The 144,179-nt window shown below is 38.6% G+C and overlaps 1 protein-coding gene and 1 long non-coding RNA gene across 2 annotated transcripts; one reads left to right on the top strand and one right to left on the bottom strand.

The window, feature by feature from the left end:
• Nucleotides 1-40,933: 40,933 nt before the first annotated feature.
• Nucleotides 40,934-128,517, top strand: LOC121508955. The gene is made up of 6 exons (XR_005991835.1): nt 40,934-41,156; nt 41,637-41,717; nt 41,807-41,895; nt 97,081-97,176; nt 124,815-124,906; nt 128,355-128,517. It is a non-coding gene; the product is annotated as an uncharacterized LOC121508955 (long non-coding RNA).
• Nucleotides 128,518-133,047: 4,530 nt separating this feature from the next.
• pou4f2 (POU class 4 homeobox 2) lies at nt 133,048-136,247 on the bottom strand. The gene is made up of 2 exons (XM_041785709.1): nt 135,688-136,247; nt 133,048-135,372 (listed from the first exon to the last, which is right to left on the bottom strand). Exons 1-2 carry the CDS (start codon nt 135,904-135,906, stop codon nt 134,440-134,442), a joined length of 1,152 nt encoding a protein of 383 aa, XP_041641643.1. The 5' UTR covers nt 135,907-136,247; the 3' UTR covers nt 133,048-134,439.
• Between the last annotated feature and the right edge of the window lie 7,932 nt (nt 136,248-144,179).

Below are 144,179 nucleotides of genomic sequence, written 5' to 3'. Positions count from 1 at the left end.
TCACGTGTTTTGTTGCTCTGATTGGCCCGTAGAGATGTGACTGACAGAACGTTCATCCAATCACACTGCAAGCTTTTTTCAAAGCCTTGGCCTTTTCCCAAACGTTTCCTATTGAAGCTTTCCCAGATAGATGTGTGAAACACATCCATCTGGCGTGTCAGGTTACATACACGGGGTGCGCCTCAATCACTTGGCCATCAGCGCCCGAAGAATTACATATGGATCCAGTGATGACAAGGAGCATGTGATGGTGTGATGTGATGCAATGTCTGACTCTTGCATGCTGTTATGACACGATGTTAGGTACCCGGTACACATTGCAGTTTCAGCAGATTCTGACCAAATTTTTGAGTCGTACGCCTGGGTTTTAAGATGGCAGGAATTTTAGCCCAATTGTGCTTTGCTTGTTGTGCAATGGACATGGGGTAAGCAATGTGAAAAGCAATTACAACCCAGTCAGCTACTGCTGAGTGGCTGGGATAATTTCTGACATGTTAGTATTTGATGGTATGACTGTACACTCTCACAATGAGAGCAGAGCCCCAAGCCATTTCCGAGACTTCTGGGGTCTCATTTATAAAAGTGTGTAGAATCCTAAACCTCAGAAATTGGGTTTACAGGGGAATATGGGCTCATGCACATATTCAAGCAATTCTGTCTTGATAAAGACAGATCCACCTGGCAATGTGCAAATGTAGATCTGCCTCCGATTCTGCCTTTTATGCCCCTACAATCAACCTTAAACAGTCAATGTAAAGCTGCTTATCACGCATAAAAATGAGCCGGCAGATCAAAGGTTTTGGGCGGTGAATCACGACGGCAACCAGAAGGAAGTCAAAGAAAATAAACTTTCATCGAAACTGAGGTGCTTATGAATGAAAGGATGGTAAGACAATACTCATCATTATGGGATGGTCACAAAGGAAAGAAAAAGACTGACACCACATTACTACTGCACCATTCATTATTACACACAACATTTTTCATGTCAGATCTCTCCTCCATTCTAGGATATTATTTTTAAGTTTTTGCTGATCACTACAGGATATTATTTAATGAAAGTCTGATCAATTTAAAAAGGCATTTATATAGATTTATTTACCTTGTTTTTATTCCGGCAAACTCAGCATTAACCATGATTGATCATGGAAATACACTGCATTACAAATTATTATGCAAATTGGATTTTAATGTCAAAAATTGTTCATTTTTACAATTAAACTCATGGATGGTGTTGTGTCTCAGGGCTCTTTGGATCACTGAAATCAATCTAAGACACCTGTGATAATTAGTTTGCCTGGTGAGCCCAATTAAAGAAAAACTACTTAAGAAGGACATTCCACATTATTAAGCAGGCCACAGGTTTCAAGCATTATGGGAAAGAAAAAGGATCTCTCTGCTTTCGAAAAGCATTAAATAGTGTAATGCCTTGGACAAGGTATGAAAACATTAGATATTTCACGAAAACTTAAGCATGATCATCGTACTGTGAAGGAATTTGTGGCTGATTCAGAGCACAGATGGGTTCATGCAGATAAAGGCATAATGAGGAAGAATTCTGACAGACAAATTCATCAGATTAAGAGAGCAGCTGCTAAAATGCCATTACAAAGAGGCAAACAGGTATTTGAAGCTGCTGGTGCATCTGGAGTCCCACCAACCTCAAGGTGTAGGATCCTCCAAAGGCTTGCAGTCATATATTTATTAATTTATTTATTTATTTTATTTAACCAGGAAAACCTCATTGAGATCAAAAATCTCATTTACAAGAGTGTCCTGGACAAGAAGGGCAGCAGCACAATGAACAGAGTTACAGACATGAAATATAACAGTTAAAAACACAGGACAAACCTACTATTCAGCCACTCCTAACCAATGCTCACAAGCAGAAACGGTTGCAGTGGGCCCAGAAATACATGAAGACTCATTTTCAAATGGTCTTGTTTACTGATCAGTGCCATGCAACCCTGGATGGTCCAGATGGAGGAGTAGTGGATGGTTGATGGATGGCCACCATGTCCCAACAAGGCTGTGACATCAGCAAGGAGGGGGTGGAGTCATGTTTGGGCCAGAATCATTGGGAGAGAGCTGGTAGGCCCCTTTAGGGTGAAGGTGTGAAAATGACCTCGGCAAGTATAAAGAGTTTCTGACTGACGACTTTCTTCCATGGTACAAAAAGAAGAACGGTGCCTTCCGTAGCAAAATTATCTTTATGCATGACAATACCTCTGTGTCATTGGCTGCTATGGGCATAAGAGGAGAGAAACTCATGGTGTGGCTCCACCCTCCCCTGACCTCAACCCTATTGAGAAAAATATTTTTCCATTATAATTTGGAACATGGTGTATATATTATGATTGTGTTGGAGCCGTCCAGGCTTCATTTACTAACATTGCTTAGTTATAAGATTAAAAGATGTGTTCAGTGACATGACAGAAAAGAGGAATTTAAGTGATGCAGACACCATGTCCCCCTTTTGTTTGTGTGTCTCGCAGCAAAGTGAAATTTATTCAAACTAAAAATCCCACTTGTGATATCAGGGAAAACACAATATATTATTATATGTACTGGTTCTGTGGTCTGCAGTTTTTCCTCATTTCTTGGTGTGTAGATAACTACATCAAATGATGACATTAAGGTTTGGCCTCTTACAATCAAGAGAGACTTTGACAATAAAATATTTAGCAGGTATTACAAGATAAATACAAACACATTTTCATATTAGGAAGTAAACATGGCTCATTAGGCATACGTGAGAATGAAACTGTAAATGATAATGTGACTAGAGTAATAAAGATCAGTATTTAGTGAGATGAATCATTTCAGATGCATTAACACACAAATTGGCTCCAGTTCACCACCTCACTGTACTTTGTATGCATGAGTCAGAGCTTGCAGTTCACATTTTACCGTCAAGTCTGTTTCTTATAGATCACATACTTTGCTTGGGAAGTGGCTTGCGCCAACTTTAGGTCCAAATTGTGTGTACACAGCGTATATCAATGACACCCCTGGGCTTTTTCTCCTGATTGCGCCTTCACAAACAGACGGGCAGCTACTCTAAACATTGTAAAAACAGCAGGCATGTGTGTCAGCACACATGCAGCTAGTGTGTCTCTCCCTTCTATTAGAGATGGGTGATACCAATGTTTTTTGATTTGATACGATACCGATAATTTTTGATGTAATTTTATCGATACTGATACCGATTCCAATACTTTTGAAGAACGAATAAAATATTCGACTCGCAAACTTTCAAAAGATACACATTTCAGGCAAATAAAAAGACATATCCTGGTCATTCAGAAATTAATTTAGGGAGAAATTCCAATCAAAATGTAAAAAATAAATAAGATATAATCAGCACAAACTTGTATATAGAAATAAAATATCTACAACATAAAAATGCCCAATTGTTTTTCTTTTTTAAAAAATTCAGATAGAAGGGCTATATTAACAACCTATAGCCACTAATTTGAAGCAAAAAATGTAAGAAATACAAGTCAACAAAGATTTTCATAGAAATATTCATTTTATGTTTCTACAACTTGGTCTTCATACATTTATGGTATTGGCACATGGTCTCAGTATTTTTTTATGTTTTCTTACAATTTTGAAATTTACTTGGGGACCACATTGGGAAAGACAGCCGGGTTCACATTACAGACTGTAAAATAAATTCATTTGTGAGTGAGTGGAGCTGCTGAAATTTGTTACTCATTTATGATTGGTCCCCAAAGTCACATGGTATGGCAGGATTGACATGTCCAATTGGTCTCCAAATTCACGTGACATGGGCGCAGTAAAGCCAAAACAGTCGAGAGGAGAGAGAGGCAGGGAGGTGGTAAGACATGTTTTATAGTACTCAGTTGGTATCGATACTTTGCTGAAGAGATCGATATCAAAAGAGTACTTTGTAAATATCGATATATCAATACTGTTGTATCGATACTCCCACTACTACCTTCTATCATGAAAGGTATGAATGAAAAGAAAATGTGTCAAGGAATCTTTGTTTATAATTTAATTCTCGCTGTGTTTGTTGGTGAAGCTGTGTGTGGGGCTTCTCTACCTCTCTACCTTATTGTTACAGGGATAGGTGGTTTAAGGATGGATTCTTTTATGGGGGTGCTAATAGCAGAGAATAATCACAAGTAAGCAGCACAGAACATGAATGAGGTACAGCAACAGAACGGCACCTTCCAGTGGCAGCTCAGGCTTCCTTATGCAGCAGTCTTTGATGCAGCATTCAACAATTTCAAGGCAGCAGTAAACATTTTGTGTCTGTCGTAGTGGATCTGTCATCACAGTTGTCATGACAAGACATGTCCCTTTACAACAATAAAAGTAAAAATATTTGAGGTAATATAAACACCCAATTAAAATATATATATAACAGGAGTAGTCATGTTTGTAGACATTTCAGTGCAAAATTCTGCATATTGTAGCTTTAATGTGTATGAAATATAACAGTTATGAACAAGAAAGTCACAAATGTACTGTTGTGGCTAAAGGGATTTTAATGTAACTTTTATGTATCCCTTTAGAAAATATAGGTTGAGTGTTTATGGTTCATTTGCAGGTGCTTTTCCTACAGTCGAATGTGACTTAATTGGGTAATGCCAATATTTACAGCCATTTAAAATTAAAGGCACCGTGTTTTCTTTAATTGTAGTCATAAATTTCTCATAGCTTCTGAATAAGTTATGGTCAGCAGTGGCGAATATTTAATTTATTGGAACGTGATTTGCTGACGGCATGTGAATCCTTACCCCTTATTATCTTTTTTCCAAAGTCCCTTGATTGTTGGCAGCCTCTATGACATTTTAACTTTTGAGGGGGGTAGTAGAGTCTTTGTTAGTAAATCCATTAATATATAAATGATGAAACCTTTACCTGCTCCCAGTTGCTTTGGCTTTCATGTTGTTGTTGTGTTGTTGTTTGGATCGTAATCAGGTATTAATGCCATTCTGTCTGAACTCAAAGATGGCAGGCTGCCTGGTAATTCATATGCTTGTTCTCTGATGGCATCTGTCGAAGTGTGCTCTCTGCATATTGGTACATACCCTATGGGAAATTTCAATCCAGCCCCAGACTGAGTGGGATGTAAGCAATTTCTTAACTGGGACACTTGCGCGAAAACAGAAGGAACAGAAAGAGAGAGAGAGAGATACAAGGAGAGAGAAGGAAAGAGAGAGAGAGGGAGAATAAGTTTGAGGCCAGTTCTTCTGTGACAAGCTGTGACAGAGCGGAGAGGGTTCAGTTTACTGCCTGGCTTTATTAATTTGGGACATATGGTTCACACAAACAAAAAGTTAACAGCCAGAGAGACAAAGAAACATGAACCTTGATGGAGGAGTTTTCATGATAGCCTGATTAGAGTCAGCACTCAGCTTCGTCTGAATTTAATCAATATCATAATGTTAACATCATAATTAGGAGGAGGGGGAATGTGTCTAAGCAGTGCTGATGAGATCTGATGAAAACAGCCTGTGGAGGAGCCTGTGCTGGCTGGTGCAAAGTTAGTGCAACTTTCTTCACTGTGGCTCCAAGCTATCTGAAGGTAAAAGGTGAGTGAGAATAGGTTGTTTTTATCATGTGATCCTGATGGCGCACAAATGTGAGGTGGAGTGAAGAGCAGCATATTGGTATGAACCCTGAACTTTACATAAAAGGGATTTTTCCCACGGGGTAACCCGTTTGAGAAAAAGCAGAGGATTTGAAAAAAACTTGGAGTGTAATTGGATGAACGTTCTGTCCGTCACATCTCTACTGGCCAATCAGAGCAACAAAACACGTAGCTGCTATCGAGCTGCACGTGCGCAGCTACCAAGGAATAACAAGAAACATGGTGACTATAGACATATAGGTACTCGACTTTTGTCGTTTTTGAAAAGAAAACAACTCACTGCTGTTCTTTGTTCTTCTTTTAATAAAAAAAATGTTGTCAAGTTCTGATAAAACTGGCGCTTTAGCAGCATCCACACTAATCTCTTCCTCCATAACTGCACCAGCTCTTGCTGCTGCTTGTTTACGTCACGACTCTGCTGCGCCTGAAAGTACTGCCCCTTGTAGCTGATTGGTCCTGTCACTTTCTAACCGGGCCCAAACAGTTCAGATGGGAGCTTTGCAAGATGGATTCGCCAGTGAGAAACAAGGAAACAGACGTATCCATCTGCTTTGCAAGGTTAGGTCAAATCAGGATATATGGTCACCCTTATGCTTCATAGAGATCTGCAAGTTTCTAATCCTGAAATCTGAAGCTTTAAACGTTCCTTGTACAAAATGTGCACTACACAGATTTGTGTAGGACATTTTGGGACAAAAGTTATTTGACACGGGTCATCCAGCTATGAGTAGGACAGACATTGTGACATCAGATGCAAAAGGTCTTCTGAATATGCTGGGAAGTTTTTTTAGAGGCAAAGGAGTCATAAAACATAAAGCATACCAACAGTTGGAGTTTCTGACATTTCCATTAATCTATCACATTTTATTAGAGATGAAACTTTGCATGAGATAAAACAGTCATCTCCAGCAGTCCACACCATGCCGCTTCCTCATCAAAGGAGGAAATATTTTTAGTTCTGTTTATTTTGCAGCAGAGTAACTGGAAAACTACAGGCCTGGTTTTGGTTCTTGCCAGGCTGTATCATGGATAAGGGAAGAAGTTAATAAAATTTCAGGCCGGATGTAAATCAGACCCATAAACAAGCAAAAGAAAAAGCAGACCTGACTCAAGTAATTAAGAGCAGTTGTGTTTTTCTACTTTTTAAAACTGAATGTTCATGTCCTTCATTTAGAAATACATCATAAATGGACTGCAGACTGGTGACCTTTTCAGCCAGGGCACAGAGTTGGCACAAGACTTAACTTTTGGAGAAATACCCAGACACATACTGCTCATTCTTTCAGATATGCATATCAAAGAAGACAGGACTTTTGGCCTTGGTGGAGTTTTCTGACTTCCCTCGTAGTCTAGATTTTGACTCTCATAAATCTTACAAGGACGTCAAAAGCGTAACTGTGCAGAAAGATTTTTTAAATTAACAATACAGATTATTCATACCATAAACTAGAAGCCAAACAGCACATCAGCTAGTATTTAACAAAAAAGAAGATTTGAATTGCTGCCATTAAGCATTTTCTTAGTCGATCTACCTCATCCACAACTTTAAAGTCCCAGAGGCAGGAGACTTGAAATGCATTGTCAGCTTGCCAGTGTGTTTTATACTTAAACGTGTCTTTGCTGCGTCATATCTCAGAAGTACATTCCAGTCAGACAGCACATTATTGGAGCCAAACGTCTAAAGGATGATTCAGGCTAACCAGTACCATCAACAGAAGATAAAGAAGAGGTGAGGCTGTGCATAAATGTCTCAAATTTTCAGTTTGATCTTATTGCTTTGAATATAAAGAACACAATTAAAATGATTATTCTTTATTACCTTCTTATCTGCTGCTAAATGCCAATAATCAGCTGTCTCTTGGGTGTATTTGTGCTTATAATGAAAGCTAACATGAAACCACAAATTTAAGGCTTATATTTTCCATCTTTTGTCTTTCATGGAGAACAGACAAATCTAAAGTGCGTGCTGAGGCAAAGCTAGAAATATGGCGAAAACATTCACAGACAGTGGTCCGGCAAGTTTTGGCTGCGTGGCGCGCACCCTTCAGCTGGCTCTCCACGATGGCCTGTGCAGTGTGCAGCATGCAGCATTTTGGATGTAATTGCAATTGGCTGAAAAATAGTGACACTTTAATCATTCTCCCTTTGCCTACTCGGGCCTGCAGGCTGTGCTGGTGCAATGATGAAAAAATTACTGCCACAGGACATCTTGTCTGGGTGTACATTTTACATGATACAAAGGATAAAAACAGACTCTCACGACACACACCACGGACCATGATCTCTCCACAACTTTAACTGCACAGCAGCAAGTAAGTTGAAATTCTATGACTATTCTCTCTCCATTTGAACAGCTGACAAGAAAAGTCAGTGCAGTCCTGCAACGACTTTTATACAAGTAGGAAGCCACTGATCATGGTGTTAAAACAACAGAGACTACCTTATTAGAGGATGTAAGCAAAAGATTTACAAAAATGGAGTCTGATCCACTTTTCTGCATGCTACCTTATTAGATCCCTGGTACTATTTAAATGAGGATGTTAAAGTACTGCATGATGTGCATCTGTTTAGCATGACCATCATCTGTGCTGGGCTCAAGAATTTATTTGAAGTTTAGTTTAATGAATTTAAACACACGAAACTAATGTAGGCCTACTTTTGGCATACCAGCTGAAAAAAAAAAAAAAAAAATCTGCAGAAATGAAGGAAAGAATGCCATCTTTAAAATTTAGCCTAACTAGTGTGTTAAAATGCACAGCAACCATACATGGGTAATTGTAAACCCACTACATCTATACTTGGGATATGGGGTTTGACATATTTAATTTGCCATGAATGTCCTCAGTGGTGGCTTTATTAGACTGTCCAGTCCCAGTGCTGGTAGTATTCAAACACCAAACACAGAGCATTCAGATGACAGGGGAACTGATAGCACAGTCTTTGACATGGCACTTACAGCCTGGACTGAACACATTCCTACTTATAATCTGGCTCTTGTCCAACAGACCCTAAATGCACTGATAAAGGCAAGAGTCTCAGGCCATCGCACTTTGTTTTCTACTATCAGAAAGACTGAGTGCATACTCAGAATGTCTGGGATGTAATTATAACTCTTGTCTGTTAGACTTTTAGGCAGTTATATTAAGAAAATATTTCTTTGTGTAAGGTTAGGATTGATCATCTGGGGTATTTTCACAATTATAGACTGTTTTATTTTTAATGAAATGAATCTGTAGTTACTTTTTGAGGTTTAAGCTGTGATGATGTTGTTATGTCAGTCTGAAGGAGTCAAAAGCAGCCACTGAAGCAGTGATGAACACTATGCACTTTTGCTTCAGGTTGGTGGAAAACATCTGCAGACAATTTAAATTATGCTCCCTACTCGTAAATGCAGCTGTGAAAACCAAGTGGTCCAGACTGAGGATAACAAACCTCCGCCAGCAGAGACTGATGGGCTTTCCTGGCTAAACTTCCAGATGTGGCTCAGTCTTGAACTTGTTACCTGATAAAGAGTTGATATCAAACAACTTGAATGCTCTTTGACTTAAAACCCCATCCTTCTACTCAGCGGACTGATTATTGTGGGGGCTGAGATTAGCTATGACTGTTGGTGTGGACTGCTCCTTTTTCTTTTGAAAACGTTTTTGTACCTCACTTGACACATGAGCTGGATGTGATTGAAATCTGCCAAGAAGGGCTCCTCTGTCAAACCCTGAGTACACTTTCCTTTCAATCAGATCCAAACTGTCGATCATATCCTGTTGCTCTTTCAGTTTGCACCAACCCCCCTGCCTCTCCTCCCTCCCTCCAAAACACTTAATCCCACCACTTATTTCTCTTGATTGCTGGCTGTGGTTTTTCTGCCTTGAAGTGGGGCTTTGGACTATTTGTATTCCCGTCTTAGCCTGCTTAAAGGAACTACTGAACACTTTGTTTTTGCCTTTCTTAAATACTTACAGTCTAAAAAAAGTTAACATAAAGACATTTTAGTGCAAAACAAGGCTGAAAAATGGTAATTTTTAATTTTATTTCTATTTAAAATATATTTGGGGGCCTTTAATGGAGAGATAGGACAGTAGATAGAGTCAGAAACTACAGAGAGAGAGAGATTTGGAAATGACATACAGGAAATGACTCACAGGCCTGATCTTAACCTGGGCTTCCTGCTTCAAGGACAACAACCTCTATACGAGTGGTTCATGGACATAACCACTTAGTTTCCGGTGGCTCTAAAAGAGAGAAATCTTGCTGAGTAAGCTCACTTGCTAAACTTGAATCATCTTCCTCATTTATGATTGCAAAAATATAGATATTTCTTTAAAGAAAGGCCCATAATTATAAAGTCAGACACCAGATTATTTAACTTCTAGGGTGTAAGTGTGATTTATTTAGCTTTCTTTGACACTTGGACTTATTTTCCTTAGCAGATGAAATGGGTCTGGGTGTCCACATGAAGCCTGAAGCAGTCAGTATTAATGACTTGCTTAAATTAACAGCCTGAAATAGTGCCACACTTGTCCCACCACACACAGGGATAATTAACGTCCTATTTTTATGTTATTATGTGTAAATAACGATTACTCATATCCAAGCCAAGTCTATTTTGAAGCCAGGCAGAAATATAACCATTGTATTAGCTTGCACCTGTCAGAGTATTCAGGCTCACAAGTACAAGCTTGATGTCATTCTTGCAGTCTTATTTTCTGATGGTAAAACCAATTAAAGCTTTGCTGCTATTTGTAAAATTTCATTTTGCAATCTCACATAACATATTCAATAAAACTAAACATTTAAAGATATTAAGCAGAAATAATTGATCCTACTAATAAGTACTGCTTATGGTATATGCCAGTTTGTGTTAAAGAGCCAACAACTTCATTTTCCAGGGAGTCGGGACGTTTTGTTAATATAATTGGAAACAAAATTTTTGGGAATTTTAAACTTCAAATTTGAAAATATCACAAAGCGGCTCATTTAATATTAAAAACGAGGAAACTCAATTATATACACTTTGAAGTTGATGCAAGCAAAGACCCTTGAAAAACTGGAAAAGCCGTGAAATGCTAGAAAAAAAACCTGGTGAAACATCTCACGATTAATTTGGGTAACTGGCACCAAGTTAGAAGCACCAGGTCAAGTCAGGTATGTGCATTTACGCCAGTTTGGGACTTTGCCACATCAACCTGGGTCCTGCACTGCTCTGGCCTCCTGATCTCTGGAGGTATCTTCACCCACCGGGTCCTGGGCACTGTGGTGAGCTGGATCAGGCCAGAGAAAGCATGCCAGGTGTGCGTGTCAGTATTAGACACACAGTCTTGCCAACGGTACCCAAAGATGTGTCAAAGAGAAGCTGTCACAAAGTAGTCCAGTTGGCACCTCTGGCCATCAGTCACTGTCCAGGCCTCACAAGCGTATAGTAAGACTGAAAGGAACAAGGACTGAAAGACTCAGACCTTTGTTTGTATGCTCAGATCCCGGACAGTTTCTACCTCAGCAAACCCATTGCCCTGCACACCAGTCTAAGTCTGCTGTTGAGCTCAGCCAGACACAGATTCAATGGTATCCAAAAAGCCCCAAATGCCTGGCTTAGTTTTGGATGTATGCATTATTTGTTGGTGAGGACTGATTAATTGATAGTGAAGACGAGGTCTCATGTTAATGATTGGTTGTTACAATGATGATGATTATTGTGCATTGCCTCCAGCACTGCGTCCAATTGTACTTTAAGCGCTTTTTGGCACTTACTGATGTTTTCTCCTGTCTAGATCTTTGCTTGTGTTGCACTTACTCTCTCAGATGTATGTTGCTTTGGACAAAAGTGTCTACTAAATGACACTGTGACATTTGATCAGTGTGGGCACAAGTGTACCATACTCAGGCACTGTGTCAGAGTCTGTTTGAAGAGATGGTCAGTGGCTCGATTCATGTGGACTCTAACATGGTATGCAGGAGATGTGAGCACTCAACAACAAGAAGATTTGTAAAGGCAATTCTAACTGTCTCCTGTCTCGTCAAAAAACCTATCCGTACAGCACAGGCCTGTTTCTTGCTTCATGCTGCTAGGTAGATGTGGAAATAGGAGGAGGGTAGTTGTTGGCGTCTTAAAAATAATAAAAACATCCTTGGTGGCCTGCAGGACTTTATTGCCCACACGGATCATAGATAAATGTTGGGCCAAGTGGTTGCCATGGCTGTCGCTTCTTCTTGGTGTGCAAACCAACTACGCTCATACCGCCACCTACTGTAGCAGACAAAATATATACACAAGTGTGCTCAGGTATGGTAGAGTGCTACTAAGGCGATTGCACCCTGGTATGGTATGAAGCAATTATGCATAATGTGGAATATACATTCCAGACCAGTAGTTGGCAGTGTGGCTTTGGAATGAAACACTAACATGTCCACATATGCATGGAGTTTTTCGATCATGCTCCTGGACAAAGTGTTTAAATGTATTTTAGATGTTTTTACATGTGTTCATATAGCTGTTGTACTGTGACCACTGTTGGTATTCTTTTGCTCCTGTTTCTGGTGGATTATTGTTGTTATTTTTGAGGTTAGATGCTCCTGCACCATGCATGAAGTTATTCACTGAGTTGGTAACTTCCCGTCTATGACATATAAGTATGACTTTAAGTTTAACCTTCTGCTTTGTCCATGCCCCTGCTTGTTACAGGTGTTAAAGATAAGATTACAAAGTCAGTTATGACAGAATGCATTGTAATGTGTTAATGATAAATGCACTAATGTGTAAAGAGAAAGGAAGTAACAATTTGTTGTGTTAAAAGAACACTTGACTGTGAGTGCTTACAGTTAATACTACAAGAGAGTTAAAATGTTAACATTTTCCAGAGTGTAAATTTAACTTGGAACCTTTGAGAATTATATAAACTCAGTGAAGTGTTAAATTTAACATTATGGGAGTTGAATTGTACTCCTGCATGGCTATGCATGATAATGTGCATGTAAGGTCCCGCAGGTTAACATGAAAATGGTGGCATTTTCAAGAGTTTGCACCTTTTCAAAACTCAAAATGTCATCATCGTGTAAACCAACAGCTAAACCACAACAAACTGTTACCTGCTTTGGTTGATATCATATAATGAGGCCAGAGTCCATGTAAAGTATTTTATTGTTCTTCTAAAAACAATGCAAAACCCATCAACGAGCTCTACTATTAGTCTGGATTATATGCCCCATTAGAATTAACACAACCATTGTGGTTTATTTTGAGTTGATCCCATTTACTGCTGTAAATAGTCAAGAGTCAACCCCATGTGTCCTCAGCTGAAAATAGTTCCCCAGAAGTAGGCTTGAGTTTCACTGAAGTTTACAAAAAAAACTATATTGCCCAGCTATTTTGGGAAAAGCCCAAACCCTTTCCAATTAACTACTTATCTCTTCCTAAAGATTTATTTATACAGCTTAAACCAATGAGTTTGGTTGGCACAGAAAGGGCAGAGGAATCAGACAGTATTAACACATGGACTCTGATGTTTTTTGTTTGGGTGTTTGGAAACTGTCAGGATAAAGTGCAATAACGCCAGCCTGTATCTTTGAGATTAATAACCTCCAGCGCCTGATGTTCATCACATTTTCTTGATGAAAAAATAATTCCACTCTGATGATTATCAGTGTTCCTTGATGTTTATCGGCGTCTTGGGTTGTCACTTTGTCACACAGTCGCAGTGTTGCAGACTGTGGTTATCTCCTAAGACCTTCATACATGATATATTAACTTTCATGCTTTAATTTTGTTTGTCCTCCATGTTGATTAACAGTCCACAGGGATTTGAAGGCCTCATCTGGCCCTTCATACTGTATGACCTCCTTCTGAGTTTTTTCTCCTCCAGCAGAGCGGGCAGCAACTCCCCAGACCTTATCGCTCTCCCTCAAGTTTATAATAAGAGACAAAGAGAAGGGGCTGTCAAAGGTTAGAGAGGGGGGAGGTGGACACCAGCTGCCAGTAATTATGTCTCTGATGACGGCCTGAGATATCATAGGTGATGAGCTTTGGATGTGTAATTGCGTGTTTGTGGTCCATGTCTACACAGAACCTTATAATGCATGGATAACTCTGAGAACTAATAACAGCCTGTGGAAAAAAGATCGGTATTCAGTTGTTTAAAAACTAAAAAAGTGATGATAACTTTACTTTTGAGGCTTAAACCAGTTAACATAAATATCTAATGCTAAACAAACAACATGATGGCCCCACATGTTAAAGAAGCGGATGATGGCATTGATTAGCTGTGATTGCAGTGATTCATTGGATATGCATAACTAAGCACCACTCAGATCAACTCGCCTGGAGCACTAAACTGATCTTTGACCCGTGTAATGGGCCCCTCGTTCAGCCCTGTGGGTCAAAGGATACTCAGAGGCCCACCTGTGTAGACAATTAAAACAGAGAGCTTGTTTTCAAACTGAAACACGAAACTGAAAAGATTATTTCAACAAGCAGCAGCAGAGAACCTGAGATAAGTGTATTGGTAGTTAATTATCCAGTTAAAGTGATCTGAAATATGGCTGACCTCGTGGATGAGTTAGTAGCGTCTTTATGGACTGAGTTAAGAGCTTTTCAGAAACACATTAAGAGGTAATGATGCAAACTCTGAAGCTTGTTTGGGAGCCCAGTGTGGTTGTTGGATATGTAGAGTTCTAAAGGGCCAGTGTGGGACTCATTTTCAGGCCTGAGGTTTCATGGCTAAGACCCAGGGCTGCCCAGATTGACAGGGTCCCTGAAAAACCCAGAGAATAGGGCCTCCTTAGTTGTGAGTCATTTAAGATATCATTGTAATGGATTTCACTTCTCACCGATCTTTGACACTGTTTGGTCATTTTTTTGGCCAGTTTAAACCAATTTTTGCCAGTTTTGCCCTTATTTGCTACTTTAAACCTATATAACAACATTTGCCTTTTTCCGCTACTTATTTTTTGCCACTTTGCACCCATGTTTGCAAATTTTTGTCCCTGTTTGCCACATTTCACCCAATTTTGGCACATTTTTGCTCATTTTAACCCATTCTTGTTGCCATTTGGACATATCTGCAATTTTATGCCAATTGTAACCAATTTTGGGTGCCAATTGGAAATCTTTGCCACTTTCTTGCCTATTTTAACCCATTTTTGCTGCTATTCGTCCATCTTTGCCATTTTTAAGCCTATTTTTTAACCAGTTCTTGCAACCATTTGGACATATTTGCCACTTTCTTGCCCATTTTAACCAATTTTTGCTGTCATTTGGCCATCTTTGCCATTTTTAAGCCCATTTTAATCCATTTTTGGTGCCATTGGACCTTTTTGCCATTTTTAAAGCCCTTTTTTAACCCATTTTTGCTGGCATTTGGACATCTTTGCCACCTTTCTGCCTATATTAACCCATTTTTTTCTGGTTTTAATCAATGGAATTTTTTTCTCTTTTTTTTTTTGCCAGTTTTGACCAAGTTTGCCACTTTTTGCCTACTTTTCACAATTATGAAATTATTTTCCATTAAAGTTGTCTCGGTTATTTCTGCTTAATCCTCTGTCATCCTGAATTTTTTGTACATCGTGGCTTATCTTTGAAGTCTGACATTACTTTCCAAATGGTTTAGTTCAATATGCCCACCCACATTGTTAACACTACCGATTAAAGAAAAGGTTATTCTGTTTTTACAAAAAGTTTACATTTTGAAAAAGGCTATACTGTAATACAGCATCAATAAATGCAATTAATTTTTTGTTGCTTTGATAAAAGCGGTGATAAATATGGTCCATCATAAATCATGGACCATGATTTTGCAGCCCTCCTTGGGCCCCCAGTTTGGCTGGGTCCTAGAAAGCTCTCCCCTTTACCACCCTTATGGGCGGCCTTGCTACTACCTATCAGATCTACTGTGACAAGCAGTCTACTGTGTTCACAGCCCCTTACTGGAGTAATATACCGTAACAAATATTGATGTGACTGTCACACTGTCAGGAGTTATTGACTTTGTGTTGCACTAATAACTGACTGAGGACACAGACAGTTTATAAAGTGGAAGTTTAACAGAGTTATGAGACTACATGATCTTTGTGCATTGGCCACTTTGCCAGTCTTGTGTGTAATAAACTGCAGTGTTAGGTGCAGCCTGGATTACAGATGTGTGATGCTCTCACAATTAGTTAATCTGGGCTGACTCTATAGCTGACAGTAGAAAAGCACAATTGTGGTCTTTTATTTTATTTTTTTTTATTTCGGTGTAAGTCTTATTTTTATTTTCAGAAGCTCAGTGTATTTTAAGGTTATTCTGACCGAGCTAACACTGACTGTTGTTTCCTAAACTCACTGATCAAAGCAGAGGAAATGGGCACTGCCAGCCAGGGCAGGGCGACCATGTGACACCGTGTATGTTTAGAGATACGGGTAATTAACCGCAGGCTTCATGCTTCTATAATGCTCTGTTTTAAAGGGGAGGGGTTGTGTTTTTCTGAGAGATGGGCTGATAAAAAATGATGATTGACAAGTGTGCAGAGCTGAAGCACTGCATGTATGTGTGTAATTAAAGAAGATACGAGCTAAACCGTTGAGATAAGAATCAGATATCAGGAGATCACTATTTTTCTCTTCAAATCCATCAGCAAGTATTCTAAAGGCACTTGAGGGAATTCCTCGATGGCAATGTGGCATGTTTATCTCACTGAGAGCTCCAAAAAATGTCCTCATGTAACTCTTTATGACGTTGGTGAGGCATAGTGATGTGTGAAAAAGCAAAAGTCTGACTGTAACAGGCTCATAAAGTTGAGAAATAAACTTTGTTCACATCAAACTGAGGCTTCCTGAGAACGATTAACCGTCCTGACATCATCATTATCATCATTTCCTGTACTTGTTTACACTGAATATTCCTCATGAACATGAAGCAGCTGTGCAGCTGGAAACTCATGTTCAGAAATGAAGGACGAGCACTAATGTCAGTGCCAAGACATGGACATTTTTTCTCTAACCATGTTCATTAAGAGTGTGGAACAAGTTTAAATATCCAAAAAGCTGAATATAATATCTTAAAAACAAACAGAAATAACCTCCAGTGTAACTTTGTTAAACAATGTTGTTGACAGTGATCTGTCATAATCTCAGTTCTCACTGTTTTTGCGATATAAATGTTAACCCCTGACTTGCTCACCTGCTCGCTTGTTGTGAACTTTCCTGAGTATTTCAACTAATTTGTACTTAATCAGCTCAACCTGTTTTTGGGGGTGGGAAATTTTGAGGCCTTTTCTGTATATGAAAAATAAAAAGTCATTTAATATCACTGAGAAGGGCTGAGCTTGAGTTCTGTTTAAAAGTGACATCACTGATTTGTTTTCTTTTGAAGTTAAATTGTAAATCACTGTTTAAGATACGCAAGTTTTAGTTTCATTTTTGTAAGTTTAGGTAGTAGTTTTTTTCAGTAATATGGGATACTTATGAGGATCAAGATCCAAAAGGGTCAAAAAAGTAATCATCATACAATTTTTATAATACATTAAAAAGGCTACTCTTCAATTTTTTATTTTTTGGCTTTTCATGCCCTTACTGACAGAGGAGAGTGGACAGAATGGGAAACAGGGATGAGAGAGTTGGGGAGGGACATGTGGGAAAGTGCCATAGGCCGGATTCAAACCCGGGCTGACTGGTGTGTTTTGAGAAACACAATGTTTCTGTGGAGATTTTTTTAGTTATTTTAAAGTAATAGCTGTGAGATCAGCTTGGCAATGAACAAGCAGAGTGCATGGACGAAGTGGCAGGATAATAACTGACCTTTCAAAGCTCATTATTTTGAAAACATCTCATTTATAACCAACTTAATTCTTCTCAAATTTACTCTTAACCTCATAAATATCTCACATTACATAGCCCCACTCAAGGTAATCTACTTATACCTATTCTTGTTGAAGTAACAACATCAAAAAATCCATACACTGACTCCAGTCTTTCATAGTGAACAAACAACACAGACATCACTAACAACAAGAAGCTGAGGCTGGATCAATGCTTTGAAAGTCACTTCACCTCCTTTATTGTCATCTCAAACATGATGTCAAAGATGTATTTATTTATTGGTGAAACATTGGAGGAGCCCATGAGGTGCAGATCAGTGGAGCAGCATGAGAGACTTCCTGTGGTTAGGGACCCTCCGAGGAGACTGGGTTACACGTTCAGAAGTCTTGGATCACAGCACAGCCTACAGCCATACCTCCACCTCCATCTGGTGTCGTAGCCACAGCGGACAGGGCTAATGACCTGAGCCTGCTGGCTCTCTGCTCAAGTAAGCCGGTCATCAATATGTCTAACCTGAGGACGGACTTCGAGCTCTTTATCAGCAGGAGGTCCACTCCTCTTTAGGTCTATTGTTGGAGGTTTTCACACAAAAGATAGTGTTAGAGTGTTTCCATGTTACTATAAACATCTTCACACTATTATATTTTTAGACCTTTTGTTTGTATCGTATGAAACATGGAACAAAAGAGTAAATGAGACATAAATCCAGTGTAATCTAACTCTACTTATTTTACAAAGTTAAAGATATCTATGTTAGTTCATTGTTTGTATTTATTAATATTTACCAGTCTTTTTGGTTTAACCTACAGACTAGTTAATCAATAGTACCCAAATGTATACTTTCTGTCATAATTCACTGGTCCTTCAATCTATGATTTAAACATTTTCATCACTTTCATGCTCAGTTTGACTGTCATTGTTTGTCAAATCCCATTTCTATTGAAAAATGTATTTTATTCAGTGTATATCCAAATAAAAAGCACTTATCTCTATCTTTATGTGGCATTCTGTCACTAATGGACTTAAGATGTAGTAAATTAATGAAATCTGTTAATTTTACAAAAAGACATTCATGACATTGGAGGAAAATTCAATAAAAGACAAAAATGTCACATAAATTAGTCCTAATCTGAAACACGTCTTGATATGGTCTCTCTAAACTTATTTTAAAAAAAGATCTTTGTAAGATTAACAGCCTCTTTCTCACCTTCCCTTTTTGTTCCGAGGTTTTCCCGAGGGCTCAATTCTAAGTCATACATCTAACAACCAGTAAGCAAGCTTGTTTCTATGCATATTTGTGTTATTGAAAGGTTTTACACTTCTGCTTCATGTTTTTTTTTTTTCTTTTTTTTTTTTTTGGCTGACCAGCAGGTCATTCACATCTAGATGCTTCTTCATTTAATGTCTGACACTCTTACAGAGATCCTGTCATAAACTTTCAGTATAAGTCAATATTTGTGGGCCATTGTGGACAAAACAATGCCTTTAGCTCTTTGCTAATTTTGTTTTGAACATGTAAAAGTAGTGCTTTCAGACTATTTCTCATTCATCTTTAACTGTTGTCACTGACAACATAAAATGTAAGTAAATGCTATTTCTGTAGCAGCATATTGCCTGGTCTAACACCCACCCTTTAGCAGCATTAATCTTACCTCTGATGGTCACTTGAAACTGTAAAAAAGTCCAATGAACAAATTATAAGGGTGCACTTTTGATAACTTAACTAGCTGATACAACACATTATATTGAGTTTTGTAGACTATGTAGGATAAACACCAAATAAAAATATAGGTTTAAGCTAAGCCAAGATTTTGGGCAGGCTTGATTTAAATAGCTGGCTCAACTACTTGAGCATATGTCATGTGCATATTATGTCAACAAGGGGTAACATAAAGCATAAAGTTGGGCCCCTTAACTCAAAAATAGCTGTGAAATTTTTTATTTAACAATTTACGTTGGCCTCTTATACTAATTTTTAGCTTTTGTTGATCAGGGGCGTCATTTTTAATTTCAGCCAGTTTTATTCTTTCTACTGAGGTGCCAGGTTGCCCACATTGGATTTTCTGTCTTGAACTGATTTAAAATGTTGCCAAAGCTGCCAAGCTCTGTTCCTCTCATGTCTGGTAAGAGTAACTTCTCAAAGATTTATTGACCTACTTGTAAGAAACAAATACAGACCACATGTCAAAATGTTTATCATAGCCATGGAAATGCTAGATGTTATGTGAAAGACTGTAACAGAGGAAGCTTAAACTTTTCAACAACGACAAAAGTCAGCTTTTCTCCTTCATCATATGAAACTCCTCAGTGAAATAGAAACAGGAAGTAAGGAGTAGTAGTGAGCAGAGCTGAGCAGCACATCTCCACTTGTCATCGTTTGTTATTGTTTTGACTGAGAGCCCCCTGTTGGTGGAACTTACATACCGTGCGCTGAAATCCTAAATTTATCCCAGACTATAATAAACAGGGCTCCCCTCCTGTGCCCTTAGCGAAACCCTCTTATCCAAAAATCACTGTGTCATGTGAACATTGTCGTTGTGAGTTCCTTAATAATACATAAACAGAGCAAACATGAGACAAGCTGAGATAACCTCTGACTTATTAGCGATGCTAGGCCACCCACAGGGAGCCACTTCAATCACAAACCTGGTCTGTTTGTGTTGTTCTGGTGCAGGACTGACATGAATCTGTGCTTAACAATAGTTCTTCTGTCCAGAATCCAGATTTCAACCGTTGCGTCTTTTTCCAGCAGACCCAATTCCCAGAGAGAGCACATGCAGTCTCATGAAAGATGTCCAAGGAAAACAGCCACCCCTGTGACCTGCGGGGACTTTCACTGTGGGCCTCCAAATCCTCGAGGGAGATCCCCCGGGGCCGAGCGAGGGATGTATGATTGAGTTATGATTTAATTACACTAGGAAAACATTGTGTGAATGCATGTGTGTGTATGTGCATGGCCATGTTTTGCTTTCTTTACTCGGCTTAACTGTCTATGTCGATCACGGTATCTCGGGTTGTTTAAACCATGCTATTTATTTTCTTTTATGTATCTTCTAATTTCCTAGAAGACTGAAACATTTGAATGAAGGGAGCAAAAACAGGACTGGAGTGAAATAATGAGGAAGTGTGGAAAGTGACAATGAGGAGGAACGTGTGTGTCTGTCTTTGGCTGATCTCGTGTGTTTACAGGATAAGAAAATGTTTTTTAGAGACAGGGGACCTAATGAGAACACAGCAGGTTTTGAGCTGGTTAAAATTACTCTTTACAAGGCCTGTGCTCCCTGTTTGTCTTTGCTGCCCCACTCTGCAAAGAAAATTGTGGAAATATATCACAATGACATACAAAGGCAAAAAAGTATATTTTTTATTAACAGGCCAGTTTTAGCTTAAACTGTACAAACACATTTTAAAACAAGAGGTGGCACAAAAAGTGCCTTTTTAACCCTGTTGAAACCAAAGCATGCAGAAAATTAAAAGATAATGCCGTTTTTCTATTATATATCACCTAGTAATTTGCAATCCAGTTATATCTCATTAAAAGTTGCATTGTCCTTGCAACTTTTGAAGCTACAAACAAGTAAGAATATGATCTTTAAAGAGCAACTGGGACCTTTTTAACTTGCAAAGTATTCCAAACTAGTCCCCAGTCTCCCCTTAATTCAAATGATCCATTTTATCTATATTGAATAATTAATAGTGCAAACAAGGAGCAAGGGGGTATTGTAAAAATAAGGTGAGGATACGAACAAAACAAAACTAACTCTTAAAAGCAAACAAACTCAGCAGACCACACTTGGCTGAAAGAATGTACGCCAACAAGTCGGACGAGAAACAGAAGGATTTGCAGTGACTGTTATGATTTATTCACACGCGGTGAGTCGCCGAGCTTATAAAAATGAAAACACACAGCTATGGGTGTGACTGACACAGGTTGAAGAGTGCAGATAAGAATGAGTTTAGGTCTTTCACTAATCACATCTCTGCTGGTTTGCCGTGAAAATAAGTGAAAATCTCTGGAGAGTATATTTAATATTAAAGTAAAGCACAGATAAGGTCTTTTCACAGACATTTACCCAGCATAAAATGACCACTTTTCCCATAGTTAAGCATTTTTTTCATTCAAAGCAGCAATCAAAGTAAAACCTTAATGCCTTGATGCCTTTGTGATTGCTTCAGTAGTGCATAATCGCTACCATGTGACAGCTTCAGTAGTGCCCTCTACCCTACATATGGTAGCATTTAATTGGTAAAGGCTTCGAGGCTGAGATGGAAACATGCCATTGGCTAAGCTGACTTTGGAAAAAAACAAACAAGCTAAAGAAAAAGATTAGAAAAATAAATGAGAGATAGGAGGGGAAGGTTGCTCTTGTGGAAGCAAGTACAAATATACAAAGCTGTGCTCTCTAAAAAGAGCTGCATCTGTGCAGATATTTAATATTTTGTGAATATGACTGCGGTAAAAATACAAACTCACAAAAAGGTTTTCTGTTTTGATCACATCTGGCATTACATATTGTGATTTTGGAAAATACTTGATTTTTAATTTAGATTTGTTTATTTTGTTTAATTTTATATTATGGACGTCAGTAGAGTCACCACTGAACTCATGGATTAGATCAGTGGTTCCCAGACCCAATCCCCAGGACCCGCACAAAAAAATACATTTTACTGATAGTATCCCAACAAAAAAGGCCTAATAACACGTCCTCCCTGCAAAATACATTAGTATAATATGGAAGAGGATTAGAGCCAGAGGTGAAGAAAAAATTATGCTGTGCACTTCGAGAATAAAGTTGAAATTTTAGGAATAAAGTCAAAGCTTAATACTATAACAAACAGGGGATCTTAGACAACCACACTGTGTTTATGAGCCAAAAGACAAAGAATCTCTTTGCTGTAAAATCCAAAGTATCGTTTCACGTGTCCATCGATTCAAGGCATTTTGTAGAGACAGTCAAGATCCACTGTTTCTTATAATCTTAAGAACTATTTCCCACTTAGTATTGCCTTTTGACCTCTAATAATTCATGAATTACCCTGTGATGTCAGTGATTGGTGCAATGCATTTGCACGAGAAGTAAACATAAAAAAATGTACTGACATTTACTGGAAGATTTTACTTGTCATTCTGATTAGCTGCAGATAAGGTGACAAACTCGACCTCGATGTGTTATAGGAGAGCATAGAGAGATAGATCACTTGTTTATTGATCATTGACAGCTTCCTGAAAATTATAAAATTAAAAAGCAAAAAGAAACTTGGCACGTGGTGCCTATTGTGAACTCTAGTTGGCAGTATTGTTCGTAGTACACGAAGTCAGTGTTACCTGCAAAACGCCATGGGTGCTACATTGCATTTCTGTATTGAATTTAGAAATGATAAAAAATTCATCATATTCAGAATTTGTTTACATGACTTTGTTTATCCTGTGAAAAAATGCATTGCATGCAAAATGTAATGCATGCATAATTTATGAATTATCGGAGGTCACCAGGCACTACTAATCCTGTGTGAATAGTATTTAAGACTAACTTTGCAAAGCAGATGGCTTTGCCCGTTTCTGTGTTTCTCACTGGTGAATCTATCTTGCAATGCTCCCATCAGAACCGTTTGGGCCCGGTTAGAAAGTGACAGGACCAATCAGGGACGAGGGGCAGTACTTTCGGGCACGGCAGTTGTGATGTAAGCAAGCAGCAGCAATAGGATGGTGGAAGACATTAGCTTGAATGCTGCTAAAGCGCCAGTTTTATCAGAACTTGACGACATTTCTTTGAACAGCATTGAGTTGTTTTCCTTTCAAAAATGACAAAAGTCATTTACTGACATGTCTACAGTCGTCATGGTTTGCGTTATGCAGTTCTCTATGGAGTTTACTCCTTCAGTAGGGGCACAGCTTGGTGGCTATGTCACGTGTTTTGTTGCTCTGATTGGCCCATCAAGATGTGACAGACAGAACATTTATCCAATCACCCTCCAAGTTTTTTTTTTCAAAGGTTCTGTCTTTTCCCAAATGCTGTCTATGAGTGATTTACCAGATGGATGTGTGAAACAAATTCATCTGGTTTGCCAGGTTAACTGAAAACTATACGAGTAGTGAATCAGGACTGTATCTACAAAATGCCTTGTATGAATGAACATGTGAAACTATACTTTGGATTTATCAACAAAGAGATTCTTTGTCTTTTATTTTGTAAATAGTTTGTTAAAGTAACAGCTGACTTTATTCTCAATTATTCAAAATATTTTAACAACTTTATTCTCACTGTGAACATTTTTCTCATCATTTTGACTTTATTCTCAAAGTGCACGGCATTATTTTTTTTCCTTCACTTCTGGCCCTAATCCTCCCCTGTAGTGAGAAGTGTGTTACTTTTATTTAGGTAGGCTAATAAGCATAAGCATGTATTATATTGGCAACCTCAGGGCAGACATTGGCTGGGAATCAATGGAATAGAAGTGATCCTTCTTTTCAATTTTTATATAACTTTTATTTCAGTCAGGAAAAATCTAGTCATTTGTTTAACTGTTTTATTGTAAAATGGATAAACAGTTTTACTTGGCGGACAAGGCTCTGCTCAAAAGATGCTCCCTGGGTTAGCCAAGCAGAAAGCTTTGACTGTCTGGGGAGTGCATAGCAGCAAGCCCCCATATGGATAGATACATTCATGACAGTGTGTATTGAATACAATAAAATATAGTATAAATCCATATCAATCCATAGTAGCATGAATCTGAATATGAGGGTGCAACAAGCTTTATGCTATAGAGGAGGAGGCTGGGGTGGAGGAGGTTAAGCCTTGCCAGCAGCAGCAGCAGCAGCAGCAGCATGGTGCATCAGCATTAATGCCAGCAGTGATTAGTGAAAAGGTTGGCATTTTTAAATGCACCGCTGTGTTTAGAGCAAGAGCTGTGATTGGTTGTGGAAGCTGGGTCAGCTTATCACGGCCGGGCGTACAACTACTGTGTCCTGCATGAACTAAAGCTAGGCTTCATAAAATTAAGTTAAAAAAAATGTACATGGATGATCTGGGTTTGAATCCAGCCTGAGGCCCTTTACCACATGTCTCTCCTACACTCTCGTCCCTGTTTCCGACTCTATCCACTGTCCTCCTCTATCAAATAAAGGCACAAAAATGCCCAAAATAAATCTTTTAGAAAACCAAAAACAAACAACAAAACCAAAATACATAAAAATTAGAAGCGGGGTCGTCCTTGCGTTTGAAAAAACAGAAAAAGTTGGTTCATTCCATTACATATAAATCATGAATCCCATCGAACCAGTCTTATCTCCTTACAGCCTAATGTATCATATTTGATACATACCTTTATGAGACCTCTGTCTAATCAATATGATCAATAACTTACTTAAAACCCCTTTGAATACAATCTGATAAATTTAAAAAAAATGTGGATTATCAGTTACCCAAAACCCCCAATGTAACAGATGTGATAAAAAAATATTTATGTGACATTTTATGGCAATTTTTCTGTTTGCATTTCATTAGAATATTTAATAAACATCTCAGTTCCAAAAAATGAGAATTTTCTGGCTATAATATAAGCTATCAGGCTTTAAGAGGTTAAAGATGGAGCTACTGGCCTGTCTTATTAGTAAATAAGTGTTTATATAAATATCGTGTTAGTTCATTTCTTTATTGTTTATATGCATAAACACGTTATTTTTTATGTCTGTCGAGACATCAGTGCATCAGAAGCTAAAAGATGAAATGGAAAATCCACTTCAGGGTGATCTCTGCCATCTGAAACAAATTCTCCCATCCTCCTTTGCAAAGAGTCACATAGCGTGCACCATACTGCTGCACAATGCATGAGTGAATGTTTCTAAACTGACAAACAAGCAACAAATGCTTCCATTAATTTTCCAGTAAACAATCCTGCCGACGAAAATCCAGGAGCAGCAGCACTTGGGCTGATTATATAACGACACTGACTGCCTCCACATGTCCATTTAGCTGCCTGAGGTATTCGATATGTGAACTACTCGTTTGATGCCCCTCATTTAAGACGAACAGCTGATGTGTAATGACACTATGGGGGGTGACAGACACATTCAACTGACTGGGGACATCTTCCAGTTGTCGGTGTGTAAGAGGACAAAAATGTGCAAAGTGTATTTATAATCATGTCTATAATCAGGCTTTGTAGGTGATAGAGTGGCTGTGGTGTAACCCCACTCAGAACAACAACTGATACACTTTCAGCTCCACAGATACTCTTGTGTCTCGTGCTGTTATTGGCGATATTTTACTAAAACTCAGATGTTAGGCTAAAGTCATTCTCGGAGGCCGGCTGGAGACGTGCGTGAGAAGTTTGTAACCTCTCCTCAGGGTTCAGTGGGCTTTGGCTGTATGCCTAGAGGTGTCGGGTTCTGACGAATGTTCAGGGACTTTTGATTTCTGAAATACAGAAGGACGGCTCTTATGAACAGCAATAAAACAAACAAATGAATTAGAGTATTTACTGTGCTCTTAATTTCAAACACTTAATCTAATTATGCTTTTTTTAAGCCACTTATTTCACCTCATAATATACTTATATTACACAGTGAAATATCACTCAGCAAACTTCATTATCCCATACTGTTAAAATGTAACTCTTTTCTGGTGTTGTTAATGTAACTGGCTGCTATTTAACCTGCCATTTCCTGCATGCATAATATTGATAGTCCTGTATTAATCACTTTACTTCTTTATTTAATCTCCTCTTTTTTACTGTACTTATCTTCTTGCTCATTTTCTTTTCTCTGAGTTGCTGCATCGCCTGAATTTCCCCTCTAGATTTAAAAAAAAGATGATTTATCATGTGATATTTAAATAATAATCAATTAATGTTAATAATCATCTAAACCAGTGAATTTCAACATTGTTGCTCCTGACTCTTCGGGAAGAACAAAATTATAATCCCTTTTCTAACCTAATAAGCACATTAAGCAATATAATTCCTTTTCAGACCAGTAGTATTTTCATTTAAAATAAAAGTTAATGGTAAAAATGTTGGCTAAAGGCAAATATGCACTTTTTCATCTGCCCTATCTTGTTTGTCATCTGTCACGCACTGCTGATATGTCCTTCCAGCACTTGGGTGAGCCACAGAGTTATCATCATCATCTGCGGTTATGATTGCAGATAGTCTCATCTCATCATGACATGCAAACTCTCTGTGAACACTGCTTATGTTGCACAAGACAGAAAAATGGAGACATGCAGTCAGTTTCCTTCACTTAGTGAAAAGAAGTCAATTCTTGATGATTCAGACTTTAAGGCACACGTTGGGGATTTTTGTAAAGGTTATTACTGCCTCAGCTCTGGGGGTACATGGGAAATAAAAGTTATTTAGTACAAAATTATGCAACAATACCAAAACAGATGAGGGCATTTATAACAGGAAGGGCTTGCTGATGCTGATCAAATCAAATAGAGGAACAAAATATGAGAGAGAAGTCTCTAAACTTGAATGAAACACTGATCTAATAACTGAAAGTAAAGGGGAATAAAGCTTGATTAAATTTGCCATCAAACCAACCAAATATTATCTGTTTCTGTTTTTTTTTTACTGCCAGTTTATCGTTTTCCCTTCAATAAAGTTATTTTGATTTTAACTAGTCCTGTCAGTCCATTAAAAGAATAATCTTATTACTGATAGAGTTTTTAATTAATTACAGTTAAAGCATACGTCAATTTTGAGAAAGATTGCATTACTAGTTGATTTAATAATAACTGCAGCAAAACAATCAAAGATGACGTACTTCTGAATGGCATCAAAATTTTCTACTAGCTTTTGAACAGAAGAAGTGGAGACCAAGGGCAGATTGTCCACTTACTAGTCAACCTAGCATGGTTTTAATCTGTAGAATATGTAATATTATAAAAAACTTAGAGCACAGAGGCTTAAATATGTACCAAATGAAGTCAAAAGCTACTTTAGCTGGTTGTGTGATGGCATCAGGGTGTAATTTATCAGCATACATTTTTTTAATCACATATTTACCTCTGCGATTAATCAATACCAATTAACTGAAAATGTTGACAGCACCACATTTTACAAAATAGGATTTTTACATTCACTATTTATATCAAGACACCAAGATGCTGCATTTACAAACAAAACAGACAAAATAACACTAGGAAGGTGAACTGCCTTCAGCTTCTCTGCTGTGTTCACTTGGAAAGCTTTACAACAGACATTTAAACTGCAAGCACTTATTCCTATTGATCAGTATAAACTATGATAAGGAACTATTCTGCTTTTGAAATACGCTGTTGATATTCTTTGTATTATTAAGTTTAATGCATTTCATTGGTAGTATTCTCGACATCATTGAAAATGAGGGAATGCCCTCAATGATTTTTGAGATTAAATAAAGGTTGAACGATTAAACCAATCAAGCGATACTTCCCTAATCATATATGGGTGATATGCATAACATTGAGTATTTTTTTGCAATACCTGCTGATTATTATTTTCTTGATCATCCGTTCAATTTAGACTCTTAACACAGTTGATGAAAGGTGATCAAACATTTGCTGTTAAGCCTTGATTATGTACGATATCATCTCTGGAGGAAGGCATGACTACATCGGCCCTATCCACTGAAGAGAGCTCAGTCTGTAAATGTGTTTCCATAATAACACAACACGTTTTTGGTGCAAAGTAAGCTCAGATCAATAAATGCTTTTTTCCTTTTTTGCTTCAATTATACATCTTTGTATATACGCAGATAACAGATACAAACTTTGGGTCAAGAACGACAGATTTGAAATGATCTCCATCGTAAATCTTACCTCCTCTCAAACCTTTTAACTTTCTTACACTGCCACATACAATGAAATAATGTTCCTCTACTTTTAGTGCATATAATGCAGATATTTGTTGTGTTTTAGTTGCACAGATGTAGCTCATGCAGTAAGTTGGCATTCACCATTCATGCTGTAACAGTCTGGGACGTGTATTTATAGGCTAAGCATGAGCATCAGCACAAACTACTTTTCAATAATGAATGCAATTCATCTTTTAATGCATTAAATTTACTGTCAGAATTTTCAGTTGAGGTAAATGTCAGTAAATTGTAACATTCTGATATGGTGCATTTTCTCAAACAATCTTTTCATCTCTTGGTCTTACTGCATTCAGTCAAATATGTAATCCAGTGACTACAATTTTAATAGGACCTTTACAAGGTTGTAACAGGATATCTCATATCTTATAACTTTTGAACAGTTTGAAGCTTTAAAACTTCACAAGTTGTGTCTGAGAGATCAGTTTTCTCCCTTTAAGCAATGCTGTATTTTCACAAAATGACCACTAGATGGCACAGTTGCCTGGTTTTCAGGTTTCAAACCCATATAAACCTCTCTGATAAGAAAAATACTGAGCAGGAATGACTGTTTTAATTGATCTTATTGTGTATGTCGACTGCCTTTTGATATTTAAAGTTTAAAAAAAAGTTCTCCTATTACATGCATGTTTCATCGACTGAAATAGAAGTCAACCTTTAAATTACACTTCTTGAAGTATAAAAAAATAGCAACAAATGCAGTTTTGATGCTTTACTTTCATTAAACCTGAGGTAAACTACTTTCTTTCTTTCATTTTGATTCTGTAGGTTCACACACTTGTCTTTTTATTTGGTATTTAATTTTTCAAAACATGTTTGTGCCTGATGTTTGTCTGTTTTTGTTATTTTAGTGGTAATGTGCAATGAATTAAGTATTTCAAAATAAACCTGAGGCATTGTAGGGTCAATTTGTTGCCCTATGTGATTATTTTTGATAATTCAAACAAACAAACTTTTTAAATTTAGTAGCAAAAGCATGCATTAATTCAGCAAGGAAAAAGAGAAGTAATCCTGGTAATTCTATCAAAATATAGCCAATTAAGTGCCAAACTAAGAGTCCACGATTGAAACTTTTGAACAGAAAACTGTCTGTCTTTAACATTTCACTCTCCCTCAGCACAGTCAGAACAAAAGGAGGGTATCAGCCCCCCACCATCATATCCCCCCCACCTCCACTCTCCCTCCACCCCTCTCCCCCGTTCTTCAATTCCTCCTCTGTCTAAATTTCTCTCACTGTGCATCTCTCCATCTTTTCCAATTCAAGTCAGACAGATGCCTCTCCGGAACTTCAGAGCCGTGGAGTGGAAGTGATGAAAGCCACAAGCCGGGTCCCACTGCAAGACCCGGGCTCCTCGTCTGCCAGCACAAACCCCCTCATTTAAGAAGCACATCCTGGAACTGGGGCTGCTTTTTAATTAAAGCCTTGGTGGATTGGGCGAGACTTCGTCGAGGTTGCGAGGGGGGAAACTTTAAAGTTGCACTTGACAGGTATATTTAAGTTCACCAAGTTTGACCAGATGGAGCATGTATATTGTATAAGTCTTTGAATACGGCGCTGGTGGTGGAGGGGTGGAAAGAAATATATCAAACAAGCAAAAAAGAGGAAAAAAATCATGGGGGGTGAGAGGGAAGAGGGTGGGTGCTAGTTGAGGGGTGCAGGAGGGGAGTATAGGGAGCCCAGAGCAACTAGCATGGAGCAAGCGGAGCAAAGCCTTCTGGGTGAATCTTAGATGTTTCTGCAAGGAGCATCTCAGGATTGAATTCACAAAGAGCAGCAGTCTTTATCTGGCGTCAGATAAAATAAGACGTTTGAAAGACTTAATTGTTAATATTCATCAATATGTCTAATTATGCGAAGAAAAAGTGAAAAATGCATTAGGAGTTTCAGCGGATGACTGGATGTGTCCCTGAGAGGAGAGACACTTCTAACGTGTCTTTTTATGATTCATTAATCCATCTTCGCTAATCAGAAGGATCACAACCGTCGGACAAACAAACACAGCTAAGTCAACTGATCAAAAAGAGCCCAGCATGAAGTATTGAACCGCACTCCCTCTGAGAAATCAGCTTTGGGAGGCACAAACATTCAGCAGCTTTGCTTTGGAGAGAAAACAGCCCCCCCTCTCCTCCTCCTCTCCTCCTGCCATTAGTGAATGTTCTTCATCCAAAATGAAAAGTTTGGAGAGTGTCAAAGTCTCACAGCACAAATAGTTTGTCTAAAGAAAGCACAGGAAAACTGAGGATGGTAGTGTGCAGCTTTACTGCATTTAACACAGTTTAAACCGTGCTTTTAGACACACATGAGGAAGAAAATGAGACCTTGTAACCTTGTGTCCACCTTTTCCTCTGATGAGTGTGGACGGAAGAGCATTCTGTTTGCTCCCCCTAGTGAATAAATATGGAAATGACAAACTGGACACAGAGAAAAGTTATTAAATAATTCTTTGCTCTATTCTTTTATCAGCAAGCCTTTCTTTATATCAACTTAAATTTTACTTCTTACTCCCTTTAAGAGTCTTAAAATGTTCCATTTTTAATCTTTGCCTTTGCTTCTGCTTTTGTTATCCACCTCTTTTAATTGGCTGTCCTAGTAAATAGTGGCCAAACTATACTAGCACCTTCCTGGAGCTCACATTTTTATTTTTTATGCCATTTTTATTATGCTTATTCTTGTTGCAAAGAACAGAGAAACCCAAACAGATGCAAGCATGCAGGCCTACCTGCTTTACATGCAGACAGTTGATAATAATCCCTTACTGACTACATAAAACCTCTATGTACCGATATCAGAACCACATGATAGAACAAGTGCTTCCGACCAAGCAATCTGATCACTCAGTCAGACATTTGGAATTTGTTCTAACCACTGTGACAGGACAGGACATTGCTTTTTATATATTTTTTGGAACATTTTTTGACTTTTAGACTGTTAACATTGTAAATGAGTAGAAATAGAAGATAAAGTCTGCCTTCTCCTTATCTGCCTGCTATGTGAGATGGTCAGATAGAGCTTCTTGAGCGAACTTACAGCAGCAGAATCACAGGAGGAACTAATGGGAATGTGTTTAGCTGAAGACCACAATTTACACACCTAGCCGCATGTTTTGTTTCTGAATGCCACCACTGAAGACAGGCAGATTACTAGTTCTGAGAGACTCTAGATTGTCTTATATTCATTGTGATTATCAATTTAATTGTAAATATTTTTCTTGATCATTATCTCTTTGCTTTTATAACAATGGTCCTCACCATTCATGCTAATAAAGCCTTTCTTAACTTCACATGGAAATTATTAAGCTTATAGACTCTCCTGCCTCCTCAATCAGCTGTGCAGGTAAGTTGGACACATGGGGCAACTAGTGAATACATGAGATTTGTGGATGGAAAAGTTAAGTGTTTTCTTGGAAAAATACTATTTTCAGTGAATATCTTAACTCGGTGATTCTCAACCTGGGGTCCAGGCACCCCTAGAGGGGCATAGGGACCTGTCTGCTCTGATATTATCAAAATTAGTTGTGCATATATTTTTTAAAAATCATGATTAGAAACATAATGAAATGGCTCTCCTGTAGTTTACGCCCTGCTTGTGAGGTGCTTTGTAACTTTAATTCTGAAATTTGCTAAAGTAAAAGTTATAACTTTTAGTCTCAAATTAATTTCCATACAGTTAATGAACATTTTGCAGAGAAATTCACAAGAAAAATACACATTTTACTGTATTTTCTTACTTTAAATAATCATTTATAACTTTCAAAACCCTTCAGTCAGAGAAAATCTTAATTCCTCTGAGCCCAGCTGGTCGGCTTAGCTATTTCCCTGCACTGTGCACTTCTTATTACCCTTTGGCAATAACCCAGCACTTACACTTTGATTTCATCATCACACTGACCCAAAGTAATTGGGAAATTAAACTGTTGAGGATCTGATTTTTACTGACCGTGTATCCTATAGACGGAATTTTTTACTTAAAGTTTATCCTTGATTATATCTCTAATTTTTTAATTTGTTTTTTATAAATTATGTTTAATGCATTTTTTACTAATTGCATGCATCAAACAAGTACATATGCAGACTTTAAGGCACATATTTCTGATAGATGGTTCTTCAGTGAGCAGTTAAGATTTGAAAGCATCGGGCAGTTCTCTTTTGCTTCTGTGAATTAATAATCAAAGAAAAAAAGAGGAAGAAGGAGTGAGGCCTTCAAAAATCAATGGACCTATCAACAAAGCAGTGCGCCCTCCCTCACCTGGGTGACTCAGTGTGTGCATGCGCTAAGATGTGTGCGTGTCCACGCACGCGCTCATGCATGCCCATGGCGGTAAGAGAAACATCACGTCCATGGTGGGAAAGCTCTCGCACAAAACCAAGCAATGATTCCAGCAGGTGTACATCTAAATCACCGACAAGAGCAAACTTGTGCGCGGAGACAGAGCTCTCTTTTGGGTTTGCTCCTTCTAAACACCAGTTGTCTCCTCCAATCAGTGTGGTCATGTCTGCATTATTGATACAGCAGGGGCCTGAGGGGCCCAGGCTCAGATGGTGCACACGCTCACAGTGTTCTCCTGTGTGTCTGGAGAGAGTCTGATTCTGAGGAGAGCTCAGAGGTAAGCTAGGACACAACTAAAATTAGGCCTAAAGCTGCAAACCTGAGTCGACTTATTCTGGTTTAACTGGAAATAAATGGTAGCAAGGCCTCTCGTGGGAGGGTCGGCGGTCAGGGATTGTTGGAGAGAGTTATGGAGAAACACGGGGGAGAAATGAAGAGCGAGCTGCACAGAGAAGAAGAGACATCTTCAGAGGAACACTGGAGGGAAGGGGAATCAGAGTTATAGCTTATGTTTATATGGATTCAACAGTTTCAGCACCTTTTAGGATATTATTGTAAATTATACTGTCAGATACCATAAAATAAACTGGCATATTAGCGTATTCTTCAAGTTTAGTTTGAGCACTTGACTGTTTATTTCTATAAAAGAATTATCTTGACTTTCTTAATTGGTTAGAAATGTGTACACCTTACAATACTGGTGGAAATTAAACATAAACTTTTGAGTGGAACTTAAAAATGCAACTTTTTTGATTGAAACTGAGCAATTTTATCGTGCATTCATTGATCTCTTATATGATTTCAATTTTTGAGATTAAAAGTGGATTCTGAAAGATACTTTGATCATAATTTTGAATATTAAATGGACACTTTAAACAAACGAAATAACATGTTAATCAGCCTGGTAAATTTAGAGATAAATGTTGCTTTAAACCTGTATCAGTCAGTATTTGTATACTTAGTTCCTTGGCTGGTTGACTAAACATGCGCATGTGTCTTAAAAGGCAAACATAGGCAAAGTGTTGAATAGCACATGAAAAAAAACTTGTATCACATATACTGACCCCTATTTGACATAAGATTAGCTGTACTTTACTACTTGTTATTTGACACCTGTTTATTTTTTCAAATGGAAGGATAATTGGACCGTAATTCCTGGTGTTCTGTGAAACACACTATTGATTATCCGTAAACCATAAATGATTGGTTAAATGCTCTGAGAGCATGTCTTTTTCTCTGGATGAGAGCAGAGTCCATTTTCCTTTACTGACACAGGGATTAATGTGATGGACTGTAATTGACTTTAAAAACTGCGCTGTTCTTTATTCAGTCTCTGAAATTAATTGTCACCAGCGCTCTCACTCTTTTCTAGAGATCCTTTTCCAGGATAATTTTGGTGACAATTGAGTTGGTATGACAGGAAAGCATCGTTCCCATATACCCATAATGCCCATAATGTATTGCTCATAGAACAATGCAAATACACCTGCAAATGTACAGCACGTAATTTCGTACATGTATGTATGCTAAAATCATGGTTAGTAATTTTTTAACCTTTTTTCTTGTACATAGCCTCTGCTGTTACTGTTCTTTTATTTTTGGCCTTGTTTTAATACTCTAAATTCTATCATGAAATTAATTGTGTTTCTTTTTAGGAAAATTTGGGTGCTATGCTGAAAAATTCCATGTAAATAAATCATGTGACTTGGGGATTTTTACAGCATATTCTTCATAGTGTTGTCCATAAATCACCATCATGATTTCATATGAACCTTAACATAATTCAACACTTTCAGGTGACAATGTTGTCTCTTTTGGGAAACTCACATTTGCTGTTTGAATCATTTTCCGGGACAGGACACGATTTTCTAGTACATTTTTCTTTTCCACTCATTTTCCATGACTGGAAATCTGTTTTACAAGTTATCTGGGACACACGTGAACCCTGATCATGTGCCATTAAACATTATGTCTTAGTGTCAAAAAAACAAATGTGTGGAACTAAATATATATGGATCACACAGCAATCAAATATCTGAATCCAATCCATGCTGATATTGCAGTGTTATATGATATTAGGAAAGGTAAACTCCTCCAACTCATAATAGGTGATAAAAATGTAAGCGGATAAATGGCTGTAAATGTCAGATTATTTATTAATAATTGCTAAAAAAAATGGCAAAACTTCTACTTTGTAGATGTATACAAGAAACAACCTTTTCACTCATGCAGGATCGCTAGATACATAAAATGCATTTCTTTGGTACCTTTAACAAGAATAAATCGGCTCTAACTTTTTGAAGAATAAAGAACTAATTAGCTGACCATCACATCATGTTCTTGCAAGCTTGGTCTGGCTGTTAATATTTTAAGTTACGAGGGCGATATTTATTCACATCTGTCATAAAGGAGCTGGGAATGTGCTTTACCTTGATGTGTTTTGATTTATTCTGCAGGCCCTGAGGTTATCCCCGTGAATTAGAGAGCATCAATAAGGAAAGAGCATCTCCCCTATCCCAAAAGTGATAATTACCAACATCACTATTGATCTGACTATTGATGCATTGCTAATTGTTTCTCGCAGTTATTTATTTAATTCCATCTCTGGCTGTGTGAGTGTGTTGACCTTGTGCAGCAGGAAATATAAGGCTTGTTCAGAAGAGGAAAAACACACATTAAGATTCCACTTTAAACCCTAAAACAGCCCCAACTTTTTTCTTTTCCATCTGATGGAAAGCACTCGGTTATGATCAGTTCATGAGCATGAAAAGCACGAGCTGAATTGCAATTTGAGACATCGGATTTAGTTTTAACTCCAGTACAGCCTTGAAGAGTGATGTTCTTGAAAATCTCTATAGACATAACCAAAAGTTCAATATGGCGTTGAATTGATCTATTACAACACTACATTATCTGGGATATAGAATAATAATGAAGATTATTCATCATTAAGGCTGTATTGGATTTAGCACATCAAAAATGAATTTATGTCTATCAAATTGGTTTCCCTGCACATCAACTCAAGGTCTAACTTTTTATGAGGTTGTAATTATATTTGGATAAATTGTGAAAGACATTTTGAGACAGTTTTAACATGTTACATTTCCTTGAGCAAAGTTTGTTAGAGCTTTCTGGAAAAAAAAAATCAGAAGCATAAGTTAAAAGTGCTCACTAGTTCATTTCCTCTATACCAGGGGTCACAAACATGTAACTCATGATCAACAGGTAGATCTTTGAGACATTACAAGTAGATCTTTAACAATAGATGCGCTTTAGATCTCACCACTTAGTTTTTCAGTATGAGCAAGCTATTCTGTCTGTTGAAAATGTGCTTTATACTTGCATAGAGTATATTATTATTTCAGCCCTATGCTGCTTTTTCATTTAAACTGTGAACTTTACAGGTGAGGGTTGATTTGATTATGCGAGATTTGGTCCAACATGATGTCAGCTTGGACCAAGGTTATAATAATGGTGGATTATTCATCAGTTTTTATTTTCATTTAATTTTTGCATTTTGTTTTAAAAACAGTTTAGTTTGAATGTCTTTATTGCTGTTATGATAGTTTAGTTTTTATATTGTAAAAATACTTCTTTTAGTTTATTTTGTAGTAATTTTAGTCTAAGTTTTAGTTTTTCAGCAGTAAAGTATTTGCCACACCAAAAGGGGCCAGAAAAAGTAAACATCCCACAGTTTTCAAAAAGTACATTTAGCGGGTTACTCTTCACTTTTCATTTTATTCATTCAAATTTGAAATTTGAAAACAACTCAAGGCCTACAATCAATGAATGTGTGAAGTCTTATTCAACTAAATCAGGCCATCAGGCTTGGTTGTTCATGTCAGTCGGTCTGCTACTGTCAACGACTCAAATTAAGGAGATCTTGTCCCTACTTTCATTTTAGTTTAATCAATTCTTTGAGTACAGTACAGTACAGTTTTAGTTAGTTTTCAGTTTTTTGGGGGGTAAAGCAGTTAACTAAAATGATTTTTACATTTTAGTGTTAGTTATTTAGTTAGTTAAAGTGAACTATAATAACCTTGGGTTGGCATAACTCTCAGAACCAGCTGTTCAGAGAAGCTAGAAAACAAATCCAGGCATTACACATACATTTATCTGATGTTTTGAAACATTGCTGTGGTATAGTATGGCCATCCAACATTGCAACCATTTATGGTTACAATGTTACGATTACATTGTATGTAGTCAAATACAGATCAGCATATTAGGTCTCCTTTGAATACAAACTTGAATCCTTTTCAACAAGGCTTAGATTCATTCACTCCTTGCAGAAATTCTGAAATTTGCATCGGCATAGAAATGTAAACCATGAAAAAGAACAGAACTAAAAATGAAATCCAACGTCTCTGTGTTTCTTTTCTATCTTAGATCGACTGTAGACTGTATCCTCTAGCTTAAATGTGGGTGAAATCAAATTATTTCATTGAAAAAGTACAAGATGGTTGTTTACTCAGTGAATCTGAGTGGGTAGATCTTGCTTTCTCCTTATGATGGATCTCTTGTTGGGAATTGTTGGTAACCACTGCTTTATACAAATTATTATTCTCAGTAATCAATGATTTGTTTTGAAAGTGGGAGATCAGACAAATAAATAACCCCCTTCTCACCCTGGATGTGTCAAATTGAAGTATTTTTAATTTAAAGAGTAGATTTATATAGTAACTTAAATGTGCAGATAAGTGGATTAAAAAAACATTTAAATTTAGATCTGCAGTGGTTTAAGAATAATAGGCCTCAGAAAGTTGCCGTTGACAAAGATAATACCAGTTTAAAGCAGAGTCATGAGGCGTAGCCTAATGCCTTTGTGGATGATTGCTCTCTATTTGTTACATAACAGCTTGCTAACATTTAGAATTTGAAATATTGTTGTCAGACCTAACATTGCATCATGACGATAAAGATTGACTTACTGTAAGGCAAAGTCATGCATTGAAATATGCCATTTGAAAATATACAGGTGCAAAATTTAGGTAACACCATAACTGAGAATATTGCATCAGCATGTCAGCACCTAGATGTAAGTAAGTGCTCTTCAAAGTCTGTAGATTTTGCTCTAAGCAAACAGCGAATCCTGAATAGGAAATCTTTGATGAATGTCAGAATCTTCTTGAAAACTGTCTCAGAGAGTTCTGAGATGAAATTTGGTAAAGAGGTCTAATCTTTATAATCTTAAGATATGTCAAAGTGATTGCACCATTTCGGATTGTCAGGATAATGCTCTGTTACTGCGTTTTCGTCCTGGTAATACTTAAGATGTCAAGAAAATGGAAATTGCAACTGACTTGTGAGAGACGATTGTTTTAAAATTTTATATCATCAGGTGGACTAAGCCTTCAAAATAAAAAAGAGAATATTTTTTGCTTGCTAATGAAGCTAAATATGTGTAGCAGTTCATTAGTGTGATAGCAGAATGGACATTTCACTTACTGCATGTCAGAGCAAAGGTGCTCTGGGACAGGCACAGCATGGAATTCACATTACAGCCAAACGCCGAATGTGTGTGTGTGCATGTGCCGGCCTGCATGTGCGTGTGTGTCGTTGTCCATGGAGACAGTTGGCCTTTGCCAGGACATCTGCTACCTGTCACAACACTTTGTGTGTGTGGGTGAGCACTTCATCGGTGGGCCCTGCCCAGCTCTGCCCACCCATCAGGTACCTGGTTAGACCTTTAGTCAGAGCTGTAACAGAACATCAGCGAGGGCCATGTAGGTGTAGTATGGGAGGTGTGTGTCAGGCTCGTGTCCCAGCATGGTGGTGGGAAGTCCTTGAAGAGGGGGACGCTCTCTCTGCTCGCCACAGGTTGAGGGATTTTGGATTCTGTCCAAGAGAGAAGAGGTGATGATGTGAGTAAAAATGACACTGCTGGCCTGAGGATGAGTCTGCCTGACTAGTGACCTCAGCACATTCAGCACACATAACCCTAGGCTGAATCTCATCTGATGAAATATTGTTTTGACACACAGTTAGTGATAGATTATGGCCTTTTTTCACATAGACACGCTCACATATTTACAATGGATGTCAAGGGTTGATGATTTGAAGATAATTACAGTGTATTTATTTTCTCCCTGCTCTTCCCTCTGTGTCTCCCTCCAACTCCCGCCCCTCCAGATTGTGAAGCCAAGCCTCTAGCAGTGTAGTGCTGAAGGTGTGTTTGTGCTGTTATGCCCTCTGGCTTGGCTGCCAGCTTACTCCCACTGATCTGAGCCAGAAGGCAGACTGCCGAGGAATACCGATCACCTTGCCCAGACCGAATCCTTTGAGCTCTCTCTGGCATCTTTCCCCCTTCTGCCAGTTTCCTCCTCTGCTCCTCTCTTCCCCCTTCTGAAGTTGACAACAAAGACATCCTCGGGGTCCTCCTTGATGTGAGACCCACTCTTGATCTTTTTTCCCTATGTTTTTGTACCTTATAGTTGCACTACTTTCATATTCCGCTAGCACAATATTTACACACCAGAAGACAAAGAAACAGGGGTCTTTTCATGTAGGAGCCCCTGCCAACATGTTAATCACCTGAAGACCTGCAGTGGTCATGTAGGCCCAGCAGAGGCAGGACATTAGTCAGAGAGCTCTGCACCTTATTGGCCCGGATTTGACCAAAGCCTTAACACACCCTGCAGTCTATCTATCTATCTATCTATCTATCTATCTATCTATCTATCTGCATATATCCTACTGCCTCCTCTCTCTTTACCCCAACCCACCCCTTCAGCCCCCCTCAACACCCCCACCAACCCCACCACACAACCCCCTGCCTCCATGAAGAGAAATCTCTGAAGAGCTAATTAGTGGTGGAATGGAGTCCAGGAACAGCCAACGGAGCTGAAGAAGGGAGATTGGCGCTGGTGCGAGCTTTATCGGTCAGGGCCTGACAGAGGGGTGACAGTGAGTGGAGGCAAGCCACCGGCTCACAACTGACACAGACAATAAAGTGAGCCTCTGAGCCAGGGAGAAAGAGAGTGACAGACAGGCGGACAAAGCAGAAAAAAAGAGCTGGCTTCTTGGGGTTGTCCTGTGGCCTAGGCAAACTGCACAATCCCAGGCAAGTTCTCTCCTCCCCTGCCAGAATGTTATGTTGGTTGACCATCCCATCTGATGGTGTATTAGTATGACAATAGTGTGCAGCTTTTTAGATAACAATTTTGATTCAGTTCTTTTCAAAACACTTGAAGTTTCACATCACAGCAGGGACTGTTCACACGCTGAGTTTGTAATGGACAGACATTATTTATGTATACGATAAACTCACTGCAAGATTTTTTTATATACTAACTGTCCTAAATAAAGCAGAGCAAAAGCAGAAAATGTAGTAGAACTGCAAAAAAAGCTTTACTTTGATTCTTGTATCTGTCATAAAAGATCAGTTAAAGTATTTAATCACATTTGGTCTTAGCAATTTTCATTGTGATTTTTAATTTTTTATGTTTTTTTTCCCACAATATTATGATATTAATACCATCATGGCAGTTGTAATAATTATTTTTACAATTTTCAGTTAATTATCCTCATGAGCAAACTAGGAATTTTGCAGCTAAGGCAATTACTCTGGTATTGTTTTCTGCTTCATTTGTGTATTAATGAGGTAAATGGAAATTAAAATATTATTTCAGCAATTGTTTTGTATTATGATGACATTTAAAAGCAACAATAACAAAACATTTCAACGAACGTTTTGTTATTGTTGCTTTTAAATGTCATCACAATACAAATATTCTTCTATTGGCACAATTAATAAAGTGACTTTATTGAAATCAGATTAATTCAATGAAGAATTTACACCAAACTGGGTGCTTTTAAAACTGTATCAAGATGCATAAATGTACACCAGTTTTATTTTGTAAGTTCATGAAAGCCCATAATTTATCCAAATATCTTTATATTGGTCAATTCAAGTAGATGCCTGAATATTGTTTCCAAGATAAATAGGCCTATACCCACAACAACGGCCATCACAACAAGGAGAAATAGTATTGAAGGAACAAGACCCAATTCCTGTCACCTTTCTCAAGAAATATATTTCTTTTAATTATTCTGGTTACCTTTCGAATAATTGTTGCGCTTTTAGTGGTTTAGAGGCTGTGTCCACAGCAGGCTCTTGCAGAAAAAGAGTCCCTGTGGAGAAAAAAAATGAGAATATATCAGAAGAAATGCACTACCGTTTGAAGACCTTTCTGCAGAAACAATTTCCAATGCAAGCCAACGGTTCGGTCACAAACTTGCTCAGATCTTATTCACGCCTTTTTCGTTTCTGACGGACAGCAAACAATGACGAGCACAGGTGAAAGTAGCACTCTTGGCCCGGAAGTTAATGAAAAATGGCGGGCGCTACAATGATATACTGAGAATAGGACGGATTCTGATGAGATGGGCAGTCAGTAATACGTCTAGTGGCGTTGAAACGGCCTAAAACAGAAGAGGAGAAGATTCGGATGAGATAGTCCGTCTTTCAAGCGTAAAGGAAAGGCGACACCTGCGAAGTTGACCACCAGAAACGGAATTTTCCCACAACATCAGGACATCTGGTGAAGGGGCATATAAGGTAAATACCTTTGAAGTGTAAGAAAGATACCTGTGGAAAATTGCATTGCTAGCTTACCTTGTAGGCAAACATTGCCAACAAGTTTTATGTCATAGCAATGGAAGAGTGAGTAAAGTTAAATTGTTTTTTTTTTTAAGCTAAAAGGTAGGAAGCTAAGGGTATGCAGCTAGCTTAAAGGTGACAGTTAATGACGCAGTTAAATTACCGTTGACAGCGAATGACGTCACTACTTCGACCTGGTAGGCAACTTGAGAAAAGCAAGCATGCTTTAGGTTTATTTTAATTGTATGTTAAGAGGTTATGCAGCTTTACAATAGAATACATCACATCTCAAGGTAAGCATGAGCCACACATATTAGTATAAGTAATGTTAAAAGCTGTTGTTTTACTATTATTTTTATTTTGTTCAGTATACTTCACAAAGCTTTACTGTGAGTAAAACAGTGACAAGCTAACTAAACTCTTGTCATTAAATTGCAGATGTCTTTATTGAAACCACAGTACTGTTAAATAGTCAAGAATTGCCATGGAGGCTAAGGAAACCTATTAACTTCAACCAAGGTAAGCAAACAATGCTGCAAGAAAGGTATATAAACAATTAAATAGATGAAGTATGGCTGACAGGAGATTTATTTTTGTTCTTATTATAGGAAAAAGCTTTCCTCAGACCCTGACATGGATGTCTCCTGCCGTTTTCAAGCTACCTACATCTTTTCTTGGGGTTACCTTCCTATTACTTGTGAGTACCAGGACATTAAATGATAATTAATCAAGCATTTTAACTTGAGTCGCAAATCTGCATGATCCTCTGTGGCAAATCCATTAAGATTTCCTGACCCCAAAGGGATCAGAAATAGGGCTGGGCAATTAATTGCAAATAAGATTTAATTGCATTATGGCCTCCTGTAGTTTACAAATCACAAAAGTTGCAATATTTCCTAAATTTAAAATATGTCAAAATACCTGTTTAATCTTTTTTTTGCAGCAGATATTTTATTCACATTATGCAAACATTGAAGCTTTTTTTTATAATAAAAATTCCTGCTTTACCTATGTATATGTTTTTCTTATTTAAAACAAGATGACACGAAAATGATCATCCCTTCAATATAGGAATTGATATCAAATTTGCAGTATTAGCCAAAAAATCATTAGATATTTGTTTTAAATTGTTTTGCCCTAGTATATACTATCTAATATTTTGTTGGTTATAATAAAGAATGATGTATTGCTTGTATTTACTGGAAAAAATGTAGGTTGAGGAACCTAAAAATATTGTAAAAATAGTAATAATTGCATTGTTATTTTGGCAAACTTTATTCCCATAAGCATAGAGTAAATCACATTGAAAATTGTTCTTTTTTTTTTAAGCTCATACCCCTGAAGTGTGCGCAGGTGAAATATTACAAAAGAGTCATATAACTTAGATTTTTCTGTTAAACTGAATCTCAGAGGGTTAATGATGCTACTCTAAGATCTTCTGAACAAAGAACTGCTGGTGTATATTCTGTGGAAGTAAACTTTACGCAGAAAGCCAAAAGGACTTTTTGGAAGTTGTTTATCGCTAGCCTTTGGCATCACAGGAATTATGACAATCACGTCTTTTCTGATGGACAATGATAGATGTTGATTGCTCAAGGGATTCCAAGATTTCCAGCAGCTTAAAAAGTCGTGTAGTACCTGTTACCTCATTTGTTTGGCCTAGGGTCTTACCACTTTGGTTAGGCTGGCCACACACTACAGGATTTTAAGCCCGATTTTAGCCAAGATTGGACTCCCCCGACGATTGTGGGGGTGTATACCGACTGGAGCCTTGTCGCAAACGATTATTTGTCTGAGTCGTCCGCATGTGTGTGGTGTCAACACGATTCATTTACTGCTCCAAAACTGCGTCGTAGCCTCCCAGACCCTGAGTCGTATCAAACATGTTTGATATTTACGATTCTGGGTCGTTGTGCCACTGAGTACCCACAACAACCAGTGAGATCGCGTCACCAGACGAATCATACGTACTTTCACCACTCACAACCATAAACACAACTGTACCTTAATTCCAGCCAGGATTTCGTCCTGAGTTTTTCCCCTGTTTTATGATTGTTGCTGCATGTGTAACACACGCCAGGACACTCTGTTGTGGAGGGACAGCAACACTGTATTGACAGACATCCGTGTTTTCTTTCTTTTTTTTTTTTTTTTTTTTTTTTTTTCCCTGAGGTCACGTGATCACGTGAAGTCGTTGGCAGGTCGGCAGGTGTGTGGTCCCCACTGATCTGACAGTCTGGCTGAGTCGTCTAGTGTGTGCGTTCAGAGGATTAAAGATGAAAAATCTTTGGAAATTGACCTGAAGTCTGTGGTCTCTCATGGTTTTAAAATCGTTTCAGATTAAAAAATCGTCTAGTGTGTGGCCGGCCTTAGTTGGTGTATTTTTCTGTTACATAAGTTTTCTGTAAAAGCAGACACTAAACTCAGCATTTATTGCAGAAAAAAGACCATTTGGAATTTAGTTAAGGCCAAAGTTTTACCAACTATATTGGCGTCTTCACTGTTTAAATACTCACAAGTCCTTAGCCATTTTGGCCCTGTTACATAAAGTTCATCTGATCTATTCATTTTAAAAAACTCTGTTAGCTGTTGTCAAAGCTAGAAAGAGTTACACAAAACAGTGGTCTCACTGAGAAACAGAGTCAGGGGTTTTCCCTGGCAGGAATGTTTTAAGAGTGATAACATATCAAGCATCAGAACAAGAGATCATTGCAATGTTTGCTCCACCATACGTCTACCAACATGGCTTGAGTAAAAAGAAAGGTCGGAGAGATGCCATTACTCTTTTATGAAAATCATTTATTTATTTTGTCAAGTAAATCCAATCAGAATGCCTGCGAGCTACCCAGGTAGCAAACAGGGATAATTAGCATCACTGGGAGAGGTGGCGGCTCCTTGTACGCCGACCTCCACTTTCTTTTATCTGTAGAAAAGGTGAGGTGGTGAAGAAACTAAATATTTATGGAGATGCCTGAACTGAGCCAAACTCCAACACAGTGCCCAGTTTATTCTGGCTCTGCTTCAATGCTGAACTCTCTTCAAGCGTCCACTATGGATGGCGAGCAATCACTTTTTCTCTTTTTTCAAGTAGTGCTGAGTTAGTAATTGAATTCTCACTCTCAAATTCAATGTTTTGTTAGTTTATCTCGAGTAGCTTTACTATGTACTTATAGAAAAGAGCTTTAGTTACAATTATATATCACAGTTGAACTGAGTTGTTAACATGTAGTTGCTTGGACATACAATTGCAGTAGAATGAATATTTGGTAAGTTTAGGATACTGAGTGCAATCTACTACTTGTCCGTAGCAGGTATCGGTAAGCTCAAAAACCATGATGTCCCCCTCTGAGCCATGGCCATGTTGCTTTCTAAGTGAACAAATAATTGTCAGCATGTAAAGTTATGTTCACAGTGTTTTACTTAAATGATATCCCTTAAATTTCTATTTTATCGTGCTTAACTGACATATTCGCATTTGTATGGACTGTGCAGTTTTGATTACAAACTGCAGATGCTGCTGAAATATGGAGTAGGATGAATTATTGTGGTTCTTTCTTTTCTGTGAGAAGACAAAGTTTAAAATGGCTCATTCCCACACATTGGTAGTTTACCTATGGCGTACCCAAAAAACCTGCTTAGGGTCAAAATCCCTGGAACTTTTTTGATTGATGAGTTGAAGGGTAGCATTCATTCAGTGGTTTGCTGTCTAGATTGGAATCATTGTTGTATTATCAGCAAAATTTAGTGATATCCTGATTAGGTTTCTTCAGCACCGATCACAGATCACCCAGGAATAAGCTGATCAACAATGCATTGTCATATTCATATTTTGTGTTTTATGTACCAGCTGGGTTTATGGGTGATCAATCTATTTATCCTTGTAGTGTACTGAGACCTCATACAGTTGGAAGAATAACTTAATAAAAGGAGCCCAAAGGTCATCCTTATTCACTCAAAAAAAGTTCAGGGAATATTACACAGCTGCTTCAAGTGGACAGCTGAGTAGCAGCTACAGCAGATACCAGTGAATTAAACAGGTGATCGTATTGGTGACTCCTAGAATTGTTTCCGTTATTTTCATTCAAGTTTTTTAATAAATATCAGTGAACTATGATTTGCTGCTGATTAATCAAGGTACCCCTAAAATACAGAACAAGCTTGGATTTCTGTTCTTATGCAGACTTCTTCATACGAGCCAATTAGTTTTTCAGAATTTTCATCATCAGAATAAACCAGGGTCTTATTCTTTGTGGACTGAGGTTTACACCAGGGATTGTTGCAGACATCCCTAGTGTGTTAGAATCAACTACCTCTGGAATGTCTCTGTGATTCCCCTAAAGAGTTGAGTGGTATAGCAATTAAATTGTGGGTGTGTTTTTTTAAGACGTGTTATTAAGAAAATGACTCAGGGTGTATTTATCCACCTTAATAATCCAACCCCAAGGGCATCTGTGACAATCATGTATATGAATTTGGAAATTATAAAAATTAGGGGTGTAAATCACCAGTTTCATCCCGATATGATTCAATATCAATATTTTGGACAACGATACGATATTTTCTGACATCACAAAATCTGCCATGATACTATTTTGATTCGATTCGATCTGATATGGGGCCCAGGATTGATATCAGGCGATTTTATGCAAAAAATTCACGTAGTTACAGAAAACAGCATTTCTGCAATGAAATTATAGACAGGTCTCTGTATTTAATAAAATATCTCTTTAACAAAAACCTGATTACCCGGTTACCTGGTTGCCTTTAAATTAGGAACACAACTATGAACATTTGTCTTAAAACACGGTGATTTAGAACAGCAGACATTTTCATTGCCAAACATTTTATTTCCTCAAATCCCCAGATCATGCTAAAGCACCAATATGGACTTTTTCTGCAACCCTTTATAATAATGATTAAAATTTTTGGCCTGTGTTCCCATTTTAGATTTTTTTTCTTAAACTTATTTACACATGTGGACTTGAACAGATATTTCTGCTCTATATCAGCCCTTCATACTGTACACAGGGGCCTATTAATGTGGCAGATAGTTCATTTTTGTAGTTTATTCATCTTATGAGGTATAGATAAGGTTGAACATGGGGCATATGATGTTATAGTGATGAATTTTTATTATTTTTTATTTATTGCTACCTTGATTTTGATAAATGGAGGGTTTAGACTGGAGCAAAGTTATTATAAAGACACTCTAGTGGTGAGCAGCCTCAGAACAAGAGCGAGGGGGTGGGGGGTATAAAGAGAGCAGCTGTCCTGCTTGAACCATGTTAAGTTTTGACAGCTTTAGTTTCATTATAAATCTATTGTGAGACAGCGAAATAAAATCAGTGTATCAAAGGAGACATGCAGCAGCGGACTTTACTCTCTCTGTATATCTGCGGTCTGCTGCAGACAGCACTCACGCTACCTCAGACAAAATGAGTGGAGTTTTTATCTGTGAACGATCTCATATGGCAGTTAGAAATGGATAACGATGTAGACGTAGTTGGCAAACTAAGGGAGGAGACCTGTCCTGCAGTAGCATCTGTCTGAAATATATCCACACAGCCAAGAGAGGAGAGGATATCCTCTTTCCCTCAAAACTTGAAGCCACTGCTGCTAGTCAGCTAGCTTGCATCTAGCTTGTTTAGGGACGCTGCCTGGTGCAGAAACTGTCAACAAGCGTGCGGGGAGGGAATTTCAAAATAAAGCGTAGCTTGAAGCATTGATTTAGATCGATGTTTTGACTTTCCATCGATCTGATTGGATCATCAATCAACCAATCGATATCGATATACATCGATGAATCATTACACCTCAAATAGCAATGCACGATATTATCGGTCTGGTATTGGTATCGGCAGATATTAGCTTAAAAAGGCAAATATCGGTATCGGCAGATATCAAAATTTTTGCCGATATTTAAATCTGATATTTTGCCTTTGTATTTCAACATATATTGACTGTAAATTTTGTCCATATATGGTAATAAATTAGTGGAGTTGTTGTCAGAACCAACAGACCTATGTCAGGTGAGGTCTTTTTCTTTATTTATCCTCATTCTTTAAATTTGAAAGTATTTTTTAAGGACAAAAGTTTGTTTCCTTGGTCATCCTTAAACCTCAAAGTGTCCAGAAATGACTGACATTTTTTGTCCAAAAAGAATATTTAAATATTGGTATCAATTTTGGTATCGGCTAAAATAAATCTGTAAATATCAGCATATCGGATATCGGCAAAAATCCAATATCTTGCATCCCTAACCTCTAATAAAAATACACATATCTATGGTAATGTAGTTTGAAGTTAAATGTAGATTTGATCATCACTTGTGAATCAAAACAAACAGGTTTAAAAAGGGGGACATGAATAAATAAATTCAATTTTACTACTTTTCCTTTGATAACATGTACATTTTAGTTGTTATCTTGCATTATTAAGAAATCCACACATTGTCACAGGAATTCCAGCTTCTTTATTCCAAGATAATGAGAAAATTATGTCGAGCTCTATAGAAAACAACCAAAAGCTACTTGTTGTTGCTGCAGAATGAAGTTATATATTGATGCATTTCAAATAGCAGCAGCACTGCATATGTGTGAAGATGAGATTTGGACTGATGTGAACAATAAGAGATGACAAGATTTTACAATTTGGAACATTTTTCTTTATTTCAAGTGAAAGACATGAAATGCAAAGATTCCAGGTCCATTTTTAAAAGTTTAAACTATCAATTCATTAGCACTGAATATCACTGCATGGTGGACATTTCCACTGGAGACCCCACCAATCAGAGACATCACTGTGCCACTCAAGGATTGTGGATTTTTATTTTTTAATGTTGTTTTTCTTAAAACAGGGTAGATATCTTGCAAACTTCTGTCTTCTGCAGGAGCAGGAGAAACCATTGTTAACCACTGACTAATAATCAAATCTGCAATGGAAAAAATGAAGGGGATTTGTGCTTCTGGAACCACACTGTTGAGCCCTGTACAAAGTAGGCCTACATCTTTAACAGGAGTTCTCTCCTCACTTTCAGATTTCAGCATCTTCAAACCCAAACAGTAGTGCTGCTGCTGGAAATAGACACATGCTCTCAAGGCATTTATTATAAACATGCACATTACACAGCTGGTTTTTATTCTTGACAGTTATTCAAAAGAAACCAAGGGCCGGGATATGGTATTCTTGTGCTTATGCAACCTTAATGTGTATTCATACAAAGAAAACCGTCTGATGTTTTTACACATTATGGTTTTTCAATAAAGAAGTGGTACAACTGTAAATTATGCTTTAATAAGATGCAGTGTAGTGCAACATTTAACTGAAAGGCATTCTACATTGCAGCTGCATCATGTAAAGGCCTTTACGAACAGTCCTCATTATAATGTATGTCCTTTCTCATTGAGCTGCAATATTCTCATAGATAATGCCTATCAGACCCCTGAGGCGTTTCTTAAGGCACCCAGAGCAGTAATATTGATTAGAGTTTGTCTCCTGTGTACTGGAGGTCAATCTGAATAGCTGAAGTATATCTACCTTTATCTGGATAATAACTGCCTGTATCTAAGAGGACTCAAAGAGAAAATGACATCAGATGTAAGTGGATGAACTGAGGAACTGCATATCCTCAAAACAATAATTGATAATTGTCCAAACTAGAACAACTGGCAAGTGATATTCAGTCCTTCTCGCTGGCTTCTTGGGAATGGTATTGTCCTGTTTCCATGCTTTAGTTCTGCCCAAGACATTCTGTGTACACCCTGGGGTGTGCTGAATATTTAATGGTGCCCTAATGACAACTGTAGTCCTAGATATAAGAACGACCTTAAAAACATTGATCCGTTTTTTGATGTTGCATATCACTTTGAACTATAAATCTATTTACATTTGACCCTTGAAGACTGATCTAGAGCCAGGAGAAAACCCAAACTGGTGACACGTTTTACCACTCTAACAACTGTTTTTTAACGCAACTGTTATTTCTGTTTTATCTGCTCCATTAATCAATCAATTAATAGCAATATTTTTATCTTTTAAGTCACTGTATGGAATGTAAAGGGTTGTTCTTAGAGGCATTCCCATTCTATTGGTCTACAGGAGTAGTTCTCAACTGGCGTATGCCTGGGACCCACCACTTCCTCCTTCATGAGAAATTGTGACCCAAATTTCTGAAAGTTTTCAATTACTCAAATTTATATAAATGTTGCAGTGAAGACCTTAGATGGAAAGGAAACATGACTGAACAAAGAGAAAGGACAAAGCAAACAGGTTTAAAAGGAGGGACATGAATAAATAAATTCAATTTTACTACTTTTCCTTTGACAACATGTACATTTTAGTTGTTATCTTGCATTATTGAGAAATCCACACATTGTCACAGGAATTCCAGCTTCTTTATTCCAAGATAATGAGAAAATTAAGTTGAGATCTATAGAAAACGACCAAAAGCTACTTGTTGTTGCTGCAGAATGAAGTTATATATTGATGCATTTCAAATAGCAGCAGCACTGCATATATGTGAAGATGAGATTTGGACTGATGAGAACAATATGAGACCAGACAAGATTTTTACAGTTTGGAACATTTTTCTTCAATTCAAATGAAAGACATGAAATGCAAAGATTCCAGGTCCATTTTAGGAATTTAAACTATCAATTCACTTGCACTGAATAAATATCACTTCATACATATAGTTTGGCTTGTTAAGCCATGATTCAAACATGCATTTTTTGTGGCTTTATTTATGCCTTTATTATTTTAGAGAGGAGCACAGTGGATAGAGTCAGAATTAAAGTTGAGAGATTTGGGGAGAGACATGAGTGAAAGAAGCCACAGGCCAGACTTGAACCCGGCCATGTGTGTACATGTGGTGCGACCTCCTAACCACCTGCGCCCCTTAAACATGCGTTTTAACATCGCTTCATATCAGATATCTATGCATGTTAATAGTGTATCACATGCACATTAATTCTTGCCTCATTGCTTCAGTTCCAATCATAATAATCATAATAGAAGCAGTTAGAGAACCCTGAACTATCTTTATATTTTAAGGTAATATTCTAAAAATCTGAGCCTAGACTAAAGATTAAACATCTGCAACAGTTCAATAAAACTATTCAGCACCTTCTACCAAGGATCATTAACGCAAACACTTAAAGATATCTTTTAATATTGTAATACTAACCTTGCAAAGCAGATGGATACGCCTGTTTCCTTGTTTTTCACTGGCGAATCCAGCTTGCAAAGCTCCCATCTGAACCGTTTGGGCCCGGTTAGAAAGTGACAGGACCAATCAGTGACGAGGGGCAGTACTTTCAGGCGCAGCAGAGTCGTGACGTAAACGAGCAGAAGCAACAGCTGGTGCAGTTATGGAGGAAGAGATTAGCGTGGCTGCTGCTAAAGCGTAACCTTGCAAAGCAGATAGATACCTTACAAGGCTAAAAGCCAGTCATTGTCTAGGAGTTAGGGGAGGCCAATCAGATTTCAGGGAGGACCTGGAATGGCACCAAGGGCAGCAGAGAAGGGGAGTGTTGATGACTCATGTCTGTTTCGATAGAGCAGATAGCAGAGCAGACAAGTGCTATTCGCTACTGCTATTTGCTGCTGTAATCCTTTCAGCTCTTTTCTTTAGGGTGTCTTGAATGAAATATTTTGGTTTTTGTTGTCAGCAGATTTACCAATTATATGGTTGCAGTTTTGTCATGAAAGAATGAATGCCAGCAAATTTGTCTTGACAAAATGGTTGTTTACAGAAATAACACAACAGTGTCACTGAGTGTTGAATGTAAGAAATACAATACAGTCAAGCACAAGGTTCATGCTCCAATGGCAAAATTTCACTTTATTTTTAGGAATTGCAGTGGGCTAAGTAAAATCGGCCTGCAGCAAATGGGCATTTTCAAATGTCAAAAATGTGTTGTCAAGCTTTAGTAAATGTGCCACACTTTTTTCAAGGAATGCAATAGCTTTCACATACAAAGTTCTACATTACCAGACAGCCAGAGGAGATCTCTGGGTGGTAAGCAAAACCAGTCAGAATTGATGGTCTTTAATAGGTGTTTTGTCATGTTTTGGCTAATGTAGGGGAAGTTGTTCTGTAGCTCTGCTGTAAATGTAAGCATACTTAGTTTCTATGAAGGTTGAGAAGAAGCTGCAGGGAGATGTCTTTTTTTTGGCTGCCTCTAAGTGAAGGTGACAGCATTCAAATATGGTGGCCTTGTCAGGGGGACCTGTGAGGGGCTTTTCTGTGACTGAGGGAACATTTCTGCAGGCACCCTGCAAGGCTTTTCAGTTTGCAAGGGCTTATCATCAAGGGAACCTCCACAGCGACAATAAGAGGGACTTTGTTATGTTTTATTTTTTAAACGCTGCCAACGGCACATCATCAAAAAATTCTCTTGAACTCACCATAACCAGCTTCTTCTGGTTGGCTTTGATAGACAGGGTGAAAAGCAGGCTTGTGAAGGAAGTGTATATTGATATGATAAAACATATTTCATCCTGAAAGTGTAGCCGGTATTGATTTTAGAAAGTTGTAGCACATAAAAGTAACATAAGGCGTGTTAAAGAAATATGAATGGTTGCAGATGAGGAGGTAATCTGAGATGGAGTGCTTTTATTCATCCTTGGATCAGTGATTATTCACAAGATTATACAAAGTCGATACTTCAAAAATGTCTTCAAATTCATAACATGCTAAATATATACAGGACGGGAAAAGCACGGACAGGACTGTCAAGGTTTTTAAAGGTTTACTTAGCAAAAGTAACAGATGAGAGATGTCAGTTTCACAGTTTATAGGCCCCCTGTGTCCCTAGAGGGCTACCATAGCCTCTGGCCATTCTCTCCTTACCTTAGGCATCACCTGGAAAAAAAACTGATGCTTCTAGTCATTCTGCATCCCTGCATCTGTCTGAAAATAATTGGTCAGGAACCTTCTCTCCAAAGAGGGGCCATGAAAGAGTAATAGCTTGCAGCAAAAACACGCATGTCTGACAGATCACATTTTAAACTGAAAATGTATAGACTCTCACTATGTGCACCATAACCCCAGAGTCTAGTTTAGACAGAGTTTCCTTTACTTTATCAACTCTACTCAAGTCAAAAATGTGGGGTCAGAATAGTTGATGGTGCTAACCTTTGCTGTATAGGCCCCAATGGAAAACAAAGGACAACAGATGAGTCTTGAAGAGTGAAACATGCACTTCAGTTGTTGTTAATCCCGCTAACAATACAAGTATCGATATTTTCAAAGAGAAGTTGTAACTACATTGAATATTAAATAAGTGTCCTGCCTAAAAAAACAGTATCCTGTTCATCTCATGGATAACTTTCCCATAATGAGGGAGTAAAGCTGTTGAAAGTGGCCCTCTTGATTAACACTGTGAGTTGTGAACTGCATGTGTAACTCCTAATGTTATGTTTACACTTGGCAGGAGTAAAATGATTCGCACAAGTTAATTACATGCAAAGTCAATGTAAAGATGGGAGTAGATGTTAGTCTGCCTTAGACAGTGCACACGCCGCAAATCTGCAGCATTAGCTCAAATTAAGTGAGTAATTTGCGCGAATGAGGCGAATTTACGCCACATGCTGTTTGCTTTATTCGCTTATACCCAAGAGTTGAAAAGTCTGAACTGAAGTGAATCACTTGCCCCACGATGGCCAATCAGCTAGCAGATCCTTGGTGACACTCTGGAGGACCAGTCGGGGGGGGGGATCATTCAAATGGAAAATGAAGGATAAACTTGTGGCGTCTGTCTGTAGCTTCCCTGAGCTGTATGACACAATGTGCCTGTTTTACTGGCACAGGAATGAAAAGGCGCTCCCTTGGAGGAAAGTAAGTTAGGAGGCTAGATTGTTGGTAGGTTGCGAAAACATTTGTCTGTCACTTGATTTCAGCCATCTACTTCCAAGTTAGCACTCAGTTCTGGGCTTTCCACTGCAGATATGTCAAAGCAATCCTCTCTATGTAGTCAAGCTTAGTCATGTTTGTTGACCCCTAACTAAAATACAGGATGTGGAAGAAGGATGCCCCTCCCCTCTTGTGTCTTTTGGGCACTTATGTACACACGATTTCACGCACAGGTGAAGTGAGTTATTACCACAAATTAAAAAAAAATTTAAAAGGTGATTTTCCTATATTTCATATATATATATATATATATATATATATATATATATATATATATATATATATATATATATATATATATATATAATTTATTTTATTTTATTTTTTTAAATTGAACAGAGTCCTCAATTCAAAACAACAAGCGAACAACAGAGTTGGGCTGACCTGAGCAGTGCATTCGTTAACTCCTTGACCAGGTAATGTCTCGGTCCACAATGTTATGGTGGTTGGTGTTCTGTGTTATGCAGGATACTTGGCAGTTATGTGCAGCCAGTAGCAGTCTTTGTGAATGTAAAACCCAGCATTTCCATGTCATGGCAGCTCAACTCCATCATGGTGGCTACTGTGACAAGAAACATCCTATTACAACTGTAAAAGTTACTAATGTTAGAAATACTGAGGTAATGTAAGTACCAAAGACCTCTATATAAAGACTATAGTAGAAGTCATTTATTAATTAATGTAGACCTTTCAGTGCAAAAATTTGACACATTTTACCTTTAACTATTTTGTATTTTGTTACATTTTTTGCTGTTCTGTTGAGGGTTTTGTTATTTTTTTTCATCTTTAGTCCCAGCCTGTGATGTCTTTTGAAAGGTGATGTATGTTGATGAACAGTACAATATCTTATTACCCCTGCCAATGAGGTTATGTGATTGGGTGGGTGTGTTAGTTTGTTAGTTTGTTTGTTAGTTTGTTAGTTGGTTAGCAACATAATTCAAAAAGTTGTGGACAGATTTTGATGAGATTTTCAGGAAATGTCAGAAATGGCATAAGGAAGAACTGATTAGATTTTGAGAGTGATCCGGATCTCCGTCTGGATCCAAGAATTTTTTAAAGGATTCTGTACTATTGGGAGATTGGGCTAATGGCGGAGGTCTGCACTCTCTGAGTGCTTTTCTAGTTCTTTAAGTATCAAATAACTTTATGAAGCAAAAAGAGCACAAAAATATGAAATTTCCATTCATGTTGTTTAGCAAGAGTCTTAAAATGCTGGGGTAATGTTGACTCTTTAAATGAATTAACTATATATTATTTGTAAGTTGGATTTTCTGCTTTCTGTTTTTTATATAGAAACTTCTTCACACCATGGTATAGTCCAGTAAACCTGGCAACAACAACGATAGATACTAGATATTCAGTTGCATCCTTGTACGCAAAGACACATGCATTAACCAGAGACTGTTTTCTTCAGCATTTTAAATGAAATATATAAAATATACACATCTATTTACTAGCAATCCAGTGTCAAAAGAAGCATGAGATACATCTATTGCATAGGCCCTGAATCTTCAGTGTGTAACCAACCTCTTAATACTGTGCCATATCTACATTTGCCATTCTTTTTGGCCGTGTCTCATCCGGCAGAAGAAAGGCTCCTGTGCTTCACTACTGGAGGGAAAACAATACCATTGGGCTTTGCTCTACCTGTAAGCTCACAGATGAGACAGAAACAGAGTGAAATTAAGGGGGAAAAATCATTATTCTCTGAATGAGATGTCTCGGGTTTGATCAGAGTGTGAATCAAAGCCCATCTCTTAGACTACTTAAACATTCACTTTTAAAATTCCAACCTGATTGTACTTTTATGGAAATTTCTTGCCATCAGTGGCTGCATTCTCTCCTGTCTCCAGGTCCTCTTGTATCCCTGTAGATATCTGACTCTGCCCTTCATTAGAATTCTCTTGGTAAGAAAGCAGCAGAAATGAGCAGAAGATGTAAATTCAGTCGAAAAGAAAGGGTTTAGATCTTTTCCTTTTTTTGTCCAGGGAATAGACAAAAAAGAAAAATCATGGATATACCACATCATCGAGTCAAACCTGACACCAGGGCAGAGGAGTCAGGAATTTCATTAGGAGTATGCTGCAATGCATCACAATCACTGTCATCATAACTGTGATACCACATACTTCTTATACTGTAGTTTTCTATTTTCTGATAGTTTTGTTGTAAAATTATGGGGAATGTAATACAATAATGATATGACAATAATGTAAAGGCTCTCATGAAAATGTATTCTAGCAGCAATGGTAGCATAGGTAAGAAGGAAGGTTGCTGAGGTGGGCCTAATAACAGAATTTTTAAGTAATGTAACAATTATACATGTGAAGTACATACAAGTGCCATTGTTTAGAAAAAATTACTAACACCTTCACTTGAAACCAAAGGGTCCATGGCATCTTTAAAAAATCTGCTTCTGTTTTAATTGTAATAATGGGCCAACAAACCTGAAGTCATCAAGTTGACACTGGAGTCATTTTGTGTTAATTATGATAAGTATATGATTTCTTTCTGTTTCTTAAAGGGATACTTCAACATTTTGGCAAATTCGCCCATTGCCATAATTCCTAGAGTCTTAGTAATAGGTTTGTTACCTTCAGTTGTCGATGCAAGCTATTTTTAGATCGCTGCTGCCAAGTTCGGACCTGCTGTGCCAACTCAGTGTAAGCATACGGTATTCTGGCTTTCCTTCATCAAACCCATCAAATACACAATCCAACAACTCCAAAACGCTCTCGTGGACAAGTTGTGACCTGTACATTCACCACGCTATGTAACTTGGCTTGGGCCAAAGCATGCACAACTGGAAAAAAGACTGACTGGCTGCATTTTAGGCAACTCAGAAATAAATGTACATTTACTCTTCAGAAATCAAAGTCCGACTTTTACCTGTCTTCAACAATTGAGAACCTAAAAAACTCAAAATTATGGAATTAGTCAAGTCTCCAAGTGCTGTAGATCAATTAATATTCCATCTGGTTATACTGTAACCGATCAAACTGAGATATTTAACTCTTTCAGTAATCATTTCATACTCTCAGGTTTTCTGTTTAAGCCAGACAAATCCAAATGGGTGCGTCCATCTACTGATACGACTTGCTCCAACTTTCCAGTTTTTGACTTTTGTCCTTGTATTTTTACCTCTGCCAAGGAGGTTATGTGTTCGGGTGGGTTTGTTTGTTCGTTTGTTAGCAGCATAACTCAAAAAGTTGTGGACAGATTTTGATGAAATTTCAGGAAAAGTCAGAAATGGCATAAGGAAGAACTGATTAGATTTTGGGAGTTATCTGGATCACCGTCTGGATCCAGGAATTTTTTTTTTAAAGGATTCTGTATTATTGAGAGATAGGGCTAATGGCGGAGGTCTGCGCTGATACCACTTTACACCAGGAGATGGCAAACATGAGTAACTTCACTCCCAGCAGCATTTTTGGGTGTGTTTCTATTCAAAGTTTTGGAGTTTATAGAGTTTGAAAGATGCACGCCCAGTCAAGGAGACGAACAGAGAGAAAGACAGCGAGTTGTAGCGAGAATATTCACAATGCTGGGAGGAATAGATTAATATTCACCCTCTGCCATGACTTCCAGTCGTCCAGTGAGACCATGGGTGAGACTGTCAGTGCATCTGTTGGCACCGGCAGGCAATGCTTCCGCCATGACAGTCCATCCATAGTGAAGCCAATGCTTTGCCTCACCGTGTGTCCACCCCACCGGGGAGGGAGTAATCGGCGAATGCCATGGTGGGGGGCACATGGGGACAGATCCAGGAATTTTTTAAAGGATTCTTCCCTATTGAGAGATAGGGCTAATGGCGGAGGTCTGCGCTCTCCGAGTGCTTTTCCAGTTTCAGATGTATTGATGGCTCTGAAAAACCTCAATCCCCACAAACCAGCTGGTTGAGATAATTTAGAGCCCTTAATTTAAATTTTGCTTCGGATTTTATAGCTTAGCCTTTATTTCATATTTTTAATCACACCCTGAGTGAAAGTAAAATCCCAGAGGACTGGCAATCTGCTTTTGTTATTCCTCTGCACAAAGGTAGAGATCCAACCGTTCTGAGCAACTATTGACTGATCTCTAAACTGTCTGTGTTATCTAAAGTACTCAAAACCTTGATTAGTGATCAGGTAAGAGAATATGTGGCCTCCAGCTCCTTATGGTCTGATTTTCAGTACTATCACTACTGCCATTAAAGTTAAAGATATGGTTCTTCCGATACCAGTATCAGAAATACATTCCATACTGCTTAAAATGCAGGTATTGGTATCGGAGAGTACACGAGTGTATGCACTGATCCGATACCGTTTGGTTAACTTTACATTTTGCTTCATTTAGCCATGCTAACTGTTAGCACTATAAACTGGAAATCAATTCTTCTTTGCTGCCACTGTATGAACGGGCTTCCGTTTTTTAGCGCAGCAGCAGCGGAGAACAACCAAGGGACCCGCTGCAGCTGCAAAGAGTGTTGGCAGCCTGACAGTTTTTCTCAGAATGTGATCGTTAAAACGCCTTCAAGACCGGCGCTGTCGTACAACACAAGAAGTGACACAGCTTATAAAAAGTGAAATAACTTTTGAACCATAAATCGTTGCCTCTCACTAGTTTTTCCTCTTGAAGCTAGCCGTTGTGTTTTCCCATTGGCGCTATTGATACCTTTGAATTCCGTGCGGCAGCATTTTCAGCAAGTCTGGATTGTGTGTCTTTTGGGGACTTTAATGATTAAATCCACACCAGTAAACCACAGATGGTCGAGTGGTTTAGGGCGCTACCCATGTACGTGGGCGGCTCAGGTTCGAATCCGGCCTGTGGCCCTTTGCCTCATGTCTCTCCCCACTCTCTTCCCTGTCCTGAGTCTATCCACTGTCCTTCCTCTATCAAATAAAGGCATGAAAAGGCCCAAAAATAAATCTTAAAAAAAAAAAAAAAAAAATCAGATACAAGTCACGTGAGGGAAAAAAAAAAATCAGATTCAGGTCACTTTTAACCGCAGTGTGAACATAGCCTAAGAAAGTGAAGGTTTTACTGTGATTTTACAACAGAAAAAAGTCTTGTTTCTCCTTTTCTGTATAAAGAGACTAGTAAAATCTACGTTTTTACCTGTCCTTGACTATGGTGATGTTTTGTACATGAATGCCTCTGTTCAGAGTCTTCATATGTTGGACAGTGTATATCATGGAGCTCTGACATTTATCACAAACTGGGGATTTCTTACTCACCATTGTACTTTATATTCTAAAGTCAGTTGGACTTCTTCAGCAGTGCAGCTAATTAGAACTATGGTGTCATAAACATTTTAAAACTTCAAGTTACATTTATGTATGGTTTGGTACTGTTTTTTAGGGATACAAATGCAGAGGCTTTCATCAGTGGGCCCAGTCTTGATTGCTCTTATTACCTCCTTTGTCAAAATAGGGGGAATTGACAGACATTAAATGACAATCTCCTAGTATACTATTGATACTTCTGATAAGTCATGGCATGTTTTCCAGTGTTATGGCCACAAATGAGAATCCTTCAGTTAGTCTGGAGATGCAGTCACATCTCTTCTGGTGATGAGAAGATTATTTGAAATTAACAAAGCTTTTAGGTTTAAAGTTCTTTGAATGGCTGCCCACCATGTTGGAATGAAAATGTAGCTGTAGTATTTCCTGACCAACCAGGGAAATGGCATCAAGGCCGAGCCTAGTCACATGGCAGCCAACCAGTTCCTCTTCTCATTATTAAGAAGCCACGCACCGGCTCCCCGATGCTAATCAGTCTCTCAGAGACCTCAGCGCTGTGTGGTTAGTACAGATTTACAGCTCTTCTCAGCCCTCCACTTTTATTAAAGATGATCTTTCACACAGAAGGAAACGGATGCTCTCTAGACAAATGTTAAAATGCAATGCAAAGTTTCAGTCATGAAAGGCGAAAACTGTAGGATTATTCCACAGCTATTCCAGGGAGGATGAAAAAGGAGGAACGAATGTGGAACAAAAACATCAAAGGGCCACAGAAGAAGGAGTAAAAAGGGAGAAAGGCTGTGAAATATTTAACACCAGGTCCCAACAGGTGGTCAAGAGTGCAATGCAAGGCTATGGGTTCATTCTCATAAATTATGGACCATGCTTGTACTTACTGAAATTTAGTCATCTGTTTTCTTCTAATTAAACACGAAAAGCCATAACCAAAAATACACTGTTCGTAGATGAAATGACAATTTTAGGCATTAGAATTAAAAGTTGTACACAATAAACAAACTATTTTTGGAGAGCATGTCTTTCATCGCAGCTTTCATGCTCACCAAAAATGTGGTGCTAAAGTTAAATGACACTTGCCTCAGATATGAAATATTATTGTACAATACAAATCAAAAATAAATGAATGCATTGATATTCCACTCAGCTAATACCTCGAAACACATAAGAGGCTAAATCTGGGATTAATATTCGAATGGCAAGGCATTAAGTCCATATTAAACCCTATATATTTTTAATTGCATGCTTTTTGACTGTTTCAGGTGTTCTGTAGTTAGGCAATGGTAGTGGGCAGCAGCTGGATATTACTTACATAGCATTTCCTGCTCTCAAAATGATGGAATATAAGGAACCTAATGCATCTTTGAATGTCAAATGTCCCTATGAAAACTTCCAGATAACTGAGTGGAAATCTCAAATGTAATATGCAATATCAAACATTTGACTTTATACTGCTCCAGTTATTAATTCTTTTTTGTATAGCAATTTTTTTTACCTGCGGTTAACAAGAATGGCCGTTACTTTCAATCTACCAGAAGTATCTTGCTATCTTTCAAAATAAAAGCAGGCTGTATTAGAACAGTGAATCAGAGTACCCTTAACTTAAGAAAGTAAAAAGTAAAAGAATTGTGAATAACAGTTTCTTAAAAAAGGAAACTCTTTTAGCTTAACTGTGAGCCTTAACTGGGTTATTTTTTAAGGGAAAGCAACTAAACTTGAACTCTTGAAAAGTTTAAATGTAACGATGAATATTGGTGTTCAGCGCGCCATTTTGCACATGCGCTCCTACATGTTTCTGAATTTTAAACCGTGTAATCACTATAAATAAATGAAACACTGTATTTTTCTGAAAAGCCTATTCAAGCTTTCTCTTGCCCTTAAGTTGTGGTTTCAGACCTCTCTGTTGTAGCAGTAATAAAAAAATAAATCTAATACCATATTACACAGGTCAGGTGAGGTCAGGTACGGGAGTATATGCCATGTCGGCCTTGGTCCTGCACTGCTATGGCCTCCTGATGGCCACCATCCAGGCCTGCAGGAGGCCCACGCCCCATCTCTCCAAGTATCCTTCCAGCCACGATGCATGAGGCTGTCCCAAATGCCTGGTTCAGCGGTGGGTCCCTGAATCAGGCCCATGAAAGCACACCAGGTACCTGTGGAGCGCAGCTAACACTCCTGTATACAGACACATCTTGCACAATACCCAAGAATGTACCAAAGAGAAGTCATCACAAGTGAGACTCCAGCTGGCACCTCTGGTCATCAGCCAGCCTCCAGGCCTCGCTAGAGTTTGGTAATACCGAAGGCCAAGGACTTAAAGAATGCCACACCACCTTGCCCAGCAAACCCTTGTCCTACCCATGAGTCCGAGTCTGCAGTAGATTTCAGCTTTGCAGCAAGTGGATCGATGGATTATGCTGCCAAAATAGGTGAACTGCTCCACAACTTACTGCTCTCACCATTCTCAGGCACAGATTCGAAGGCAGCATCCAAGGCGTTCCCAAATGCCTTGTCTTTGTTTTGGCCCAGGAGACACGCAGTTCCAATGTGTTCCAATGTGGCCCTAAAGTTTGTAAGCCTACCAGGAAAATGCCCTGAATGCCAGATTACCTGCCCAGGCCTGGACAGGGTCTGCCAATGTGAAGTAATGATTCATTTGCTTTAAATCAGCAAAGATTGGCTGTAAAAAAAAATTACTGATTAATTGTGGTTAGATTACAGCAACAAACACCTTTCAAACAAATGTGACACGTGTGTTTTTATAAGCTGATAGTTTTTAGCAGTTCCTGATTTAGGGACCTGCTGCAGTACCCAGCACTTGTGGTTTATTTACAGTAAATTGGGGATCATTTTCCCACAGATAGAAGAATTTAAGTGTTTTATAATGTACATCATGTAGATTGTGTTACAGCGAGCAGTGCATGTTGCAGTTTGACTTTAGGGAAGACTTACATGTCTAATAGTGACTTTTTGACAGGTTCTTTGATAAATGAGGCCTGCATCATGTACTATAGTTCTGTCGTCACTTTTTAGCGTACTTAAATACAGGCAGTGGTGCTGCTGCTGGAAACAGATACATCTTTTTAAGACAAACAAATATTACACAGCAGATTTTTACAAAAAGTCAATTAAAGGCGTATCACAACTAACTAACAATATCCTGGGATTAGGTATCACTCCATTGCAGTATTATTATTGAACCTTACAAAGGCCTTTGTAGGACTGCAGTAATGGGGTTTTTCTAATAAGCAGCGCTCACTTTTATCCAGCATCATCCATTGATCTTAACAATCCTCCTCCATCATATATGATGTGAGAGAAGTAGCCTAATAATTGGGATTCTTTTTTGCAATGTGTTGTGCTTCATTTCACAAGTAGTACATTAATTGTTTTGTTCAGAGCTTACATCTGTCTTTGCATCTTTTCTTTTTTGTCCTTTTTTATTCACCACTTGCTGCTTTCCATCTTAATACAGACCTTTATCGCTTTTACACCATTGTCTTCCTCGTCTCTTATCTATATGCTATTTTGTTAGCCGTTTAGTCCAGCAGACAGTACAGTATTCCTACTGTAAAGATGGACTCGCTTTCAACGTTTAATCTGCATGAAACCAACAGTAAATTATAGACGACAAGTAACAGCAGCTCATCAGTGATCTTTTAAGACAAGCCTTTTAAGTTTTGTCGGTCTTTTACAAGGGCAGATCTCCACAGATGAACCCTGTATCTCCAAGATTATTAATACAACCCTTAGGGAGAACAAACTGCAAGTCTAGCAACTACTTTATTAATCTCTCCTTAAATTAAGGAGCAGTGGTGGGCATCCTTTTCCTGTGGTTTTCCTTGTGCAGGTTTAATACACACTAGAAGCCCGCGTAGGTTCATAAACCCAAATGTCCCGTGGCGATTATTAGACGCACTAACGACAATGCAATTAAGACCGTCGCCTAACTAAAAACAACTGAGTAGGCAAAAAAGTAAACTGTGCAGGAGTGTTTTTATTTGCCTTAATTCATAGACAGGTCCTGAGTGTGCCTTACAGGTAAGTTTGAATTTCATTTGGCTCTGCTCTCTTAACAAACGAGACGAAGTAAAGGGGTTAATTAACATATATTTACAAATTATACTATTCAAACTAATTTAGCTTCAGCAAAATGAATCTCTGTTCCAAAGGAAACTGAAATGGTAATTTCTGGGTATTAAAATGGATGAGTGTTGTTTTAGGAGTCTTTAGCATCACTGATCTTTTATTCAAGTTATTCAGTAGCCTTCTGCAGGATTTGAATGAACAGTGCTTACAGAAGATCACACAACACAGCGCTGGCAAATTATGTATGAATTCACACTAGGCATTCAGCATTCATGGAAGAAACAAAGCCACTGGGAAAATCTGCAAGAGGTCACTTTTTATTTCTTTAGGCTCTCAATTTAAACATGTGCAAGCATGACATCACATGAAATTAGATACATGATTATAACTGATTTATTCAGTGCCAGATTAATTGCACTGTGAACCATGTGTCATAGAAGAGTTTGATCTATTTACAAAATGTTATTTAATTTTCTTTTTAGATCACTTTCCACATTAAATGTCTCATTAGTGATGCAATTTAAGAAAAAGATTTTTCTTTTAAGTGTGTTGCTGTTAAAAATGTATTATGTTAGCCACATAAGAACAATTAACAGCTTAGCACAATTAAGAAACAAAGCTTTATGCATGTTCTGCAGATTATTAAACACTTTATTTCTTTTTGAGCACTTATTTAAATAATTCCACTATTAAAATAAGCATGTAAACACACAATATTGCTTATGAAAAACATTTTAAAGATAGCTCCACTAAGCCCCAAGTGCAGACTTTTCTGTTGTACTTTTTAAACAATTTCATTATTTCTTGCTAAAAATGGAATCTGTGGATTCATTCTTCATAATTTCTTCAGTTAAAGTTGCAACTTAAATGCACATAAATTTCAGTCATGTGTCATCAGTTGCTGCCAAATATTTTCTTTGTATTGCCTTTATACAAAACCTTTATTTAACATAGGTGTAATATCTCACATTAAAATTGCACATAATGTCCACAGATGATCATTGAGACATAGCTGTATTCACATGTGCTGCACAAGTTTCAACAAGACACAAAATCCGACATTTTCACAGCAAGCAGCCTCACAGTGACACAGTTCTAAAGCTGCCTCACACCAGTTATTTTTGTTCTACATATTTCTCCCACATTCACACTTATTATTCATTTCAATAGCGAATATACATATCATGATTTGATAATGCGACCATAAAGAAAGATTTTTCCTTCCCAACCATAAAGCAAACCATTTGTTCGCCAGCTCCATTTTTTGTTCCTTTGACTCTGTCATACACAATTTATTATTTATTCCAGTCTTCTGTATTACAAATGGTCTCAGGATTAGGACAAATCAGGGCTCTCCAAACTATCAAGAGGGAAATGGATTCCTGAACAATATGTGTCAACGCAGAAATTGGCAGAGGAGTGACAGTGGCCCTGGAGAGGGGCCAAACAATGCCTGTATGTCGCAGGAGGAAATCGCACTGTTCCACTTGAGACAAACACAATTTCACATTAATGAATAATTGAGAAAGTTTAGAACTGGGTTGGGATAAATGTGCGAGAGCGTTACGTGTATCTGTGTCACGGTAATACTGAGATTGTTTCAAGCAGCTCAGGCGTGGGGAGTTTCTTTAGTGGGATTGAGCTGATTGTTCTTATAGGGTCACAACAACACATTTCAAGAATGGAAATTTTTGCTTCACATAAAAAATTAACTTAAGGATCAAATTAAACCATGTACAATGTATTTCAAATTAAGCTGCAGTTATGATTAGAATTAACTGTCTGTAACCTTTAATAGCTGAGATTCTCCTGCATGTATTTACAGCTCATCAGCATGAACTCGCTGTGACTGCGCTTGTTAACCTGTGTCTCGGTAACAAGGCCGCGGCTCGTTTGTTACATGAGAGGAGAGGAGGAGGGGGTGGTCGACTCAGAGCATGGTGCCTCGACGAGGACGCTCCGTACTGCACCCACCCCCCCACACCCACCCCATTCCCATCCATGCTAATGATCCGAGCTCTGCACATAATTAAAGTGCCGGTACCCCTCTCCTGTGAAACGCAAGGGGGGACTCGTGTACGTCTCCCTACGTAGCTAGAGGAGGTTTGGAGAAACTTCTGAACATCTATGGTCCATTATGTATAATTTCAAAACACATCCCAAGTATGAGGAAAAGAAAGTTTTCATTTTTAATGGCAAAATCATGAATTATTCCATTTATTGTATACACTCACTCTTTCAAAGGTAGCTGGTCCATGAAAGGTGAAGCTGAATCAAGAGGAAAGTCTTTTTTGCTGTTAAGTAGGACTTACCGTAGCAAACGACACCTGTTGAGTCCTGCGGAAATGAGTGGGAGCTAAATGAGTGCAACATTAAAAGGGTATCTTTTGCAATTTTTAAGCAGTTCCATTGTTTTACTTGTAGTTTTCCCACATCTTAACTAAGACACTGACATAAACAAAACACATTCAGTGTTGATCCCACAACCTCCAGTGTACAGGAGTCGTTCACTGTTCAGTAATTTCAAAACTGGAACTATGTTTTTTAAATTTCAGACATTTCATGCTAGAAAAGAGGTTTAAATATGATGGATTAAAATGAAATAAAAGCTCCAGATTCTGTTTAAAAAGACAGATTTTATCCTTGTGTTCTTACACATTTTGTAAAGACTATCTACAGATGTTTCCCACACTGGTGCTTTTCATGTTGTTCAGAGAGGTTGTTGTGATCTCTCTTTGTGATTTCTCGTCGTCTGAAGTCTGAGAATTTCAGCCATGTTTCTCCTTTTAATTACAATATTTCGAGTTGTTGCATATCCTGGGACTGAGCTGTGCGCTTGTGGCTTGTGAGACGCTGGAGTTTATAAACCAATAATGATTATCTTTTATACATGATTCATTAGTATGTCCTAAGGAAGCACTGTTTTTTTATTCCGAACAGGCTGACTTTACTGCTCAGGCTCTAAATTTGTGACTCTGTTAAAAGTCTGAACAACTCTAGTCTCCCTTTTTCTGTTTTTAAGGAAAGAGGAGTAGATGTTACTCTCTAATTGTTATCCATTATGTATGACAATTCCTGTTTGTTATTCAGCATTGATGAACTACAAATTAATAGCACTGCACTCTTGATTAGTGGGACGTTTTCATCTTGTGTTCATCTACTGTGTAGTGTCCACCTTTAGCCAATAGGTGTCCCTGCAAACCACATAAACACTTCACTGTACTGCTCCTGCCTGCAGTGTGGCACTGTTGTAAACTGCAAACATAACAATCATCACCATCTCTCTCACTAAAACAGAACCAGAGGCCACTGTAACAAAAATGCTGGTAATAAGAAAGTAATTCATCTTTTTATGTGCATCGTTTGACTTTTTGACACATTTCTTAAAGAGAATATGCCCCTTAAACAGCTAACAACTATCTTTTTAGTCATCAAAAACAAAGCACTCTCAAATGCTCTGGCTGAATTGATCCAGGCCTTAAAAGTTAACTGGAACTATTTGGTTGTTGCATTTAGTAGTCGTGAATAATAAATGAGTGACTCAGAACTCAGCTGGAAGCAAGAATGGAATTTTTTTTTACTTTGAAATTTAAGAGAAAGGGGTAATCTCACCAAAATTATGAAACAAAATGGTTTTCAGCCAACGCTGTTCAAGAGACATTGTCCGAGTTCAGGACCTCATAAAACAGAACTCTTCTGGGTTTAAATGTTCAAACCATAGTATTATTGGTTAGAGAGTAATATTCCTCTACATTAACAAGAACATGACTCCTGATTGTGTCATTTGATGACAGCAAAGATTAGATTACAAACCTAAGCGTGCTACAAATCTCATCCGTCAGTTCTAACACCCGATTTGGCCGTCAGTTAACAGTCCCCAGAGCTGATGCCTCCATCAGGCTCTCCTCATTACAATTTACTGTTCCCACCAACTGCAATGAGCTGCACTGCAATACTGAAGTGGACATTTTTATGTCAACAGCTCCATGGTTTTACTGATGTTCTCACTGATAATTGCTTTTTGCCTCCAAAGCCAGCAATAACCTGGCAATAACTGAAACCTGATGGCCCTCTCTGTGCTGTCTGCTCTGCTCTTTGATAGCTTTTAAATGTCTTCAGTCTTTTTTTGGTCCCTGCATCAGTACATTTGGTCTGTAATTGTGTTCATGACATCTTATTGTCTGAATTTCTGACTGTAGAGTGGTTCTGCCTTTTTGAAGAATCCTGTTTTTCTATTCCTTGGATTCGCTCCCCCTGTTATTGAGTATTATCTATCACATGTACTTTTTCTGTTTGTTTGTTCGAGGATCAAGCCTTGTTTTCAGTTTAAACGCTGTCTCAATAGGTCATTTTTATTTTAGAGTAGTTTTTACTCTTCCATCCTATTTTTTAACTTTATTTTTCAATATAAATCAATCCACTAATCAGGAAACTACAAGGAAAGAAATCATATGTAATAAAAACAACATATAACATTGATCATTCAAAATAGTAGGGCACTGGTATTGTCAATCACCTCTCAATACAATACATGTTACAATTTAAGCAAAAAATCAGCACAAGGTGCTAAACTGGAGCCTCTAAAATACATTTTGGTGTGTCATTAAGCCAAATCTATCTGAAGAACTTCCATAAAAAACAAGTAAAAAAACAAAACATCAACACCTATTTTCTAATGTCATGCTACCAAAATATTTAAGGCCTGGACAACTACACCGCTTTCCATATTATTAAGCAAATTACATTTTTCTCTTATTCTCCTAATATGAATGCAAATGACAGTCAGAGTATTTTTCAAGTCATCAGCCGTTAGAGCATAATTCAAATGTTTCTGAACAAACTTCATAATGAAAACCGTTATTTAAAAAAAAATAAAAACTTCAAAATGCACTTTTCCACATGTTCCACATTATTAAGCAGGCCACAGGTTTCAAGCAATATAGGAAAGAAAGGGATCTCTCTTCTGCCGAAAAGTGTCAAATAGTGTAATGCCTTGGACAAGGAATGAAAACATTAGATATTTCATGAAAAATTAATCATGATCATCGTACTGGGAATGAATTTGTGGCTGATTCAGAGCACAGACAGGTTCCTGCAGATAAAGGCATAATGAGTAAGGTTTCTGCCAGACAAATTCATCAGATTAAGAGAGAAGATTCTAAAATACCATTACAAAGCAGCAAACAGGTATTTGAAACTGCTGGTGCCTCTGGAGTCCCACCAACCTCAAGGTGTAGGATCCTCCAGAGGCTTGCAGTCATGCATAAACCTACTATTCAGCCGCTCAATCCAATGCTCACAAGCAGAAATGGTTGCAGTGGGCCCAGAAATACATGAAGACTCCTTTTCAAACAGTCATGTTGACTGGTGAGTGCTATGCAACCCTGGATGGTCCAGATGGAGGAGTAGTGGATGGTTGGAGGATGGCCACCATGTCCCAACAAGGCTGTGACGTCAGCAAGGAGGGGCAGAGTCATGTTATGGGCCAGATTCATGAGGAGAGAGCCGGTAGGCTCCTTTAGGGTCCCTGAAGGTGTTAAAATTACCTCAGCAAAGTATCTAGAGTTTCTGACTGACCACTTTCTACCATGGTTAAAAAAAAGAAGAGCAGTTCCTTCTGTATCAAAATTTTCTTCATGCATGACAATGCTCCATCTAATGCTGCAAAGAATTCCTCTGTGTCATTGGCTGCTATGGATATAAAAGGAGAGAAACTCATGGTGTGGCCCCCATCCTCCCCTGACCTCAACCCTGTTGAGAACCTTTGGAGCATCCTCAAGCAAAAGATCTAGGAGGGTGGGAGGCAGTTCACATCAAAACTGCCGTTCTGGGGGGCTATTCTGACATCCTGCAAAGAAATTCAAGCAGAAACTCTCCAAAAACTCACAAGTTCAATGGATGCAAGAATTGTGAAGGTGATATCAAAGAGGGGCTCCTATTTTAACATGTAACTTGGCCTGTTAAGATGATTTTGATTGAAATAGCTTTTTATTTCAGTTAATATGACTTCTTAATGCTGCAAATTCAAAAAATGACCATTTTCAGTTCTTTACAACCTATAAAATGTTTTAAAACTCTGTCGTACTTAATAATGTGGAACAGTGCATCTTTTATGTAAGTATGTAGGAACCCTGTGAGGAGAATGTAGATCAGATGTAAAACTTTGGTCCTTAAGTGTAAGGAATGAGAATGAACAAGAAAAAGGCTCAGCCCAGCCTAAAACTCCACAAACGTATTCATGAAGATTTCTACAGTTGAAATATTTACAGCTGTTAAATTGTTGTCTACTGAAATTTTCACATATGCCAATACCAATAATTAACTTTTCTTTCAAATATCTTGACTGTGAAGTCTTTGTGCAGTAGAAAAACAGATGTATACACAATGGACGTATTGCGACATTTAAGCTTGGTTAAATAAACTATAGGAACGTACCAAACAAGTAATGCAAAAGCAAGATAGAAAACAAGATCAAACATTCAACCCCCCAGCATGATTACATCTGATCATACCAGTGTTGTGCTGATGATATCATGCATCCCCACAAAGTCTACAGCAAAATGGAGTGAACTACAATCTATGGGCACATCTCTGCTTAGGGCTTTTGTACCTTATAGACTCTGTGCTGATACACATTCACAACCCATTCAAAATAACTCTGCCCACCAGTTGAAAGCACTGGTGTGGACAAAACAATTATCACTTAGAGTTCAGTCAAAGTGTGTGGTACTTAATCTACACAGATCCCGGCCTCTGTCTCTGTTTTGGGGTTTCTTGTCATATCACCATTTTTAGGACAGTTTTGTGTGTCAAATCTTAGATTGGCTTGGTATTACTGCTGTGCCTGTTGTGTTTCAGTCTGTGGCAGACTTTAATGCAGCTCAGCATAAAGAAAGAATAGAGCTACAGACATTTTTGATAGTTGTTTATAGGGATGCTCAATATTATAATGCATCATAGTACTGGCATTGGCCAAGATGATTATAGTTATCACCAGATATGAAAATTTCTGCTTATACCACTGTACCATCTGTAAATATTGGCCTATATGGCTGTTATTATTAGCCATACTTACAAATAAGTTGATGGAGTTTTAGGCTGGTCCGGCAGACCAGTCACAGCTGAAGTCTTTTCCTTTGTTCATCGACATTCCTTAAACTTTAAAGTGTGTTAGGGACCAGTTTTAGGTCTGAACTAATTTAATATATCAATATCAACTCAAATGATTCAAAAATATTGGCATATTGGATACCAGAAAAAAGTGCATTCCTAGTTGTTTAGATTGCAACCACTGTGAAAAGAAAACAAAACTTTCTTTCTTTCTTTTACTGCTTCAGGGCCTGTGTCCACAGCAACCAGTTTTTTAAAGGCAGTGCCAACCACCTTACCATCTTTGATAACAGCTGTCTACCACTACTCTCTGTTGTATCTGTATGGACTGTTCCAACTAGCTCTTTACTCTTGATATTTTCTTTTATTCAAAGAAAACAGAAAAGAGAGTCAACCGGTGAGAGACAGACGCCGTAGTCAACACCGCAGTCTTCATTACATGACCATGACCATGACCGTGAAACGTTATAATACTGGAGTCTTTCTTACCGAGGAAATGTGGATGTTTGTTGGGTCTGGACCTTGGTTGTTATTTAAAAGTGATTTAAAAAGTCTGATCAGTGATTTACATCCATGATTTACATAAAACATGCATACAGCTTGAAATGATCCTGCAGCTCTGTCTCTCTTTCAGTGTGCAGCAGGCAGGTGTGACACTGAATTTGTCGCTGTGTTCGTAAATAAACATTTTTCTGACCCCTTCATGAATAAAAATTAAGATTATATTTAAATGAAATAAGGCCACTTCTTCACTGCACGAGCATTTATCACCAAAATTTAAAAATTGCTCATTTTGTCATTCTTACTGGGCTACAAACAAAGCTGATGTTACAGTCAGATAATATTGCATAGGAACAGGCTACTTGTATAAATCTACAGCTGTGAGAGCTCTGCTTCAAGTCCATGTATTAAATAAATATGACTGGGTTCAAATTGTGCCTGATGAACACTAACACAGATTTAAAAACACAAAAGAGCACACACTACTAAATCCTGTTTTATCATGGTGACTGTGGGGAGATAAAAATGTTAGGTGCTCTAAATATTTGTGAGAAGACCTCCAGATCCCCCTTACCTGGTGATGCCAGCTATAAAATATCAAATACTCAAATATTTCATGCATTGACCAACATGTTGGCTGCTCAAGAAATACAGAGAAAATAAATTGTGAACTTTTTATCTCAGTATTTGCATTTAAAAAATACACATGGGAAATAATAGTGTTTTTTGGCCAAAGATCTCAAAATTACCCTCAAAAATTAGAATGAAACAGGATCATGAAAAAATCTAGATTCTGATCCACTCATGAGAAAAGCCCACCCCTATTTGTTAGTGAGAGAGAATTGAGTGAAAATGAGGAGCATGTGGCTTTTTCAAAAGTTGAACTACATTCACCTCTGAACACTAAATACAGCTGCCAGTGGAAATCTAGTTAATCTATCTAGTGTGACAATAGAGGATACTGTGCTGTATTGACTTTTTGCACAGCCCTACAAAATGAAAGACTGCTGACTTGTAGGAAGTTGAGCTTAATTTTAGTTTGATTATTATTATTATTTTTTTTTAACATACTCAGAGAATAAGTTATCACCGATTTTTAAGAGTTGTTCATTTTGCTACATTTGTTTATTTTAAAACAAACCGTTTACAGTTTATTAGCAGCCATTGTGTCATCAAACATGTAAAAGACATCTATAAACCCCCATGGGAAATCATTGCACTTGGCACATAAATAAACATACACAAATTAGATAACAAGGTAGCCACAACAAGGCCTTTGCATGTCTTTGATAGTGAACCACTCTACTACAGAGGATTGTAGGTTGTCCTTTTTGCCTGTTGTTGATACACCATCTGGCCCATGTAACAATTACATCCCTTTAGGCCTGCAAATAATGACTTTCCATATACATGCATCTAACCTGTGCATGACTCATTGTGCTGTAGGGGAATATGTGACACTTTAGGACCCTCCCCTCCGCTTTCCTCTTCTTTACAACACCTCTGTGGTTGATGTTTTTGACTAAGGGAGAGGCAGACCTTCGCTTGCATGATAAAAGGACGGGGTAGCGCCCCTCAATCATTCTGCCCTCCAGGAGGTGGGAGGAACGAAGGATGAGAGGGACGGGGGGGCTTAGCAGGGTGCAAAGATGTAAGACATATTTAGATACAGCTTTGGCTGGTGTTAAAACTGTTGACTTTTTTCCTCTGTATTGCTTCGCCATCCTCCTTTGTCGCCTTTGGGGACAAAAGGCATGCAAATATTGGCACAAGGGCTATTGAAACTACTGGTGAAAGCATATTTAAAAGGTCAGGGCACTGCTTGGAAAAGTGAAACAGCATGAAAGTGCTTCTCACAAATGGTGCTGTGGGTGGAGAGATTTATATTGCCAGAAGCAGAGCATTCTGTCCACTCTTTAATTTGTTACATTTCTTTTACATCCAACTAGTTGAAAAATACCAACTAATACTGGCTGAGAAATATGCCAGATTTGAGTTCCAAATCACCCTCTTTGCATGGTTTCAGTACCCTCCTTCTCTTTTCATTGCCCTACTCTGGTTTGAATTTTCAGGAATTTGCTGAAACAACATCTGTGTAGTCATGCTGGGGGTAGAGGGGGTAACGTGGAGATCTGTATACTCAGAATCGTTACTCTGATCCAGGCGCGAGTCACCCCTGGGGAGGCTGCAGGGCCTGGGTCAGCCATATGGTGGCAGAAGCCCCTGGAGGAGCCAGCCCGATAAGCTGGATCAGCTTCAGCACTTCCTGACCGAGGCTTGGGCCGCACCACTAAGCAGGTAGATGAAGGGGGGTTGGTGGCAGCTACCCCTTAGCAGCAGGAACCACAGCAGCACCATTTGGAGCCCCAGGGCAGAGAAATGGAAATGGTTTCATCCATGGCATCTGCAATGCTAAGGGAAATTAAAGTCAGAGCTGCTGAAACGTACACTAAATCTGCTGAGCCTCTCTGATAAAATACTTGGAGTGATAACTTGTTGAATGCAGTGTTTTTGTATTTCAAAATAAATTCAGTTTGGCCTGGTTATATTTAGAGCCACTCAGTTGAAGCACAAATACATCTCAATTTTACCTAATTACAATGCAGTAGTAAATGTACTTTGTAACTTTCCACTGCTATTTCTGTTACTGTAAATCAAGTCATTTAAAAACAAGTGGTGTTAAGGGCTTTTATTCTAGAAACTAAATTTGATCTTCTTTCCTGATGTTGGTATTTTTTCTTGTTAAGTGTTAAAACTTAGGTTGAGAAATTTAAGTTGAAAAACAATGCTTCAACTATAAACGTGAATTTTTTTAGACTCATAGCATTTTGTTAAAGGTATGAATAAAGTGCTTATAGAGGTGAGTGCTCACTATGATTGCATGTACACGCCAGCAAGGGCTTGAATAATGTGTTCTTTAAACACCTGGTGGTAATAATATACACCCTGGTAACATCTGGGGAGGGTGTTAAGGTATTAAAAAATGAATACTGCCCAATCCTTATAACATTCAGCAGAGCCTCAGTGAACCGATCTCCTACATTAATGCCAATGCATTGTCAAATCTGAGTTACATTTTTACTGAACCAGGGCTCCAAAGACTGATGCACTCGAACCTTTGACTGAAAGGTTGGCCAACTGATTCAGATCAGTTCATCTTTACACCACTTCTATTAGCTACATTTACACTCTTGAAGTCATACTTTAGTTTTACTTGTATCATCTTTTTGCTCATTTCTTTTGTGTATTGTATTTTTTCATTTCCTTATTATCATGGGAAAACCAGTTTTATTGTCCTAAAAAAATATGGAAATCTTGAGAAAAACTGAAATATACTTGTTGTCATAGGGAAACCTAAAAGACATGTTTGACTTTACTGTATGCCCACTTACAGCTTCAGTAAATAAACTTTTTCTGCATTTTTGACCCTAGCACACATTTTGGTCCCGACCAACCAGATGAAAACCATTACTCTGTAATAGCTGATCAGTGACAGTGCCCTCAAGTCACCCTTTTGTCTGTCCAAATGAGCTCAAAAATAAAAATAACAGACTTTTTGCAGCACAGTACATTATTTTAACCTCACTTTGTTGGACTGAAATAATAACTGAGTCAGATATGAGCACTGTGCACCTGCCTAATCCTGTGATATCTGTGGTTGCAGCACATTTACTTATATCCAAGTTATATACAAAATAAGATTACATAATTTTCTTCTTATGTTGTAGAAGTTAACAGATCCCGCTTGTTCCAGCCTGTGCTGTGCAATTTTGGAACATACTGTAGACAGTATGCGACATTCTGTATTTACCATGGTGAACTGAAAATAAGATATTAAATGAAAATGAGACATCCCAGTCTTTCTCCTTTGCTCTCATTCTGTCTGGAACAGACATAAACATGGGTGTTTTGTTGAGATGCAAAAGAGACTTTATGAAAACTCATTTGCAGACCTGTAAATAAGACGGGCAGTGGGGTTAGAGGCTGTGACAGAGGGCAGAGCAGAGACACTCCGAGCCCTACCATAATACAAACAAAATCCTTCTACCTCCTGCACATATAGGTTTATGTAGAGATGTTGATGTATTTCTTAGTTCTGTAGAGCATATCTGTTGTGAAACAATCAGAAAATAACGTCTTATTTCTCTGTGTCACAGACTCATTTATAACCAGCAGCACTCTCTTTCTCTCTGTCATTGATTGCCCGCAACTTTGCACTCCTGTCTCTCTTTCTGTCTCTCTCTCCCCCCTCTGCCATCCAATCAATGAGATTTTGGTTGGTTTGGGCACAACTAATAACTCTTATATTATTATGCCTTGTTATTCTATTGAGAACTGGGATTTGGAGTTCTGATTAGCAGAACTCTGCAGGAAACATAGTGAGCCACCACTAGATCCATGTGCAATCTATTTGTTTTTTACTTAATTGTCAAGTACTCCAGTAATAACATTACTGTAAAATCCCATCCCAAGTTTTGTATGTGTTCATTGTACCATAAATGTAATCTAACATAGACATGTAGTCCACTTGTCTACTGGCAGGTACAAAAAGTCCCACTGAGAGAATGGACTGGACCATTCTGTGGGTTGGGGTTTACTTTCCAGTTGTTTGAAAAATGGAAGTGTTTATGGTCGAGGTAGTTCTCATTTGATACACTTGGTTTTCTAAATGATAGACTTGATTTTCTGGTGTAGAAGAAATAACCCAGGAAACATTGTTTGCTGTCAACACAGCATAGAGGAATTTATGGAGCAGATATTTTAGGCCTAATGCTCTTAATTTTTTCATTGTGTGTCAATATTTACAAGATAATCCTAAAGAGCAGAGTTTTTAAATATCAAGTAAATGAAGTAATCTTTCCCAGGGGTTCTCCATAAACTCACTGTGATTCAATTTGTACATACAGTAATCTATAGGATGTAACATTTTTGCATTGTGGCATTCCTTTGGCTCAAAATATTTTGCTGAGTGGGCACATCTTCCTCCAAATATGCTTTGCCTTTAACATTCCTGACTGCAAGGCCTTTCTCATTTTGCTGCTCACATGCACTTGTGTAAAACTGAATTTTAACCAGCAGTGTCAGCTAAGATACACCCCACAAACTGTGCAGGCATCGCAACCACTCAGGTTTCTTGATAGGATACCAGCAACAAAAAGTCAGTGTCACAGATAAACACATCTCTGTTTACAATATGGAGGGGTTCCCACTGAGGACTAAGACTTTATGCACATCGGCTTATTTTAGGCTTGATTGTTGACCTGATATCCCCGGTGAATGATCCGGGGGATTGTCCAAACAGTCCTCAAGTGCAGTGTCAATGGGATTATTTTACTGCTCCTGAATGGGACTGGTATCATAAATTCAAACATGTATGATATTTGTGATACCAAATCAGGTGGTATTGTTGCTGAAATGCTTCATGATAGGAGCTGGAGACTTAATGTTTTTTGTATTGATGCAGATCTGCAACATGCACTTATAAGAGGATCTGTAGTCTTCAGAAAAAGCTATGCATTCATTGTCCTTTGAAGGGATTTCCAACTTTGCTCATTATTAACCAATAAAATAAATTTTAGAAAGAGAGCCTGGGGCAGAGGAATTTGTATTCTGTTTGTCTTCAGTTTCCACAAAATTAATGAGAATTACAACAATATGATTCTGCAAACCCTACAGTGTCCTCACTTTGACTGGTTACCTATGTCTACAGGTAGCTTCAGACCATAAATGTTATTTCCTACAGGTTTTATTCATTATTGTTTGACACCATGCACCCAGCTGTTGCAAGGCTTCAGCTAACTCAGACCTACAGCATTATTTGATCTCCATTATCTTTCACTAATTACAGTATTAGAATCATGTAATACCACAGACACAATAAAAGCCTTATCTCCTCCTGTGACCAGTCTTCATAGATAAGCTGTAGTTTATAATCAAAGTGTAAAAGAGAGTCGACAGGGTCCTCAGAGAAAAGCATTGCTGAAAGTTTTCACTCAGTGCCAAGTTTCTGAGCTGGAGCGTGCCATCCTCATTTTGTTTGCCATTTTTGAGACGTCTGGGGGAGTCTGTGTGCACTTAAAGAGATGCTGACATGTTATTGTCTGAGTGCCTTTTGGTCTTCATCTCTAATAGAGAATGGCTTGCCTTTTGTATTTATAATGCATGCTTTCTTTGAGGTTGTTACAGGTGCCACTGAGAGACTCCTTATCAGTCTCTCCTTGTTGATATTCACACCAGTGGAATTGTTTTCCCCTCCTAACAATATATTCTGAGGAGAATACGTAAGATAAAAGCTAATTATGGATTCTCTCAGCAGCTTGGCCCTACCCTGCCCCACCTGGTTTCTAATTAATTAGCTATGTTTATGCTAGCCATTATAACCTTGACAACTCGTTACCTTCATCCCAGGAAAGGGTTCTTTCATGACAAATTACCACGCTGGATATGTGACACCTCTCTGACTTGCCTGTGGTCTCTCGTGCTGGGGACAAAAGCCCAGATGACTCTAACTGAGCTGTGTCTTGAAGATATGAGATATTCAAATGAGATGCTAACAGTGAGGGACTTTGTGATGCTGGATGTCTAATGTTAATGTTCTCATTTGAATATAAAAGAATCTTTGCCATTTTTGTGGATCAAAAAGTAGGAATGAGAGATGTAAATGTGAGTTCTCCAGGCATGACTGACAAGACAATGGGAAAGTTTTACAGTGTCGCTGCCTTTGTTACACTGGTATTTAACAAGCGCTGAGGCAGGGGGGATTGTAGGTTAAATGTGGGTTGTCTAATGGAAAATGAAATATGTAGTCCAAGTAGAAAGAATAAGCATGGAAACAAACTCACGTTTTTGGCCATTTTGAGTCATCTTTCAAGACCCACAGAATATTATGTACTATGACTCTGAAAACACCAAATAGCTCAAATGAAAGAAGAAACTCTCTATTTCATCATGAAAAAAAATCGTTTGCACCTTGTTCCGTTCTTGATTTATCTTAAGTTGAATAGAGGCTAGTTTCACCAAAAAGACCACTTTTTTTCTGAGAAAGCTGAGAAAACTGCATTTTTGTGAAAGAGTCTTTCAAGCAAAACAGTGATTTGAATGTTATAATTTTACCTCCAATGACATAAAAGACATCTGAAAATTGTATTACAAATTTTATTTTATTGTAAAATAAATAACAATGCTTCCAGTCACTGTCATTCACACTCTGGAACTGGACAGCCTCCATGTGACCCCCCTATACGCCCACGTCCTTCTCCTGCTTGTGTGTCCCCTGGCACTGCCTGTAAATTATAGAAGTAATATATAATATGTTTTGATATATAATACATAATCTGTAATATAGAATTTTTTTGTTCTTACCTCTTTTTCTGCCAACAGATGGTGTTGTAGAACTGCATGGGGCTTGCTCGACTCTCAAGTATGCTCCTGAAATCACAGGAGCTTATGAGTGATGGTTTCATTCGATAAATTTGGCTGAATAATCAGTGGGTTCCTAACATTAACTTACCTCCATCGCTCTGGGATGCTGCATGTATCCAGCTGGTGAGCAGCTGCCTTTTTCCTCTGACGCACGGGGGAGACCATTCTTTAGCCCCTTGGCCGGCATAGGCAGATGAATGACCGCGCTGATCCCTGGATTTGTTGTCGTAGCAACATTTCTGTCGTTGGTAACATTTCTAACTTGAAATTCGAGTATCATTACTTGTTTCTGGAAATTCTAGAGCCTATCTCTTACACTGAGCAGGCTTACCTTTACATTGACTTATTTCATGGGTATTGAAAATTATAACATGCAGTTGCAATACAGGAAACATAAAATTATGCTTTATATAATTTGAGAGTTTCCCAATTATACTTTTTTTTTTTAAAATACAAAAAACAAACATATTGTCTCAAAATGTGGCAGTGCGGCTTATTTAAATTTTATGTGTATAAGATGTATAAGATTAATGTTTGACCTAGTTCAGAAATGAAACCAGAATTTCACTTTTTTTTTCCCACAGTTTAATCACCTTCAAAATTTGCCATAGGCATAAAGATTTGATATTCAACCATATTTTGCAAACAAGCAACACTTTTTTGATAATATTGAAGTTTTAAAGAAAACATTCTTGATAGTTGACTGAAAGTAAACTCTCTAAGTTGTCTCAAAAGTGGTGCTGGTACTCGATTAAAATAATTAGTCAAGTTAATCACAACATTTTTTAATATTTTAAGTTTATTTTTATGTTTTTAGATTTTTAAAGGTTGTTATTAGGGCTGGGTGATTCTGGCAGAAATCAAAATCACGAATTCAACTGAACTAATTGAACTTTTTACCTCGATTACAATTAACCCCCCAACCTCTGACTATGTTTCTTCTGTAAATATTTGTAAAATCTTAAAACAAACAACTGAAAGGAACATGCACAGATTACCAATTTATGGTTATTTATTGGAAAATTTGAAATCAAAACACACATCAGCTGAAATGTAAATGTTTATCGTAAAAAGTCAAATTTTTCCAAGAAAAGGGAAAAAATTGAAATAATTGCCAAGGCAGGTTTATGTCGGTTAGAGGCTTTAATATCGGTTTCGATTATTTTTCGATTAATTGCCCAGCTCTAGTTGTTATTGTTTTATTTTTATTCTTTCAACTCTATGAACAGCACATTGAAAGTGCTGATCTGAGTCTTTATTACTACCACTACCGTTACTCTATAGTTTGGTGGAAAGACAAAATAAGGGCAAATATATAAACTACAAGTGGTCTTAGCTGAGTCACATCCAGTCTGTCACATCCCTTGTATATCCATCTAGATAAACACATATTCACAACTGCATTTATTGAAGTTTCTCATCAAAACTAAATTTTCCCATTTTTATGTGACATTTGAACACATCATAACATAGAATACAGTCGTCTAATTTACTGAGGTTACCTGAACGCATCATATTTTCCGAATTTTCTCTAATGTACGTCACTTTGGATAGAAGTGTCTGCTAAATGACTAAATGTAACCTGCTTAAAGTTTTGGAGCACTTGTCAGCATTTATCTGAGCAGCTGAAGAAGAAAACCGACCTGGGTCTGTCTCCTCACTCATCACTGCTGGCTGTGTCCGACTGGCCTCGCACCTCTTCACCCCCAGGCACTCAAACATCCGCGCTGGAGGACTACGGGAGCAAGTTGTGGTCAAACCTAGTCATATGATTAAATTGCGTTTTTTAAAAACTTGTTAAGGTTTCAAGGTTAATCACAAGCATTAAAGCTGTAATGTTAACAGCCCTACTCAAACGCCATCAGTATGTTATCCCCCAACAAAAAGTTGCACAGTCAGAGTTTGCTAATTGAACGCTGATGATTTTAGTTAAATTGTGAAGTTCTGTTCTCTGTTCGTCACTAAACAGTCTAATCATTTGGAACCTGCTCTGTCAGACTTATTTTTTGATAGTCTTCCTGTGGCCTCAGTCTTCAGTTTAACAATATCACTTAAAATATTCATCTTTTCTGCATGTCCTGAGAAAGCAATTACAGCTTACTCAGACAAATAGTCCTGTTCAGGTGGGGTTGGTGTTTTCCATGAACCCAACAGAATGTCCTTCAGTGAGACGGAGATAATAATTCATGCTCAGGGGCTTAAGTTATGCCAACAGGTCTTATCTATTCCTTATTCACCTTCATTTCTCAATATACTGTATTATCGAAGGCAAATTGAGGATGTATAATTCAATAAGCAATGTACTGAAGAATTAATATATTCAAGTTAATTATGCCACCGTGTGAGGGAACTGTTGTACATCGGATTACAGAAAATGATTTTTACTTTTGACCTTGGTCTCTGTGGATGAGCTTCATTATGAGCTTTTTAGTTGTAGCTTAACATTTTAAAACAATTGGCGTGAAGCAGCTGCTTTATTTATGATTCAAGGATTGATGTCCTTTGTTTGAATTAAATATGGCTGAAAGGTGGGAGTCTGAATGAATCTTTCCAAGCAAGTAATTGGATGGTAAAATAATTTATTTGTGTTAGGTTGTGCTGCTCCAGTGAGGAAAAGCTGATGGAGATAGCGAGGAACTGTCTGCTGTGAGGTGTTGGTAGAATAACTAATTTGATCTGAAGCCTTTAATGAGAGGGTCTGCTCTCTCAACCTTCACACAGTGCCAATATGCAAACCACTCTGCAGGTCCTCTACCTGCTCTGAACCCAGCAACTTGCTCTGTGGAAAGTAAGTGGCCTTATTGTGTACCCTCCCAACTTTGACAGCTGGGAGACGCCTAAGGCTCATCCTGAAGCTACTACCTCGCTTTTTGAGGGCAGAGCTGCTGCAGAAATTAAGGCTTGGGTTTTGCAATTTTCTGTTAATTGCAATGCAATGTAGGTAAAATTGTTTGTCCAGATTTAGCATGCTATTTTAGTCCTGATTGACAGTGTGAATGAGAATATGGAGAGGTCAGTGTGGAAGAAAAACATGGGAATGCCTTATGGGGCCAGTGACGGCTAATGATGATGATTTTAAGAAAGAGGAAAGGATCTTGGGAGGTTGTATCACGGTCATTTCTCTAAATTGCATTAAGTTTTTACAACGTTGGCTAGGTTCTTTGTGTCTGCTAGCCTCGTCTCATTAGATTTTCCAATTATTATTCCTTTTCACTGCATTACTACTGGGCAAAAATGCACACCCCTGACACAGTGAAAATAATTAGCGACTCCATATAATGCAGTGGTGTGTTTGCAGAGCAAGGTCTCAGGGTTTTTTTCCCTCTCGGAGATCATGACACTGTGAATTACCTGAAGAATACCTGGAGCAATCTATGAACCTAATTAACTTCCTACACAGATCAAATCAACACATCATTTTGAAATATATGGGGAATTAAAGCAAGTACTTGCCAAGGCCTTACCCGTCCCTTCTTCTCCCTTTTGTCCTGCTTTCTTTGGGATCTGTGGAATGTAAGAAAAGCTAAAGAATGACAAGATAATGTAGTGGGAAGGACCAATTTCTTCCATCATGTAATCAATGTTGATGGCTCATGATGTGAGCGTCAGTTATGTTGCTTTTGTTTGGACCTTTTTCATGAAATATTCAGAGACCAAAAACAAAAAAATGCATCAAAATAACAGTGAACAGAATTACACTTAAGTTTCTCAAGTGTTGTAAGCTCTTGACTTGTATTGTTCTGAATACTGAGAGTTCTTTTGTCCAGGTTTCTTTGTTTTTCGGGGTTGCAGAGGGTGTTGGAAGAATGAGACATGTCATGAAACTTTTTTCATTCTTTTTTTTTTTTGCTTATTTACTTAGATGAACTCATCAAACCCTTACTTTCATGCCATAAAAGGCTCTGAATGGACATATAGTACAAAAGCAAGTGATGCAAAAAGGTGAAATCGGAGTATAGCTCTCCAGCTCAATTGAGCCTGCCTTTTCTCCTCACTCTTCATCAGCCTCGCCTGCCTCGCCTCTGTCTGCCAGTGTGTTTGGCTTTTAGATGTGATGTGAGCGTAGTATTCTCTCAGACCCCGGCAGTTACTTTGTGAACAGCCACAGCTCGTGCGCTGATGGTATTTCACTGCTGCATCCCCCAAGTTATATTAAATTTGCAACTGGCCCTCTTTAAGTCTTTTTCATGAGATGTGTGTTTTAAAGAGTGTGTCAATTCTTAAAGATGCCCTTGGCTTTTATCAGTCGTTTTTTAAGAAAGCTTTCAATAGAGCGTGAGGCGCGAGCTCGATGTGGCGGTGGCCCATTTTGCTTGCATAAACTGCATATAAAATCTTAAACCCAGATCTTAAGGCTGATACGATCTGACTTTAAGCCGTCTCAACAAAGTCACCGCTTCAATATTAATGGTTTTAACTTAACATCCTTTTAACAATGATACAATGTTTGCTCTTTTCAGTTTAAAGCACTTTTCTTGTTTTTTGAGCGTTAACTATGCATTCCTTTTGTTGGTACTGCTTTAGCTGCTTGGTTCAAACAGCAATTAGACAAATAGTGGCATTTCTTTGTCCTTTAAAGACCTCTTGTGAAGCCTTGACAGAAACCAACAATCCCTTTTATTCATGGAGGAGTTAATCCTCAAAAAGACTGTTTGTTTTTTTCTAAACCCATGCTGTTTTGTTGACCTGCATCTTTCACAAAGTGCCAATGAAAGGGCTCAATTGCTTCTTATTAGAGCTTTGACTCCTGATGCACCTCCGCCACAAGGGGAGAAAAAAAATGCCAACATACTGGACCTCTTGTTGCAAGAGGCAGGAGACCCTCCTCCCACCCCCACACCAAATATGAGTTTATGTCTATGGCTGATCTGATAGTGGAGTCAGCGATGGTGTCCCGCTGAGTTCCTGTGCAGATCAGAGATCATAGATCCACACAGCTCACTCCTGAGACTCTGGCCTTCTGCAACATTTACCCACTACATGAGCTCTGGAGCTGTCAGTCACACACTAAAGCAAATACACACATGCAAGCACACACACGGGACAAAAATTACTGTATTTCTTAATTATGTACACCCGCCTGCAACAAATCAGGTCCTTTGACATTTCTACATTAAGAAATTATTAAGTGTTTACTCAGTGGTGTGAATTAATCATGTGTTGGTTTGCATTTTTACCAAGGTGTGTTTTTGACTTGATTGATTATGGGTCTGCCTTTTTCTTCTAAACACAGTGTGTTTGTTAATTATAAAAACAAATTTGATAAATTAAAAGTAAACTCTGAGATAGTGGCCATGGATGTCTGTTTCAGAGGGGGCGGTTTAAATGCCAGAGAATTAGAATCGGCCTACTTTACTGCTCTGTTGATTTGCTTCTATTCTAATTAAAGACAACAGCTATGCTCAGTATGTCATTTGTTCGTAGGGCTAAAGGAAAAATCAGGAGAAAAGAACACATATTTCCACCATAAATATTTGTCAGATTAGGTTTGACATATTTCACTGCTAATTTATAAGATGTGAAGAAAATTGATCAACATCAGCGGCACAAATCTTTCATCCTAAATCATTTTAAATATTGGAAAAATTGTATTTTTGAAACATACTTTTTAATCTTAAGTAAATTTTCAGCAGCAGTGGGGTGCTGGTAACCTTGTACTTACGTTTGTATGCTTCATGCACAGAGGCTGTTGCTTATGAAGCCAGTTGTTGGGGTTCAAATTCCCTCTTTTACTCCTATTACATAGCATTCCCTACCTGCAGATGCTTGAAAAGTCTTGAATAGTGTTAAATTAAACATTTAAGATCTTTTAAAGTCTTAAAAAGTCTGAATTTTACCAGTAAGAGGTCTTAAACTTTAGAATGCCTATTGACTAAAACATACTCTCATCCAATCTTCATTTTCCAGACAACCTTACATGATTTTTTTATCATTTTCCTCCACAAATTGTTGCACATTTATTCTCCTGAATTCAGGGAATCCATGACAAAAAGCATTATTCTGCCTTTTAATAGGTAAGTTGTTTAGAATAATTAGTTCACATGCTTAATTTCAGCAGATGTGCTGCTGATACTGATAAATATCAGTGTATGATAGAATATAAGTATTACACTTGCAAGAAATCATCAAATTTGGGTGTTTATGACCAAAAAACATCTTTTGCCCCATACCATTTTACATTTTATAAACAATTCATTTGATCAGAAAATTCAGCTCTGGCCCAGAGTACCGAGAAATCTCATGTCTTTCAGTTTTGACTGTTACTGCACAAAAAGTGGTATTAATTTTTCTCACTTCAGGTCTTAAAAAGTCTTAAATTTGATTTTCAAAGTCTTGTAGGAACCCTGCCCCACTGTCTTCTTCTGGCTCTGTCCACTGGCCTTTGAATAAATGCGTAAAATCCCCAAAATAAATCTTAACAAATATTCACCAGCAGCTTTTTTGTCACAGCAAACCTGCTGCCGAAATTGTCTTCTGTGCACCCTCACCCCTGTCGTTAGTACATCATCTTAGGTGCGCTGGTTCTGTCCCATAAGCCACACAGCTAAAATGCAGCACTAGCTCTCGGCACTGGCTGTGTCCAACATACTATCATACTGTCTGTCCTGTCTATGGGACTTTCAACTGTCCCGCCATCATAAGGGATGCAAGGATACACTCAACCCACAATATGGTTGGAATCCTGATTTATTCTTTAAAGAAAACTATGAAGTCAAAATGTAGATCAATTTCCTGTATTTCATCTTTCAATCAAAAATTTGAAAAATATATTTTCGTATGTTTCCTTATTCTTTAAACAAAGTAGTCTTTTCCAACTTTTAACCTTACTTTCTGATTTAAAAAAACAAAACCTGCATGTTTCCTGTTTATTACCTAGAAAAAAGTTAAACTGAGAATATATCTTTTGGCCGAATTAATAAAATAGAAAAAGGTCATTTTAAACAATTAACAAATAATATAAATAAAACAAAATATAAAATATTAATTCTTTCTGTAATTCCCATTAAATAGCAACCATGCAGCTTATGTTCCTGGCTTGGAATTAAAATGTTTTTTCTAAGCATGTGTAAAATAGAGAAGACAACTTTGTCAAACAAAATTTGTGATTTCACACTCACTTGTTAGTAGATGGGCTGTGATTGTCAGAGGTCCAGCTGTCTGTTATTGAAACACTATCTGCATCTCTGACTGTTTGACTTAAAAGAGGACAGCACACTGCAAAGTTTTTATCTGCTCCTGCCATGATGTGTTTACCTGCCTGCTCACAGGTCAGATGAAGAAGAGTTTATGACGTTGAATAAGCAGAGTTAAAGGCAGGCAGCACCCCCTACTGTTCAAATAGAGTACTGCGACATATATTGTACTGTATTGATTTAAACCCCCCTTTATCTGTATTGATTTTTAGTTGATTCAGGGCATGTCTGTGCATCCCCAACTCTTTCTGATACAAAAACCTGCATGGGCGATTGAGCTTTTTGGGTAGACAGGAAAGTGTGCTGTCTGCTGTGAGAGAGCTGTAAGGAGACAGTGGGAGAAGCAAAACTCCAGTGAGGAACGCATGCTGATGGTCACAAGTTCTACCTGACTTACACTCGATGGCCACAAGATTGTCATTTTATACATCTCATGTGGCAAAAGCCATGATACACCAAGTATACTCCATATATTGCTAACCCCTAGTTTTGGCCATGCAAGACAAAATTGTGCCAAAGACTGTTATCAGTTTGGATATGTCAGTTTGTTTGACCACCTTTTCCTATGGGTTATCACTGCTATGCCCTTTGCCCTTTTTACAGACATGAATCCAACTACCTGGACTCTTGGCTGTAAACACAGCATAAACCAAAACTCCTAGTGTTCAGATCTGAAGAACACTTTCCCAAAAAGTCATAGTTTTACTGTGGTTTCAGGCAGCGCTAAAGTAAAAGAAATGACACAAACATTTTGGCTCCAACACACATGGTGTCACCACTCTGTAATACAGTGGCTCCCAACCTTTTTTCCTTAGGGCCCCCCTTACTCACATCTAGAGGCTAAGCCCTTCCAGGACCCAGTTTTTAAAAGACACATCAATTTTCATTGTTTTCATTGACAAAATCCCAGTGTATAAGGGCCTGTAGAAAAAATAAAAAGAAGCTAGTTTCCAAGAACAAAATTAGAAATTTTTTTACTAGAAAGTCGTAAATGTGAATGAATGAAATTTTGAACTTTTTTGTGTAAATATCCAGCTTTTGAAAGTCTGAAATTCTGATTTTATTGTCTTGTAAATATCCAACTTTATTATCTCCAAAAAATTTTTTTTTCATCAGATTTTTTCACCAAAAATGAATGGGTTCTCTTTGTTTTTATCTTTTAGGTTGGCCCTTATACACCTTTGTACATTAGATTTCTAATCATGGTTTTGAAAAATAAATGTACAACTCATAGTGACAATGTCAAAGCAGACAGGGTCCCAGGGTCCTGCCCCCCCCCCCCATTTCTATTTCTATTAAACCCAAGCATTTCGTACTGAATTATGTTTTCACCTTTATCAGCGGATCATCAAACACTGGCTTCCGTGTCTGCGTGAGGCCTATATAAGCTGATGGCTTGGCCAACTCATAGATTAGTTGGGCTCAAGTTACATTTTTGGCACTCAAAAGTCTTACACAACTTCTTTATTATTGAAAGCTTTCACTTCTTATTGGCTTGACAGTGTTGCATATAGATGATGTTCATTTACACAGCACTAAAGGATATCGATCTTCTTTCATTTCATCATATTTTGCCTCAATCTTTGACATAAGCTTGACCTGTACTTGACTTGCATCATTGATCCACACAGAGACTATACTGACCAGAGGAGTGGGAGGCCAAGTCTATCAATACAAAGAGGCTCCCTGCTGGGGTTAGCCAGCAGCTCATTATGCCTAAACTCTCAAATTGGCCAATTAGCAGGCTTAAAAATTGTCACAGATCAATTTTAAGCTGCTTTATCCCCTTCTGATCCAGACCATGATAGCTTTTTGTCTTTGTGATCTGCACCTCCTGAAGATGTCAAAGTGGAGACTGGTACAGGGCCCTGAAACACATCATGCACATCATAGATATTAATCTACAAAATCTAACATCTTGTGTTTGTGGAGCAGAGTTTACATGAGATTAGGTTTTTGTGTGTGGTATTAACGAATACTGGACAGAACTGGTGGAAACTGGAATATGAAGCATTAAGAAAATTTACCACTAGAGAAGAATTGATGTAAAGCTACAGGAAGTTACGTCATTGTTGACATGACAATATTTAAGTAATAGACTCAGCAGCCTGAGAATTCTAATGATCAAGTATGAAATTGCCACTGCCAGAGTGGTTAAAGGTGAGCACTTCAAACTCCTTCTTGGTTGTCAAACAAATATGCAAATATGATATTGATGAAAAAATGGTTTCCTCCAACATCACATGAGTTATCTGTTTCTATTAGCTCTTGCTCATTTTTGGATCTGGAACCTATACAAGTATACGGTGGCTGATTTAAGGTTCAGGGATCTGATTGCCTCAGGCGAGTTATTCTAAGAGCCCCCTGATGTCAGTGGGACTGTCTGGCAGAATAAAAGGCAAGGCAATAAACTGGGGGAAAAAGTAGCACACACGCATTGAAATCGGGGCCTCCCCGAGGCGATGGCCCAACTGGCCCGTGGTTAAATCCTCCACTGAAAGTGTAATAATCACACCAGAGCCCCACAGAGGGACGAGAAGAGAAAGAGAAAGAGTGGGGGAAGACACAAAGGTACCAAAACAAAAGCCACCCCTCTCTGTCCTGTTCTCTTTGTTTTTTCTGCCCAAAGAAGAGAAAAGACAGAAAAATCTTGGCGCTAAGAAAGGGAATTACAGGGGCTGTGATGACGAGTGATGGGAAAGTGGAACAAGATCTGAAGCAGATCACAAGGGTTTATTGTAGCAGTGGCAGTCATTCTGATGTGTTTGCAGATAGAAGCATTAGTCTTGTACTCTAATCCTGTCCATAGGCTGTTATGTGCTCACCCTAGCTGCAGATAAATGGTTAATAACACTTTGAGTACCCTAAGCAGAGGGCTTTGCAGTTGTGAGAGGGCTTAACACCCATTTGTGCTGAACAGAATGTTGGAATGTAGCAGTGATAGCTGCATTATCTGTGTTTTTATAACCTTTGCATTGTCTTGAACTCAGGTGAATTTATTTTTCTACCTCTTAAAAAAGAGAGAAAAACAATACGAAGCCTGCTCTAATACAATCTGCTTGAACGCCTCTTGTTTCTCTCCTTTAAGAGTGCCCAGCAGGAAACTCCTACTATAAATCACATTTAGTAGCTCTGACATGTTCCAAGAAGTGATATAGCTGCCAGTGCTTTAATTGCCTTACACTGCATGCCTCGTCTTTATGCTCCTGTCTTACATTTTAAGACACTTGCATGAGTTGAGTACTATTACGTTTGTGTATTTTTAGATCTGTGTCCATCTAAGGAATTGTGCAAATGAGGATGCATGTCAAACACAAAGTAGGTTGTGTATTGTTTAAAAGCATCAATTAAGAGTGTTTTCTATCCAGAACCACAGCTGGAGTGCTAGCACTTTTGTTCTAGCTGGTAAAAATGTGGGAGGTTGAATGGGCATGCTAATTATGACAGGAAAGGTCAAACTAATTAGTGCTCTCTTTGAACTTGCCTTTGAAAGTTCCTGATGTCTCCATACACACTTGACAGGGTTCAAATTAATCAGGAGATGTGCTACATGTAGAAAAAAATGCACAACTTTGCAGTGAGGCTTTTATTTGCATTGGGTCTGGTTAGGAGGCATTCATGTGTGCAAACAGGCCTCTTTATCAAGTGGAAAAAGAACACTTTGTGCACCATTAAACCTGCACAATGCTGTAATCATCTTTGTTTAGATATGTTAAATAAAGCATATCATTATGCTCTACTGGGTGCTAAGTGGTATTTAAAGGGCCATAAATTCAATTAGACAGTGTTTAATGCTGCCCCTAGAACATGTTAGTGCAGTGACGCACGTGATCCAGGGGAGGGTCGCGTCAGCCGTTTTTAAGAATTATTACTTAAGATTTACATTTATATTGTCATTTTAATGGTACGACCCTCTTCAACCGATAGGGGCCTCAGATGCTTCCAGGCCCCGGCTCATTCTCCCCCTCCCCCAGGACTGGATCCCATTTGTCATTATACGTAGCTTGGAAGAAATATCCGGTGAGTCTTGGTCTGTCATTAGAGCGCTCCCGTTAGCTGGGTGCTAATGCACAGTTTAGCAGCCACCGCGGAAAATGCTAAAGAGGCCCTGACAACTCCTGGGGGCCGGCTAAGTGTGGGCCAAGGGTTTCTGTATGCGCACAAGTGCGCGCTTGCATTAGCGTTTGAAGGGGGAAGGATGGGGTCCCAGTGGTTGTTTGCCTGTTTTCCATCAAGAGCCCTCATCTCCTTTATCCCCTTTGTGGCGGAGGCCCTCCTCGGGCAGTTCCCTCTGAGGGGGATCTAAAAAGAGCAGCTGCTGGGGAATGAGTGCCATTTCCTCCTGCTGTCACCAGCACACTGGCAACCCTTAGTCCTCCTGTCCCCCTCCACCCACAACCCCCCCATTAATATGCATATGAACTTGTTTCTCTTAGTTCTGAACTCCAGTGACAAAGTGGGAAAGCATATGCCTGAAATATTCATGATCGCACGCAGTAATTAAGCAGTGGAGAAGGGAGAGTCACAACCCCTCTGCTCGAGTTAGAAATGGGCTTTTTTTTCCCCAGCACTAAAAAGCATGTTGTCCTCTGCTTTCTCAGTAATTCTTCGAAGCATTTTTCCCGTCGCGTGCGCTGTTGTGCAACATAGAGCCACTTACAATATACGAGTTAATGAGGCTTAAAAGCAGCACAGATTTTGTTTAGTGAGTTAAATCCAGTTAAGTGCAGCAGTGTGACATGAGGACAGTTTTCTCTGCTCCACGACTGCCATTAACTACCCTGTTATTATTTTTTTATATAATAAACACTGAAATTGTAGATTTCTTATTGCAAAAAAAAGAATGTCTTACTTCAAACTGTTTCTCAACTTATAAGAAGTGGCAGCAACCTGCTGAGTAACGCATTAAGCTGAGGCTGAAATAAGAATATTTTTACTCATTTCATAACTCTGGGCTAAAACTTTAATCATGTTTAACTTTGATCTGATTATACTGCAGTTGGGGGTCTGAAAATGTGAAGAAATTTTACATTCTAGCAGTTTTGCCTATTTTACGCTATTGACCCATCTTTCTTATTTATATTGATTTTATTTAAACACGTAATTTATTTAATATTCAATTTTTTGTTTCTTCTAGATCACTTACTTCATCATAATTGCAAACCATATTTAGATGCTTTTAAAACAATGTAGTAACCAAGACAGTACATTTTGAATCTGTTTCCCTTTTATGAATATACAATGAAATATTGCAAAATAGTAAAAATATTATGTACACCACAGCCTAAATGAAATAAAACCATTCAATCACTGTCATATTTTTGCAAAAATTCCAGTTTTATTCTGAAAAAGCACTTACTTCATGTTTTTAAAAGACAGACACTTTGATGCCAGAGAATAAGGCATGCTGCAGACTCTCAGAGATTTATCCAGAAGAATCAGAGGACACAGAGGTGGACGCCTCAGTACAGCCACCAGAGACATGGAGGGAGAGATGGAGAGAAAGAGAGAGGGGGTGAGGAGGGGGTGTAGTCACAGAATCAGTGCAGGAGGAAGAGGAGAGAGAGAGGGCTGTGAGATGGTTGCTGCGGTTTGACAGCCAGGTAGATTGTATTTGACATAAAGCCCAGAGATGAAAGGAGAGCGGACAGCTGGCCCACTGCACTCAGCTCACTCCATGCAGTTTCACTCACCTCGCCATCCCGCCTGACCCCCCCCTCCTCCTCGATCCTCCCCCCTCTTTATCTCTCTGCTTCTCCCCCCTGTATACGGCTCCTCCTGGGGGCGTGTCCGCCGCTTTCCACAAGGGGATCATCTCCGCTCCGTGGGCCCTGGCTGGTGCGTCTGAGGAGCAGTCGTCCGTAGTTCAGCCTCCTGCCTCATCCCGTCTCCGCTCCGTGCATGTCATCTCACAGCCCACTCAGTGCCACACTGGCTTGTTTTGTCAATAACCATTTATTTGTTGCTGGAATGGCAGCAGCCATTACATCTGACCTCCCTGTTTCATCAATTATGGATAGATTATTGGATGTGAACATCTGCAAGAGCTTGCTGTTGGACTCACCTCCTGGCAGGGATTAGATAAAGTATTAAACTGTTATTTATTGTCAGGCCAAAACTCTACTGGGAAGCCGGGGAATTTCTACAACCCCACAGCAAAAAATAACTCCCATCAACAAGGCACCTTAAATAGTTTAGCAGTGCTGCAGAGGCCCCCCCATGGTAAGATATGGGCCATTTATTATTTACACTTATTACTGGTTGTTATAACACTCATGGTAAAAGCTCCTGGCAGATGGAGCTTCGTCATTGTTTGTCACCTTTTGTAAATGTGTAAACCAGAGGCCAAATACACACACAAACACTCACACATATGCTAGAGTCTAAAGCAACTTCCTACTGGGACAAGTGTTTCTGTTCTGCATGGAGGAATGGCTCTCTGTCAGCTAATCCACTAATGATTGAGAGAGAACATGCTCAACAAGCATGAACACACACTACACACTACACACACTCTTAGTCTCAGGGGTCAGGGAGATATTTAAAAACACATTTAGGTTATTTATTTTTAAAACATGCCAAATAAAATGTTTAACACATGAATTATAGATTTAAAATGGATATCTTCTGGCTGAATATGTAACACTGGCATCGTATTTAAGTAATAGATGGAAACGGGGGAAATGGGCAGCAGTGGGGCTAAATAAGGACTAGTGTGATGTATGACTTGTGGCTCAAATTGTTCCACAAAATTTTCTGTCAGGGAGGAATTTCAGATTTTTAATGCTTCTTTTATTATCTCATTGTATGTCTGGAAAAATTGTTTTTAACCACTTACTTTGAATTTATGGTTTATTATAGTAGAGACAAATTCTCTCACACCATATTTTCTTTAAACACTGAGGCAGTACTTCAAAAAAGGAACAGATTAATTAAAAGCATATTTGTATAAGTATGTCTGTAAATGCGTTTTGTTTGGAGACAATATATGGTACATAAATGATATTGTTGTGTTGTGTTTTGTTATATAATTGTGAGAGGTTGCTCCTGAATTTGTAGGAGTGTATCAGTGAATAAAGGCCTACAGCTGAGAAACATGGTTAGAGGCACTGCTAGCATTACATAAATAAAAAATTTCTTGGAATTCACTTTATTATATGTCTGCAGATATGAACATTTCTGAAAGTTTAAAACCAATATATGTCAGCTATCAGTAGCAGCCTATATGGGGATATCAGCAATTTGTATGAGTGAATTTCAGGAGTTTAGGGGCTTGATGAAGAGACTGAACTTGTTTCTTTGTTTATCCAAATTCCTTTTTATTTTAAATTATGTTTGAAGTAGGGATGTTTGATATTACCATTATGACATGTGTATCAGCAGATATGAGCTCAAAAGTGAGTTATGGTGTCGGCACATATGAGCATTTCTGACGATATTCACAAACAATATTTTGGCTGTAAAATCTGCCAATACCAGCAAACAAATACAAACAAATCAGTTAGGGGAGATTTAGGCTGGACCATCAAACCAACTTCATTTGAAGTCTTTTTCTGTTTTCACCACAATTTTTTTACACTTTAAAGTGTGTTTCAAACACTGATATTTAGGGAATTTGTTCATCCTTAGACTTTAAATTGTGTGTACTTAGGACTGAAGTTTTCGGTCTGAACTACATTTAAATCACAGTATCGACTGAAATAAATTTGTAAGTCTTGACATATTGGATATCAATAAAAGTCCAATCTCAAGTTAGACTGAATGCTAACATTACATTAATAGGAATTATTAAATTGATAACACATATTACTAAATAGGAATTATTAGGGATTCACAATGTTATTGGCAGGATTTGGCCTGATTATCTGTAGAATCTCTGCAGATATTTACAACCTTTGTATTGGCTGTCAATATCAGACTATATGGATGTAAATGTTGGCAGAAATTTGTACAAATAAGTTTGTGGAGTTTTGGGGGTGGACAGAGACACTGGTGTCTTCATCCTAGTTCTGTTCTCTCTGTTTTAAATTGTGTTTTAATGACTGAAGTTTGTTTCATGCTCATCTCTTAAATTTCAAGTATGTTATAAATAATAATATAAATAGTAATAAATAATAATAAAATCCACTATCATGCATCCCTAGGAATTATTTCTCACAATGCCTAACCCTTAGTATATGAACAAAAAGGGGCATAAATTGTTTGGTGGACAAAATGTTTTCAGTGTTTGGTAGGACTTCGGTTCATCAGCATTAATGCATTGAATAATTAAGATCCATACAGGGTGTCTGCAGGGTCTTCAGAAGTATTAAAGTTGATAACTAAATTTGGCAAAAAATTAAGTCTTTTAAAATGTATTACAAAATCTTAAATATAAGATCATAATGTCTTCAATTTTGTTGCTGTTTTTTTATTTTTAGAATAAGGTTTAATAATAGTTTTTCTGCTTCTCTTTCTGCATTTAGTTCTAAGCATTCTGATTCTGATGGAGCTCCACCAAGTCTGATGTCAGTCTGCACACTTGATGATGTCGTGGCCCATTGAGCTGTCAGAGCATGCATCCTTTAAGCTCCTCTGTGTCCCTAGCTAGCAGCTTTACTATGTGAGTGATGTGTGCATGTAAATGGTAGGTAGCAGCAAGTTTTCTGAGAAGGGGATGAAGGAGAAGGAGTTTGGTGCCGAGGCTGGGACAAATACTTGTTAACATTTAACTTGTTTTTACATGTAAAAAGCAGCTTTGAAGTCAAACTTTTTCCAAGTGTAAAACTTGCACAGAGTCTGTTAATGTTAGCATTGCTAGCATGTCAAAGTAAGCTTTTTTTTACAGACTATAAGAACAAATACTACCAGCATTTTCTTGACTATGATGTCCAGTGTTTTCTTAACATCTGCACACATGCACAGAACTCTGTCACCAATGCAACTGGTTCTTAAAATATAATGATAGAGTCTTAAAAAAGGTCTTAAAAAGTATTACATTTAAAGGCAGATTTATCCTGCCATAGTAAGTGCACATTATTTTAAATTAATTTTTTAAAACTGCTATGGATCATTTGCTTTATTGTCCCTCCCAGCACACTTTGGTTAAGCCACTGCAGTGCCTCTCTGCAGCCAAAGTGATGTTTGATAAGTCCATCACTGCTCCTTCAGTCTCATTTCAGTTTAAACCCCCCACAGACAGCTCAGTGGACAAGCCAAAAGTCATCTTGTGATGGCAAACATGTACTTTTCTGAAGTGTTAAATTCAACCCTAACTATCTCCACTCTGCCCAAAGTGTGAAACAGAAACCGATAGTCTTACACATTGCCTGTAGTATTGTGGACAAGTACAACAGTTCTGGCAGATAATGGGGCAGGGAATAAATAAGATTCTGTCTGTCTAAGACGCTCATCCTTTAATTTAGATACTTGGTATCTAACTCATTTTTCACTGATAAATATAAGAGGAAAATAGAAAAATGATTTCTATGCCAGAAAGTGTATCCTCATGAACTGGGTTACAAATATAGTTCCATCTATGATACAGTGTCAGAGAGTTATACTTGACTGTGTCTCTTGGACTATTTAACCTGTAGGTTAAGAGGTAAAGATGGTGTTTTTCTCGTTGATTATGAGAGCCCTTTCTGTCATATATTGGTTTGAATATTTCCACTATTCTCACAAGAGGGTTTGTATCCCAGATCTGACAGCTATACCTTAAAAAGACTACATTACAGTTGATATATTCTCTATTGCCATCATTATTATTGTTTATTTTATGCACCCTTTGCCTTAAAGATAATGTAAAGAATATACATAATGGCATGTATGCTCATGTATATGATGGGAATCCTGAAACTCCTGTCTGTATGAATTTGGATGTGTGAGCCAGTTTGTTTGTTTGTTGTAAATGCTGCTTTTAAAAAATTTAACAAATATATTTTTTTCAACCATTTTTTCTGTTCCCTTGTTTCCTTTCCATCCATAACAAGTTATTTTTTCTGTGGTTAAGCTGATGTCATTGTCCATAATCTACCAAGAGTTTCTTATGGTCCTTCAAAATTAAAACAGATCTTTTTCCTAACAGGAAGTCAGTTACCCTTAATTTATGACAGTAAAAAAATATCAAGTGAAATAAAAGTTTAAACTAGTGCTGTTACTCGATTTAAAAAATGAATCAGGTTAATCACACCACTACTCTGTGACTAATCATGATTAATCTCAGTGTAGCTTTTATTTAATAGTTTAAGTACATTTTTATGTGTTTCTATTTTTGAAGGTTGTTATTGCCAAGTGTTTTATTTTTATTCTTAATTCTATGAACAGCACATTGAAAGTGCTGATCTGAGCCCTTAATGATACCACTATCAATACTTTTATAGTTTGGTTGACAGACAAAATAAGGGCAAATATTTAAACAACAAGTGGTCTTAGCTGAGTAGTGCTTGAGTTAAAAAGTTATGATTCAGTCTGGCACATCCCTTGTTTATCCCTGTAATATAAACACATATCCACACTGCAATTACTGAAATCTCTCACAAAAAATACTAATTTTTTCTATTTTATGTGACATTTGAACACATCATAATATTTAGAATACAGTCGTCTAATTTACTGAGGTTACCTGAACGTGTCATATTTTCCATCTTCAGCTCGTAAACGCTAATGAACTTCGATCTTGCTGATTCCACCCCAGATTTCTACACTAGATTAATATTGTAACAAACAGGACTTGCTCAAAGTTTTGGAGCACTTTTCAGCGTTTATCTAAGCAGCTGAAGAAGAAAACTGACCTGAAGCAGCTGAAGAGAGTGGTCTGACCATGGCTTGATCCCGTGTTGTTGTTAGCATCTTTGCTAACATTTGCAAAGATGTGCTTTGCCTGAAGGTGGAACTTAAGACTTGTTGTGCTTTGGTGTAAAAACAGTTCATCACTGCAGCATGTTCCCACAATTTTGGTTTCGATCTTAACTAACATTCGCCAGCTTTTTAAAAAAACAGTTTCCATTAAGCAGACCTGGGTCTGTCTCCTCACTCACCACTGCTGGCTGTGTCTGACCCTCCTCTCACCTCTTCATCCCCAACACATAAACATCCACGCTGGAGGACTACGGGAGCAAGTTGTGGTCAAACTTAGTGGTATGATTAAAATACGTTATTATTTTTTTAAGCTTTTAAGATTAATCACGAGCATTAACATGTTAATGTTAACAGCCTTAGTTTAAAACAGTGGAAATTTGATTTGTAACAGAAAGGGTGAGAAATAGCGATTAATAAATTTTAATTGTTTGCTTGCCCTGATTGGAATCCTTTTATATTTTATTTATTAAAGTTAAGATCCTTATTCTTTTGTTTTTATATTTTTCCGTACCTTTTAACTTTGAACACACATTCAGACATATCAAACAGTGCAGGAAACAGACTGGCCACGCTTACTAAAATTATTTTTCAAATTAACAGTCAGTGGAGTTGCATTGAGAATGGGCATAGTGTCTTGCATGTATAGAAGACACTCATTATTGTATAAAAATGAATAAACTGTATTAATTATTCTACTAGGGACAAAGTCATTTTTAATTCGACACCATCATATTTTTACAATTCAATTGAAATGTGTCGTACAACTAGTATAAACACAGTTCAACAGGTGTGCCAAAACATGTTGGGGTGTGTTATTTAAAACTACACAACTTCCTGAGAAAAGTTTGATGTATTTTAAGGACTGCCGGACCATTCCATGAAAATAGGCATTTTAATTGTTTTAAGAGAGAGTTTTAGAAATGTATCTTAATTCTACTATTATGTTTCCCCCAGCAGTGAGAGGGATATAAAATGTTTGTTTTTATTAATATTTTCCATTTTTTAAAGGAGTGCCATGACAAAAAAGGGTGAGAAACGCGGTCATAAATCATCATAAATATGTCTCTATAGCATGACTAAAAACTGTGATATTAGCCTCTAAAGTTGTACATTTATTTTGCGTTAAAAACAGGAGACCCATAAGATGTTTGACCGAAAGCATACAATCCTTCATGCACCACAGCCATGCTGGATTTTTCCTCTCCAAGACTAAATGTATTCTTAGACATTTTCATTTGTAAACCTGACCTGAACTCAGGCTAACAGGCTTTTTCTCGTCTGCTCGCTATCTTCCCCCACAGTGCAGTGAAGATGAGGTTGCAGTGCTGCCTTTTTAGTCCCCTGTCAAAGCCTCTCACAGTTCACCTTCAAGGCATCTGCTCAGCTGTCAACACCAGTTGTCAAACCGCCACTTAGCATTCGCATTGTTTCTGTAAAAATGAAGATATGTATTTCCACAGAGTATCTTAAAAAAAAAAAAAGCACGTAGCCCAGGCATTTTGGTTAATGTCTTTAGGTGGTTTAGGCAGTGATGTAACCTCTGTCAAACAGGAAGTGTCTCTTTTTTTTTTTTCCAGGCTTTGAACAAAGAGCGTGAAAACCTCCTGTGTGCTCCAGAGTAGCGGGGCACTGTGCATCAAAATATCAGCGCAGGTTGAAAGGCACAAAATAAGGTCAGTGTCACCGCACTGCATTATTAATACCCCACTGTTTATCTCCTTGCCCATTGAATCTGTGCACAACAAAATGCTGCCTCCTATGAAATATTGATGCAATTTCCTAGCTTTACATGTAGAAAAAGCAATCGAAAAAGTAGGTGTGACACACTGGCAGCGGCTTGCTGAATGGCATGTCTGCTGGTAACATAAATTGTCAAACACAGCAAAGCAGTGGTGGAACACTGACAGAACAACATCACACTGTAGGCTGTGGGTCAGGTGGGCATGCTGCTGGTTATTTGAGGACATGGTAAGAAGAATATGATCCAAGAATATCTACAGTATGTAGTTTATTTTCAGGATCAACATAACTTACAAATAGAAGAGCAGATGTTGTTTTCTTGAGTTTACATGCAAAACAAGCAGTAAATACTTATTTTTAGAAAAACAAGGTAACCAATTTACATGAGATAGCACTTTTAGAACCATCATGTTCATGATAAAAGTCACAATAGAGCTACATTTAAGTTTCTGCCATTATACATCAGATATAAGTGATGCAAAGCACTGATTGTACAACTGTGCACAGTAGATTAAACAGCGTTTATTGAACATTTCATTAAAATTGTACTACGCTTGGGCATTGTTTATTGGTAATTCAATATGTGTTCCTATAGATCCTGAAGAAGTCTCAATATGTCTGGATTTGGGTTTTTAAAACCATAAGGTGACAAAGAGAGTGTCTTTGTGATAGGTCTCTGGTATATGGCACTATTAGACATTTCTAAATACTCATCTGCACTGTTCAGGTAGTGTTAAAAGAATATCTACTTTTGGTGGATTTAAAGGATGCACAGTATAATCGCCATGATATTGGTATTGGCAGACATTAGCTCAAAGCATTAGATATCAGTATCAGCAGATTTTTGCTATTAAATGTTGGCTGTAATCTGTTGGCCCCAACAGACTGTTCAGCTGAAGTTTTTCTTTTTTCATCCTTGTTCCTTAAACTTTAGAACTGAATTACAGCTTGTTTAATGTTTTGTACTTGAGAAGAGTATCTTTTTTGTTATGTTTTAAGCACTCCGTCAGGATTGCTCCGTCTCAGGAAACCACCCTGAAAACTTTAATAAAGAGTCACATTTTCATTAAGTACTCTTTTCTGAGCTCACTGTGAGAAGTGCACAAATGCAGATGGAGCTTGGTATTACTGTATACAGCAATTCTAGAAATATCTAATGGTGGAAGAAATAGCAGATGCTAATAAAAATGAATGTTCTATTGGTTTGTGGCCTGCAGAAGGCTTTTGATACCATAGCCAAACAACAGACAACTATTAAGGAAAGATGTAATGTAATGAAGTAATGTAATGTAATGAAGATGTATGAGATACGAGGGATCGCTTATTTTTGGCTGGAAAGCTATTTAGAAATTGGCAGTGTGTACAAATGAATGAAACTGTGTTAGGATTTAGGAAGGTTTCCTGTGGAGTACCACAGGGAATGGTGATTGGTCCAAAATTATTCATACTTAATATCAATGATTCTGCAATTCACCATTTTTTTAAAATTTGTAATATTTGCAGATACAAATTTATTTTGCTTGGTAAGAATTCAGAAGAGCTTTTGTGTGGGGTTTAAAGGGAGCTTAAAAATGTAAAAACTTGGTTTGTTGCTAACAAAATGTCTTTAAATATTAGAAAAAACACAAAATTTCTGGGTTTTGGGAATCCAAAGAAAGTGATAGTAATATTAAACTGAAGTAGTTAACATGGAAGCAACATGTTGAATACATTAAAGGATAAAATTCAAAGTCACTAGCAGTCCTGTGTAAATTCAGAAATATATGCAACTCTAAGGCTTTGCATTTATTCTATTTCTCACAAAGTGTTTATGTTTTGTTTTGTTTTTTTTTGCATTCCATTTATTTGCAAAAATCCAGAATCGTGCACCCCTAGTAGGTTTGATTGTTCATGTGATATATCATGGCATTTACTTCAGCCATTATGTAGAGCAGTGGTTCTCAACTGGTGGGTTGGGACCCAAATTGGGTTGTGGGGGCCTTGGGTCCCTGATGTGTGCCTGGAAAAAAAATTGAGCCAAAAAGTCAATAAAAGTCTTTTAAAACATAGTTATTTGTTCAGTTTGCTGCATGTTTTTGTATTGTTTTAGGTCCAAACTGCTCTATTTTTCATTAAATAAATTTGATCGGGGCGAGACTTTTTAAAAATTTGTGTCGTTATTTTCCATTGCGGAGTTGATGGTGGGTCCTAAGGCTCAACCAGTTGAGACACATTGATGTAGAGTATAATGCTGGCCGCAGCATTATGGAGATAGGGAAAGAGTAAAAAATTAGGGAAATGCAAAATTAGGGAAAAATCAGCTTCAAGATTAAAATTCAGCAATGGACATAGGGTTCAAAACAGTTGAACTTGAGTTATTGGAATTCAAAACTATAGATTTCTCATCATTTTTTTCAATCATACGTCGGTTCACTTTGTTATGCATTGACACAAATGTATTTGATTGGTTCTTGGTCAAATTAAAGGCATATAACTAAACACGTAAACTTATATGAACTTAAACTAAAGATTAGCATTTTTAATAGCTTCATCGTGTTTTAGGCTTTGTTTATGATTAAAGTTCTGTTTATTTAGATTTTTCCTTTGTAGTTTTTCCTATAATGTCTCCCTTCATGAAATGGATTTGAAATGAAAAATGGATGTTGCTGCTTCTTAGGTCTTTACTGTTTGAGTGAGAAATCAGAGAAGGTTGTCAGTTTTGGAAAAGCCAAATAGAAGGCCACATAGTAAATGGAACATTTTGAGTGTGTTCTAGAGATAAGTGCAAGTCATTCAATGCCATTCATTTTAAAGGCTTCATGTTTAAGTTTTTTGTGTTTTCATATGGCACTGTATGATTTAATGTGGATTTGATGTTTTGTAGCTGCTGTATTTAGAGAAAGAAACATTGTAAGTTGTTGAAATTTTGAAGAGAATTTAGAAAAAGTGTTGGGTTGACCTTCAAGTCAAACAAAAACACAATTTATTGGCATTTTAATAATTAAAAACAACGGATTGCACCTCACACAATTCTTTGTTAATACTTTGCCATTAACACACACTCAGGTAGTAAACAACACTGCACCGCTATAAAGCCCAACACGCTCTCTCCCTTTTGTCTTTTGTCTCTTTCATGTTAAAATCGCTTACTAATTAAGCCAAATGCCACTGCATTCAGAGTGCATGCTTCCACACACCCAAACACACACACACACAAAGAGAGAGGGAGAGAGAGAGAGGCAGTGAGAGCTCTCTAATGATCAACATGCGCCAGCGTCTTTATTATCCCAGCCAGCCAGCCTGTGTCTGTGCAGCCGCCTCATGTGCTGTTTAAGTGATTGTAAATCATCCCACCGTAATGGCTGAGATTAGCATACTATCAAAAAGCTTTCTTCATGCATGATGTGGTAACATCTCCGGGTCCTAAGTGTTTTATGGTGAGTGAGACCGTATCACCCACTGTCATTAACAATCTAGAGGTGGCCAGGCAGGCAGCTGTACTCGGGCTGCTGCTGTTAGTGTTAGCAGATGCGTGAGGAGGATGCAGGCTTGGACTGCAGCCCATTATGGGCGCTGCCTGTCAGGAGCCATTAGGCACATGCTTTCTGATTAATGCTCTAAGTGATGGTGTGAGTACTACTCAGAGACCAGCACAGGGAGAGAGGGGAGAGAAAAGGTTATGGCTGCACTGAGGAATGCCTGAACAGGCGCTGTAGTGTCAGCGGTGAAAATCGTGAGGATCTTGCACTTTTTCAGAGCAGGTATGAGGGAATCATCTAGCAGTTTTTTTTTCTGCAGGCTCTGATTTCCTCTTCCTGTTTTTGAGGGGATCCTGTTAAGGGAGAGGATCGCAGGGTGCCCCCCCCCCCCCAGCTCGCACCGCCTGCTATTGTGACCCATGAATTATTGATTAACCTTGGTAATAGAAAAGATATAACTGTGGTATGCTTTGACCCGCCTCTTCTGTGGTGGATAAGTGTTAATACCACAAAGATATGCATATGCATGCAGATGATTACATAAGATTTATTTAAAATAGGATAAATGATTAACACTTGTCTGTGTGATTGCTGTTTGAATAGAGAATACATTCAAATTATTTAAGAGCTTTTCTCTTCTTATTGTTGAAAGGACACTTTTGGTCTGAATCATGTTGAAGTCTCAAGTCAATACTTACTATTTGAGATACAATACAACTTTTATATATTTTTTATAATACTGAATAAATCATCATATTGAACAAATTAGATGTGACAAAATACAGAATGAGAGATTGTGAAGTTCTTAGAAAAATGTGAAGCTACAGAATTTTTCTGATCATTCTGATCATTAAAAATTTCATCTGGGCTGCCATCCCCGCGTAACAAGTTATTCTCCGGAGCAACAAGACCCATGTGTTCTCATGACATGTTCAAATGAATCCATCTGCTCAGGTCGTGTTCCTGTGATGATCTCACCTTCAGCGGCGGATCAATAAACGAAACGCTATGTTTAAACTGAATCAAATTTTCCACTTGTAGGGTTGGGCTTTCATCCGCAACAAGCCCCTACAGTCTTCACTCTTAGCTTTACCGTATATACAATTAAACGCCCCAGTAACCTGCGCGTTTTCATTAGATTGGACCTGCAGGGATGGGAAGCAGCACGTTAACCCCTCCACCCCACCCCAACCCTAAAAAAAAGAGATGACCAGCCGTTGTAATTGCATGGTGCTGTGTTTACATTTATTCATGAAAATGGAGGACAGCCTTTTTCATCCCCGTTTCCACCTGTCACCCATTCCATTTGCCGCGTCAGGAGAGAAACCCCCACCAAATCCAACACCACACCCCATCAAACTTGGAGCTACAATCACTAATCAGTCCCTCCCCTCCTGAAGGAAACCACCGCCTACTTGTTCCCTACCGATATTTGATTCCCTGCCAGCCTGAGCGGTGATTACGTTTTCATGCATTTGGTTCCACCAAAATGTATGCGCACTCAGCCACATCCTCTATTGATTACTTCTAGTGCAAACAGTAGGAGGAGTATGATATACATAATTGGACAGTTGTCAGGGGAGGTCTTGCAGAGATAACCGGCATCTTATTTTCCCTCCCTGATGAATATATGACACACCTGGAAAGTGATTCTCATCTAGGAAAAGATACATATGTTTCTAACAAAACCACACAGAGCTAACAATGTGTTTACTTATCTATCTTTAATGAAAAACACTAGTTTTTGACTGCGCTGTGTGGTGATGCATCTCCACCATACAGTGCAAAGCACAGCCCTGATTCCTTTGAACTACCCTACATTAAGAGAAAAAAAGACTCCAGAGAGCAGACAAAGGCGCCTTGTACTTAATATACACAACATGTGCTTGGCTAATTATTTTCCTGAATGCTTATTACTACAATAAACTGGCTGCACATTGTTGGAACAAAAGCCGCCTCGCTGAGCCAAAATACCGTCTCTCAGCCTCTAAAATTACATTTTCGAGGCACAGAAGAAATAATAAGACTCTAATCATTGCTAGAGTCAACACGGTTGTATTAAGGGAAACAAAAAGACATCCTTAAAGTTTGTATTTTAGTAATGAAAAGCAAACAGTGGCTGCTGAAATTGCCTGACCCATGACCCAGAGGTGATGAAACGCTCCGACAGAATCCGAGCTCAGCCATGCCTCTGTCATGATAATAGATTCAGCAGCACAAATGGTAGAAGCAGACGTGTAATAACTCCATCAAACGCACGTCTCTGTGTTTTCACAAGGTTAGATACACACAGAGACACCCACTGGAATTTTTACTCCTCTTCACCTTTCATCCATTCCAACGAATAACTCTGTGTGGTCAAGGTTACAACCACTGTTTGTGTTCGGTGGGTAATCACACAGCTTTTTCCAAGGTAATCCTCCCTCCACTCTGGAGCCTTCACATTACAAAAACATCCACTTACACACGCTCATACATGGAGACACTGACACTGGTTGGGAGTTCGGTGGGGGCGAGAGAGGCAACTGAAGTGGGACCCAAACAGAATCCATATTTAATACCATGCTCCCACTTGGACTTGTACTCTTTCATGTCAGCATAAAAGCAGCTACAGAGACTTTGCTCCCTTTGACCGAGGCATTGTTGCATCAGAGATGAGCTGGTAGCCTTTGTAAGTAAATGTAAATCTGTGGCGGAATCCCACATATTACACTGAAAACAATAGGCTGTCCATAGCTTGGTCCACACGCACTGAAGTGGCCAAACATTGCACTGTACCTGCAACCAGCAGCATGTAAGTGAAGTGGAAAAGACATGTTCAGTGATCCAAACTCTTCCTGGAAGTCAGCGGTCGCAGAACACATTAGTGCTGCTCCATACTGCCGATCTATCGCTGCGTTTGCTGTAGATTGATCAAGATTCATTTTAACATGTTACGATTTGTCCCTTATTTTTGTAGTTTGGATAATCTGTCCTTTTGCTGAAAATAACTTTGCACTTACCTGTGTAATTTCTGAGATTTGGGCTCACAAAATGATTGTTTACTGTAAAGGAAGTCCGTCAGTCATGTATGTTTAAAACAAAAGCAATGTGTTCAATCATTAGTCTCCTTTATCAACATCTGTTGTGGGTTGGCTGACTAGTTGAGCTTTAACCAACATGGAAAATGACAGGAAAAGCCCAAAATTCTGGAAATTATTTAAGGGTGCTTTCACACTAGGGGCCTGGTCACGGATCCAAGTACACTTGAACCCAAGGTCTGGTTTGTTTCGGTCGGTGTGAATGCAAACTATCTGTGGCCGGGCCCACTTGCGGAGGTAGTCTCAGGCATGATTCAAGTGGACTCTGGCACAGTTCAAATGACATGTGAAAGCAACTGTGGCCCAAAATGGGACAGAGTTATGACGTCATCATAGAGGGAAACTTCTTGTCCCGACCTGGCAGTTTGTTCACGAATTTCTCAACACATTGTTGAAATCATCAAACTCATGAAAACAAATCATCTGTTATGACTGAACTTACAGATTAATACAAGTTGTAGTCAGCAAGTGGAGTTGCAGAGGAAATAATCATCTCTTGTCACCTCAAAAAGCAGCATATCTGCGTAGCGTAAGCCCATTTAATCCTCTAAGCTGCAAAGAAAGACGTTGCTGGCTCCTTAAAAATGACTTTAAAAACCATCCATGGTAGCAGAATAAACTATTTTGCCAGCTTAAAACTTGAACAGTCTTTGCTCAGGTCATGACCTAAGTTGCCGCCATTGTAGCTTCTACTCCTTTCTCCTCCTTGGTTGGTTTGTGAGCCACCTATGGCATGTCACCACCTGCTGTATCAGAGTGAGTACGTTCTCAAGTGGGCCTGGGCATGGAACAGTTTTGCTAATGTGAAAGCAAGCCTGCAGGGGAGAGGGGAGGAGGAGCAAAACCAGAAAAATTCGTGATTTTTATAGTTGTAATAGGACATGTCTCAATTTCAAGCCCCTCTCAATTTCAGACCAAGTCCATTCGAAATTAAAGGCATGGCTCAGTTAGATGCTCCTCTGTGTTTTGTGTCGAAATAGTTTTTGAATCAACACTAAGAGGAAAAGCAAGGCAGAAAAGTGGGTGACATGAAAGACTCTGGTGCACGCTACTGCTTCTTCTCAGTTAAAAAATGGAAAATTAATGCTGACTTTTATGAAGACAAATGTGTTTTTTTGTGTTTTTGTTTTTAGCAACTCTGTCCCAGCTTTTTTTTTTTTTGGCTACATTGGCCAAATTTGATGGTGAATCACTTATAACAATCTGAAATGTTTACATGGCTCAGTACGCAGCACAACATTTTTTATGAAGATATTAACAGGGATCTCCCTCCCTCATTCACACAGCAGCAGTAGGGCATAGATGGGTCTCCTACAAGGCAAGATGAAATTTGTTTTGTTTATCACTATTCTAGTTTTGTGTGTTTTAATATTCCTTCCGGTGAAAACTTAAAATCACAGTCTTTTCTGTCTTGCAGTGGGAAATTTTTGTTTGAAAATGATTAATGGTCCATCACATATTGAAAAAAGAAAGCAATAAAAGGAGCACACTCCAACACTAACCTTCTTAAGGTGCACAACAAAAAAACGACTTACTAAAACTGAGAAGTCAGCACTCAAAAAATGTCCTTTTATTCTGGCACAACGGACGTGTTTCAACTCGTGGTCTCTTTCAGCGTTGACAACGCGGAAGAAGATCATGAGTCAAAACACGTCTGGTATGACTACTACCATCTCGTTTGGATGTCTGTCCAAAAAGACAGCAAGCTAATGCCATAGGCTGAAATAAATAAAGTCCTTTGTTATTAATCTTAGTTTAATGGTAACTTTGAAATGATCCTATAAGTCAGTGAATGCTAACCTTGGGTCAAGGTCCCCCTGGGGGTACCAAAAATATCAGGGGAGGCATGAGGCTTTGTCTGCTCTGAGATTGTCAGACTTTTATTTGCACAGATGTACAACAATGCTGGCTCACAGTACACAGATTCAGACAGATTTTGGCCTGATTGCAGTGTTGCAGCTCATCGTTAAACCAGGGGCCTGATTCTGCGCGTTGGGAAAGACAAATGATGTTGTGGTGTGACATAATTAATGATGGGTCCAAGACGCCTTGCGACCACAATTCAACTACACTAGCACGTCAGAATTTTTCTTGCATTGTCGTCTACTTTGACACCCTGACCCAACGTCAGCGTGAATCCTGACGCCTACCAATAGTAGAGCATTTGCTTTTATCTTCTTATCATCATTTACCAGAGTGCCATTAAACACGTCCCCACTTTTTCTCCCTCCACTGATTTATGCGAAAAACAAACACTGATTTTCTTGACTTTTCATCACATTCATACTTCAGATTCTCCCGGAAGGAGAGCCAGTCCATATTTTCATCCTCTTGATACAATGAGACAAGCCCTTAATTGTTTCTTGTTTGTGCTTTTTCCTCTTTTAAGAGCGAAAGACCACTAGAATCATACAAAAAAAGAAAAAAAGATCTTTGATCTCAATGGGACTAACCTGCTTAAATAAAGGTTGAATAAATAAAAACACGACAAAGGATTGCCATCACTGGCCAGGCTATCGGCCGAGGCAAGACAAGAGTCTGACATTGTGCCGTTGTGAACGACCCAAAATAATCATGTGGTCTGAGCCGGCCTTTAGTCAACTGAAACATGAGTAACACATTAGTTGGATAGTTCCCACAATTATCTTTAGGAATAAGGGTTATAAGGCCTTTTCTGCTGGGATATTGTCATCTTTCAAATATATTGACATTTTTCACAGCAATGAATGAGTATTTTTTTCTGGGGTCCAGTGGTGGCTCAATTTTTTGTGACACACAATTATGTGGGGCCCCAAAGAAAGAGGGTTGGGAACTACTGCTGTAAGCTACCATACAACCATCTACAGGATCATTGAATGGTAATACCTTTTGGACAAAGAAATTTGGCAAAACCTTTAGGACAAATATGATTGTAACCCCATTTGGGTTGCATTGCAAGGAGCTTTATCTGTGCCTGAGCATGCTTCATTAATTTGGCAATTCTCACTCAGATTTTTTCCTGCTGTTCTTGATTGGTTCCCTTGTTTTGCCTTGCTTCACCTTTTATGTGTCAATCAAATCAGTGCTTTGCTCTAGGCGAAGCAGGGCTGCATTTCCTGCCACCAGATGATCACAGTCAAGATGGCTGGACAGCAATGCTCTTACCCCTAGAGATTAGAAATTGTCCTTATGATATGTGAAAAAGGCTTTAACAAGAATGTACAGTACTGTAAGTAAGAAAATGTATCAAATGCACGTTGCCTTGATGAACCAGCTGAGGTCACAGGTTTGATGCAATCCATTCACTTTTACGCTTCTGGAGTAACCTCTCCAACAGGGCTAATAACCTCCTTTAACTACTTACCTCCTTGTCTGTTTTAGTCATGTCCATCTCACTGTGGGTGTGCAGATGAGTGAAATTGATGTTCTGTTAGAGATGAATCTGCAGAAATTCTTTACTCATAATAGATTCAAACAGCAAAGGAAAGAGAACGACTTGCCTTCACTTTTTAATGTGCTCCACATGCCTTCATTCACATCACTCCCTTGTTTCTTTACCTGCTCTGCTAAGCGTCTACGACCTGCCCGGCGTCATCCAGGCTGCATGTAATTATCCCGCCATCAAAGCCGAGCTGCCGTGCCAATCAGCCCATCATGGGTTAAAGGGACACACTTGTCTGCAGCAGTACCCTGTGCACATCTCTGGCCCCGGCGCATCTCAGCAGTCTTTGCTAATGACTTGTAGCCAACAAATTCCTAAGACTCTCAGGTGGCTTCCTCCGACTGGGCTCTGTGCGATGATGAAAAGCCGGAGATAAAATAAACTGACAGTTGCAACTCATTGCAAGGAGCAGGCAGCACCCTAGCAGCAGCTGAGACCCCGGGAGCCCAGCACTCCTTCTTTTTTTTTCCATCCTCCCCTCCGTCATCCCTCTCCATTCTCCTCTGCCCTCCTACTGTGTTTCTCAGTGTGTGTGTGTTAAGAGTGTGTGTGCATGGGTGAGAGGCTGTATGTTTGTTGTTATACGTGTGAATTCATAGGTAGTGTGTTTGTGGGCATCAACGTGTTTGAATGCACGCATGGTTGGAGGGGTGTGTTGTACAGGGGAGGAGGTAACTAATGGGGAGGGGAAGCTAGATGCCCCTGCCACTGTTCTCTAATTAAAGCCCATTCCCGCCTCTTTTATTTCAGTCCATTAAGCAAAAAAGCGTGGCCACCCCTTTCCCGCTTCCACACATGACACACTCCAATCAATACACTCCCACTGGCTGCCTCACTGGGTGCCTCAAATGAATAGATTGCAGTGCAACATTATGTCTAATTGAATTTTGCAGACGACTCCATGCAGAGCACTGTTGCTGTGTTTCAGTTTGGTTTTAAGGGATAAAACAAAAGATTTTCCAGAAGACAGTCAATAGATATCTGAGAGTCTATTAGCCTGATACATGGCTTTAATGATGCATCATGGACTTCTTTATTGAGAGGTTATTTGGTTATATAAAATCAGGGTTATCTGAGTTTTCCTTTGTGATTTTTTTTTAGCAGTAAGCCACAGCTAAACTAAAGACAGTTCACCTAGCTATCCACTTAGCTCAGCACCACAAAGGTTCACATTAGCACATCAAGCCCCAGGAGAGAGCCTCCCTTCTGGCTGGTGGCTGTGGGGATTCAGGCTGGGATGGGGGAGGCTGGCAGATGGTTCAGTGGTATGTCTGATGGATGGATGGATGGATGGATGTATAGCGCTGACACTGACGTTTCTCTGTTGCGTAGAGGTCCCTTTGTATGACATTTACATGGACTGCCTTGTCTCTTCTGGCATGTTCTTGGTTCTTCACACAACATAAACATGCAATTTCTTGCAATATCACCAAGGAAAATGCTGTCATTTTTTACTTGGAGAGCAATAAACATTCCAAACAGCAAAACTCTTATATAAGATATCAAATTTAAGTTAACTTATATAAAATAGGTTTTAAATTCAATAGATCCACTTAAGACTGGCACACACAAAGTTAATTGTGATGATTTTCAGCCTGATTTCCCCCCCTCTTATCAAAGTCAGCTAATGCCTGATTATGGGATGGCTCTAAAGATCACCTTGACAGATTTTCCTGGTAAGAGGGATCTTGCCCTCTGATCTGATTTGATCCCGATCTACTTGGAAGACCATCAGAGCCACTCTGAGTCAAGATGGTAAATATAAAACATGTTCAATATTTACAATTAGAAATCCTGTTGTGTGGGGTAAGGATGGAGGCTGGTTTGAGCTGGACAGAGCAATAGTCAATCAGGTGGCAAGCTGACTGAAGGTGGAAGCACAGCAAACACCGCTATAGTAACTACAGTAAGCATGAGTAAGTAAAGTTTATTTGTATAGCACATTTAAAACAGCCTTCAACATGCCTAGTGACAAAATAAAAAACAACAGAAAAATACAATAGACAAACATAGAAGCAATGAAAAGAGTATACATATACAGAAAAATAGAATTTGGTTAAATTTAGAGACATTTTTTAGTAGTGTCAAAAACCAAGGAATAAAGGTAGGTTTTAAGCAGATCCTTGAATAAATGTGGAGTGCCTGCACCTCTAATGTGGGGAGGTAGATGGTTCCACAAATGAGGGCCTGCATGGAGAGGACCTGAGAAATAGTGCTGGGTTATCAGAGATTATAAAGTTTTCAAAACAGGAGGGAGCTAAATGTTGGAGTGATTTAAAAACAAGAATACAATTTTAAAATGTATTCTAAAATCAATAGGGAGCCAGTGAAGGGAGGTGAATACGTGTACCTGTTAAAAATCTTGCAGCATTCTGCACATATTGCAGTTACAGTGAGGACTGACTGACCCCCGTATAGAGGGAATCACAGAGGTCAAGGTGTGAGTAAAGACGTGGATGACTATTGATGACTGTGTTGGTAAAAGTTTCAAACAGTTTCACATTTGCTTAGGCGTGCAGTTGATTAAAACAACCTCCCACTACAGAGCTATTTGTTTATCAGATTTAAGCACAGCATAAAAAATTACACCAAGCTTTTTGAAAATGGTTTTTAGTGAGGATGACAAGGGACCACGGTCTTTCTGCAATAAAATGGTGGACTCAGTACAGCCAAACAAGACTGCCCAGTTTTCTGTTCATGTTAAAGTAGGACATTTTGTGCCAGTCAGTCTTTGATTTCATGAAAGCAGTGGAGTGAAGGTCATATAGACTGAGGGCTTTGGCTTTTGAGTTGGAGATGTATTTTTTTGTCATCTGCAAAACAGTGAATATGTTTGCCATGCTTCCTTATAAGGGCACTGAATGGCAGCATATACAATAAAATACAGGAGAGGCACTAAAGCAGACCCTTGGAGAGGCAAGGAGGACCAAGGAAGAGAAAGAATAAAAGTGAAGCATTAAGTTGTGTGGATGTCAGAAATGGAGAACAGACTTCTTGATATGCGACAACAACACAAGTGTTTGTATTAAACATACATACGAGTCATATTGACAAGGAAGGGTGCTAGACTGAAACTGCTACAACGATGGATGTAGCAGGTAGCAAACAGAAAACCCCATTCAGCGTGTTCAGTCTAAAGTCACGTTTGACCATGCAAGATTTGGAGTTTTGAGAATGGAGAGTGGAAACGTTGCCAGTGTACCTGTTCAGTTTAGACAGTAATCCCCGCTGAAGCACCTGACTTTTGAAGAAGACGTAGTCTTTTCAAAGCTTTGGTAATTTTCAACACTTTTCTTCTTGAAATAGCAAAGCATGTATTGTTTTCAAATCTGTGTTCAGATGCATTTTTGAATTACAGCTCTCCGTCACTGATGGGATACTGATCATGCTTGTTGTTTGATATGTCAGCTGGTTTAGTGGTCTTTAAGTCGTCTCAGCTTTGTCGTGTACTAAGACCTCCCAGAAGTGGAAGAGTAACCTTGTAAAAGGAGCACAAAAGTTACACCGACAAAGCAGAGGTCTTGTTTTTTCCTAAGGTCCACCACAAGCTCCTCTGTCCTCCCAGCGTTCAGCTACAGGGGACTTTTCCCACAAGTCCTCACAAAATGCTACACCAGACTCTAATACTCCCCCTCTGTCCACCTTCAGTTCACTCCACAATGACTGTGTCATCAGAGTAGTTTTGAGGATGATGTGTCTTAGCTGTACCTGAAGTCTGATGTATAGGTAGGGAAGAGGAAAGTGGAAAGAAAAGTTCCCTGAGGTGCCCCGATGTTACACACCAGATGGTCAGGCACACGGCTCTGCAGCCAAACAAACTGTGTCTGCCTATCAGTATATCTATGATAACTGAGACCTGGGGGGGGCACCAGTATGTCCTCTAGCTTCTCATTCAGCAGCGTAGGTCAGATGGTTTTTCAAGGTACTTGAGAAGTCTTAGAACATGATCCTCTCTGCAGCAGATATATGACTGTGTCATCCACATCCAGATGAGCCTGGTACACAAACTGCAGGGGGTCTTGCAGCTGGTCACACATGTGCTAAGGCCAGCCTCTCTATAGCCTTCATCAAGTGAGAGGATAGTACTACAGGCATGCAGTTGTTTAGGGCTAGAGGGTACAGGATCTGTCTTTAGATGAATACTCTTATGTTTTAGCTGGCATCAAAAGAACACTGAGATTTGATAGTCAACCTGGCTTATTTGATCAACTTCTGGAGAGAGACCTTCAGTGAAACTGTACCTTTGGTTAAAGAAGGGTTAAATATTCTTTTTATGACTTTATTGATTCCACAATGAAACACTGTGTAAGTATTAGCAGCCGTAAGTATAATCTCCTGTATGTCACAGTCACATCTTTCTTTTCTAATTGAATCATATTCCTAGATGAGTGTCTGTGTGAACACCTCATTGTGTGTCTTCACTGACCACTGCAGCTGTTCCCATGCCAATTAGCACGCTGGCTCAAAGCAGATGCCAAGGCAAATATTTAGTTAATTATCAATATTTAATAGCATTCCTACACTGACTCATTTCCTAAGGTCCAGCAGATGCTATTAAATCTCAGCCCATAGATACATACTTATGACATGTAATAACTACTTGAATATAAAAGAGATTAATAATTTAAAGTGAGCCAACAAATTAGGACCATCATTTCAAAAAAACGAGGCTTGAAACCATTTTGCATAAAAGCAGCCCGGTTCAAGGTAATGCCAAGGCTCTCCTGATAAAGAATTACAGCATTAATTCAGCAAAGTGAACTTATTGCTCCTACTCCTTCTCAGAGATCCCCGGAGCATTCGGAGTGGAGGAATGAAATGATAGCATTCATGGGCACAGAGGCGCTTATTTCCATTTCCCTCCCATCAAACCAAGCTGGAATTTTGAGTGTGTGTATGTCTCCATGTGTGTTGTTAAAAAAGGAAAGGATTGGTCCTTTTCTCCTTGTGGTACAATCGCTGAGGTCCATGTGAATAGTGTATTTTTATACCGAAGGTTCTGTCCCCAGAGGGAGTGAGGTGGCCTGTCTCTACCACAGCTCCATTGTGTACACACAAACAGTGACGGCACACAAACACAAGCTGTGACCTCTCTGGGTCAGTGCTGGAATTACACAGACATATCCAAGCTTTGATGTGGAGATACTGAATGGTATCTCCATTGACTCTCCAAGCTGTGTCAAATGAATATGATCAACAGGGAGTTATTCAGTGTTTATGCTGAACATCCACCTCTGCTCTCAGTTTATAATTGTAGGAGGCACAACACCCGAATTTACAAATCATACTCTTGACTCTGTGGCAGACACATAATAGTTAACATGTGTTCAGAGGTTGTTGTGAGATTTTCAGCATTAAAAGTGCGTTTACAGGATTCTTGTTCAATTCCCACTGAGCAAACACTTCCGTTTTTTTTGCACAGAGAGCTGCAGCACCTTGCTCTGCAAACTCTTTTAATGGAGCGTGTTGCTGGAGGCACCGTTGCTTGCTTGTGATATTACCATTTATCTGCTGTTTTGAATTTTATTTGAATTGGGATAAAAAGATCAAGAAGAAAGGTGTTTGCTGGCAGACATGTCTTAACCCCAGTTTTTTTCCTCTCTTCTCTCACATTTTAATTTCTGACATGCCAAATGACTTGACGTAACGTTTCATACTCGCATATTTCCGTGTGCCTTTTGGGATTTAACCTGCTGTGGCAGAGAGCGAGAGAGTCTACAGTATTTCCCCAAGGATATGCATGCAGAGGGCAGAAAACATCAATGGGCCATCTGATTCGATACAGGATCTTTGTTGGTATGACAGGTCTTGTCAAATGTTTTGAACCGTAGAAGGTGGAATGAAGCATTCTCTTGAAAAAATAGCTCATGAGAGACAAAGATTTAAGTGTAGTCAGGGTTTGAAGATAAATTGAAAGTAAAAATCTGCATTTAATGTTCTATTTTTTTCATTAGACTTAAAACAGATCTGATCTTGTTCTGTAGAGTGTGAGTTTCAACCATACAAGCCATAGCTCTAGGAAAGCCAATAGGCAACCAGTCTACAGTATCACAAATATCACAGAACAGTTTTAAAGTATTGCTATTGAGTTTTTAAGATTTTCTGTTTCCAGAGCCTTCTTGTTTGAAAGGTTCAATCTGGATCAAATTGTTCTGGGTTTTGTTTTATACTTTCTTACCTTTGGATCACATAACATGGCTCACTTTGATCCCAGCTGTTCTAAGAAAAGCTGGATAGGATCCACCTGATCCAGGTACAAATGATGAAGGATCACCAAGTCTGGATTACCAGTGTTTGTCCACAGTCAGCACAAAGTAAAATCCTCACAACTGTTTTAAACATATTACTCATTTTTTGATATTAATACTGTTTTGTGAAATATTTATTCAACACATAATCTTTTACTTTTTTAATCCTATCATGTATTTTCCCTACATTGTCATTGAAATAACAAAGCATTCTGGTTCAAAATACATTTTAAAAAATGTTCTGAAATAACAACAGCCTTTTTTTTTTGTTCCAGGCATTAAATTGGTTTTGTCAGATTTTCTCCAGCAATCCCGTCTTAATCCAGCCTTCTCCTGGGAATAGTTGGATCTGTACTGTTGGGTTAAAGTAATCTTAATCCCAATCAGTAGTTTTGAACAAAAACTAGAGGTTTTATCCGGATTAAAACCAGGATTGGATTACCTGATCCTATAATCATTTTGTCTTTTAAACAACCTAATTTCAAGATTTAATCCTACCTGTTAGCTTTACACCTGTTGGATTACCTTTGAACAGTCAGGCCTAGAGTATGTTTTTTCAGTTTCCCTATACAGACAATATCCCAGCTCCCAGGATGACTTTACAAACTAAAAACTATAACCTGTGTTATGTGGTTGTTTAATAGTGATGTTTATGTTCTCACTGAGGCTGCACGGTGGTGTAGTGGTTAGTACTGTTGCCACATCAGCAAGAAGGTTCCTGGTTTCAATCCCTGTCAGATGGGGTCTGTCTGTGTAGAGTTGGCATGTTCTCCCTGTGTATACACAAGCTGTCTCCGGATGATCTAGGGCCATCTTATTAGGTAAACTAGTAACTCTAAATTGCCTGTAGGTGTGAGTTTGAGTAAATGTTAGTTTTTCTGTCTTAATAAGTCAGCCCTGTGATGTCAACCAGTCCAGGATGTATCCCAACTCTCAATAGAGCTTAATGGTACCTGCCCACGTTTTCAATGGCTCTTATTTAAGAATCAAAATGTAAATACCCCATAAACATTTTGTAAAATCCATATTACAATGCTTTGAATGTAGCAAACCAGCTACCTGTATACTCGTGACAATAAAACATTCAATTCTGCCCAAAAAAAAACAGGGTTTGAAAATGGAGAGAAAAGCAAAAGTCCAAGATAGTGGACATATTCCTCTACAATGTTGAAGGAACTACATATCCCATAATCCAATGCGATTCATTTTGGTTGTTGTTCAGTACCGTTTTTCTAGCCTTAAGACTATATTGGTACCTTTTATCAGCACTCATCTTTATTGTAGATTTTTTACATTTAAACAAAATTTAAAGTGACATGAATGGACGTTATCACCAGCTGATGGTCAATGTTCGCGGGGACATTTCAGTGATTACCGAAGACTCCACCAATCAGACATGTCTCTGTCATGCTCTCAGATTGTGGGCGGATTCTCGGCAGAAATCACAAATAAACTATGTTTCACTTAAACAGGGGTTAATATCTTACAAACGTGTGCCTTGTACAGGAGCATATACCATTGTTTTACACTCAGGTAGCACCTGGTGAGTCCATCCATCCATCTTCTTCCACTTCCCCGGGGCGGGGTCACAGCAGCCGCAGGCAAGGCAAGTCAACCAAGACATTTCTCTCCAGCAACATTGTCTGGGTCTTCCTAGCCAATTCCAAGGCGTTCCCAGGCCAGATGAGACATTAAATCCCTCCAGCGAGTCCAGGGTCCTTCCAGGGTTTCCTCCCAGTTGGATGCGCCCAAAAGACCCGGAGGCATTCTAATGAGATGCCCAAACCACCTCAACTGGCTCCTCTGGATGCAAGAGAGCAGCGGCTCCACTTCAAGCTCCGTCCGGATGTCCCAGCTCGTCACCCTGTCTCAAAGGCTGAGCCCAGCCACCCTCCTGAGGAATCTCATTTGAACTCACGATCTCATGCTTTCGGTCAATACCCATAGTCTATGACCATAGGTGAGAACTGAATGGAGATCAACTGGTAAATTAAGAGCTTTGCTTTCCAGTTGAGCTCCTTCTTCACCACAGTGGTCCAGCCAATGCTGCACCAATCCGCCTGTTAATCTCACGGTTCATTCCACCTTCACTGGTGAACAAGACCCCAAGATAGTGGAGCTCCTCCACTTGAGACAAGTCTGACTTGAATATTTCAGATAATATAGCTAATAATCCAATCAGCTGTCAGCTCAGATGAATGGGATTTCACCTCCAGAACCAGAGTGTTGAGCTTCTTGACAGCTGGGATTGACTCTAGCTGCAGCTTCATTAATCAGCAGTTTGCAGTACAGATAATGGAAGGATGGATAGATGATGTTTTTGAATTCTGTCTTGCATTTATACTCACATTTAGAATATGTCTAAAACCAACAATCATTGCATGTAATTGCAAAAGTTTTGTATTTTGTGGTAAATGTACTTTGTTGAAAATACAGTATGTTAATTTTTAATGGTGTCGTCTGCATAGTAAGACATGCATCTAAAACCTAAAGGTTCCAGTACACACTGTACTGATACCTAGGACAGCCAGTGCTGGATAAAATATATTTTACACCACATTGTCTAGGTTTTTGTAATCCAGTGTTACAGTGGGTCTCAAGACTTTTGATAATTTATTTTCCTTATGTATCTATTTATTTATTTTTTACTTTATATTGTTGGCATTAACCTTCTTGACAGCCAGTTACCAAATAGTGTTGAATCTCTGTTCATGTGTCATTGCCTTTGTAGTTATTCTTTTCTTGGTGCCAATCCCCTGTCACCCTCAAGAAGAAAGAAAATAGGGCCAATTTTAAAAAATATCCCCCAATTAGATCTTAATTTTCAACTAATTTGGAATAATTGTATCCACTCCCTTCCTCCATATACCTTTAATCTTTGGGACAGGGGTTTATTTTTGCCTCAAATATTGAGAACTTCTTGCTGTAAACAGGCACAAGAGAGTAAATCTTAAAACTTGACTTGTATCCTAAATATATTTGTATGTTTGCAACACAGGAGTACTGTAAATTCAGCATGGTGATACTAATATTCTCCCTGAAGGCTGTGTGAATACCCAGCCTCAAACCTTAGTGATTATGTCGTCCTTGAACAGTAAATATACTTGAAACATAAGGACATCACATAAGACCTTCCCAAGGACACACATCTACAGGTAAGAAGGTAAAAAAGCTGTTTTGAATTTAAGTATTAAAACGAACAGTGTGTGAGACCTTAATGAGACAGAGGGAAAAAAATCACACAAGGTCGTCTTTGGTAAGAACAGAAATTCCATCCCTGTGGGGCAGAAAAGACAGAACTTTTTGTTTTAGCAAACTGCCCATCAAATAAGCATAATTACCATCAGAATTCATGCGGTGTGCTGAGACTCCTGAAGGCAAGCGGCCCCACTCAAATTAGCAGCTCTGATAAATCACCATTAATTAGCTAATAAAAGCCAGCAGGTGGTTCGGAGCCCAAAGACATTCCCTGGTTGTCTGAATTATGTATATTACAGCGGAGCACTGATAAAGTAAATGAGTAGGGGGAACAACAGATAGGAGTTCTGGAGGGCCCTCATGTAGGGATAATGCTCCAATCAAATCTCCTGCAATTCCACAATCCCACCCACAGGAATACAAGTGGCTCTGACCCCCACTCAAATCACATAACACAGGGCTCTGGTGTGAGGCATATTTATACATGGATTATGCATACAGAATACAAAGTTAGCCTCAGCCCACCCCTGAAAGGAGAGCTTGTAAAGATGTTCTACTTTCATTATAGAAACATAAGGCAATTATTTGGAGAAAAGAGAAACGTGGTGTGATTAAGGCACAGTGACCTCTCTGCGTGAAGCTGACAAGGGCAGCATGTATTCTTGATCATCTTCATAATTATAAATATTAACTACATAAACCACACAGCATGGCCAGGCTGCATTACCTGAGACGGTTAACCAAGAATAAGACGTCCATTATTCATTTTAACCTGGACATTGTTTAATTGGCTGCCTATGGTTAGCATTCAGTCAATACATCAATCAGAAGGATTTCAATAAGAACCCATGGATACCAGCTATTCATCTATCCATCAATCAGTCCTAACTAATCTTTATTATGCTCTAGTGCAGTGACTCTAGAAGTTTAGGTCACAACCCCCTGGTGGACCCTGGAGGTACTGCTTGCAAGAGGTAATTTACGATAAATAAAAAACATAAATATTTTTATTTTTTAATTGAAATCACATTTTCAGTGGTCATAGAATACTTCACACATGCATATTAAAAAAGTCCTAGATCTAACAAAACAGATGTACTGTAAAGCAGCGGTTCTCAATGTGGGGGTCAGGACCCCATGAGGGGGTTGCAAGACACTACTTCAGTTTGTTTTATTTTTTAATCTCTTTTTGGATACTGACAAATTTATCAGCCCACTTATCAACTGGAAAAGTTGGTGCTAAACTGCAATGATGGTACAGTAGCATGAAGGAACTTGAAGGTAAATTAGCATGGTTCATGTTACATTATAAACACCTGATTGAGGAAGCAGTGAAGTAACAGTTGTCAGATTCTCTGGTTTTGTATGAGTTCCAGCACCTTGACTATAAAAATATTACATAATAACTTCTGAGCCCCACACACTGAGCTTGATGTTACAGAAACATGGCCATTGTCACAAGAAACAAAGCTGAGACATTCTGCAGATTTATCATCCTAAAATGATAGGTGTTAGGCTAATGTACAGTTACTCATTATTGATGTCATTTTATTGTGCCTTAAAAAATGCTTCTGAGCAATTCATATTAGAAATTCTATAGAACCAACAGACATCTTGATTTTACCCCGTGCGCTCCCTGGAAAACTGTAAATTACTGGTAAGAGAAAAAATAGTTATATTCCCAAAAAAGGAATATTAAAAAACACCTTGAAAAAAGTGTTCTCATACATCTTACCTTTTTGATCACAAAATATGTCAGAAAAATGTTAACAAAGAAGTCAGTACAAGCTGAAAAATGTCCCTTGTCTTACATGCATACCGATACAATCAATGCTTCAGAATTTTTTTAGTGTTTTTTTGTCAATGTTTACATCCTTGACAATACTCAGTCTCTCCAGGATTTCAGAAACCCTGATTTTGCAGCAACTTTTTTTAAATCACATGTTAAGAAGTTTCAATCTCCTCACAACTTTACATATCTGGCTGAACTGGTTTATTTGACAAAGTTTCAATTGCAGACTAAAATTCATCTAGTGGAAAAAATGTGAAGGTTTGTTGGATTTGCTGGACAGCTTTACTGCAACTCCCTGATTGTTCCACGCCAGACAAATCTGGTTATGATCTGAGGAATGTTTCCCTCCTAAAACTTACCTCCGGCCAGAAAAATGATTTTAAGAAACCTCTCATATTGTAAGAACTTAGGAAAGCCCCTTTTGTTGTATTTACATCAGTATGTGCTGCATTCTAGCTGTGCTGCACTCCACCTCAGAAATACTTCTAGTGGGGTAGTGAGTAGGATGATACACACAGAGTAAAACCATGACACAGACATAGCATGGTGCACATGAATGTTGTAAGGTGTGCAGGTTCATAACCAGGTCCTGATGGCTCTCCAGACACTTTTATTTTGGAAAGGGCTAATGATTTTTTCCTTGTTTCCAGATAAATGAACAAAGTACTGAATACACTGTATGTTGACTCACTTGGAAAAACTAAATATCTTGGTGAATGTAGATCCAATGAGTGTTCTCAATACAGAGCTGCACAATAAATCACAATCTCAATGTCAGGCTGTGCAATCGCATAATTGCATAAAGTCTGCAAATAACATTTTCATATACTTTTTGAAAGGCTTACAAAAATAAATTCAGAAAGGCCTTTAAGTTTACAACACTGCCACTATCCCACCTTGTAGATGTACCTTTATTTTCAAAAACGGAAACGCTTTTTTTTTTTTTTTTTTTTTTTAAGTGAAATTGCAATGGCACATTTTTACCAAATTGTGCAGCACTGGCTCTATACCAAATGGGAGTTGCACCACTTACCTTTGGAGTGAATGAAGCTCAAGCACCCACTTCAGATAATCCCTCTGAAGCATCATTATCCTGAATAGGGGTTAACAGGGGTTAAATCAGCATGTCAGCGCTGCTCTGAATGTTGCATTGCTGTTTGAGTGAATAATTCCAGACATAGCTCTTCAGTCTCACATGATCGCTGATCTTTTTCCCTCCCATTAAAAAAGTGGCTTATTTTGCGTATCATAATTAGTCTAACTTGGTTTAAATCTGCCACAACCAAGTTTCCCTGTCAGCAAATGCACTCAGAAATCTAGTTTGCTTCTTTCCTCCTTGGGTAAATGAGCTCTTTTCTCTGGGTTAGATGTCCTGAGGCAGCCACTTGGCAGAGGGTGAAAGAAATGGCAAAAAGGCATCCACACAAGTGGGACATGGGAGCAGATGGGACACTGATTGCAGTGTTGTTTACAGCTGTTGAGGTCCTTTCACACTGCTATATAGAGGTCAAAAACTATGTCTGAGTGCCACATTTCACAGCACAGCCACTGAGATACATGAGCATCTCTGCAGCACAGCACACTGTCAATATTAGCAGTTTAGAGTAGCATGTTATTAGAATTTACTTTGGGGGTTTTAGTTATTTTTGAGGAGGGTGGGGCATAATTTTATCCACTAAAAGATATTATTTTCCTCAAATTGCTCTCAGAGAAAAGTGCAATCTGCACATGCTCACACTTTCATGGCTCAGAGAAAGAGAGGAAGAAATAAAAAGGACAGCAGAAGCGAGAAAGAGAGAGTAACTGGAAGGAAAGCCATCCAACACAAAGGTCTTTGACGATCATTAACATTTCTTTATGCTTGCATTGAATCACTTTATATGGTTTTACCAGGGACGTTGACCATTTAGGATCGCTCCATCAGGGTTCTTACTATAGTCGGTATCTCAAGCATAATAGCCCAGAGCGGCGGGTGAAATATATCCAATGTAATCAACCTTTTGCAAAGGCACCTCAGAAGCACACATTTCAACAGCACAGTGTAATCTAACATAACGGATGGCACCAACTTGCTCTGCACAGACATTACTTCCAATAAAGTATTTGCATGGTGATATCAAGTGACTTTTGTCATTAGCAATAAAAATGCCATACATCTCTGGATGGCAACTTCAAACTTGATGTTTGAAAGATATAGGTGATATTTTCTCTAAAATTAAAAGAGCTGCTTAGTCATGTACGAGTATCTGTTTCTGTCTTTACTCAACGTGTGTCTCAATGAAGTCTCTACCTTTTCTGAAGCACTCCCTGCTTTAAAATCTTTGAAATTTGTGTGACGGCTCATTTCCAGTATGATTGACAGCTTACAATCAGCACCAGCATAAAGGCCATTAAAGGCTGCCTTCAAGTGCTGTCAGAAATCCTGCAATTACAGTTTTAGTACACACAAATGATACGGCAAAGTCGTAAATGTGACACTGAAATAGATTGGCGGTTCCCAGTAAAACCTGAGATGGATGAAAGACTGACTGATTTGAAGTAGACATGGTTAGAACATACAGATGAATTATTTAGACTATTTTACTATTTATTACTATTAATAATTATTCACTTTATGTGCAAGCCTTTTGTGGTGCATTCAAACTACATGATAACAGACACAGTACAAGGTTTACCTTAAAGAAAATGGTTGCCTTTAAATATAAAATTACATTTCTCTATCACTGGGACATCATCTTGACTGCCTAGAGACCATTTATTGTTTTGCTGTCTTATACATCAGATATATTTTGGTGCTACATCTCCTTTCGTTTGTTTTCTGTGGTTGAGTTGAGCCAATAAGGGCTCTTTCAACACAATATCATATGCTTTTTACACATTTTAACATACATTTCTTATATTTTTATTTATAGGAGAGTATACAGTGCTTAACAAATTTATTAGACCACCCTAACCCTAACCAATTACCAAAATCATTTTTTATGTTTCTGCAATGGTTAGTACACCAATATGTAGAAGCTCTTTAACCCAAATGATATTTTTTAATGCTAAAATATAATAATTATTGTTATCTATGAATTTTCAAATTTACTGATTTACAAAAAAAAAATGAAAAAAATAGTAAAGCACATTAATATTTCTTGATGAATATGTCAAATTATAGTTATTTACTTGCATTCCTGAACAGAAAAATGAGTTTTAGTGGTTGAATGTTATGTTTGATTAATTTATGACTTCTCAGAGAAGCCCAGTGAGCCAGCTAAAATTTGGGTCAATTCAGTTTGAAATTCCTCATTCCTGTTTAAAAATGGTAAAATGTGTAGAACTCACTGAAAATGAAAGAGTCCGGATTAAAGCACTTCATGATGCTGGATGATCTTTGAGACAAATATGACAGGTGGTCTAATAAATTTGTTAAGCACTGTATATATACCACAAAATGGAATATGCACATGAACTCCAGAGATTTTCAAGAAAAATTTCATCAGACTGCCACTGAAAGTTTCATATTAACACGTCTCACAGCTCAAAGTTAACTGAGGGAGGGAGGGAACAGCGGAAGAAGTGATACAGTCCACACTGATGGCCATTTTTTTAAGGGCTGTGTTTTGGCAAGACTGTTATTTTAAGCTAGTAAATATAGATAAAACACAACTAAATTAAGCTACTAATCAGGAATAAAGTCCTGCACTATTCTGTTTTAGAAGCTCTAAGTCTTGATGACATTAGACGGTGCAGGTCCTTCCAAGTAAAAAGAAGTATTGACTGTGTTATTATGGTTGCATGAGTAGAGACCAGCGGCAGCTTCAACCAGCCTATTTCCTGTTAGCCGTTAGCTGTAACGCTACTGCTATAATGAGTAGCCATGAGCTTGCAGATTTGTAGTGTTGGTTAAGTATTTCACTAGCATGGCATATCTTGCAAACAACTTAACTCTTGTCTAAGTTTGTACTGTCTTTAATGTTTTGAAGGCAATGAATGCAAACTAAGTCCACACACCATAAGCAACAAGTTCATCCAGGCTGGAGGGCTGGCATGATCTCGTCTAAACAGGAAGAGGAAAGAGTCAAATGTCTGAATGCCTGCTGCCAAGTAGCGGTTGGAGGTTGAAACTACATCCCAAACTCCCACACGAACAAAGTAAATTAATAAATTATGAAATATTGATACACCATTTAAAAATATCGATACAATATTGCACTGTGAAATATAGCGATATTTTAGTGTATCAATGTAACACCTCTAGCTTGTTGCATGTAATAATGACATCATTACGTGCACAAAGATTGCAATGGTTGTGCTGCGGATGCAGGACATAAATGTCATGACCACCTACACACAGTGAGTTTTACTGAGTATTTCCTGCTGTGTTTGTGCATTGGCTCTCTGTGACTTCACACAGAAATTTGAGGCTGGCACAAAAAATTCAGAGTAAAATGAGTGTAAAATTTGCATTTGCACATGCATGCAACTCACCCCTGAAATTTTCAGGACATTTTCAGGGACCTTTTACACATGTAAAAGCACTATGACATTTTTTTTTGGTTGCTTTATTTCTTCAAGGTTTCACATTACTTGCCACAATGTGCACCAGATTAAATGATCTGAATTATAAATCCAACAGGAGGAGGACTACAGTCATATCATCCACTTCCTCCATAAATTTTATTTATAACTTATAATTCTGCAACTTTATAGATCTATAATTAATTTTACTGGGCTCAGATTGGGCTAACACAATATTAAAGAAAATAAAAACCCTTTAAGGCAGCAGAGTTAGTTGTAATTACAACCATTCAGTATAAATCTGAGACATAGATGTCCGATACTACACAACATCCATGTACAGTATGCTTTTTTGTATAATGTGCACTGGTGTGGAGTAGTGATTTGTGTCTCTCACAAACTGAAGGACATAAAAGAGAGATGAACAGACATAAAGCGCTGTGTGTGGGAAGCTGGGGAAACTTATAGAGGGGCTCATTAACAGGGCCTGATCCACAGTGTGTAAAGCACTTTAATGGGATACTGAGTGGATGTGAGTTTTGTCCTCTGTAGGCTCACTTTGTGGACTTTTAAACTCTGTGGAGTTCACGCCAATAAAAGAAGTTTTTGGAAAATCTTCAGTTTAATGTGAACACAACCTTCTCCCTTTCTGTTCCTTCTTAGAATCACAGTCTCTGAGAAACTCTACATGTTACAAGGTGCAGCATTTATATTTCCACCTCTGTAACTCTACAAAGAACAACAGATAGTTTCATTCTCATGATAAACTCAGAAAACCCACAGTCCAAAGATAGTTCCTCTAAGCCCTGTGTAAATAAGGATTTATATAATCATTAAAATGTGGCTAATTTATTAATGTCTCGTCTTGTTAAATATGATGTCACTCTAGCGCTTGATGTATTTTTAATAATGCAAATATTTTAATTAGCCCATCCCCCTCTCTGTGCATGTAATCTCAAGTGTGAAGTGTTTAGTGTTGAATTTTACTGCATTCTGTCTGATGCATCTCTGCTTATTCTGTATAATCAAAGCATCAAATCATATTTTGCACTTTGTATTTCTAATTTAATCAAAAAATACTATGAAGGCTTAAAAAGGTTGTAGACTATGCCAGAATTAGATTAGGTGTTAAATTGAAAAGCAGTCCTATAATTTACCTGGAAAGCAGCTTCTGAAATGATCATCCATATGACAATACCTCATGGCTGTCAAACAGTTATTTTCTAATTATTATTGTCATCATTAATCCCAGAATTTATGTAGTTCATTGAAAATAATTTCATGTTCTCTTTTCCTCACATTTTTGAAATTTTTGTTCATTTTGGATGTTTGTACTGTCTTTAATTAGGATAATTGCCTACCTGATTGGAGGAAGACTTACTTTTACTTTGGAAGATAAAAAACTTTAAGTAAAGATTGTGACATGAACTTAAACAGGGAAAAGGAACTTGTCATTGATTGAAAAATAATTAAGGGAAGAGTAATGTTTGATCACTCCAAATACAGATGACTTTTGACCTGTCCACTCAGCCGTCTGTGAGGCTTTATGACTAAAATGACATATTTAAAGGTGTGGTGTGTTCTAATTTTACATCACTGGGACTGCTGGAAGACGTTGCAGTGGCTTAATGAAAGTGTGCTGAAAGAGACAGTAAAGCATGAAATTAATGCCTTTTTTGAAAAATAAAGCACTAGATATAATCCTCCATCACATTGTGATCAATGCTGGCAGACCAAATTAAAATGCAATAAAAAATCTGTACAAATATGGACAATTTAAACTGATTTGTGTAGAAGAAATGTACATTTTAATGGTCTTTGTTTTTTAACCGAGGGCACTATCTGCTTTTGGGCTCTTTTGTTCGCAGTTAGTAGCGGAGGAAGACGTGTACAGAGATGGTGGGATTAAAGAATCAGAAGCTGAGGATACCTCTTGTTCAAAGTTGGATGTCAACAGGAGGTGAGAAGTAAATGAATAAAATTAATAGTAATAAGTACTTTATTTATATAGGGCCTTTAAAAACAGGGGTTTATAAAGTTATTTAACTGACCCAGCAAAGGCATGAAATCAGTGATTAATAAAATAAACAGTAAACAATGAACCAAACTGAGAAAGACTTAAAAATTAAACAGAAAGCCAAAACAAAGGGAAACACAAGCCAAAAATTTAACACAACTGAAAGGAATGGAAATGACACAAATGATGTTGAAAGGCAAATGAAATAGTAAAGTATGAAACTATCTAGGAAAAACAATAGGGTATGAAATGATAAGAAAAAACACAGACACATATAAGAAGACAAAAACAAACAAAGTACAACCAACGATTGCAGCAAATAATCTGTCACTATGCTGCAAGCCAAGACACGTAAAAATATGAATAACATACACTGGTGAGTAGTTTGGGAATCCTGCTGCTTGAACAGGTGCAAGGATTGAAGAAATGACCATGTGCATTGGTGTTTAAAGGATTTTGGCTGATAATTAACACATTTTAGCCCATTATAATAATCCAACTTTAATAAAAGAAGAAAAGAATGAAAACTTGTATTTTATAATGAAGGAGTTGAGGAAATAAAACCTTTTTCTGTCTGTGTATTTATTTGATTTAGGACTTGTTTTAGAATGTCTTTATTTTGTATAAAAGAGTCAAAAAGCACAATCTCTTAGACACAATAAGCCTTTTTAGAATAACATACCACAGAGTGCCCAGTCACTTTTTAAATAGGAAAAAATACATTGCTTTATTTATTGTATGCTTAAAAATTGGAGAATTGAAAAGTATTGATCCTTTTTGTAGAGAAAAATATGACAGTTATTTTGCATTTTTTTTTTCTACCCACTGACGTAAAAGAAGCATTATTTTTTCTAAACTGACTGCAATTTAATTTCTATTTCAACTTTGGAAAAAATAAGAAACAACAATAAAATGGATACAGATCAAAACATGGATTGGGTATACCGCTGCATCTCTACCCTCCTTCCATTATCAGTAAAGGTTATGAATGAGGTAGCCTGTATAGAGCATACCCAGGGTGGTGCTACTCAGTCACAGTGCCTGATACCAGTGTGTTCTGATATTGTAAGCTGTATAATGTGCATACATTACGTAATGCTTTTGTTACATTGAAGCCATACTGTAGATCTGTGTTTGGGGTTTGATATTGTGTGTGTGCTTGTGTGTGTGTCCTTATTGGTGCTTTGCGATGCATAGCCATTGAGGCCATAATTTAGTCCATTATGTCCTCTGGTTTGCAGTCGTAGCCCCGGGCCTCTGGCACTGAACGTTGTGTCATTTGCTACCAACTGGGTTTTTGATGAGAGTGTGTGACCTCGACGCCTCATCCCTCACCACTGTCTCATTCCCTTTATTTACATCTGTCTTTAGCATTCTAATTACTCTCTTTATTGCTTTAGCCTGGAGGAATCTGTTCTACTGCAGGAGGGGAAAAAGACTAAGGACACTGGAGTTTTAACCAATAATAAGGCAGCATAACTCTCATTACCCATAGGAAAAGATTGGGCCTGTGAGGGTCTGCTGTTATAGGGCTGTGGGTAAAGCAACTATATGGGTTGGTGTCAGTATACAGGGTTTACATGAAGGGCTCCATTTGCCTATCGGATGCGTGCATTTCAAAACAATTTGCCTTCACTTCAAGGTCTTTCTCGGTCAAAAGAAAAATCCTGAAAATAAGCAGTTTTCTAGATTTTTCTTTTGGCGTGATCATACTGAAAGTAAATGTTTAATTAGACTTTAGCCAACGGATAGTTCAGCACGTATTTATTTAAAGTTTATTATCCCAAATTCAGTTTCCCCCTCTTGAAACTGCATTTTTAATTTTATTTCTTAAAAAAACTGCAGGATGCACCATGCATGTCACTATCTCCTATTTTCAGGGACAATATCAATGCAAAAAAACTTAAAAATGTTCTGTCCCCTCCCTCAGAATTTTATGAAATGGCATCAAGAGCAGGCCCAGCAGTCTTTAATGAGCTCTCAACTTTAAAGACTTGAAGGATATTAACAAGCTGCTTGACAAATGGTGCTTAGAAGCACATTAAAGACACAGCTAATGGCGCGCATAATGACGGCTAATTTTCGATCAGATATAAATTAGAGCCCCCAACAGTTATTTGCCTTAAGGACTTTATGTAAATGATTCTGTTCTGTATAAACTGAAAACTGAGGGAGAGTGAGGGAGAGAGAGAGAGAGAGAGAGACTAGCACTCCTTGTGGGTATGATTAATAGATCTGCAACAGAGCCCGGCTGTCAAAGCCCAATGAACACACATCCAGCAGACAGCTCTACCACCTTCTCATTAAGGTCCAATCTCTACCAGGTCTACAGCTTACTCATTCAGAACACCAAAACAGCCTCTGAGAAAGACTGACTCTAAACCTCCACAGCAGCAAAAAGTAAGATCAGGTGAAAAGGGAGACCTGGCTGTTCATAAAAGTGTACATCTAGCCCTTGTTGCTAAATATTTGATGGCTGAAGGCACTTTGAGCCCATCAATTTACACATTAGGTCATAATGTATAACTGAGAACACTGAATTAAATGATGAAGACATTTACTTAATAGCTTGTGTATTCACACACATTGTGAGAAATCCACATATTATGATCTGCCAATCTAGTGTCAAAGGTCCTGCTGTGTATTTTCTAATTTAAACAGAATAAATACACCAGTCTCTACAGTGTGTACATTTACATTAGATATACTGTCTTTGTAACTGCATAATGAGATTTCTTATATCTGATTTAGGAGGTTTATTATTTTTCAGATATGAATAGGGGTTGGACAACATACCCATATGGCAATTTGTTACTGTGTGATACACTTATTAAATACCTGATGTGAAATATTAATATTTTATTTTGGAGAAACAAAAACATATGGTGCTCTTGACAGATTGTCCTGCCTTTATGAGTCTTCATGGTAGCAGCAAGAGGTGAAACTAACACAAACGTTGCAGTGAATACATACATTGACCTCTGTCTTGTAATATATCAGGGCATTTTATTGTGTTCAGTTCATCAGATATCTTGATTTATTATTAAATGATTTTCTTGGGATATCAGTTAGTGCAGAATCATTGTATATCGTGATAATGATACCATACACCCTGTATAGTAGTGTGGTGTTTATCGTACTGGTGGTGGAGTTGCATTATTAATTTTCCTGTGATTCCTTCAAGATTTTAAGCCACGTTTATGTGTTTTGAATTTATCTCATATTCACACAAATAACTCAAATCTAAAAACATAGTCTTTACGTAGTTTTTCTAACACCACTTCACAAGGGAGCACATTGATTTGTTTAAGCTCTTTTGCTAAAACAAGTCTGTTCTTTTGTTCATGTTTGCACTGATTCATTTCAAATTTGACTTTATTCTGTGTCACAGATAATTTCCAAAAGAGGATCTGGCTGACGACCTCTATTTCGGGGCGTTTTTGGCTCATCTATTGCAGACCTCTGCAATGGGGGACCTCAACTGTTGGGCGGGAAGAGCCAGTTCCAGAATGATGTACTGACTAATGTATGTTCTGGTTGCTGTCAGAAGTTACGTCAAGTGGCATTTTTTCCACAACAGCACAATTTTATGAATAAAAACTGCACATTTGCTGAGGGGGATACATTTTAATTTTAGCACACCATATACTAAGGAAACCCCAGGAGAAGAAGGTTTGGTTGCCTAACCTTTAGGATTAGGCACCCAAACCATATAGGGTAAGGGAGAGGGGGATAAAATGAAAAAATAACACACCACAAACGAAGAAAACCCAGAGAGGGTAAGTAACCAAACCCTAAAGGTTAGGGTTAAGGTAAAGGGGAGGGGACGACATTGAAAATAACACTATCAACTAAGGAAAACCCCAACAAAGGTTAGTGCGTCATGTCACATCTCACGGTCAAGGTGGCCCATTGTAGAGGTCTGCAACAGATGATCCCAAAATGCCCATCATAGAGGTCTGCAGATGCCTTTAGAAAATTCAGAGTTTAAATTTTTAGTATTTTTCAGTATGTATCTTGTTTCGACCATTTACAGGAATGAAAAAATTAATGCAGTGGTTTTAAAATATAAAATGTAACATTCAGTTGATCATTTAGATTATAACATTTTTTAGATTATTTTTAAGACAATTTTATTTCCAACAGATGTCCCGTAAACTATTCTTAAGGAAAACAGATGAATCATGAAATCAGAATTTGGTTCTCATAATTATATTAAAGGCTTTTATATTAAAGGCTTTGATTTAATGTGGTTCAGCCCTTTTAGTGCAGAAAGAAGGTAAAATTGAGACGTAATAATCCCAAAGATGGTGGTCACTTTGATGAACTCCCCCGACCTTTTTGTTCATTCAAGTGAGCGGTCTGGAGATGTCATCTGACTTAGATCTTTATTTTCATGGGCGGTCATTTTATCTTGAAGGACACTTCCTACTCCCCTAGCTGCTATAAAAAGTACTGCAAACTGTCAATAATATTGGTGGCAATAATATATACTGATATATTGAAATGAATAAATCCCTTAAACAAACATACTGACTCTTTGATGAGTACTCACCATGTTGGAGATACTGCAACAGTCTAGCAGGGTGTAGACGCTATCCGCCTCAAGCTAAAGAATACGAATGTTAATATGTTGAAGAATAAAATCCACAAATTTGCATCATGGCTTCTGCTGTACTGACAAAAATTAAGTATCTCCAAAAGCCAGACTTGAGATGTTTTAGGTCTTTTAGATGTGTGATGAAAGTATGAAATGTGGGGGGAAAAAGAGAAATCTATAAATCTCTAGGGAAAAGACAGAATCTTGGTTATGCATCAGAAATCATTATTTAGGTTTTGGCCACATGTCAAGGGTGACTGAGGCCTCTCAGCACCCACCTTTAATCACGCCCCTGAGCTATTTCACTGATGGTGGCTGGAAATGCTTCCAACTGCCCTCAATTAAAAAGGGGCTTCTTAAAAAGTAAAAAATAAAATTGTGTGTTTTGGGGGGAATTTTCACAAATTCAGCAACTCTTAAAATATGATGTTCACACTTTACACAAACCATTTCTCTTTTTTCATTCATTGGAAAAATATATGGTGTTAAAAGCACTCAAAATCAAAGCAATAAGTCTGAATCCATCCATCTTATACATTTTTAATATGGCATCAGTTCTCGTCTACGCATGTGTGGAGATTGCCCAATGTTTTACGTATTTGTATTTTCTACGTTACATGTTAAAGTGAAAGGCCTTGTTCTTGTAATATTCGTTTCTGTTTATCTGGCTAAAAATGAGCTGAATTTCTGGCGTTCATCTTTGTAATAAATGTTTTGATATTTTTTATTAGCATGGTAATCAGCTTTAATCCGCACCAACGACAAAGATTTTAATCGTTTTCTTGTCGTCGTTAAAAATAAAACCAGATTCTGTATTTGAACTAAACGTATGCCTGCCCCTGGCATCAACTCGTCTGTTTATGAGCGTGCGCGTGGTTGGTACGCATGTGCGCGTGCGATCGTATTAGAGCGCGCTGAGAAAAGGAGAGAGAGATGAAGCTATTTCATTGGCAGATCCAGTGTGGCTTCCCCTCCTTTTGCATGCCATCCTGGATCAAAAAAGTATCCCACCGAAAATCCTTCTAGCCATCCACTGCCTGCCCCATCGATTAGTTTCTGGAAAACACTTAACAAACTAATGACTATTGATGGCTGATTAATATTGCATCAACAACAACTGATTGGCGACAGTATCAAATGGCGATTGCCGCTTAACATCCAAGCAGCAGCCATGTGATGTGACGGGGGTGTTGCACAGTGTTTCTGGCGGTGCAGGAAGGAGCCCAACAGATGATAAATAAAGGACTTATATGTTGTGTCGCGCGCTCACTTTATGGCTCGTCTAATTCGAGAGCAGCCTGCGCGTCTTTGAAGGCAGACACTTGGCGTAAATGTACAGTTAAAATATTCTACTCTCAGGTCCCCAGGCGGAGCTCCGACAGTCCCTGGCCTCATTAAAATTTCATCAGCATCCCTGTGAAAGAGGGGGAAATGTTCAGGGGAGAGAGAAAAATAAAACAGAGGGCGTAATTATAACAAAAGGAAACAGCGCTGCCCCTTTCGTTTTGTAGAAAAGGCTCCCGTGTCGTCATATATGGACGCTTCAATGTATGGAGCGCGTGCGTCTGTGGCTTTAAGGTAAACTGTTTGCTTCACGTATTTATTATATAAAAAAGGGGACCTTCGATTTTTTTTTTTTTCTCTCATTGTGCTGCTGAGGCCTTTTTTGCTCCGCGCGTGTGTTTACGGTGGTGGGGCCACATCGATTCGCTATCAAAGAATTCAGATCGATTTTAGCCAAATATGTGAAATAAAGCAACAGCAGCAGTCTGGGAGAGAGTCTGTCTGTCTGTCTCTCTCTGTGTGTGTGTGTGTGTGTGTGTGTACAGGTCTCGCGCTTGTCAAGCAGCAGCAGTGAGCCTCACTGCATAAAGTTAATTTCAATTCCCGATGAGACCCTCACGCGCAGCCCTCCCTGACCAGCGGTAATTAACAGGGATGGCTAATGACTGCTTAACTCGCTCTTCATAATTATCTGCTTTTCATAATTCGATGTGTAATTTAATAATTCGCTCTTATTAACGTATTAAGTGAATGGCTCATTTAGGGGAAATTAGAAGCACTCACCAGGAGCATCTTTTAATTGATGAACCATCATGGCTGTCTCATTAATAACGCTCGTTTTGATTCTCTTAATTTGTCACGAGCACGGCGCTGTTTGCTTTATGGAGAGGCGTCATGGAGGCGTTATTTTACACTTTGAAGACATTTTTTATTTTATTTTGAAGACGTTGGGTTGATTTTAAAATATATTTGTCTCACTTTAAATGAATTTAACACCTTTTTACCGTTTTTAAACATAGGCTGGAACATTGTTGTGTCGTGATGTTAACACTTTTATCAGAAAACCTGTCTTTTGTGGTTGTAAAATAATAACACGTTTACACATTATTTTACACGGCCAAAGTTTTTTTTTTTTTTAGGTAATAGTATTTTTTGTTTAAGTTTTTCCAAACTTTGTTTTTCATTCTGCTGTTTATTTATTTATTTATTTATTTATTTATTTATGATTAAATGAGCCTAATAATGGCATGCAGATGTATTCCAGGTGCTGTGAATGATCAGTGTAAAGGTGGAGGACAGCTTTCAGAAATGCTAATGTCTGGCTCGTGCAGCCTCTCAGGTATCTGTCCATGGTGCTGAAACGCTAACTCAGCGCTCAGCCAGCCAGTCAGCCCTGAAGCCCACAAACAGCAACTCTGCTCTGGACATGACACTCAAACTACTCCCCCCTTATTTTCTCTCCTTTACCCCCCTCCTCCCTCATATCTAACTTCTTAGCAGAGGTTTTGCATCAAAGCCTGAGCCTGTTATGCCCCGCATGCACGCACGCACGAGCGCAGCACGTTAGAGTGTGTATTTAAATAGAGACGGGCACGTTGGCAGGCGAGCTGTTTTTCTGGCGGGCTGACATCTGGCAAGTCTGAGCTCCAGGGACCCATCCAGCTCTCCATAGACCTCCTGATTAGACTCTAATAGAATATTAGCATTTGCTCTCAGGTAAGGCAACAGTGAGCTGCATAAGCTGGAGGAGCCACGTGTGTCTTTAACATTGAAGGGATAGAAGAAGAGGCTTTCTCCTGTGTGGGCCTGCTTTATGAGGAGGCCTGGAGGAGGAAAGTACTGAGGCAAAAAAGATATTCTAATCATTTCATTTCTTACATTAGCAAGCAATGAGAGAAAGGGGATTTGGTGTCTTGCTAATGGGCCCCTAAAATCAAATCTGGCACCTTTAGGTGTCCACAAAGTCACGCTACCTGTAAAATGTTGTCAGTATTGGTAGTCATATAAATCCCCACAACATGTTAAAAGCTCAGCAGCCCTCAGCTAAAGCGTTCCCATCCTCCTCATCAATAAATAAAGAGATGAATAAATAAAAGAATATTAATACGTCTGGTCTGGATGATACACAGTGTAGTCATGGAAAAAACATCCGATTAAATGTTAAATTTTGTTCTTTAATGAAACACATATTGCAGTTCAATAATAATTAATTAAATTAAAATTACATGGATGTCATAAATTAATGGAATAATTTAACCAGGGAACCAAAAATCAAAATCAACATACATTACAGAAAGAAGTAACCTCAGCTAAAACAGCAATACAGCAAAAACCTGTACGGATATATTTATGTGCATCGACTGATTCCAATGAAATATTTACATTGTACACGTATACTTCCATGAAGCTGTTTTCTTTTCTCTTCAAGAAAAAACATTTTACTTAAACAAGGTGATTTTTTTTAACAAGCAACGACTTCGTAATGATGCGCGTATATTTATACAAATAAATAGCAGAAAAGAACATACATAAAATAATTTAAAAAAGAGAATACTATCTCATATATATCTCGATTGTACCATCTCAAATGTTAGAAATGAAAAATTAGTGACTGTAAAATTTCACAGTCTGTTTCCCTTTAAAAGCAGAACAACACTTGCTGTCAGAATTTGATTTTCTCAGGCGAAACGAGGAGGGAGGGGGAATCCCAATAAATATATAATGAAGTAAACATGACCTCACTCAATAAATAGTTCATAAGACACCGGCCCACGCTGGAGTGTAAACTTATTGCAGCCGGTGAGAGAAATCATATTTTTTTCATTCTCAAAATCCGTGAAAACCTTACAAGTGACGTCTTCATCTCCACACACTGAGGCCTTAGAAGCATCATCATAAAAACAAACAATAGCCCAAGCAGGGTATCTTCAAAACAGATCCCTGACTTTGTTTACACAAAATAAGTGGAATTAATTACACATTTAGACACAAAATGAAGTGTGTGACAAGTAAATAATTCATTTACACAGGGCTATTTGGCAGTAATCTAATATTAGCTTGTGTGTTGTCCCTTTAATCCCCCTCGTGGACCCTGAATAAATTTCAGACTGCATCGTCACCAACTCAGAGGGAAAATCGTAGCTTATCCTATAAGCCAAAAATAAACACCAAGAGTCACCAAACCAAGTGCTTTGAGTTCACCTAGCCCCGCTGTGTGGAGAGAACTATCTTCATTGGGGGGTGTTTCTGCCTACGCGAGCTAAAATAGTCCTCATTTGAAATTAATAGTAAGTAAAAATTAAAGCAGAGTCCTGTAAGTCATTAAAAAGGTGAAGCAGAGTAAGTGTGGAAACTGTGTTCTTACTTGCTCTTCAAACGATGCTTCAACTTGACTCCACGTCTCCTCTCTCAGCGAGTAAAAGACGTGACTGTGGGCGCATTTTTTTCGTCAGTCATTAGTTCAATTTGAGGAAGTTCAAAGCACAGAGTCATCGATGATTGAAAAAAAGGTGTGAGATAGGAAATATGATACAAATCGTCTCTAAACAGTTCCCAAGTCTTTTTCTAGCGGGTGCTCGGTTTAAAGCGATTCTTAGACGCATGCAGAGTATTTCATCCGTTTCTGTTTCTGTCGCTGGTTGCAAAACCAGACCCGCACCACGTTCTTTTTCAGGTCCAGCTTCTCTGCGATCGCTGCGATTTTCTCCGAGGAGGGACGCGGTTGGATGGCGAAATAGGCCTCCAGTGATCTCTTCTCCGGCGCGGCTATCGACGTGCGCTTCCGCTTCTTCTCCGCGCCGTTGAACAACTCGGGTTTGTTAAGTTTCTCCCTGTGTGTTTTCTCCGCTTCCTCCAGCCACGCTTGCAGGATGGGCTTCAAAGCGATCATGTTATTGTGAGAGAGCGTGAGGGACTCGAATCGGCAGATGGTGCTCTGGCTGAGGGAGCCCACCCCAGGAATCTTAAGGCTGGCTAAAGCTGCCCCTACATCCGCCTGGGTAACCCCGAGTTTGATTCGTCTCTGTTTAAATCGCTCCGCGAACGCTTCCAAGTCCCTGGGATCGGCGTCCACGTCGCTCATGCCCATGTGCGGTGGTAGCCCGTGGGCATGAGCCATGTTGATAGCCGCCTGGTGCATGTGGTTCATGCCCGCCATGTGGGCAGGGTGCGCAGGCGTGGAAACCACCGAGCCATCCGGCCCCGCCATGGCTCCTAGCGCCAGTCCAGGGGTGATGTGGTCCAGCAGGTCCCCCTCCAGCGCCTGGTGGGGCTGGTGGTGGTGATGATGGTGGTGGTGATGGTGGTGGCCAGCCAGGGCGGAAGGATGAGAAATAGGCACCGAGGATGAGGAGGAGGAAGACGAGGTGCAGGGCAGAGTGTTCATGGTGTGGTATGTGGCGTCCGGCTTGAAGGGGCTGTGATGTGGAGGGTGGTGGTGGCTCTTGGTCTGCGAGACTATATCCACCGCCGCGAGAGCTTCAGCCCGGGCCAACAAACTCTCATCCAAGCCTCCGAATATATTGCTCTGCAATTGCAAATAGAATGCACACATAACTGTCAGCAGGGAATTCTCCCTCCACTCCTCGGTTTAAAACATTTCCAGAATGAGAAAAAAAAAGAAATCCTAAAAAAGGGGAGCACACAAAACAAGACACATGCAACATCCCAGGTCATAAAAATTAATACGAGAGGCAAAGCCGGCTGAATACATAAGTTGAGCAGTGGAAAAAAATATGGAGGTGTTGGGTGATTTGCTGTGCAGACATGAAAAAAACATCAAGCAAAAAAAAAGTGGGCTGTCAAAATGTGCCTTTAAGCAGTGATTATGCAGAATACGTACCGGTGGGGTTGGGAGACAGGCTCTGCGCATCGCCTCCGAGCTGCTGCTGCCGCTGCTGCTGATGATGGTGCTGCTGTGTCGGGAGGACGAGCACGAGGACGAGGGTGCATTGGAAGTCAAGGTGGAGGACGAGGAGGAGTGCAACGAGTACTTGGGTTCGGGCAAGCTGGTGTGGGCCATGGCGAAAGGCTGCTTGCTGTTCAGAGACATCATCATCATATTTGCGGGCGTCCGAGCCTCGGCAAGTTCCTTTTAATAAGTTAAGACTCCGCCTCCTCGGTGCGGAGTTGAAGCCCAATTGCTTCGCAGGAATCTCAAGTCACTGTCGAGTAAAAGTGCACGGCTGAAGACGGTCCAACACTCAAGTTATCACATCTATTTATTATAACTAGCGGAGGTCTTTTGGCACATGAGATTAGCCATGCAACTGAACGCAGCAGGTACCTTGTTTTTCCTTGCTGGACTTGTGGCGCGAATAAAAACCTTTGTTTTTGTTTTTTTTTTCTCCTTCAACCGCCTCCACCTTGTTTTGAACCTATTTTTTTTTGCCTTGGATTTTTTTGCGGAACTCCTGAAAAAACGACGCCAGAAAAAAAGTTTCTTCTCGTCTCCTAGGATTTCCAAAACGACTTCAAGTTTTTGCCGCTTTCGTTGACCTGTTATTTTTTTTTTTTTTTTTTGGTCAAAAGTTTCCGTCTTGAAATAAGCGTAAGTGAGCAGTAATGGCGGTGACAGTCTCAGTAGCTACTGTACCTCCTCGACTACGTTGAATGCTGCGGGGACCCGAACTGCCTCTGCTCTGAGGCGAAGGGCAGACTGAGTCTCTCTCCGCCTCTCTCTCTCTCTCCCTCCCTCTCTTACTCTCTCTCTTCCACACACACCCTCTCTCTCTCTCTTTCTACAGCTCCCTGTTCGTCTCTCACCCTCTCTCTCACACACACACACTCACACTCTTTCCAGCTGTACCTGAAAAACCCTTTCATGATTTATTATTCTTCATTAGCCCCACCACCACCACCACCACCCTCACCGCCGCCGCCGCTGGGGACTCTGCGCATGGGCAGTGTGCGACAAAGCATTTATTTCAAATGACTCTACTTCTTAGCACCTTGTTACAACCAGGGCGTCTTATTAAGTTAAGCGATTTAAAAATATATATATTTTCTTTAATTTGAATAATTTTCTGCTTATCTAAAAGTACTGTGGAATATTTTAAAGAAGTTTCAAAAATATCCAAACGTTATCCGGATTTTCATAATAGCATGGACAGCTCCATTCCATCTATTATAGTAAAAATAACATCAACATTGTCATCTTAAATGCTAAATTTATATTATTTGAACATAGGACTTATAATAAGAATAAGAACAACACATTTTAATGTGACTGGCACCTGCTAGAATTAAAGGCCTGTTTATCTCTAAACGTTATTAAAGGGACGTTAAATTTTATCGTCTTATTTTTTATTTTGTTGCTTTAACTTCACTATTTATATTGAAAAAACTTGCACAAAAGCATAAAAAAAAATCATTTTTTTTAAGAAAAAAAAAAACAACTTATTTTGCATTATTTTGAAATGTTAGGTGCGTGTTGCTCACACGCAAAAAGACCACTAGTTACGTAATAGGCGTCCATAAATGGCCATAAAATAATTAGCATTATTTTATAATATAATGTACTCTATTCACAGCAGGATGTTATCTTATATCTCCTCTAATTAAGCCACATCCTCACTCACGTGATTAAAACGTTTAATATCGTCGTAATGAACGAGAGGTGTGTGATGTGATCCTTTAATATGGTCACGTCTATAGGGTGACATCATGTAGGTCTCCTGGAGGTGAGCTCATGGAACACAAGAACACTTGTCTCCTTTTTTTTTCTGTGTGCTTTTATTTTTAAAAACACACCTTTCCCTCCTCACACGTGCTGACATCTTATCACACTCCTGGCGCAACGCTTGACCCCTTAATCACCAGTAATGTGTTAATAATATACATCGCTAATGGTGGGGATTCAATTGCACGTTTCACGGGGGATTATTATGTGTGATCTCCTCCTTATCATGGCCTTCACATACATGTCTCTGTATGTGTCCACAGCCTGCGTGTGCACCGCTGCAATAAAAGTCTGAAAGCATTTAAATCGAGGCACCGATGCTGCAGCGTTAACGTGCAGGCGCCTCACGCGCTCCAAATGCGCACGCTGTATTTTTGTGAGCGTCAAAGAAAGTGTCAGCCCCCCCCCCCCCTTTTTTTTCCTCGTCATTTTTCTATATTTTGATGCACATTGACTTTTTATGTCCCAACCGCTGTTGGTGTTGCAGCATAGCCTTTTTCTTTTACATTACATTGGAGCCATGCAGCTGCAGAAATATGTTGCCTCCCCAGCGGGGAAAAAACAGGCGCTGCTGCAGCCACCTCCTGCAGACACCAGGAGACAAGAGATCAGGCTCAAGAGACATCAAGGAGCAATCAGTGTCTGCTCACATATACCGACAGACTGATTTATGATGAAACTTTAAAGAAATCATTTATATTTCACCACCTCTAAATTGGTGTATGAAATTTTCATCCACAATGAAACACACACAAAAAAAGTATATCTTAAGTCAAATAAATCAGTTGGAGCTGCTCCAAAGCAATTGACTTTGAAGTACATTTTCAGCACTTTTCCTGTGCTCACGTACCTGAGGCTTTTTACTTCCCATGCCAAGAGCTCACTCAACGTTTGAGGGAGGACAGTAAGTCAAAGTGATTAACAGAATCACATCTGAAGGCTCTGACATGGCTGATAGAAACACAGTAAGCCTGGAATTTTCAGCCAGAACCACCAACCTTTTTGCAAAAAAAAAAAAAAAAAAAAATGTAGAAAAAATTAAAAATGTTCAATTTCTTTCATTGGTTGTACTTGCTTTATAAGCACTGCACATCAAATTTATTAATCTCATCTTAAATAATTTATTAGAAGTAATAATTTAGGACCAAATTCTGTTTTTAACCACAGAGTTAAGTGGCATTTAAGTATTGTTCAAATAACTATTTTTATTTATAAAGGGACCGACCAATGAGAGACACTCCACACTCTGAAAAAAGGCTGGCTTTTATTTTACTTTTTCAAAATTTCCTGCAGAATCCCCTCCAGATCAGTAGGTTTCTGGCCTGAATTTGCGTCACCGCACTGATACAATAATTGGAGGGTATGTTGCTATCACACAAAGGTTTGCCTCAATGCTGGAAGGAGCATTCCTACCTTTAAAAAACACCAACCCTCAATAGACTAGTGAAAATAAAAGATTTGCCTCACTTCAAGGAGATGTACTACATCTAAATAAATCGGCAGTGCCTAAAAACAAAAGTAAAGCCCAGGTAAAAGAGAGCGCACATGCAGCAGAGCTTGATATAACTCAGGTGACTTGTTTGCTTTTTTCCTCCTCACTCTCTCACTTCCATCTGAATCAAGGCGTGCTGCAGAGGTGCCTGTGTGCTTTACACAAAGACATACTCCTCTCAGTCTCCCTCAGGAGCTCTCCACGTTAACAATCCCAATTACACCGAGACCACCAGAGACAGCTGTTTTTATTACAGAACCGCTCCTTTGTGCCGCCAACAAGGTATCCTCACTCCTGCACTGAACACAGAGAGAGAAAGCTGCTCGGAGAGACAGAGAGGAGAGGGAGAGAGGAGTGTGGAAGTGAAGTGGATGAAGTCTCTTAGCTGCTCGCACTGCTGATGCCTTTATTCACAGCTCTTCCCCCCACCCCTTTCTGATCTCGTGGAGCTCTTTACATGTCGGAGCAGAAGGTCAATGCTTGTTGGGAGAGGGTCTACAAAGAGATCAGGATCTAACTCAAGGCAACAGCAAATCACACAAAGAAGGAGGGGGGGGGGTTGTTTCAGCCACTGACAGCAGTGCGTTTTTTTATTCATCTGCTTTACCTGGGAAATGTGACAGGTTCCAGGAGGAACATTGTGGCTTTAATGTGTTGTTTAAATGCATGCAACAAAAAGTAAAAGCCTTCAGGATTCACTAAATGTCACACTGTACTGGAGCTCTCACAGGGAACAAGTGGATCAGCACTTGAGAAAATGAAAGAGGTTTAAAAAACTGCACTAGTTGCAACTCAGCTGGTATACAAACAGTGAGATGCTTTTCTATTTGATCTCTACCTGTGGCTAAATAAAAGCACCAGTAGTTCTTTTTATATTCAGACTGCTTTTTCTAGCTTGATACAAGTCTTATTGTTTGTCTGTGACATTTGATTTGAAACTCTGCCTAAAACAACCTACATATAACACCCTAAGTTGTTTTGATGTCTTTTGGTAAGGCAGATAGTGATGACGCATTGAAACAAGGTTCTTTTCTGGTTAAAAAGCGGATATGGTTGGACCAGATGATATTAAAGTCTTCAGGATACTGTGCGACTTTACAGAGTAAAATTATGATGTGGGAGTTAATAAACTAGCATTTAATTTAATTTAAAAAATGTATGTTAAAGCTGAATTAATTATTTCTTTGGCCAGCTAGTGGCAGTATAACAAGATGCTTACATCATAGACTCTAGAAAGTATTGGACAAAGCCTGAGTGGCGTCAGCTATTTGCTTACTGAAGGGGGCTTTTAAAGCACATCTTTGGCAGCTGCCATGTTGAAAACACCGTCTCCAACTAACTTTTGGTCTGCCAAGAAACAGACAAAGAGGCAGAGCTGAGGTGGGCCTTAAGTCTCCTTTCAAACAGCTACAACCTGCTGGCTTTAAGTTAATAGGCCATGTTCCTTATTATGCACAACTTGTATCCCTCTTAAAGCTAAAACAGCCGAGTTAGGAAAAATAATTCACCGCCCCGTTCAGTGCATGCTTATGTAGACATTTGAACCAGGCTGTAAACATTTTTATTTCGTGTGATTATTTAACATGCAGCAAGCCTCAAGTGGACACTGCAGGGATTGCGACATTATACACCCTAGCATTGGTTTCATTTTTCAACCATGGAGGTTGTCACTTGGTTTCACACACTGATCTCACTTTAAAGATTTAGTTTAGGCTTTTATGCCATAGAGGAGGACAGTGGACAGAATCGGAAACAGGAATGAGAGAGCTGGGGAGAGACATGCGGGAAAGTGCCACAGGCCAGATTCGAACCCAGGCTGATGGCGTACGTGGGCATGTCTTAAACCACTAGGACATCTGCGCCCCTCTGATCTCACTTCATACAGTTTTAAAGCAATTTCAGCGTTGATATAAGAGTTCTCAAACATTTACAATTTTGATTGCAATTATTGAATTTTAAAATTCAACTAGTTGAATTTTAAACAGTTTTGTTCTATTTTGCATTTTCACTGTCTTAAGCACAGACCAAAGAGTTGCAACAAGATTAGTTGAAACTTGCTGCTGCTCATGATTGGCTGCTCTAAACACTCGTCAGTTCTCACTGCTGCAACTGAAGAAGACAATTCATCGGTTCCATTCCCTCAGTCACTCAGTTTTCCCTTAAGTTACTCTGCAATAAATCTGTCACTACAAGAGGGCAAGTATAGCACATTAGCGTTTTTTCCAGCACTTTTATCACATTGAGAATCCGTAACATCAGACAACATGGTTCCTGCTCGTCACTAATTCTTTTTTCATCAACATTGTAACATTAGCAGCGGGAATTTACAGCACATATAAACACAAAAATGCTTTGCTAGCCATTTTGTCATAACTAAGATATCAGCTGAGAATTTTTTATTTTCTATGGACAAAACTAGCTCCTGAGGTGTTTTTATTATTAAAGATAGATGTAGTCTTTTTCAAAATTCACAGCATGTTTTTACCTAAATATTCTAATTTGAATAAATACGGTGTTTATAGCCTATCAAAATGAGATTTCCTTTTTCCCATTTATCTGCTTGCAACATCAGATGGCCTGATTTGAGTCGCAACAATCCAGCTCAGACAGCTGTGACTGTTGCCGGTGACTTTCTAAAACAGTCTCCTTGCGTCACAAATCTTTAGTCTGAACTTGGCTTTAAACTTAGGGTAACTTATTCCTGTTTGGATACAGACCTGCTTTAATTTTGTGATAAAGTAAGGAACTTCAGGGAGGTCAAAAATTGTAATTGAAGTAACCTCAGAAAAAAGGAACTACCTCTAGGTTGAAAAGGAAAACACAAGGTGTAGATGACTTTTGACTTGTCCACTGTGTATTCTGTGCATTTTTACAGTGAAATGAGACTTTGATGAGCAGTTGTATTGTTATTTTACATCACTGTGGCTGCAGGGAGATGTTGCAGAGGCCTCACTAAAGTGTTCTGAAAGGGAAAATAAAGAGATTGCACATTGCTCTAATTATGGACTTGAATCACACTGCAATTAAAGGGGACATACTATACAAACGTCACTTTTTCAGGCTTTTATAACAAAAAACTGTGCCCCTGGCCTGTCCACAATCCCTTCAAGTACCAGAAAAATCCATTCCCTTCCACCCTCTATTTCTCCACCTTTCAGAAAATGAGTGCTGAAACAAGCCATTCTCAGATTTTACCCTCATGATGTCACATGGGGAGTAAGCACCCGCCCACAGGTTTGGTTGGCCCTCCCCGCTTGGAAGAGAGTTCCACATTCCTCTGCTGATCTTCCTCTAAGGTGCCAGCTGAGATGCTGGATAGCTCAGTGGGTTACTCTGCTGACTTTTGATCTGGGGGACTGATGGTTCGAACTTCAGTCAGGTCCTAAACTTCGGATAAAAGTGTCTGTAACATTGTAACATCAGGAGAGCCACATCCATTTCCTGAGAGGGGTGTGGTCAAGGGCAGCTAATTAACATTTAAAGCCACAGACACAGAAACAGCTCGCTCTGAGCAGGGCTGAAACAGAGGGTTTTTTAGACAGGCAAAAATCCTATACTGGAGTGTTTTTTTCAGCACAAACTTCACAGGCATGTTTTGGGGACCTCTGAGAACAATAGAAACTTGTCTTAAAAGGGTAAAATATGTCCCCTTTAAGGAGGACAGTGCTTTTTAAATTAGGTAAATGTTTGCTGCTTCTAACACAGATGAGTGCATAAATTTGTCATATTTCAGATATTTTACACCTCTTTTCTCCCCCAGTTCTGAAAGGACACTTAGATGTCCTTAGTTGCTGAGACACAACTGTCCCACCAGATTGCTGCTAGCTTCATCAGTGTCCCATATGTTCTCTGTGGTAGGTTTAAGAGCCTTTATGTGGAAAACAGCTTCCTCTTACACAAGTATTCACAATGAGTATGTTTTTCAGAGTAATTTTGTTGTAAATTGTAACTTGATTAAAAAAAACAGGGCGTAACTTCATGATGGACTGCTTTGTTGACAAAGGTGACATCTCATGGCAGGATTGGCAGAGCAGAAGATGAAAGATGAAAGGAAACGTAAGGAAAAAAACTAAAAATAGAGTCATAAAACTTTCTATAACCCTCAGTGTCTGCTTCAGACTGATGCAAGAATTTGTTCTGCTGTGGACTGTAATGACCTGAGGGATGTCTGACATTAAATCGATAAGTTGAACGTGTGCGGCAGGGATATGGTGTCAGCTCCGTGTTTTGACCATCCAGCTCTCTTCTGCATATCTTTGGGCTCCAAATGATGTCACTGGTATCAATCTGGGCTATGCGTTGGAGAGGGAGACAGAGCAGCACAGTCCATTGTAATATAGTGTACTGTCAGTTGAGTAAAAGTCCCCTATTCATTTTGCTGCTCATCAGAAATACACATTCTTATAATTTGTAATAGAATTAAGCATTTTCTGGTTTAATTACCTGTTTACAAAAGCTTTGTTTTTTTTTTTTACATATCCATGATCATAACCTTACTTTTCTAATTACCACAAAGATTTTTTTAAGACAGGTAATTTATTTTTCCTGGCCAACATAACTGATTTCAACAACAGTTCGATAACCAACAGCTAAGGCAGCTAACCTGGTCCAGTAGAGAAACCAACCTCAGGCCACAACTGATGAGAGACCCTGAGAGTGAGATGTGCCATGAGGTCAGAAAAACAAATAACACCTCCACCAATTTCCCTAGAACGCACCAGGTACCTACCTTTGGGGGGGGGAGGCATTAGATTCTGGCCCAGTCCTGCCAATTGGCTGCAGGGCAGCAGATGATAAGGTCAAGCCTCATAATGATGTCACATACCTTTAGGTATTTCAGATCAATATCGAGAGCAGCACGTTATACCTGTCAAATAAAGGCTTCCTGGAAAAGGGGAAAAATACTCGCTCTGAGATTGTCTCTTCTGATGAAATGAGATCCTATTGTGCTGCTTTTGGCTGAGATCTTATTGGTGGAAGCCTTTTTGATTTGTGAAACAGTATGGTCATTAACACAGCAGATACTAATCAAGCTTGGATGAAATGATAAAGCTAGTGTAGACTAAGCAGATGATGTGACAGTATGATGCTCACATTTCTGTAGGATAACGTTTGACATGACAGGTGTTCCTTTGAGCACACCTGACCCTGCATGACAACA

Source organism: Cheilinus undulatus, linkage group 4 (assembly GCF_018320785.1).
Source record: "Cheilinus undulatus linkage group 4, ASM1832078v1, whole genome shotgun sequence".
Lineage (NCBI taxonomy): Eukaryota > Metazoa > Chordata > Actinopteri > Labriformes > Labridae > Cheilinus > Cheilinus undulatus.
Note: the sequence above shows the minus strand (reverse complement) of the source record. Positions and strands in the feature narration are given on the sequence as shown.

Coding starts and splice junctions, on each gene's coding strand:
- pou4f2 (XM_041785709.1), bottom strand. CDS start 135,906: ATGATGATGATGTCTCTGAACAGCAAGCAGCCTTTCGCCATGGCCCAC. Junction 135,373..135,687: donor CCTGTCTCCCAACCCCACCG/GTACGTATTCTG, acceptor TTGCAATTGCAG/AGCAATATATTCGGAGGCTT.